Here is a 144,179-nt window from a genome sequence, read left to right on the forward strand (position 1 = left end):
TGACAGGGGATGGGGTGGCTCCAGGAGACAGGGTGAGTCAGCGCTAGGCTGAATAGACCTTTCTGCATTGGGAGTGGTGGAAGGATTACCCCCTGGGACTGAACAGTGCTGTGTCTGCCTTCCACAATGCTGGCTCCACATCCTGGGGTGCGTCTATTGTCCTTGGCCCACACTGACAAAGGAAGAAGTTGTGCACTGGCAGAATGCACCCAGAACTGATTTAGACTAGGTACAGACACACTCTGCCTTCAGAGACAAAGGATTTGTGTGAATAAAAAGGGGGACCCAGACCCTAAGACTTTTGATCATTTCTGGGAATCAAGACACACCTTTACCGCGGAGAAGAACCAGAGAATCTGAAGGAGCTGACTGCCCCTGTGCCATTATGCTATTTTCTGGGGTTGGCCTGCAGTGGATTCTTTATTTGCCAAGTAAAGGGGAAAAGGACCTTTTGTGAACTTTTCATCATCTTGCAGAAAATCTCCACGGGCTTGAATTTGAGCTTGCCTCCTGTCTGAAGTCTCAGGGATACAAAGACTTCACCGGTTCTGCTTGCCTGCATCTGGATCTTGCTGTTCCAGCTGCTACAGAAGGAATTGCAACACCGACGCCTGCGAGCGATGCCGTAATCTGCATCGAAGCCGTGAGCGCTGCTCCGACTTACAACGTAGACCCGATGCCGGCCATTGTGCCACATCAATGACAGCGAGCGACATTATAACCTGCCATAAGCCGTGAGCGCTGCTCCGACTTGCTTCTTAGGCCCAACGCCTGCTGCTGTGCCGCATCGACTCCGAAGCCGACATCATCGCAGAGCCAATCCTCGACGTAGGCGGTCAAGAATCCATCAACATCGTGACATCGTACGGAAGTGGTTTCAGTGCAATCTTGACATCACCTCCTTTCCGGTAAGGAACAGAAGCATCCCCTGCTTTGCCCAAGCATTGAGGACCCGACGCGTCGCCTCCCCCGAAGCAAGGAACAGATGCCGCACAGCGCCAACGGCACCGCATCTCCCCAATGCCGTGAGCTTTTCCAAGGTACTGTTCTTTGTGGGTCTTTTTGGACTCCGGGCCCGACACCGCGCACCTCGCTGTCGGCACCGTACTTTAGGATTTCTTTTACCTCGACGTCGTGATAACTCCACTTGGGGTTATCTGTTGCTAAAGACTACTTTTAAGTGGATAACCTATTTTTAAGTTATATCTACCATCCTGAAGTATTCGTTTTGATTATTGTATTGTGGATTTTTGTCGTTTTGGTCTTGTGCTAAGTCTGTATGAAGAATACTTATTTTTATAAAGCCTGTGTGGTGGCCATCTGTAGTGTTTTCACTGTATTGCTGTATGTGTTCACAAATGCTTTACACACTGCCTTTGAGATAAACCTGCCTGCTCGTGCCAAGCTACCAAGGGGGTGAGCAGGGGTTATTTAGGTGTGTAGCCCCCTTACCCTGCCTAGAAGCAAGGGTCCCTACTTGGTCAAAGGTACCTACCTCCGCCAACTAGAGACCCCCAGTTCTAACACTTATTGAAAGCTCAATTTTGTGGATCTGTTTGTATTTTATATTTTTTACATGAGAATGAAGGTGGGGGGGTGCACAGATGTATATATTTTACTGTAAGGATTTCAATAAATCAAACAGGTAATAAATAGATTTGGTGCATATATTTATATATTTGCGGTATTATTAAGTTCTTTTAAGCAAAACAACAATTTTGTCAGGATATCCAGTCTTTATTGTACTGCATTTAAACTGAATCTTCATATCACCTCGTGTAGGCAACACCTTGCCTGCTCAACAATGCACCACATAATCAAGAAGGCTTGAGGGGGTCATCTCTTCATTCAAGACCAAGTACTCAGTTTTGATATTGCCAAATACCAACCTGCCCCATGTCAGTACAGGCATTAGGGAAAAGTTTGACATTAGAATGGTTGTTTCAATGACATCTCTTGACCGATTTTCTAATATGATTAGGGCTTTTAATGATATGTGTGTCCCCTGTTCAAAGTAAGCTTTCCTTGGACATAGTACATGTACACATAAAACATGTCCTTCAGCCGCCTAGCCATGTGTTCAGGAATTTGGGAGAAGAGCATAGCCTCCAGTCATGTAATGCATCCAAGCCCAAGAATCTACTGCTGAAAGAGATTCGACTTGAGGGTGATCCCAGATTTTTAGCACTTTCAGAGTTCTTTGTCATGCAAAAGCACACAGTGTCCTTTCACCTTATCCTTTGTCCATCAAAGCCGTCTCTTTATGAAGGCAGAGATAAGTACACTTTTGAATTTGCTGTAAATGTCATGGTTATTGTGGTGTATTAGACCAGGCCCACAACAGACCCCCACAAAAGGACGGCATGTACAAACTGCTCCGGTGGTGGTCTCTGACTGGAGCCACGCCCGGTGCCCGGGGCTATTTATTAATCGTAGGCTTGCGTACCCTAGCCATCACCACTCCTGTTACGCACACTGGGTTTTACCAATGTACCACTGTGTGCGGATCACTCTATGGTGTGGCCCATAACCCACCAACACTACTTTCCTCCTTTACCACAAGATACAAAACATATCAAACGGTTGAACAGGAAAAAATCGAATAGTAATAATGCTTCGCCACAGTCCAGATCCTGACATACATTTCACATCATACTCTCACTTTGTATTGTGGTACAAAGCACCTACTCACAAACGTAACACCGCCACCATTCTCTGGTTGGCCGGACACAAAGTCTTTGTACTTCTGAGATGGCTTAATGTAGGGCTGCAGCAGATAACGTCCTTGGTCACCCCTGGATGAGAGTTCTGGTGAAGATCATCTCTGGCCTGGGGTGTCGGAGGCTCTTGGCCTCCTGCTGAGTGCCACCAAGGGTGTTCTCTCTGTGTTTTGAAACGGGCTGTGCGGTGACGCTGAGAACAGTTCCTCTGAGAATGCGCTTGGCTTTTGATCCGGATCGTACTCGCTGTTAGATGTCTGGGGATCTGCTTGTTATGGCATCTCCATGCGGGGCAGCTAACATGGGCATGTTGGTGGCTCTCCCTGGGACTTTCTTGAACTGGGAGATGTTCCATGTAATGCACTTGTGGCCTCTTTTGACCATCACTCTAGTACCTTTGATGTCAATGACAACCCATGAATCCAGTTCGAAGGGTAGTCTGAACTTTCCGCCTGGGTGGCTGCCTTTCACAAGTACCTGGACGTCGAACTTGATGTAGCTCTCCCGAGCCCCTCATTTTTGGGAGGCGTACTCATTGGGGCGGGTTCTTTGGAAGTTCAATTGGTTAGGGGAATTTGGCATTTCCTTCCGAGCAGGGTGATGAGGAATGGTATCCGTCACCGACCAGCCAAAACATAGCTTGCTTGGGGAGATAATAATAATAATAGTAATAATAATAATAATAATATTATATCACGCAAATCATCCCGGGGTATCTCTCAGCTCCAAAGCCGTCAGTTGCAGGTTACAGTTCCATAAGGTGATTAAAGATCAAACAACCATGTTTTCAGGGGTTTCTTAAAAATGATTAGGTTTGAGCAAGAGCAAAGGGGCAAGGGTAGCTGATTCCAGTATTTGGGGGCCAAAAAAGAAAAGGTGCGGCCAGCATAAATGGCTCTATGGATACGTTTAGGGCATCGTAGTAGAAGCTCTCTGGATCTGAGCTGACGTACCGGGATATAGGGCTCCAGTTTATTTCTAAGATAACATGGTCCCATCCCATGTAGTGATTTAAAAACCAAACACATATGTTTGAAGAGCACACTTTTTTATGGGAAGCAAATGAAGGGAGCATAACACAGGTTCAGATGGAGGTCGTGGAGGAAGATTACAGAAGAGGCGGGCAGCTGTGTTCTGTACCACCTGAAATCTGGAGAACAGGCCTTCATTCATTCCAACCATCAGGGAATTCTCATAGTCTAGGAAGTTCTCTATTAACGCCTGGACCAGGGTTTTCCTAGCATTCAGAGGAGCCTTTGAAAAGCCTTCCTAAGCAAGTTTAGCAGACCAAAACAAGTTCCAGAAATGGATTTGACATGTTTGTTCATAGAGAGATTGTCATCCAAAAAGATACCCCTATTTTCTAACCAATTTTCTAGGTCTCCGGTTGGTCCCAGTTCGGTTGGCCACCAGTCTGTTGTAAATTGAAACAACGATGTGATTAAGCATTTACTAAAGACATTAATTCCCCTCTCCATAGATCATGTTTTCTCTGTTATGTTGACCGAAGTTCGGACTCCATTTTGCATTGTCATGCTTCCACGTGTTCCCCACGAGAAGAGTCCAACCTCTGTGTTAGTTGCTCTTGTAATCTGCCTAGTAACAGTCTATAAATAGCTCCTTCGTCCATCTGGCACATGGCCAGACTTGACCACATCTGTTACCAGTTAGCCTTGCTTGACCATGTTTTCGCGGGCTTAAGGAGTGTGTTAGCTCCGCCCACATATTGATTCAGTATCGAAAATGACCATAAATGGTAATGTTCTTCAGCCTCATGTTGTATCCACCCACTTATGATCCCCTCTGTTGTGTATAAAAGGGGACTGTGTACGCAAGTTCTTTGTGCTACTCTATGCAATACTGAAGAGTGTTGTGTGGATTGTAGGACCACCCTTAAGGGTTAATAAATGCTGTCTTTGTACTTTGCAGTTTCCGTGCCAACTTCCTTATAGATTCCGTTACAGGAGAGCGAACCCTTGTGTCCTGCGGGCCTAGCTGGGGCCTGTATTCATCAATTGGCGCCCAACGTAGGGCTCATCGGCGACTCGGATGCTCGAAGGACTGGTCGCGACGAAGGTGAGGAATTTGGCCGGGGACGTGATCACTGCCAGCGGCGTTTTAGCCCTGGCATCCCGAGGTTTTTCTTCCTTCCCTTCCGAGCTGACCGTCTGGGTGGCGCCGGTCCTCGACTGAGACCTCTTCTGTCGGTCTTGCCGTGAAAGCCGTTTGGGCGATTGTGGAGCTTGGCAGTTGGAATCTGGACTCTTGATTGGTAAGAACCGGTGTACGGTACTTGCTCCGAGTTTTTGAAGCCTGATCTGGCTATTTGAGTTTGATTTGTGATGACTAGTCATATTTTGAATTTGTCTTTGTGAATATATATGCGTTGCAACACATATAGGCAGGTAATGTGGAGAGATTTCTCCGGAGCTGTGTAACCTTGAACGGCGCAACAATTAAGTGCCATTTTTCTATAATATTGCATATTTTGCATTATTTCTGAGCATGCCTGCTTTCAGCGCACTCCGTAAGTGGTGCTGCTGTTTTGGGAACCGGTTGAACCTCGAGGAATCTGCTCCAGCTCCCCCAGAGGGGACTCCTAATAGGGATATGTATGTGAAGCATGGTCTTTCTTCCATAATGTACAGCACAGTATGGAGGAAATATACGAAAAAAGATCCTGAGTTGCGATGGCCTTTGTATGGATCGTTTGATATACGTAAGATTGAGTATGTGGAACAGTGTATGTGTAAGCGGCATGCTCGTCAGGATATGTTTGAGTGTGTACGGTTGTGGGTGAAGGAGGTGCGTGAGCGAGAGAAGCGTGAGAAAGCGCTGTTTAATAAAGAACAACGGAAGAATGATCATGTGCGAGCACAGGAAGCGAAGCATCGGGAGGCCAAAGAGCAGACGGACAGGCAAGAGAAGGAGCGTAGGCTACAAGTTTCGGGTCAATATGCTGTTCGGCAGCCACTTTACCCTGTCCTTAATAATCTTGATGATGATTTTTATTTACTAGATCGCTCTCCGCCCCCTTATGTTGGCGCATCTGCTCCGAGGCCACAAGATTCTGTCCCGGGTACGGGTAAGGTAGATACGCGGTCCATGTTATCGGCTGAGCATATGGCTGAGCTTCGGCAAATTTCCTTCCGTGCACTTAAGGGTAAGGTGTCCGTGGATGAATTGTTCCATACTTGGGGGTCGTGGCAGGATAGAGAGAGATTGTATTTTTTGAACCATTTCGCTGAGGAAGTGATTGCTGCTTTTCGGAAATATTCTAGTGTCTTTGAGCCTGACGAAGTGACATCGGATGCCAAAGCATTGCATGATGGTGTTTTTCCTCCCTCTAAGGCTCCTGATACGGCTCGGCGGCTGTTCGCCTTGCGGGACGCGGTGCTGGCCCATAGAGAAAAAGCGCGCCAACGAGCAGGGGAGGAGACGCAGTCGGATTCGTGTACCGCAGAAGGCCACTCATCCACCTCTCAATCAGATAAGAGCGATCTAGTGCATGCTAAGCCAATGCGCGAGGCGGCGCCTTTGTATGTTCCTCCTAAAGGAGCGGGGACCAGCTCGGACATTACCTCCGCCGATGCTAAGGGATATTTTGTGTATAATTGGGTTTATACCCCGTGGCATAGAGCTGATGTGATGGCATTAAAGAATGCGCTGCCTGACCCCCGCAAGAATCCAGCGGCCTTCTATGAAGAAGTCGAGGGGGCCTTGAATTCTTGCGTCATGACTTTAGCAGACATAGATTTGTTCTTTGGGCTTATTCTACCACCAGACATGTGGCGATCTGTGCGGAAGGTAGATGATGTTGCCACTTTTAAGGCTCGATGGTCTGAATTGGAAGATGAGGATAGGGAGCGGAAGCCTGCGCAGAAACCGCCCCAGAGTATTTTAGATCTCCCTGCTGCTATTGTGGCTAAGTTGAAGACAATTATCCCCCCTAAAAAGATTGACTGGAATATGTTAGCTGCATGTAAACAGAAAGCTGACGAGTCAGTTGCGGACTTCTTTACGCGCTTTGAGGAGACGTTTCATGATTTTAGTGGCCAGTCGCTTACTGACGATACGGGTCGCCACCTTTTTGCGGATAAATATGTGGCTAATCTGCTGCCGGCAGTTGCGGCCCGTTTAAAAGCGAGCGAGAGTTCTTGGTCCTCCGCTACACCGACGGCCCTCCTGACTATCGCCCAGTATTATGAGCGTCAGGAGCAAGAAGCAAAGGGCCAGGAGGAAAAGAAATCGAAAGATTTGAAAACAAAGGTGATGTTGGCACAAGTCTATGGCCCGCCTCGACGGGGTAGTAATCGAGGTAGGGGAGGATCTTATGGTCCTCCCTCGGGCCGATCTGATTTAAATAGGAACCAATGTGCGTATTGTAAGCAATCGGGTCATTGGGCTAGGGACTGCCCGGTGTTGCATGTATCGCGTCAGGGGCATACCTCTGGTGGCCCACGAGGTAGAGGGGGTTTCTCGAACTTTCGAGGGAATTCTAACGAACAGGCTCGTTTCGACTCTGCTGGGCAGCACCGAGATAGATCAAATGTTTTCGTTCGCCAGCATCAGTATCAAGCATCAGGAATTGACCGGTCGGGGTACCATGACTCTCAGCATGCATAGGATTGCGTTGGATGGGGGTTAGAATCAGTTGAGGTGCCGGTTGATCAGAAGGGTCCTTATGTATCGGCTGAGGTTTTGGGCTCTACTGATCAGTTCCTAGTGGATACAGGAGCGACACGTAGTGCACTGTCTAAGCAATTGGTTCCGGGGGCTCCCCCATCCGGCTTAATGGTCACATCGGTAGGGTTCGATGGTACACTCTCCCGAAGCCCTCTTTCACAGCCCCTCATGTTTAAGGTTGATTCTTTTTCTGCACCCTGTCCGTTTCTGCTTGCCCCGTACACACCGGACAACATTATGGGTCTTGATATGTTAAAGCATTTTAGGGCTACGATCCGTTGCTCCCCTGCTGGTGTGCGGGTGATATTGAATGACAATTACCCCCGATCAGAACGGATGTGTACGATGTCAGAGGATGCGCTGTTGGCTACCCTCCCTCGTGCTTTGTGGGCAACTTCGGATACTGATGTAGGACAAATGGTGATTCCACCGGTCCACATTAGCGTCCAGGAGGGGGCGGTGTTACCACGCCTCCCACAGTACCGTATTTCCCAGGAGGGCGAGGAGGCTCTCATACAGATAGTGCAGGATTTGATGGCGGTAGGGGTAGTGGAGGAAGTCCCCTACAACATTTGTAACAGTCCGATCCTTCCCATACTGAAAAAGGATACGGATGCCAGAGTTTATCGGTTTATAATCGATTTGAGAGAAGTAAACAAGATCGTGATACCTCAGTACCCAGTGGTTTCCGATATCACGACGTTGCTTACCTTGGTCCCGCCTACGGCGACCATGTTCTCAGTGATTGATTTGAAGAATGCTTTCTTTTCCATTCCCATTCACCCTGATAGCCGATATCTTTTTGGGTTTACATTGAATAATAGATCTTATCGTTTCTGTAGGATTCCCCAGGGCTATACAGAAAGCCCTAGCATTTACAGCCAGGCTTTGAAACGACAATTGGATTCCTTTGTTCTGCTCGAGGGGGTCGCCCTCATTCAATATGTCGATGACATCTTGCTGGCGGCTGACACCCTGGAGTTGTGTGAAAAAAGTACGTTATCCTTACTTTCCTTTTTAGCATCCCACAATCATAAGGTATCTAGGAAGAAATTGCAATTCTGTAGACCAAAGGTGACTTATTTGGGTCACCTTTTGTCTAAGGAGGGACGTGCACTCACACCGGATCGTATCCAAGTAATTCTGGATACACCGAGACCATCCACACAGAAGGATGTGCGTGCATTTTTGGGCCTTGTTTCTTTTTGCAGACAGTGGATATTGGGGTTTTCGCACATAGCTAAGCCATTGTTAACCCTTTTGACAAAGGACACGCCTATCCCAATCCCTTGGTCAGATGAGTGTGATACTGCTTTTCAGCAACTACGACAGGCCCTTTGTTCAGCACCAGTGTTAGGAACCCCTGATTATGCAAAACCCTTTTCGTTGTATGTGCATGAGAAAGATGGATGTGCATTGTCAGTTTTAGTGCAGATGCACGGCGATAAGCAGCGCCCATGTGCATATTTTTCGGCTGTACTTGATCCTGTTGCCCGAGCATTGCCTGGTTGTTTTCGCTCGGTTGCGGCGACAGCTGTGTCAATACGCCAAAGCGAGGGAATTGTGTTATCTCACAAACTGTTGGTATTAGTCCCCCATGCCGTTGATGCCCTGCTTAATCAGACAAAGACGCAGCATTTGACCAGCGCCCGTTTAACAGGATATGAGTTGACACTTTTGGCTCCTCATATTACGTTAAAAAGGTGCGTCACGTTAAACCCGGCAACATTGTTGCCATACCCCGAAACCCAGCCTGAGGCACGGAAAGCGCATGATTGTATTCTCGTGACTGAGGAACAAACAAAGGGTCGTATTGATCTCCAGGATACGCCCTTTCCAGATGTAGATGGAGAACTGTGGGTGGATGGATCCTGCCTGAAACTACCAGATGGTACGGCTTCAGCAGCGTATGTGATTACCACATTGCAAACGATAGTGGAGACAGCACGCATACCACAGAAATCAGCTCAAGCAGCGGAACTGATAGCATTAACACGAGCATGTGAGCTCAGTACAGGACTATGTGTGAATGTTTATACAGATAGCCGCTATGCTTTCGGAGTAGCGCACGATTTCGGCCTACTCTGGAAGGAGAGAGGGTTTTTAACGTCACATGGAGTACAGATAATGCATGGAGAGTTAGTTCACAATCTTTTAACCGCATTGACATACCCAAAGAAAATTGCTATCGTTAAGTGTAGCGCCCATAGGAAAGTAGTTGACAAAGTTGGAGAGGGGAATGCGTTGGCAGATCGGGTAGCACGGGAAACTGCGATGCAGCCCGGTACCACTGCCGTGTATGTAGTGAAGTCACAGGTGGAAAGATGGCATGATGCGAAGGAGGAAGTGCGAGAAATGCAAAAGACCGCTTCTGACAAAGAGCGGGAACAATGGGCTAGTGAGGGAGAACTGGATGACGAGGGTTGCTGGAGAAATAAGCAGATGAATAGATGGAAATTACCTACGGCTTTTATACAGCCTATGGTTCAGATGGCACATGGGCTAGCACATTTTGGAGCTTCCGCAATTGTGAAATTGCTTACCCAAGTCTGGGAGCATCCAGAGATTGCTAGCACAGCAAAGAGGGTGGTGCAGACCTGTATGATCTGCCTGAGGTACAACCCAGGAAAGGGTACTCGAGCTCCAGCAGGAGGATTTGTGACACCCACTGCACCCTTTGAGGTTCTGCAGATGGATTACATCCAGCTTGAGCGCTGTAATAATCTGAAGTATGTTCTAGTAGTGGTCTGCGCTTTCAGCAAATGGGTTGAAGCGTACCCTACGAAAGACAATACTGCGATGACTACTGCGAAGCTGCTGCTGAAGGAGTTTTTCCCCCGATATGGTGTTTGTAGACTTCTGTGGAGTGATAATGGCCCTCACTTTGTAGCGGACGTTATAAAGTATGTCTTGAAGGGTCTAGGCATCACTCAGAAGTTCCACGCCGTGTTTCACCCTCAGTCTGCAGGCCTAGTTGAGAAGTATAATGGTACACTGAAGCTTAAGATCGCTAAAATTCAAGCTTCAACGTCTTTGACTTGGCCAGACGCTCTGCCACTGGCGTTATTGTCAATTAGATCGGTACCACACTCTCGAACTGGCCTTACACCTTACGAAATTGTCTTCGGACGCCCAATGAATATTTGGGGTCCACCAAAACCTAAAGCTGTGTATGATGTACCTTGTGTAATGATGAATGATTATCTGGCACAGTTAACGGATAACTTGGTTTCTATTCATCAACAGGTCCGAGAGGCGCTCCCTGATCGGTCTACCGGTGAAGGACATGGTCTCCGGCCTGGTGACCATGTCATGGTGAAAGTTTTCGACAGGACGAACAGCTTGGAACCGAGATGGGTGGGCCCTGAGCAGGTCCTCCTCGCAACGAGGACGGCTGTGCGAGTCTCCAACCGAAAGAATTGGATCCACTCTCTGCACTGTAGGAAGGTGCCGCCCGGATTGGTGGAACCTGCCGTGCTGACCGATCAACGAGAAATCTTGGCTGCAGAGACAGGCCGTGCTGCGGAGCCAAATGCCACTGAGGAGCTCTTTCCGGACCACGCAACTCCTGGAGGAAGGCGATATCATCTTCGACCAAGGAAGTGAGTTTTCCAGTACCGGGACATACTGTCAGAACGGCCCTTGGGTTAGTGAAACGGAGAGCCGATGAGGCAAGGGGGGGGGATCAGCCCTGCATTAGTGTAGCGACACCCGTCTTGGCCCGCTGGTGAAGAAATCAACCGCTGCCCAAGGGGAAGAGTTCTGACAGACTTTTTAGTTTCAGGAAGATATTGGTTTTATTCTTATCTTTACCTTGACATGGAGAAAAAGAAAATACTTTGTGCAGTAGGGTTCATGTTGACAGTAGCCATTGTTGGGATAACCACATGGTTCGTGGAGGATGTAACTCCCGCTCGGAAGATTCTTGTGTTGACAACTCCGGTGCCTGAGGAGCACTACTTTTATACATTACCGTATCAAGAATTGAAGCATCGACAGTCTTACTTGAATAACACTTTCATCCAGATGCTGCATCATACCCACGTTGCTACGAATGCTACGAACTGTTGGATATGTGGGATGATGCCAGCTCATCAGAAGAAAGGAGGAACGCCATTTATACCACTTCCTTTCTCTCATAATGGTTCTTGTAGAGCATGGTATACCTTGCTTTTTGCTACTCGGAAACCAACAGTGGGACGATTGCTCTTCAGACTTAATAAAGAATGCCATCAAGACAAAAATGGGTATCCACAAGCGAATGGGACAATTTGGGAGTGGGAAGAGTACCGACCAGACAATGAATCCATTCCCTACATCTTTACGAACACAAGAGACACTGTGGGAAAGGACAAGTTTGTAATTCAAGTAGCACAAGCTCAAGCGGACCTGTGTGTCCAGAGTGTGGGTTTTATTCCTGTTGGTGTTAGTGATTGCATTACTGTGTTGAAGTTTGATGGGTTGAACAATAGTACCTTCTTGGCCTCCCATAATACGTATTTTGTGTGTGGAAATAAAGGTTATTACCGTCTGCCGGCTGGGTGGTCTGGGGTATGCTATGTATCATTTCTATTACCTCCAGTATTCTTAGCTCCCGCATCTTATCATAAGGATCTGAAATTATTGAATAATGTGACTGTAAATAGGTATAAACGTACTTTATCAATTGATGATGTAGATCAGACTGATACCAGCCTGCAACAGTATATTGATTTTAACTTGGGACTGTTTTTCTTTGTTGGAGCTGCCCTGAACAGTAGGAAGATCCGAAGATTAACAAGAGTGGTAGAAGCTGTGACAAACCAGACTGCCGCTGCTCTTGGGAATCTTACGGAGGAATTACAGATCACTAGAATTGTTGCATTGCAGAATCGTATGGTATTAGATGTTATGCTAGCTGACAGAGGAGGAGCATGTAAAATTATTGGAAGTAGCTGTTGTGTGTTTATTCCTGATCATACGCCATCAGTTTATAATGCCATCAATAAACTGCATAAAATTGCAGCTGAGATCCATACAGAAAACGGCACTTGGTCCTTTTCTGGATGGTTTTGGGCGTTAATTACTGCCTGGGGATGGAAGGTTCTAACTGGTCTCTGCATTATTGTAGCGGTTCTGTTTTCATGCTGTATTTGCGTTCAGTGTGGTCCTTTACTCTGCTCATTATGTGTATCATTTTGCATCCCCGATAAGAAAGCTATTGCCAATGTCACTTATCAGAAACGTTTAGCTAAGGAAGTAGAAGAGATGATGATAATTGATATACATGATGATTATTCTAACAAGCCGGATGTCTTCAGTAAATGCTGAAAGGGTCGTCTGTTGTAAATTGAAACAACGATGTGATTAAGCATTTACTAAAGACATTAATTCCCCTCTCCATAGATCATGTTTTCTCTGTTATGTTGACCGAAGTTCGGACTCCATTTTGCATTGTCATGCTTCCACGTGTTCCCCACGAGAAGAGTCCAACCTCTGTGTTAGTTGCTCTTGTAATCTGCCTAGTAACAGTCTATAAATAGCTCCTTCGTCCATCTGGCACATGGCCAGACTTGACCACATCTGTTACCAGTTAGCCTTGCTTGACCATGTTTTCGCGGGCTTAAGGAGTGTGTTAGCTCCGCCCACATATTGATTCAGTATCGAAAATGACCATAAATGGTAATGTTCTTCAGCCTCATGTTGTATCCACCCACTTATGAGCCCCTCTGTTGTGTATAAAAGGGGACTGTGTACGCAAGTTCTTTGTGCTACTCTATGCAATACTGAAGAGTGTTGTGTGGATTGTAGGACCACCCTTAAGGGTTAATAAATGCTGTCTTTGTACTTTGCAGTTTCCGTGCCAACTTCCTTATAGATTCCGTTACAGGAGAGCGAACCCTTGTGTCCTGCGGGCCTAGCTGGGGCCTGTATTCATCAAGTCCGTGGACCAGATTGAATGAGCCTTCCCAAGAAGTAAGACCTCCGGCTTACTGGAGTTGAGCTGAAGGAGGTTAGCAACCATCCATGATGCAATTTGTAACATACAGTGTTTGAATTTGACTTTGGTAAGTTCCGGATTTGGATCCATGGTGATGATCAGTTGAGTGCCATCAGCATTTGAGATTGTTTCAAAGCTGCAAGACCTGATAAGCCTGGCAAGGGGAGTGACATATATGTTAAAAAGAGCAGGGCTCAAAATAGATCCCTGTGGAACCCCTTTATCCAGGGCCATGGATTTAGAGTGATAAGAATCCATATGTACACTATGAGTTTGTTCTGATAAAAGGTTTTCCACCCATTTCAGAGCTTTGCCACTGACCCCAATCTCCTCCAATCTTTGACTTAGAATTGGGTGGGAGATGGTATCAAATGCAACTGATAGATCAAGGAGAATAAGCATAGCTGAATTCCCCTGGTCTAACATGAGTCTGATTGTGTTGGTGAACTCCATTAGCGCTTACTATGTGCTATGAGCTCCACAGAAGCCTGACTGGGAGGGTTCCAACAGAGAGTTGGATTCCACAAAAGACACCAATTGGTGGTTTACTAGTGACTCTGAAACTTTGGCAATGAGAGGGAGCAGTGATATAGACCTATAGTTTTGCATATCCAAGAATGGGTCTAAATCATACATTTTCCATTTTGATGGAAGAGTTGCCAACTTAAACGCAAGATTGCATAGATCTGTGATGGGGGCAAGAATGATTAGAGCCACAGTGATAATGAGGTAAGGAGGGCACGATCCAATGGGGACCCAGATTTGATCCTATGTAACCTATCCAAAACTTGATATGGGGTGGCGGGATTGAAATACTCCAGGGTGGAGGCCTGGGAGATAACACAAACTTCAGAAGAGGCTAGTTTTGTCAATACCACATTATTTGAAAGAGATAAATAGATCGTTTGTTCATAAGGAGCTGCCAAGTCATCGCAAAGCATCTGCAATGCTCGGATAGTAGAGCTACATGTGGTCGGAATAGTGAATTATTTAAAAAATTTAAAAAGTTCTTTAGAGGATCTTTTTTACAGAATTGAGTCTGTCCACTATGTGAGTACTTCTTGCAGTATTGCATATTTTTTGATATTTTCCTAATGCAATTTTAAAGATGAGTCTATCCAAATTTAGTCTTACTCCATTTGCGCTCATGCTTCCTACATAGGGATTTTTCCTTTTTATAGATTCAGTATTCCAAGGAGCGGAGGTTTTTGTTTGTGCTCAAATTCAGGGGAGCAATAATCTCTAAAGCCTGCATTATGGAGTCCTCAAAAACCTTTAATGCAAGATCCATATCTTCGTAGTCCCTCAGAAGAAGGGGAGTAAATACAGAGGAAAAAGTGGAAGGAACTACCTTCCTCCAGGATCCGGTAGGCTTAGAGCCATTGGAATAGCCAGCGCAGGGTTTCTGACATGGTATAGAAACATTTAGAGAGAATTGGTCAGTCTACACCAGAACAGTTGGGGGATCAACCACTATGTTGGGGGAGTTGGTACACACAGCGTCCAAAGTATGTCCAGTGATATGGGTGGGACTAATTACCTTTTGATAAAGACCAAGGGATTCTAGATTTGCAAGAAGACAGATAGAATCAGAATCAGACTGATTGTCCACATGATGGTTGAAGCCCCTAAGAACAGAAACTGGTCTGCTGCTAATATATGGGGTGCTAACCGTTCCATAAGCTTAACACTGAAAGTTTTCTTTTTGCCAGGAGGGCAGTAGACCAGGGCCCCCTTCCAGGGTAAATCTGAGGTGTTTTTAAGTTGAAAGATTATCATTTTCAACTAGGTTGGGGAACAGGAGTCCAAGGATTTTATCTTTAATGAGCTACATACAGCAATGGCCACTCCGCCACCCATTTTTAACTGCCTGTCCAATCTAGTCAAATTATAATCATCAGGAATGCTACTGCAATAGATGGGGAGGCAGTTGAGTGAAGCCATGTTTCAGTGATAAAGCATAAGTCAGGTGGTGTGGTAGTATCTAAAAGATCCCAAAGCTAATAAGCATGCTTTGGAATAGAACGCGCATTGAGATATAAGCTGTGTAGCTAAGAGGGGGTACATCTAGAAACACCAGAAGAAATCCTATTTTTACCGTTTGAAGGGTTATGTCCTGTGGTGAAAGGTGATTCTAGCTTGGTCTGAGAGGGGGAAGGAACACAGGAGAAGTTGCATATGTTACAGTGCCATGGACCCTCCTTATCCATAGGAGATAATATCCCTGAACAAGAGGCGCTATCATTTAAATTCCTTATCATGGTGAGCGGCGAACTAGTATAGGATAACTTGCCCATGGCTTACCCATTAGAAAAGATACAGACATTCTGGCGGCGTCCAAGCACAAAAGGGCGCAGATTGGCTTGCCTTTGGCGTACCTTCAGCACACCAGCAACTTGCCCTCTGCGCGGGTCCCCTCTGCGTTCGCGTTGGGGCTTATGTACTAAGTGAAAGCCCGGAAAAGAAGAAATTTGGAGACTAGACCATTAGACAGGTTATGCGGCGGTGCTTGATATTGTGAGAGACCAGATACTCCGCTAGCTCAGACGTGCTGAAGAGAGGTCCATTGTCCGTGCTTCTCCAGCTTCAGGATAACTTCTGAAGCAGATGTTGTCGTCATGATTTCTACTTCAGGATAGAATGAGTTGTCACCCACAATGACCAGCATGTGTTGTCCTCCGGATAGACTGCCAAAATCTGCACTTACTCTCTGCCATGTAGCACTGGGGCCTACTTCAGTGATAACCGGTGCTGTGCGGTCGGGCGGGCTCATGGGAGGCAAACTGGACAGCTTTGCACAACAGCCTCCACTTTCTGGTCCAAACCTGAGAATCAAACCTTGGTCCTCAGCCAGATCTTGGACTTTACGATGCCTTGGTGTGTTTCATGTGCAAGGAGCGCTGCCTTCTGTGTAAGACATTCAGGCAGTACAAGTCATGGGCTGGTTACTGACAGCTCCTGGCAAACGTGATACAATGCCTTGAGGATTGACTGGGCCTCTTCTGTGTGGAAAGATGCTGCGTTTTTCAGCAGGAGCCAATCTTTAGTGGTGACTGCTAGGGGTGGGCGGAATTTGCGAAAGTGACTTTCGCAAGTTATCGCGAAAATGTTAAAAATCTCCGCAAACACGCGGAAATATCGCGAAGATGCGGAAGTTTTTTTCCCGCTTGCGGTATTTTCTGCGTGGTCGCGGCTCGCCAACTTACCCATGCGGTTGCTCGCGGGCACGGCCAACTTGTTTTCACTCTTCTCGCGGTGCATGATCGCGAGAAGAAAGACGTGATCGCGCGACCAATGACATTACTGCGGGTGCGAACTGTCACGAGACAGCGCAAATGGCTACCAACAATCCAACATCTCGTGGAGAACGCGACCGGATCGGGAAAACTTGTCGGCGAACGCGGGGATTCAGGTAAGGCGATCGCGTGCGCGCGAGAATGTATTATTTTACAGCGCGAGCAAGAAACAAATTATCGCTAAGCTGCGGAATGCGGAAATTTTGACATTTTCGCGCTCTCCGCGGAACGCGAAAATGTCAAATTATCGCAATTTCCGCGAGCGGAACGGAAATTTAGCCCAGGCCTAGTGACTGCCTCGATGGCAATCTGCAAGAAGTCATCTCTTTGGATGACGCCTATTACTTCCATCAGGGACATCAGAAGAGGTTTGGAGCGATCCACATTTTCGCATACTCTTCGGTTTCCACAGCTTCCACGGCCTCAGGAAGAGGGGCAGGTCAGGCATGCCTCGAAGGGAAATCAACAGGGTTTCGGGTGCCATGTCAGTATTCAACAGCAATTAAACTCTTGCAGCTGAAGGATTCATTCCTCAATCCTCGAGGGAGGCCTCGACGACGATCCTTGGAAGAGCGGGATCAGTGGCTTATGGTCTATGATGACGAAGAATGCGTGGCCAAATAGGTAGGTGTAAAAATGCCTGCAGCCCCCTAGAATGGCAATCGCTTCACACTCTATTTGAGAATAGAGCTGGTCTGTGGGTGTGAGAGTGCGGCTGGCGTAGACCAGCAGAGCCCATTCTCTGCATTCCTACCATTGAGCCAGTAATGCCGCCTGGCCGGTGGGACTAGAATCCACCACTAGCTGTGATGCTCTCTGGGGGTTGAAGTACACCAGAGTTCTATCTGCACACAAAGCTGCCTTAGTGTGTCAGAATGATTCTTCCTGCTCAGGTCCCCAGACCCATGGGCTGGATGACTTGGTGAGACCCCTGAACAGGCCGGTGATGTCTGACAGGTTTTTCATGAAGTGTCCGCAGCATGTCACCATGCCTATGAAATTGCAGACTCCTGACATTGATGACGGGGCCTCTTCAATGCCCTTTACCTTGTCGGGGTCAGGGCCAAAGCCTTTTTCCAAAAAGCATTACCCAAAGAAATTAATGTATTTCCGTAGGAATTCATACTTTTCTTGGTGTTGTGTGTGCCCACGTTCGTTGAGCTGTGTGAAGATGGCAGAGAGATGAGTCAGATGTTCTTCAACCGTGGGGGTGTGAACGAGGAAGTCGTTGCTCACGTTGAGCACCCTGGGCAGGCCAGGGAGGACGTTCTTCACAATGTTTTGGAAGACTATGGTGGCGCTGGAGATGCCAAGATTGAGCCTTGTGTATCTCCACAGGCCTAAGTGGGCCAAGAAAGTGGTGATGGGATGGGGGTCTGGTGGTAGCTGGAGCTGAGGTCAATTTTGGATAACCATCTGGAGCCTGTCAGCTCTCTAATGATATCATTTATGGTTGGTGTAAGATGGCGTTCTAGCTTGATCGCTAGGTTCGGGACCCTCATGCGACACAAATGTGGACTGCATCTGGCTCCTTGGGCTTCTTTGCCACTACGATGGGGAAAGCAATGATGTGGGGCCTATTAGCCACTTATTGATGCCTGCTTTCTCCAGTAGCTTCAACTCGGCTTCTAATTTGGGTCGAAAGTGGAAAGAAATACTTCTATGTTTGTGGGCCACAAGAGAAACGGACTTGTCAATATGCAGTTGAATGGCGGGACCTGACAGGCAGCTGAAGTCCTGCAACAGATGGTCTAGATCATACGCATGCACGCTAAAGGCAAATTGTATGAGGTTGAGACATTGAGCCATGTGGCAACTAAGCAGAAGTCCTGACCCGTCTTGCGACACGTAGATCTTCGCTCTTCGGTGTGCGGAGTCATGGGACAGGTCTGCCTGAAATATGAAGTGATGCAGCAGCGGTGAGCAGTTGCCAAAAGGGTATACCTGCATGCTAGTATTCCGGAGTGCTGGTGGGTCAGGTAAGCTGTGGCAGACATCCACTGCCATAAGATTAATTGTGGGTCTTGTGTCTATAAGAGCAAAGACAGGGTGGTTCTGTACTTTGATCCTGCACAAAGGGGCAGTCTTGAGTTATCCATCTTCCTCACCACATGGACAAGTTATGCGTCATCTTCGTCCATGTCGACGTCCAACAGGTTATCTGTGTGTGGTTCCACTGTGCGCACCACTTTCCATGGGCCTTTGGGTCGTTGCCCTTGCAAAGAGCGGCAGACTTTGGAGAAGTGATTGTGTTTCCCACACAGACTGCACGTCTTGCTGTTGGGAGGGCAAGTTCAAGTGTGAGGGTATGGGCTACACACCTGCAGGTGCGAGCTTGCAGTCCTTGTTTGGCAGGGCTTGGAAAAAGCCCAGTGGAATCTGGCTTACCTCCGCACGCACCTTTTTTGGATGGCATTAATTGGTTCTTCCTAGATAGGGGTAGAGGAGTGTGGGTCCATGTGGGCCGCCCGAGCAATGGAAAGTTCCCACATTTTAGAATGTGTCTCATGGACATTTAGGGCTCTTGCAAGACATGCTTATGCAGTTTCGAGGAGGTACACCCTTGAATGAACTGGACCTGGATGTCATTGTCTTCATCTAGCAGACTGCAGTTGCTGGCAAGCTTTCTTAACTGCCCATGGAAAACATCAACTGATTCATCCGGTAGCTGTCGAGCTTGGCACAGAAGGAATCTTTCATAGTATGGGTTGGTGTAAGGTTCAAAGTGCGCAGTGACAGCATCCCTCATGGTGGCGTAGTTTTGCGGGGGACCTGCTTCAACCAATGACTTCTATATTTTATGAATGTCGGCTTCTTCTAGGTGGAGAAGCATGGGGTATCTGCGGCTAGCAGGGACCTCTATAGCTTCAAAGTAATTCTCTAGGTGTTCCACCCATGCTTTACATGGAGCGGCTTAGGAGGGGGGAGGCGCAGTGATCGTGAAAGGCTCTAGTGGAGGGATGGATGCCATGTGACTGAGGTGTGATACGCAACAGAGGTGATCAGGGGTCCCAAGAGGTCACAATCCGGGTTGGAGTGTCGGCGCAGTTGCGATGCGTGCTGTGAATAATGGAAACATTGACCTGTGGAACCTGCCAGTGGGCGATATGTGGAGACACTCCTCTAGCCAGGGAGTCCTGACGTGGTGGCCTTATCTCCATCTTAAGTATGCTGTGCCTTGATATCTTCTTTTTTTTGTGTCAATGATGGATAATTTTCACGCTTGAGTGTTATTTTTGTTATATATCTTTTAGTATTCCTCCGTGTACCGAAGATGCCCCTCGGCCTCTTGGGGGTGGAGCTTGGGGACTGGAGTGCTGCTGAGACAGGGAGCAGCAGGGGGGCAGCCGCCGCATTGCCTTGCCGGCGATGTGATCACCTGGTGAGGCAGGATGTGCTGATGTGAGGATAGAGCCTCGACCCTCGGGCACAGCGGACCCAGGCGGCGTAGAGACGGAGCAGGCTGACAGCTCTCAGGCCTGGGAGGTTCCATCAGTGAAGTACCACGGGTGCTGGGAGCCGCTGAAGCAGAAGCGAGAGAATGCAGAAGGCTGGAAGGATAAGGGAGAGCACACATGAGTACTGTGGCCCTCTTGTAGCCAGTGCGGTGCCGTAGACCAGTCCCACAATAGACCCTACAAAAGGACGACATATTCAAAGTGATCCAGTGGTGGTCTCCGACTGGAGCCATGCCATGGCACACCAGGCTTTTTTATTATCCTACGCTGGTGTGCACCAGCCATCACCGCTGCTCTTACGCACACTGGGTTTTACCAATATCCCCCTGTGCACGGATCACTCTATTGTGTGGCCCATGACCCGGCAACACTACAGTTCTTATTGTGTGTGTTAGGTATCTTCATGCTCTCTGCAAGGCAATAATCACATGGGTCTCGTATGTGAGTGGCAGATGATAAATGGTGATTTGCTCTTGGCTGCCTCTACCGGTTCTGGGACAGTGATAGAAAGCCTTTTCAGGATCAGAAACATATTTTATGTGAGTCTCTATGCAAGTCACTGTCAGGTTCAGTGGTGCTGCCCCTGGGAAGACAATCATAGCAGGCCTGTTCGAGGAAGAGAATGCAGAAGCCACAGAGTGTACATGGCACCATATACACATATCCTCTCTCTTTGTTAGATTAGAAGCATTCCGCTTCCGCTTACGGGAGGTGCTTAGCGCTGATTGGCTGACTTGGGCCAATCAGACGCTAGACGGAAGGAGCCAATTGTTGCCCACCGGCTATTTGATGTACGCCACAGCATGGCGCGCCAGTGCGCCAAAGACAAGCACTTCTGCACCAGGCACTAGGCACTCTGCCCGAGTAGATAGGCATAAGCTCTCATACTCGCCTAACAGCCTCTTGTCCCTCAAAGCACAATGCTCTACTTGTGTTAATCACGCCCGGTCCCGACTGGGGGGTCCCCTTAACTGCAAACAATGTGCGTTCAAAATAAGGTTGGGTGCATTAAGCTCAATTCCTCCTCCCCACACATCTGAGTTCAGGTTTCTCAGCCTGAATTGTAGGTCCCTGGCCAAGCATCATGCAAAGGTGTTTGACCTGTTACTAGAGGAATCCACAGATGCGTTGTTCTTAACGGAAACCTGGCTGACACAGGACTCCGCTGCCGAATCATAGTTAGCACTACCCCAGGGCTACGCTATGAAATAATTAAATAGAGTCTGTAACAGAGGAGGGCATTGCAATAATCTTAAAAAGAGTTCCACCACTGCAGCTTCATTAAGGAGGATATCCCAGATTGTGAAAGTGCCCTTTTTAAAATTACCCTAAACCACAATCTTACAATCTCTGGCTTGCTCATTTATCAACCACCAGGGCCATCTAAAGTCTTAAGGGAAAAGCTGGTTAACAAAGTCACCATATTGGCCAGTAAATCTGCACATTTTAATATTCTGGGAGACCTCAACCTACATCTGGAGGATCTTAAGAAGGAGATTGTCAGTTTCTTAGCAGATTTAGAGGCTTGCCAGCCGTTACAATACGTTCTCAGCGTCACATATTTAGCAGGGCACCTGCTAGACCTTGTGCTCTCCAATCTGGCCTCCAGAAAGGTTTTCCCTCCTCTTCCCATGGGTTGGTTGGATCATTTCCTTGTCTCTATTTCCCTGCGATGGCAAGGAAATCCACTACAGATTTGTCTGCAACCTGCTCTAAAGCGACCCTGGCACTAAATTAGACGTTAGCCACTTCTCTGATCTGCTGCTAAGTCATAAACCCCAGCTACCCTCTAACATAGATGCAGCAAATGTCCTTTTTCAGGACTGGCATATACATGCCCTTGACAGCTGTATTCCTGCTAAACTGAGCTATTGAAAAAGAGCGCAGTCTTTGACCCATATAAAATATAAATGCAAGCAACTTGAGCGTGCTTGGAGACGCTCATATGACCTAGAAGCGAAAAACCAGTATCACGCATTCATTAAGGTCTACTACAAGTTGACTCAGAAAGCCAGGGCTGAGTATATTGCCTCTAAAATTAAAGAGAGTAATAATCCCTCAAACATGATCTTCACCCTTCTTAAGGTTATGAAGAGTTTTAATTCGGAAACAATTGCCCATCACCTCGACTAATCAGTGTGACAAGTTGGCCAGATATATTTTTAACAAGGTAGAGAAGATTTACTATAATTTTCCAACTGTAAATGCCAACATAGTTTGTATGGGAGGGCAAAGGCACAACGGAAACAATGTTGGAAAAACATTGTTCTCCTTCCCTCTACTATCTCTCTCTGAGGTTGAGTCTCTCTACACTAAAATTAAATCAGGCAACCCAGCTGATCCTATGAAACCAGATCAACTCCAAAAATGTCAAAAACATATTCTACCACCATGTAGGGAGCTGATTGATTTATCCCTGACCTCGGCTTCCGTACCACTCATGGAAGCATGCTAAAGTAACACTGCTATAAAAAAACGTCTTTGGAGCTATCCAAGCCGGAAAACTATCGCCCTATATCTCAGCTCCCGTTCCTGGCCGAAGCTACTGAATCTCATGTGACAATCTTCCTCACAGAGTTTGTAGAGCTCAATGAGATACTGGACTCCTCACAAAACGGTTTCAGATCACGCCACTGTACCGAATCCACTTTATTGGCAGTGATGGAGCAAATTCGAAGCAGTTTGGATGAAGGAAACTCTGCGGCTCCAATTCTTCTTGACCTAAGTGCCACTTTTGATACAGTATCCCATGAGATCCTATTGTGCCGCCTGCAGGGGATAGGTATCTGGAGTGCTGCCTTGGCCTTGTTCAGATCTTTTCTGGATGACAGAATGTTCCAGGCCACTGTACCTCCCCACTGTTCGCAGGACTATGCCATCAATTACTGTGTGCTGCAGGGGTCAATATTGAGTCCCACACTCTTTAATATCGACCTGCAACCCCTCGCGGTGGGAGCAAAAAGCAAAGGGTTGACATTAGTATCTTACACTGATGACAACCAACTGGTTATCTCCTTTTCCAAGGAATGCAAAAATAACATCTTTAAATTTAAGGAGGACATGCTGGCTATTGCTGATTGGATGACAGCAAACTGCTTGCAGTTAAATGCCAGCAATTCCGAAATGCTACTGTTTGGGAGTGACAGTAATTTGTGGTGGAGCAATGATGGCCAGATGAGTTGAAGCTTGCACCCCTGCCTAAGGAGGCAGTGAATGATTTGGGAATATGGATTGACAGTGGGCTATCCTTAGAAACCCAAACAAAAGTGGTCGCGGGGCTTGTTTGGGTTTTTCGAGGACTAAAGCCCCTTTTAGGTTTCTTTGACTCGCAAACTCGACAGACCATTAGCGAAGCCACAATTTTATCCAGACTGGACTACGGTAATTCCCTTTACCTTGGCGCTGATAAATCTGGGATCCAGTGCCTACAAAGGGTACAAAATGCAGCAACACGCACTCTTTTTGCTCTCCCAAAATCTTGCTCCAACGTGTACCTGGGTAGCGCTGGGACGCCCCCTCTCTGGGACAGCAAAGCACTATATACATCCTTTAACTTAACTTGTTACTGAAAACTCAAGCCTGGAGGAGGACATGCAAAGTATGACTGTAGGCGCTCAGTGAGAATTGTGTGACACTGCCGTCCTGTGCTTTGAATCCCTAAGGCACAAAGTCTTACCCCTACATCTGCATGCTGGTGCTGAGCTGGGGCAGGTAAGAAATATGGGAGACTTTGTTGGTTTTGTTGACGACCAGGCGGAAGAATTATTCCGCATACTGTCTGGAACTGCTTTTCATCTTGTTGCTGGATATATAAATGTATAAGGCGTGAGACCCTGATGGGTGAGTAGTCGCGCTATACAAGCCACTTGATTGATTAATTGATTGGTTAATTGAATATTTGATTTTTCCCCTCATCTTTTGATCTTTTTTGCTGTGTGGAATTCCTACATGGTATGGAAAAACATATTTATTGGACCATTCTTCCCTCCTGTATATTAACAGTTTTACTTTTTCAAGGTGTATTTCATTTGTTCAGTCTTTGACATCAATATTGACTTCTCCCAGCTCCTGGTACTGGAAGGGTAGCCAGGAGAGGAAAGAACCCTCAGTTGTTGCAGGGTTCCTACAGGATCCAAGCAAACTCTCACATGGTAAATATGTGGTAAAGTGAAGACATTCTATGAAAGCGTACAATATATATTCATGAAGATAGAAAACGAAACAGCTTTTGTTTTCAGTTTAAGTGCTATGATTTTATTTAGAATTCAATTACCACAAACTCCAGCTTCCAGTTATATACTGATACGTGATTATTATAAGTAAGGATTCATCATTTCCAATAATTAAAATATCAGAATGTGGCCCTTCTGGCAAAAGCTGATTTGGTGCTTATCCTGGAAAATCAAGGTTGTCATTTGCTTTGCACACAAACGCAATGGTTGTGCTGCATGTCCCGTCATTCCATCTTCCAGGTTCTGTGAAAGATACAAAAGACATAATATATTTCATTCTTTTTCCAGGATGCCATGTAACTAAAGACAAAATTTAAGTTTAAACATCAGACGACATTCGCTCCAGAAATTGACAAATCTTCTTGTTGATGTTTGTATAAGATGTTTGCATTACCTACCCTGTATTTCCTCTCACATTGCTTTTATCATGAGTTTTTAACTTCATTTACGCATAGTCTAAAGTTCTCAATATGTCCCTGTATAAGTGCCCAGTCACTAATTATGCCTCCAGCCCTTGAGCTGACCTGCTGTCATTGATGAAGTGGTAGTCTAGGGGTAGCCTGGCATCGGACAGGCTAGTCACCTGATTCTAGGGCCTATCAAATGGTACCCACTAAACCAATACTTCACAAGCAAATACTGATGCTTCTTTCTATAGTTTGCACCTTCAGTATATTTGATTTCTCAAAAGTAGTCCATGCTGCTAAAACCTTGTACAAAAAGTTTGACCTTGACTTAAAACTTCACATTGTTGCCTCTCCTTTCTCTTTAAATGAACTTCTCAATACTTTCCATCCTCTGCATGCCTCCTCTTTTTTAATACAGCCAAATGTAAGTCATATGCATGTGTGTATTAGTCTCTAGTATTGTATTACCTTAAATTGCTTCCTACCTCATCTAAAAAAAACGAATTTGGTCCTTTTTGAAAGTCATATCCTGCAACCTAGCAATACCTAATCACTGTAGTTCATCTACTAATTCCACCAGCCATCTGCATGAACTCACATACCCCACACTAATGTTCACACCTAATTCCTACCAAAATGAATGCACCAAAAAGACACTGGAGTAAATGCCCATAATGGCTTCATTAAGAGCACAAGACTGATCCCAATGACACCAATAACCGCGAGCGTTGGATTCCAGACCGGCTTCCTCCTGAAGTACAGCACTTCTGTACCTCATCAGGAGTGGTAAGTACTATATAACTACAATTAAAATACAATACATGTGCAAATTGCTCAATAGATTAATACATTTGCAAATTGAGGAGGATTATGCCTAATGGTATTTGTAAGATCAAGTTTAAAAATACCAAGATGCAAATTACCCTTGCTCCCTAAGTGCTTGACATACTTTTGCATTCAAAATTCAGATGTTAGCAAAATATGGCGAACAACGCATATACTAGTATTCATTAGGCCTGGGAGGAACTCGTAGAGTTTTGCTCTGCCGAATTCTCCAGAATTACACAAAAATTCAGCGGGATTCCACAGCTGGACAGAGTGGGGCATTTGGTGCTATGGAATGCTGATGGTACTCTCTACTAACTTTGGAACAATGAAAGACTTAAATTCCTAATAAGGATTTCGAATTACACTATTTTACACAATGTACAAATCAAAATTACAAATGGATACCCACTGATGGCCGAGAGCAAGAAGGACGACCCATGGGCACTGCTGCCTCTAGTACTGCTGCTCTGCACCATGGTGCGGTCAAACATAGAGCAGTTCTGGCCTGAGCTGGTTGTTGTCAGGTGCCACTCTGACATGTGACTGAGCCTCCCCTAGACCTGCGGGACTTTGCCTGATACCTGTCTGGAAGGAAGTCTTCGGCATTCAGAACAGGCTAATCTGTGGACCTTAAAGCCGGATGAGAACCATACTTGTGGGGGACATTCCTGTGCCTAGGAGTGTTGGATATCAGAGCCCAATGTGCTCCTCACAGATAGTCAGTGCCCTCAAGGAGCTGTGCAATGCCCATGGGCAGCTAGCGTGGCATTTCAGGTGGGTATGGACCGACCAACAGCATTGTAGTGAGTTGGCAGTAAAAGAAACTGGCTGGGGCCCCCAGGGGCCTCCCCTCCCTCCAGGGGCACGGGGTGTGGTAGCTGCATGTTCGGTGTGCATGAGCTTCAGATCTAAGCACTGGCTCACGAGAAGCCCTGTAAGTGACACTGGCTGCATTGGTTGCCATGACAACTGTTTGGCAGCAACTGGTCCCCGTCATTTCACTCATGGCCATGTGTGATCTGGGAACCCTCTCTGCAGGAGGGTCGCCAGTCCTTCAGAAAACCCTGGTCTCTGATCATCATCTGGATTTTGTGATGTGCAGACTTCTTGATGCCCCCACCTCTCCCACACTCCCACACCCACCTGTAAAGCATCCTCCCTGGCAGCACCAACAGCTCACATACTGGGTAGGAGGGGATAGGCAGCCAGGGGCACACTTAATGGGTGAAGCTGGCACCTACCTCACCCTAGATAGCGCTTGCCTCATCCTAGCTATTCCTAGCTAGCACCAGCCTTGTCCAAGGTAGCATCCCCCTTAACCTAGCTGGCATTAGCCTTATCCTTGCTAGCACCTGCACAATGAAATGATTGTAATGACACCCAACAACTGCACACAAAGGTGTGTTGTTTTAAAGGCACCAGAACCCCCACTCTTCCATGGATGTGATTACCTTCAAACACTGCAACTACCCATGGGGGAATTCCTTTCCACTTCTCAAGTAAGAAGAGAGTTAGAGGAAATAGAAAGAGAAAGAAAGAGAAAATGTAAAAGAGAGAACGTGGGAGGACAGGAGAGAAAGTGTTCGAGAGACCGGAAAACAAAGAAAGAGAGAGAGGCTGGATTGAGAGAGCAAGTGACAAAGACTCGCAGTGCTGCATAAGTTTGCCGGTGAAGTGGCAGAATGTATTAGTTCATTAGTAGTTAAAAGAGTAACATGGAATTACTAAATTCCCCCACTTCCACCGGTGAAATTAAAAATTTCACCCATCGCTAGTATTGATGTACATTTTGCATGTGTGCTATTTTGAACATGTGGTTACCACAAGCTCAATGTGAGTTATATGTTCCAACACAAATTACAAGCAATTTAATTTTATTTTTCAGTAGGTAATAGCTCTAATATGGGGCAAATACCAGACAGATAACTTCACGGTCTAAATGACCATGTAAGTGTTAAGAAATTGAAGTGTTCTTACAAGTCAACAAATACATGTGATAGTGTAGAAATGAGTCCATGGATGCATGTTTGTAGCAAAAGATGATGGTAACTTGATAATGATACACACCTCAACTATGCAGATAATACACATGTGCGGAATCTGGTGCCTAGAGCCACAGTGGCCAGCACTTGCCAAAGGTAGGGCCACTGCACTCGATCAAATGCTTTTTCTGCATCGATCGAAAGGAGGAGCGCTGGTGTGTGAGAGAGGGACACATTGTCAATGATATGCATCAGTTGTTTGATGTTGTCACTACAGCTTCATTCTGGAATAAACCTGATTTGGTCTGGGTCAATAAAGCCCTGTATATAGGGATTGAGATGTGCGGTCAGTATACTTGTGAAGAGAAGAGCTTGGCATATATGTTAAGCAAGGATATCGGGCGGTAGGAAAGGCATCTTGTCTGATACTCCCAGGCATCGCAATCACTGTGATTAGACCCTCTCGCACCCGTCTCCCTAAATTAGTTGCCTAAGGGTTCCAGCAGTGGCGCTAGTTGGGTGCCAAAGTCTGTGTAAAAAATCTGCTGTGAACCCATCTATGCTGGACACCATACCCATCTGTTGTCGGACAATGGTGGCAAGTACCTCGCCCACCTGTATATCTGCCTTTTCGGAGTGTGCTTCTGCCATAGGGAGATGTACAGTGTACGCGGAGAAGAGATATGAGGATGTCAAATCAAAACAAATATACTTTATTTAGACAATTAAGTCCATTAAAGTGCCAAGTGCCACAAAAAGATTAAAATAAGGATCAATACATAATATGAACATGTGGCCCGTGGGTCCATTGATTCTGCGGTGTAGAGGTCAATATAAAAATGTTCGAATGCTTGTTCTATGTCATGGTCAGTGTGGGCTACAGAGCCTGTTTGAGTATACTTCCCCTGAAGTCTATGGTTGTGTGCCTCTGCTCGGAGCTTACGTGCAAAGAGTTGTCCCGCCTTATTACCTCTGCTGCAAAATCTCTGTTTAGTGTGAGGAGGGCTAACTCAGCTCAGTCCATGTCAAGAGCCCTGAATTGTTTACGGGCCAGGATCAAATGGCGGTGCACTCTATGGTGCTGGTTCGATTATGTGCCTCCTCGATTTCTTGCACCTGGTTTTCCAGGGCAGTCCGCTTGTCCTTCCTAGTCCCGTTCCGCTTAGTCGATATGGCTATGAAGGAACCTTGATCCACTGCCTTTAAGATGTGCCATAGTATTGCGATTGGAGTGTTGGGGGAGTTGTATGCCTGAAAGTGGTGGCAAATCATCTCATTCACTTCTTTGATTTTAGTGCTTGAGGCGTCATGTTTTATAGGCGGTTGTGCCCTATGAGTGTGTAACAGCAGCATAATGGGAGCATGGTCCAGAAGGGCAGAGTCACTGATATCAATGACAACATTTGCTGCCCCAAGGCGGGAGGATAGCAAAGAGTAGTCTATGCAGGGCACGTATAACATAGGTGGGGTACAGAAAAGATAGAGTACTCTCTTGTTGTGGGGTGGTGAACCTAACCAGACATCTATGAGGCCCACCTCTCAAACGGCAACTCCTCCAAGTTCATAACTGTACCTGTCTTTGGGTCGATCTTTCAAGTTCAGCATTAAAGACCAGATTAAAGTCTCTCCATATTTTAATGTCTGAATCTGGGGATGTTGGATCTTGATTAAGGGGCCGGAAGAGAAAACGTTCCTGTTGTTCATTAGGTATGTAAATCATAGCAATCATAAAGGTGTATGTTAAGAGGGTAAGTCGTAACACCCGGCGTCAGCCCGTAACTTCGGCTTGGGTCTGCAGCACCTGTCCATGGAACTTGGAAGAGAGGAGTATAGCCACACCTGCTTTTTTATTGGGGCCTGATGAAAATTATTGTTAGTTAAACGAGCATGATTTTAGCTGTCTCCAGTCTTTCAGTAGAGGTGCATTTCTTGTTGGAGGCATATGTCGCAGCCCATTTCCCTAAGCATCGACAAAGGGCTTGTCGTTTATTGGGGACATGAAGACTCCTGACATCTGAAACTGAGTATTTAAAGCATAGAGGGTGGCATTTAGGTTTGGCTGTGTGGAACTGGCATGGGTAGTGAACATCACTGGCTGGCATGGGGAGGAACTGATAGTGCAGCAGACTGTCAAGTAACTGTGCAGATCACCAAAGGGGATGGGTAGGAAAGGTTGGGGGTAACTAACAGAATAGTACCCATCATAGGGGCCTGTGACATGGTGTAAGGGGGGTTGTGTCTGAGAATATGAGAGGTTCTTATGCCTAAGCTGAGGGAAGGGCTTCCCTTACCCGTCTGTGTGTTTTGTAAAAATGACTGCGGTCCCAAGTGCAAGTCATATTGGGAGGAGAGAAACCGTCTACGCAGTATTGCATCCAATTTGGAGAGACTCATCAGCAAATTCTCCATTCTTAATATCATCACAATTTGCACATCACACATCAATTATTAAAAACATCATTGCAGATTTAAAAACAATTAATTAATACAAAATTCTAATTCTTTAAAAATTCTATCACAAGTCCTCATTTTTAATTTTGTTGTTATTGGTTATATCTTCTTAATCTGCAATGAGTCTCTCCAAATAGGACATGCAATACAGAGTGGAATTATTTAATACACTAAGAGTCCAGGCAAATACTGTCTGTTTATGTAGGTTTTTATGAATGTTCAAATGTATGTCCATATATTTATATTTTGTAAGAGATTTTAAATATTCATTTGATTAAATCATTTTGAATAAGAATAGAAGACAGGTGTTAACTGGTAATATTGACTATTGTGGCACAATATTGTAAGCTTTTCAGTGCATACTTTTAGGATTACTATTGGACATTTACAGGTTTCTAGCACAAAAGGGAATTTGTTTTGCCTAATTGTTTTACCTCCCCTGTGCCTTTTGGCTAAAGATGGTGACTCTCCTGTATTTAAAATTTTTTTTTTTTAAAGAAATGTTTTTCTAAAACAGAACGAAAGTGAAAGAATCCTTAGATTCAGTTAGATATAGTAGAAATGGAACATAAATCAATGGATGTTGATGAGAGACAGAGAGCAGGGGGTTAGCACAAAATAAAAAAGCAGGAGAAATCACAGGAGGGAATGGTGACTGTGACTGAAGGGCAAATGTAAGGAACTGAAGACAATTAGTGTAAGTGAGAAGAGAATAATTAAAGTAGGCTATGTGGATGAGAAGAAATGTGGAAGAGCCAGAGTGCCCAATAGACCATTCCAACATTGAACCAAGTTACATACCAGCATCAGCTTTAGGTACTAAGGGGCTTAATAATGAGCCCTTTGCACCGCCGGTGCGGCACTTTTTGTGATGCACCGGCAGCGTAAAATGTGCGCCACACTGTGACATATTTACAAAGTGATGCTTCTAAGCAGATGCATCCCTTTGTAAACCCCTGTGCTATATTATACCTGCTTCAGGTATAATGTATGCAGGGTAGGCATTCCCTCGCATAAAAGGCTTGTAGAAGTGTTGCAGTGAAATCTATGAGGTTTCACTGTGATGCTTCTAGGATGCTAGAGTATCGAATCTTTGTGCTTGCCTCACAGCAGGTGTAAGACTAACAAATGCCCGTTAGGACACATTGCTGGAGTTGCATCTGTTTTCAGACACACCCCACCAATGTGCCACTTTTGCGCCTACAGATACATCAGGAATACTGACGTATCTGTAAATCGTTGTGATATGTAGTGCTGTACGGTAAATAAGGTGCATCCAAGGTGTTACAAGGAGGGCGCGCTGAAAAGTGTTGCATCGCTATTTTCATGCAGCGATGCAAACATTTTCATAAATGCGGCCCTAAATGGAATAATGTCCATGGAATTGGCTCCTGTGGGCCTGGGTGGGGCAGCGTCTATTTATAAGTGTGAGGGGGCTGCATATTAGAGCAGATGCTATTTGGTGTAAAAATAATGAGAGAATCACAGTTAGATGGCTTTATAACATTCTGAATTGGACAAAATGAGCTGTTTTCTATGTGAATAAAATATGATCATTTGTTGTTATAACATATTGACCCTGATCGTAAATAGCCCATTAAATTGCAACCCTTGCGCAAACACCTTTTTGTACACGGATGGCAATTACGATGCATATCACACCAGGGAACTACCAGATGCAAAAAAGATTGCACCCTTTGTTACACTGCTGCAGCTCAAACCTGTCAGAATATGACAATGGACACAGGGCCAGTATGTACTGGGACATGCAGTTTTTTCTGCAGTGGGCACCATAAGTTGCATGTTACTCTCCGAAAATAGAGACTATGCATTAACTATTGCATCCAATAAATCCTGAACGACTTGTTTCGGATTTTTATCAAATTCAATAATTGTCACATTTGTCAGGGCCGACTTGTAAAATCTGGAATTCAGCTTCGATAATGTGGTGATGTGATTAGGCAACACAGTGTTCAAGACTTCAGCACTCTCTCAACTTTGCTGCGCTCAGAATGGAAACAGCTGCTTCAAAGGACCCTCCTGCAATGGCTCTGTTCAGTCTTGCTCCACTCAGTTTTGCCAGGTGGCCAGTAGGGCTCCACAAAGTGCCAAATGAGTGTCAATGGTAAACATGAAGGTGTACCTATGGATTCATGAGAGCATTGGATACACCAGGAGAGTAGAAGCTGTGTAGTGGAGGCCTCGCTGCATAGTGATAAGGGGACCAAGGTGGCATTGACAATACTATCTGTAGAAGGCTATTTATCTAGTATTATTGCTGACATCCAGCATTGTTTCAATCCACATCTGGTGCTCCAGTTAGGTGCACAGCTGACTGACACCATATGGTTCAGTGTCAGGTGACACTCATCCAATGGCGGCCGGTACATTTTGGAGGGAGGGGGTGGACGACACACACACACACGCACAAACACATTCATTCAAAACACTTTCCCAAATATTCATACATGCACGCACGCACGCACCAAACAATTTAAAAATAAAACACACTTACCTTCAGCCAGCTCTTCGCTGCCTTGGCGATTCAGAATGCTTGAGACTGCTGCCATCCCTCATTGGCTGGCCTAAGGTCAGCCAATGAGGGAAGGCAGCAGTCCCAACATCATCACAGAGTGGGATGGGGTCAGTGAGACACTACTGACCCCACCCCACTCTGTGAGGAAGTTTCACTTATTGACACTCTATCCTGGGCACTTCAGGGCTTAAAACTGAAGTGCCCAGGTGCGAGACAACCAGTGACACTACCCCTCATCACTGAGGGGAGGGCCTCAGCAACCTTTGCAGAGCTGAGAACGTCGCGCCCACCAGAGCTGTGACGTTCTCAGCCCAGCAAAGTTCAGTTCAGGCAGCCAGGAGCCTGCGTTAAATGCGCATGTCTGGCTCCTGCCAGCCTGAACTGAAAGTGAAAAGTATCTTTCAGGCTGACCTTTGTTCAGCCTGGCAGACACTGTTCACGAGGGATGAAAGGCAGAGGGGCGTGGCCCCTCTGCCCATAGGGACCGCACACACCCATTCTTGTGCATTTCTTCGCCTTCTCCACTTCTGTAAAGAAATCTAGACCAGCACTTTCTGGGGGTTGTGAGGGAGTTGTGAGGAGACAGACATTGAGACAACAGTTACAGTGTGCTGCAAAATCCAAAAGGAAGGAAACCTGGCCAGGCAAGGGAGACCTTAGTTAGAACTTTTGGAAATAAACCATGCAACCAGCAATAAAGCGCAAACATCCAGCTTGACAGAACGTACACTACACATCAAGCTGAATCAGCTCCTAAATAGTAGATAGACAGTATACAGAACTATAATCTGGGCAGTTACTGAGTGCTAATCTTTAGGAGTTTTCACTTACTTCCAAAGTTGAATACCACACAGGGCTCCCGCCGACCTGAGTTGTTGGGTTCTCCGCTATACCATGCCTGGAAGTTCCACTGAGAGCCATCCGTCCACATGAAGGTCCGATCCTGCAGACAAAGGAGATTGAATACACACATTTACTGGAATAAGATATGTATTTGTACTTATTTAGGGATGTCCTTCTGTGGTAAATAAAATAAATATTACCTGACTGAATTTCGTACGGAGTCTTAAAATAAAGTAAAATAGCTCAAAATAACAAGAGGCAGAATCCGTGGTATAAGAGGTTCTCTAATGGGCTTTATTCCATTCAAAATGGCCGACTCGAGTGGCGGCCTTCAGGTTCCGTCACCACGAGGGTTCAGGAAGTGAAGTACAATAATTTATTGATAGACATGTATTTTTATAATAAGTACATTACAATGAAACGAATGTAAAAGGCGTAACATTTGATAAGAAAAATGACGTGACAGTGACATAATCGAAACTAGGCGTAATAAGGAATAAAAGAAACATGATTGGTTAGGATTATCAGACATAGGTGGATCTATAAGATAATACTTGGCATAGATGCGCGCGCAGCAGCATGACGTGTAATTGACGTGCAACTAGGGGGTGAAGGGGACTTGACATTTAGCTCTACATGTGGAGACGAGAAGTCTGGGGTCAAGTCATCCTAATCCCAAATCATATCTAACATCCTATGTTTAAAGAACTATGTTATCCACAAGGAAGAACTCTCGGACAGAATCTATTCTATACTGACTGTGTGCGTGTACAAGCGTCTAAGTGTCTATATGAGATGCGAGGGGCAGAAAACTTTCCATGGCAACAGGACTATGAATCACTTGCAGGAGGACGGGAAGGCTGAGTCCTTTGCTTGTGAGCTAAAGGAAATGTTTACCTAAATCACTAGGCAGGAATGCATCGGCTGAGGGGGAAAATAGATAATTCGAAGGTGAAATACAACTTCTTGGCAGACAAGCGAAAACTGGCCGAGGCAGGCACCGTTAGCTGCACAGGGAGTAGGACAAAGTTCATGGATACAGATGCGAGCTCAAGCTGAAGCTGTCAGAGGCTGGGAGCAGGGAAAGGCTTTGAGGACAGAATCGGGCCTACTCGCCTGAATTGTAAAAATGGAGTAACTTAGCCATGTAAAGTCGGTGGCCTTTCATACCTAGGAATCGAATATCCAGCCCATTGATGGCGGATCTGACAGAGAACATGTTGACGGTAGACACACATATGTTTGCGTCTTAGAAACTGGAACTGGAGGGAACATACATGTACTTGTAACATGCATATAGAACCGTTGGGGTCCAAGATAGGGGACATAACTGACCAGGAAAATCCACATTTCCACATTCCCTCCTTGTCCCCTTCTTGCCCTTCAAGAGATATCAATCTTCATCATTCCATCGATTTGCTCATGGAGCATCATTTCTTCTTCTTTCTTCTTCCGGGATCTTGAGCCAAAACCTTGATGTGGAATACACGATGTGGCACACAGACCACAAATCGCTGGTCCACATTGCAGGCATAGACAACAACTGAAGAGCATAAGAAGGCCAATACCTAGGAAAGATAGAACTCTCCATCCCCAGGCTGATATCACATTCCAAAACCACCCGGACCACGTCCAAGTGCCTGGATTTTCGTGTATCTGGCTTACAATCTTATGAAGGCGTGTTATAGCTTTATATACAGATGGCGAATTTTCTGGTATGAATATGCAGCAGCTGGATCCGATGACCCTGCAAGCTCCGCCCCTATCGGCCAGGATGACGTCAAGGACAAGACGATTCTGGAGAACAACAATTCTCATCACTGATTGTTCCTCTGTCAGATTGCCTAGGGCGGCTATAGTCTCGTTTACTACAGCTTCAAGAGTCTTGGTGAGTCTGCGTATCAGCTTACTATTTGATATTGTACCTATATAGGGAAAGATACCTTTATTGAAATCTACATACTTGTCCCATGCCGTCTCAGTATAATCGACAACTGGGAGATCTCTTCGCTCTCTATTGTGTACTAAATGAACATTTCGATAATAATCAGGGGGAGCTAGGAAAACAGGTGGCAGAAGGAATGCTATATAACAGGTACCATCCCAATCTAGAGGCAGACGCATATATGCCGTCTGACCACATATAAAGTAAGAATGGCGAGAAGCTCTAAATGAAGATTTGCCTTGATCACTATATTCTACTGTAGTAACGCATTGGCTATGGCCCATATGTATGGAACCAACTTTTCTCACACATAATTCACCCTTAACTGGAAATACTGACATAGTGGGCAGAATTAGTTCAACTTCGGATTTGACATTCAAAATCATAAGATTAGGCGTAAAATTACCTAATTTATACACTTCATTTTCTAAATCAGTTCCTGTTCTACTGGGGTGACCCTCCTTATTAGGGTGACAGACTTTGAATAAAACTAGATTCAGATTTCCCCATATCCAATGTTGTTGATAAACTGCTGTGTCTGGGTCTATGGAATTTAATAAACTAAACCATGCTCCACAGGAGCCATTGCGTGTAAATGGATGTGGAAAGAAAGGCAGAACTCCTTTGTTATTCTGATAGGGAGGGAGTCGGCCACACACCCAACAATTGGTGGCATTACTAGTCTGATGGGAATGATGTAACATACTAATGAATGTGTTATTGCGCAGCGCAAGTCTATAGGACAACTCATGTGGCGGTAGGTCACTAAAAGAATGTTCATCAGTTATATTGAGAACACGTTTAGAAACAGGATAATACATATGCAACAATATACTTGCAATAACTATTAAAAAACTCAAGGAAAACAAAATTAATAAAGTCACAATACAGTGGTTACGCAGTAATTTACAATAAGCATGTCGTTTCATTATGATTCTGGACTCTACATCATTCAGACCTAAGGGATACATGTCGGGACAGATTCAACCGCTTCACCTTGGAGAGGACTTAAACAATCAAATCGTCCGACAGTTTAGATCTGGACCTGAGTTTTTGTTTATAGAGTTCGGTGCTACTGGCCTCAGCCAAAGGTAGCTTTGAGTCAATGGGGGAAGACACACGGGAAGTACTGTTTGTGTCAGGAGGAAGTCCATGAAATTTTTTTATATGGGTGGAATGCACCCATCCTTTCCGTCCTTCGATCTTCACAGCTGTTCTGGTCGTCAGCAGGACCTGCTTAGGCAACTTCCACCTAGGATCCAATTGGCTTTTCCTATCAAAATTCCGAACCAGGACAAAGTCCCCGGGGACCACGTCATGGGGTTTCACCTCAGTGTTGTCAGGAAAAGCTGCGACCACCTGTGAACGAGAAGATTGTAGTGCAGACATCAAGGAAGCCAGGTAATCTGTCAGCATATTACAGTCAACATCAGTTATTTTACGGGGTATAGGCGTCCCCCACATATTCGGTGGTCTACCAAAGATCACCTCATACGGGGATAGCCCTGTTCGAGAGTGTGCTACCATTCTCATGTAGAATAGCGCAACTGGTAAGGCTACTATCCAGTCCACACCTTTTTCCTGACATATTTTAGACAATCTGATTTTTAAAAGTTGATTATGTCGTTCCACGAGACCTGCTGCCTCGGGGTGTCGGACACAGTGGAATTTCCACTGATATCCCAACAAAAGTGAGACATGTTTCATTAATTCGGATGAGAAAGGCTGGCCGTTGTCTGAATATACAACACGTGGTAAACCGTACCGTGGGAAGAATTCTCGAACTAGCTGCTTGGCAGTAGTCGGGGCAGTGTAATCTGATACGGGATACGCCTCTGTCCAACGGGAGAGAGCGCAGACAACTACGAGGACATATTTGAATCCTCGACAACGTTCCATCTGAATATAATCCATCTGGAGGACTTCAAAAGGATGGTCAGGAGGCTGAAATCCACCCTGCTCTACGGGAACACTCTTTCCTGGATTAAACTGACAACATATCATACAGGTACGAACTTTTTGTTTAGCTGCTGCTCGTAAATGTTTGTTGAACCAAATGTGCTGAATGCTGTCTAGCATAGCCTTCTCTCCTAAATGTGCTGGACTGTGAACTGTAGCTATAATGGCTTGAACCATGGAATCAGGGAGAAACCATACAGATTTCTCCTTCGTCATCCATCCTTGATCTGTCTGGATCCCTCCTAATTCCGTCCACTTCTTTATTTCTTCTGCTGTGGCATGTGTCTGTATGTCAATTACGTCAAGTGTGGGATCCTTAATTGCCATACACTGTGTTGGGGTCTGAACTATTGGCTTTGTCATGTCTAATGTGCGATTCTGAGCAGTCTGTTTAGCTGTTCTGTCAGCTAAATCATTGCCTTGAGAAATGGTATCAGTAACCTTCGTGTGTGCTTTACATTTCATAATTGATATAGCAGTGGGTAGATGTATTGCGTCTAACAAGGCATGAATGAGGGGTCCGTGCTGAATGTGGGCACCATGGGAAGTTAAATAACCTCTCTCTCGCCATAGTACGCCGAAGTCGTGTACAACTCCGAATGCATAACGTGAGTCAGTGTATACATTAACTTTCTTATTTGTGGCTTGAATACAGGCTTGTGTTAGAGCAATAAGTTCTGCTGCTTGGGCTGACAATGAATCTATACAATTTGACTCAATAAGTTCAGTGTCTGTTGTGACTGCATACGCGGCCACTAAATCTCCTGTATTTGTTCTCATGCACGATCCGTCTACATACACGTCAGGTCTGGATCTAACAATGGAACGTCTGTCAAGTCTTGTCTAGGTTTCGTCTTTATTTCAATGATTTCAACACAATCATGAGCTAGTGGGTCTGTTCCAATTACAGGTAATAGTGTAGCAGGATTCAATGTATTACACCGTCGGATCTCTATGTGTGGTTGAAACAATGTCAGTTCATAACCAGTAAGTCTTGCTATGGTCAAGTGTTGTGTTTGTGTTCGGTTCACAAGAACCTCTACTGCATGTGGTACTTGTACTGTCAATGGGTGTCCTAAAACTATGGCATCGCTTTGTCTGATTGCTAAAGCTGTCGCTGCCACTGATTTCAGGCATGCCTGAAATCCCTCTAAAGAAGACATGTTTGCAGTTACAATATTAAAAGAGAATGAAGCAACATGAGCCTATTGGCTGTTTATAAAAGTTAAACTTATCTTAATGTGGCCCCATTGCTCCCCTACAAGGCTCAATCATTGCACCAAATTAAGGGAATATGGTTCTATTTAGCAGTGAATTCAGAACCTGCGTTCTATCCTAGCAAACCCCATGCTGCCCTCAGACAGAGTGGTGAATGTTTAATCTGTTACTTATAAAGGGCTTGCCCACAAAGGACCTCTGCCAATGTCTCTTCATAAGTGAGTATGTTGGAGTGAAATGGAAGATAGAGATGGTATTTGGAGAGAAGGCACTAGAAATAAAATAGAGACATGGGCTGGAAGGACACAAGGTAGAATTTTCTACTGCTAAGTGCAAATAACTGGAATATATCCCAAGCAAAAATAAATGAAAGAAGGAAGGTCAAGACATGACGGTCTGCAAGACTTCCAGCAATATGTTTCTGAGAATCACCTGACCATAATGGTGACCACTTTGGGGAATTTTCATCAAACAGTTGCGTTGCCCTTGCGCCACGTAACAGGGCACAAGAGCGATGCAACTCTTTTTGTTTCTTGTCTTTAAAGCAACTTTTATTTATCATTGCCCAATCTGTTGTATCAAACATCTTCAGTAAGGTCCTGGCTTTTTAGTCAACAGTGGACAGAAAAGTTAAACTACATGTCCCAGTATGGGGTTTTATATTGGATAAGAAATGTCAGAACTGGCTGAAAATATTGCACATTATAGGGCTACTTTTGGAAAGCAGCTCACATGTCTTGGCACGATTTAATGTTGCTCTACAGCCATCAGCTCAGGTCCCACTCCCTGGCCTTGACATGTGTGGACCCGGCTACAGAACGTAAATGAAACCATCTAGGTAATCAAATTCAGCAATTCAGCTATGTTTGTACCTTATGCTACAGTTCATATTTGCATTTTTTAGAAGATATGTTTTCCCACCGCTTGTGCTCACATCACCAATCCTGTAGACTGTTGACATCATGGTTACACATTTGTTTAACAATGATCAAATTACAAGGGCCCTAATACCCTTCCATTAATGGTACTTTCCAGCAGTTTTAAGCTCTTCTTTTCCCATTGCTCAAATGGGTGTAATTTCTGATATTTATATTTGTTTCCCTCGTGTTTATTGCTTAGTTTTGCTTGCGAGAAAGTGTCACTCATAGTCGTTGAATGTCACTCATTATGGCACTGAAATTATGAAAATGTCACACATGAGCAATCCGAAACCTTGGTAGCTATGCAGTGGAACAGAGTAAGTTGGCAGGTCAGTTGCTCACGACGCTTTTTACAGATCAGAAGTTGCTTTCATTACAGAAAAGGCTGGAGACCCCTGGCACCATCCCATTTCAAGATTTTAAATGAGTTGTTCTCTTTCAAGCCACAATATGGCAATGTTTGACAATTCTGATTCACATTCAGACCGCTATCTGTGCTTTTCACCTCTTGCCAAAAATGTTATTTTGGGTTATCTAGCTCACTCCGATAGATCTCGAGGAAAATACAATTTGTAGGTCTCGCCTACGCAGCGCGCATGCACTGCTTAGGAAAGCGACCTCTTGAAATCGATTCAACTTTGCAGGCAAAAACGTGCACGCGTTGCACTGCTTTCAATGCAACACGTGCACGTCGGGCGATTCCCTTGCGGGAGCGAGTGAGCCCATGTGTTATCAATTATCGCGCTCGTTCCCGCAAGGGAAACGCTGCCTGCTCTCGGCCGCACTCCCCTCCACCCCCTACTTGCCGGGCGCGCACGCTTGTTGCTTTTGTCTGGGTTGAAATTCCTACCTCATCAGGCTAGTTGTTAGTTCCAGTGATTGCTGTGTTTGTGCCAGGCTCACTGCAGTATGGGTTTCCTGCCTAATCCAATACCTATTCCCCTCTGCCGATATCCCCCCCGCCACTTAACTTCTGAAACTCCATCCCTTCCAACGGAGGTTACTTCCTTTTGTTTTCTTTTAGAGCTGCTCCCTTTCTATCGAGCTGATACCTTCAAATCTTTTCGTGGTTCTGGGGGTGAGATGACTGCTGTTGAGTTAGACAAATCCCTCTTCTTCCATCCATATGCACTGCCACCACTGTCTGCTGCCCATGGCTAAACTCACGCTGTCCAAGATCGCAGCCTTTATGACATGTCGTCATGTGCTGTAGCGCACTGCTTGTTGTGCCGAAGGGTGACCAGCACACTGGCTTCTGATCTGGGAAAAGAAGCTGCGCGATGCCTACCCAAGTGTGTTACTAACAGCCTGCAGATGTGCTCAGTGATAACCATTTAACATGGTTTTCCTGCTCTCTGCTAACTCGCTGTTCTGATTTCTCACAGATGTGAAGCTCACTCTCATTCGGAAGAAAAAGCCGACTGCAGCTAAAAAAGGGGTATGTGTTTTGGGAACCACTGCAGGCTTACAACTGTTGATTTGTGTTTTTTCAGATCACATACTGTGAAACAGTCCACTGCTAGGCTTTTGCTGCTTCCAGGCTAAGGGTCAGTTACCTAAATGAAAAGTAGAACAGTAGTTTGCCAAGTAATCTAAACCAGAGGAGGTTGAAATGTCCTTCCACAGTTTGTCAGGTCCCTCTGCAGAGTTTTGTCTTGAGTCCAAAAGACAGTGATCAACTTGCAAGGTGCTGCCCATGACATTTTAAAGATGCAGTAAAGTGCTCTCTCTTGCTGTCAGGCCCTGTTATCCTGTTCTTGGATTCTTAATACATTGCACCGTTCTGGAACTTACGCTGCTTGTTTCTTTCAGTCAAACCAAGTTAACACAACAGATTACAAAGATTTATAAAACAAAAGCTCAGAAGTGAATGCATGTCTGCTAGCGTGGAGCAATCTTCTAATTCTAAGGTGCATAGCTACAAGCCATTGTAGGTAAATAATGTCCGGTTAGTGCAGCCCAGTTATAACAAGCCTTGGCAATGCCAGTTGGTCTTGCTTATAACAGAAAGTGCCTCTTTAGTCATTGATAAGTTAAGGCATTGAATAAGACATTATACATGCGCTGTTACTCAGCCTTGCAGTCCAACTTCCATTGATCGTATTTGCAATAAAATGACATATACGCTCAGCAGGCAAACATACTTGATATACATCATAAAATTAAATATAGCAGTATGCAAAAACCTTGCAGTGATATTGCACTTAGCGTATCGTATTTTTAAAGTTCCAACATACAAGCCATGTTTAACATGCTTTGGTATAGCCAATAGGTCTCGCCTTTGGGACCTCATAAGTGTTTAGCCATGTCACAGGATATTGTGCTGCATAACTAACCACTTATAAGGTCCCAAAGGCAAGACCTATTGGCTATGCCAATGCTTGTTAATCTTGTTTTCAATTTAGTGCCGATTTTTGTCATATTTGGCTTTTTTTTTTATTTCAAATGCTTTATTACGTTTTCAACAATATACAAAAATAACCAAAAATAACAAGTTTGGAGAAATGTACAACTTGAATATCTGTGCTAAAGTAAAAAATTATCATTGCATACAATTTTGCAATCTACTAAAATCAATATTCCAAACCATGTAAACCAAAGATAGAAAGATGAAAAAAACCAAGAGAGAAGAAAAAAGAAGAAAGAAGAAAAAAAAGAAGAAGAAAGACAAAAGAAAAAGAAATAGAGAAGAAAGCTAGATAATAAGCAACAAGAGAAACCTATATTGAGGTACTGATAGCATTAGTATACAAATGTTGGAAAGTTCACTGTAAATACAAAAAATAACGACAAACATAGCATCAAATATTATAAATGTAACATTACCGAGAATACAACCGAAGTATGCATGATCACGGAGGTTTGTGTATATTAAAGTCAATGTCCAAGGAGTTCCACAATCATCTAAACGAGGGTTCCACAGAGAGTTCTGTAGTGCAATATTGTTTCCCCCCTAAGGTGAGTAACCCAGCTCATCCATCCTTTATATGAAGTCTTGTGAATGTCTTTCCAAATATTAAGTACCATCTTCACTGCTGAAGTAAAAGGTCCAAAAGGGCTTTGTGCTTCTCAGTACACAAATCAGCCATTAAAAAAACAGTAGCTAGTATAGAAAACTATCTTTTAGCTCACATTTGAATATTTTGGAAAGAAAACCAAAAACCTTTTCCCAAAAGGACGACACAGTCTTACAATGTAAAATAAGATGGGCTAAGTCACCAGTTTTCTCTTTACAATTCCAAACACAATGGATCATCACGAATACCCAGAGAATGTAGTCAAGCTGGGTTCAAAATGCCTTGTACTAAAGCCAGTATTTAGTTTGAGATAATACTGGGGATATTTTCTTGCTTGTTATCGAAATTCACACTTGTGGCCATGAAGAGTCAGGTATTGGGTCAGTAGAGTGTGAATCCCAAAAAGTGACAAGATTATCATTGAGTTTAGAGATATGTGATACTTGGTGGCCTAATTTATTGATCTGTGCTACAAACATTGGTAAGGATGGGGGCACATTATGGAATTTGGCTTTAGTTATTGCCGCTCTTACTTTTAAAAAATTATAAAATTTGATGTTGTCTAACTTATAATTGGTTTGAAGATCTACAAACGTCACTGGATACAAAGAGTGTTCCATCTGATAAGGGAAGAAGATACCCTGTTTGATCCAATCATCATATTTAAACATTTGCCTTTGTATAATACTCTACGATTAAGCCATAGAGACTCCATCTTAGAACCTTACGTCTAAGGGGCATATTATCAAGACAGGCGATAAAATTATCGCCGCTTTAGCGGCAGAAAACTGCCGCTAAAACGGCGATAATGGGCTTGATAATATGCTCTATGGAATTCCAATTGAAGCCCATGTTAGACATCCTTCACATCTAACATGGCCTTCAATTGGAATTCCATAGAGTATATTATCAAGCCCATTATCGCCGCTTTAGCGGCAATTCTCTGCCGCTAAAGCAGCGATAATTGTATCGCCTGTCTTGATAATATGCCCCTAATTTCTTATCTATCATCAGAAGTGCCATTATTGTATTTTTCAAAATAGATTTAAATCTGTTTGGGTAAAGCTGGTTAAAGGTAAGTAATGTCAGAGGATTGAGATTATCAAGAATGGATTTTTCTACATCTAACCACACCGGGTTATAATGAGCAGGAGGTGAAATCCAATAGGATCCTTGCTTTGCAAGAAACGCTAATTGGTACAATTTAAAATCCGTTAGATTTACACCACCCAAGGATTTGTTAAGTATCAATTTTTTTATGCCAATTCGAGCTTTTTTGCCGCGCCATAGAAACTTTGTTAGGAGGATGTCTAGTTTATGGTGAAAGTCCTCCGTCAACAGAAGAGGGAGCATTTTTAAAAGATAATTAACCAAAGGTGGGATCATCATTTTTATAGTTTCTACCCTTCCCCACCATGTTATAAATTTTGGTGACCAAGAATCCAAAAGTTTTGTGATTTTTTCCAAAGTTACCTTCTCGTTGTGATGCAGGGTATCAATGATATTGCAACCAAATTCATTCTCTAAATATTTTATATATCCCGATTGCCAAGCCAATCACGAATTACCTAAAACGTCTCTGGTGCAATGCACATTCAGGGGTTTCACTTCTGATTTGTCTCGATTAAGTTTGTAGCCTGAATGTACGGAATATTCTGCAATTGTAGCCATCAAGGCAGCAATTGAAGGACCCAGATTTTCAGTCATAATTAGGATATCATCCGCATAGGCAGGTAATTTACCTGAATATCTTTTAAAGCCTACCCCTTTTATATCGGAATTCAACTTAATATCTTGAATTAATGGTTCCATTGCCATCAAGAACAGAGATGGAGACAAGGAGCAACCTTGTCTAGTGCCTTGCTGAAGAGTAAAACACTCAGAGAGAGATCCATTAATCGCAGTAAGAGCTGATGGCGCTAACTAAAGGGACATTACTGTTTTTATTTATGAATCTCCCAAATTAAAAGTATCCATACATTGTTTTGAAAAGAGACTCTATCAAAGGCCTTTTCTGCATTTAAAGTAATAGCAATAGCCGGATCTGGTTTAAACACAACATTTTCTAAAACATGACACAACAATCGGCTGTTGTCGTTAGACATGCTACTTTTAAGGAAACCTACTTGAGAGTTTCTTATTAAATATGGCAGAACAATGTTAAGCCTTGTAGCTAAGATTTTTCAATAGATTTTACAATCAACATTTATGAGAGATATTGGTCTATAGTTCACCGGGAGCAGGGGATTTTCCCCTTCTTTAGGTATGGTAACTATATTGGCTTCTGTCATGGAGTCTGTAGTTCGCCCTTCACTTGCTATGTTATTAAAAACTCTCAGCATGGTTGTAGTTGGACTGAGAAGGTTTTATAGAATATGGCAGTAAAACCGTCTGGTCCCAGAGCTTTATTAACTTTCAAGCTTTTTATGGAATTCGTAACTTACTCTGCAATGATTGTTTTCCCTAGCTCTAGTTTGTCTTGTTCAGTCAATTGGGGTAATCTAAGTCTATTCAAGTATTGTGTGCAGTTCTCTGAGTTAAGTTCCTTGCCTTTTTTATATAAATCTTCGTAGAAAGATTTAAAGGTGTTTAGTATGTCTTTCCGTTTTGTGTGCACATGATTGCTGACGTCCTTGATGGACGAGATAACATTCTGATTCTGTGTATGCTTAAAATATGAGGCAAGTAATTTACCCGCCTTATTAGCTTCACAAAGATTAAGGGCTTTGAATTTATTTACCCATACACCTGCCCGTTCGCTTAGAATTTTGTTATATTCATATTTCTTTTGTGTTAATGATGCGAGGATAGAATTAACATTTAATGAATTGGCATTGGAAGACTCCAGGATTTTGATTTTGAGCTCTAATTGAACTAATTCAGCATTAATGTGTTTGTTTATTTTCGTTTTAATTTCAATAAATATTCCCCTAATGGTGGCTTTTTCAAAGCATCACATAGGGTGTTGACGTTAGTGTCCGCAGTGTTATTATGCTTAAGATAATCCATTATTGCCTCTTCAATATTCTTTTTGTCCTCAGGGTCTCGTCTGATAAGACTTCATTATTTTTTATTTTTTTTGTCCTCATTTGACATATCCCTCATTCTCTGCGTACACCGACCACCTAGCGTGCCCACCGGTAGAAGACATGATTAATTCCTCAACCGAGCCTAAGCACGATGACATATTGGTGGATGATGGTAAGCCAGAAGAGGAGACACATCCCGACTGGATTTTAATACCAGCTATAGGATCGTAATGGAGTAAAAACCGGAGATTGAAGACCCAAGATCCTTGGAGTTTATTTAGGCATAATCATTGGACCCGGGGAAAAAAAAAAAAAAAAAAACCCCGGCGCCCTCTCTACGATGAATCAAAATGTCCCAGTATGCTCGATTGCCTTTGTTGCCTGGCCTGGCTAAGTCCATCTTTGATGTCTCGATCAGGGACGTCAACCAGCCAGCATGCTGAGGCGCAGATGGGTCAACCCAGACTTTACAAATCTGTCTTCTAGCCAGAAGTATTGCATAGAATAAAAAGAGTCTTGCCTGGCCCGTATGATAAGACTTCATTATTAAAGCGCCATATTTTTGAAGAAGGTTCATTGTGGCTGGCCGCCAGTTTAACACTAATACACAAATGATCTGAAACCAACTTGGGGGATATATCTGAGTGTTGAATTAAATGTATGAATGACCCTGAAATGAGAATGTAATCAATTCTAGTATATGAATTATGTGGCGAGGAGTAAAAAGTATAATCTCTGGAATCTGTGTGTTGAAGGCGCCACGCATCTTTGAGATTAAATTCAGAACATAAGGTGTGAACTATGGCCTGCGATCTGGTGGGGTGGCATTTGCAATTGGACTGTCCATCAATAATTGGATCTAAAGGAATATTAAAATCTCCTCCAACTATGATAAGATCCTCCTGAGGCACCCCTCTTTAGTTATTGATATACTCTCCCAAAAATCTGGATCATCTGTGTTGGGACCATATATATTCACCACGCGTATGAGGTCTTCTACTTTCTTTAAGTGGATAACTAATAGTCTGCCATCACTGTCGTGAGTTTGTGATTCTAATGAAACTTTTACTTTTTTTGCTATCAATGTGAACACCCCCTTCCTCTTATGATCCGCTGGTGAACAAGCAATTTGAGATATCCAATTATGCTTAATAAAAGTGACATCTTCTTTAGATAATTTTGTTTCTTGCAATAAAATGATGTCCCCTTTGGTTTTAGCTAAATAATCAAATATTTGTCGACGTTTAATTGGGTGGTTAAGCCCTTTAACATTTCAGGAAATTACATTGAGATCTTCTTCAATATTGCATGACTTAGGTTGTGCTAACATAAATGCGATTGAGAACAGGTTGCACTGAACACGCACATTATAAAATAGTTGCTGACTTCCGCATTAAGTACTAAGTCATTTTCAGAAAACCAATTCACAACAAAGAAATAAATTGTCGTGGCAGTACAAAACCTATAAGTATCAACCATAATTGTGTATGAAATCTCACATAGGTACTCTTGAAAAGACAGCGAAGAGAAGAAAAAGGAAAAAGACACAAAATAATAAAAAACAATAGGGGAAACCCAAAAAACAAAACATAGCCCAACTAGTAACATTCCTCATGTTCTGGGGATTCCCCGAATCCAAACCCAAACACCCCTCACCCTCTCCCTCCCCACCCATCCTTGAAAACCTTGAATGTAGGAGGTGCAATGACAGGAGCGTCAAACTGTCGAGCAGATATTGAATAACATCAACATTGTTAAGATTTCCCAATATTTACATATGAAATTAGTCAATTTGAGTAGGACATCAGAACATCCTAAAGAACAATCTGGCTCATAATCAAGGCAACTAACTAGGCAGAAAATAGAATGGCTCCCCTTTTGAATCATCTTATAACGCAATAAGTGTAGCAGCTATAATCAAGCTGTCTGAAAAACACCTCTAAGAGTAAAGATCTAACACAAGATTCTCACCTCAGACGAGCTAAGCAGCTAAAATAATCGATATCGTGTTTATACAATAGTACAATCACTGACTAAACAAAAACAGACATTAACTGTTATCCGGTTAATAAAGCATATGTAAGTATCATGATTTCCTTTTATTGGAGGAAGATTGAGTAGTGTCCATGTCTTGAGGAGGGGACCCTTCAAGAAAGTTCAGCAAATCTTTAGGCTCCGTAAAGTAGTGACAGTGATCTACAATGGAGAATTGAATGTTATTAGCTCTAAGTTTGTCTCTCAGGAAAAGAAACCGCTTTCTGGTATCCACAGTAGTCTTGGAGAAATCCTGTGTGAAAATTATTTTGTGACCATTCCAAAACAGTTGACATCTTTTACAGGCAAAGCTGAGGATAGATTCAGTAGAGGTGTATGCCTCTGTGAAGCACAAGACTGAACTTCTGTCGTTTATATGGAATAATGCACGAGGTAATGGTGCGCACGACAGAAGACGCAGTAGTGGTGTCATTGGATGCCGGTATGTCATTTTGACAGCATCGAGTGGACGTACTCATTTATGGTCCTGTCCAAGCTGGGCTTTGGACCAGGGTTTTGTACCTGAGTCCGGCTTTTATACTCGGACCCCATGGGTAGAGCTCGAGTCAAGGGGGCGATATCTAGACCATTTGCGCTCCACAGGGGCACGCACCAGGGATGACCGCTATCCCCCATGCTATTCGCGATGGCTCTTGCGGCATGGGTACGTAGGGATCCTCTTGTACAAGGAATAGATGTTGGGGGGGCCTGGGAGGAACATATCTGCCTCTATGCGAATGACATCCTGCTCTATGTGCATAGACCGTGCCACACAATTCATAGACTTATCTGTATCTTTAGAGCATTCTGTACTTATTCTGGTTACAAATAAACTGGGATAAATCACTGGTCTTATCTTTGACGGGTCAAAAACTACACCTTGGATAATAAATGGTACTGCATAATGATCAGTCCAACAAAGCTGAAGTTGGGGGTCAACGAGAATGGTGGTGAGGTTGGAGAAGATGGGGTCTAGGAGGTGACCTGCAATGTTGGTGGCAGCAGAGTTAGGAAGAGAAAGATTCAATGAGCTCAAATCAGCTGGGCACATCTGCATTTGCGAGTGCTTACGTAGGGGAGCGAGAAAGTTACCCCGGGAATGAAGGTGAGTTTGTGCGGCGTCAGCAAGCCCTCTTAGTCTGCTGCACGTCTGCATTTGTGTGTGCTTAAGTAGGGGAGCGAGGGATAACTGGAGCGCTGACCGCCTGAGGATGTGATAGGGCGGAAATGAAATTCACAACGTGACCTCTGACCTTCGCTCAATCGGCACTACAGCCATGGTGGACCAGGGCAAGAGGCAGAGGAAAAGCAAAAACAGCATTGGGGAGAACAGGTAAAAAGCGTAACTTAAAATTGTGTGCAGTAAAAACTGTTAAAAACAGCAGAAAGTCCCACCAGCGTCAGCAGCCCTGTCTTAGTCTTAGGAATCTGGGTTACTAGGTCTACAGAGAGGTTTCTAGAACTGAATCTAAATCCGCAGCTGGAGAGATTACGCAGAGATATGACAAACTGGCGGAAGCTACCGATCTCACTTATGGAAAGAGCTGTCTTGTTTAAAATAATGGCCCTCCCACGTTTACTATATGTACTCCAGAATACTCCATATAAGATCACGACCGCAGTATTTCGAACATTTGATGCAGAAATACGCACCCTGTGCGAATGCTGCAAAGGGCAGTATAGGAGGGGGACTGGCAGTGCCTGACGTCAGGTGTTACTATCTGGCTGCTCAGCTTGTGAACGTGAACGATTGGGTATTTGCACCTGACGAGGAACCAGCCTACAGGGTAGACCGTCACACACTGGGACCTGGGGATATCCTGCTGCATTGTATAAGGGTGGACGTAAGGCGCATCTTCCGGCATAATCGATGATGGTCATATAAGTATGGCGGATAGCCACAAAACGGCTGGTGTGGGAATCCAAACTGACGTGCGAATCCCCATTGTGGGATTGTGACCAGTTGGCAGAAGTGGGATGCCTGGAGGGCTTCCGTAGGTGGAGCCTCATTGGAATTGATAAGTTCATGGATGTCTGACGAAATGGGGAAATGTGTACATTTGAGAACCTACATTCGGAATATAAATTGGCAGAGGGAGAGAGACTCCGGTATTTAAAGCTGAGACATGCCCTGAGGTGCCATGTGATGGAGAGAGTGCAGTTGCCTGACTTTTACCCAATGGAGGATAGATTACTGATGTACCCGATGGTGGGCAAGGCCGTAGCACTTATATATCGCAAGATAATGAACAATCGAGCGGATCCTCTAGGCCCTGAGGGGAAGCGTGGGAGAGAGATGTGGGACTATTGGAATATGACGACTGGACAGACAAGTGGGTGGAGGATATGCAGAGCCCCAGGGAAATTGCCATACGTGCCAGATTCAGGTTAGTCCAACTCAGGATTCTACAGAGGTCCTACATGGCCCAAACACTACAGCAGAGACTGGGCCCATGTGAATCTATTCAATGTGTTAGGGACTGTGGGGAGACGGGCACCTTTTTTCACATCCTTTGGACCTGTCCCAAGATTCGGAGATCCTGTAGAGATAAGATGGCACCTGCTGATAGTGACGGGGGAGGCCATCTGGCCCAAACATACAAAAATGTGGCTGGCAGTGGCGTCTGGTGTGACAAAGCGGAATATAGCGAGGGCATGGGGTGCAGCAGAACCGCCAAAGGTGGGGGCTCGGATACAGGACCTAGACTGGTGTAAGCAGGCCGTAAAAGTGGTGGATGAGCGTAGAGGATGCTCTAAAAAATGGGAGAGGGTTTGGATCGTGTGGGAAAAGTATAGAAGCTAATGAATACTGGAGCCGGGAATTTGTGAATCCTGAGGGGGGTACTACGTGGGTCCATAGGCTATGGAAGGAACAAGTTCATTGTTTATAATGTGTACTGTTGTATAAGATACCACGATGTCCTGTTTTGGTCTGTATTGTTAATTAAAAAAAAAAGATGTGTATTTGACAGTTGATTATTTCCCAGTATTTTGTAAAAGTGTTGGGTCCCAAAGTTTCACTCAGAAGCCCACGGCTGGTGCTAATAAAGATAAGAGGTCTGAATACCAAGCTGTGTAGTCTTGATCCCACCTCATGATTTCTCTTTCATCCATCACCGGACATTCCCTTCTCTTTTACAGCACTCTTTCAAATTCTTCTGCATCCCTCCTTTATCTTTGTAACAGTTTTTCTGTCTTTCTCCTCCTCTCCATCCTTGTTTTTCTTGCTCTGGGTCAAAGCTTGATAAGGAAAAATATGTGACTGAGGGCCTCACCTGCAACCACCAGCTAAAATTAAGTACTGTATGTGTCACATTTGCTCACAGCTAATAACATAAACTATGTATAATCAGGTTATTTTTAAAAGCCATTTTTCAGGTTAGCAAATATTTCAGGCCACATTTATAAAAACAATGCTGCAAGCCATTTTGTTGCACCGAGCTACGTCATTTTAAAAGCACAGGTTTGCGTCGTATTAGCAACAAGACGCGCATCATTGTGCTTTCCCCTGCACTATTGCACAATTGGCTGCCATGCGCCAGTGCAGGCACCCTTGCATCATGTTGTAAGGGTGCCTGCATTTCAGGATGATTGTTTTTGTGCAGGAAGGCACACCTTCCTGCACAAAAACAATAATTGATGGCATTTATCTATTTCTATGCGTGGTGCGGAATGCAGCATGCATAGAAAGAGGAAAACATTAGGAGAAAAAGATGTATTTCTCCTTATTAAACCACTCCTACACCTCCCCTGGGGAGTCATAGAATTCTGATGCATTTCCAGCTTTACAAAACTTTGTAAAGCTGGGAATGTTTCAGGTTCCATGGATGTTGCATGGGAATACCAACAGCAACACACATGGAACGCCCCTTTCACACAGAGTAGGGCCCATATTTACAAGGCTATGAAAAGTCATGCAGGGTGACTTTACGTGGCCTTGTAAATATGGGAAATATGGCCAGGCACACTGCGCCGCTGTTGTGTCCGAAAAAGCGCCACACCGGCAGCGCAATGGCCTTGTAAATAAAGCCCTTCAGTTATAACATTGCATAAGTATATGGACCACACACTTTCATGCACTGCCGACTGCACTTACCTTATGGCAATCACTGGCACCAATCCATACAATGGGGTCGCCTTTTGCACTGTCGTATATCAGATCCTGAATAAAACAGTTTTCTTCCAGTGAGTGCACAGAAGCAAGATGGGCAGTAGGTGTAAGGCTTTGGCAATAGATCTGAGGAAACAGATGTTACTCATAGAATGTGGAACAGATACAAAAAGCAATCGCCATAAGAGACACAGACTACAGTCATGACAAGTATTTCAATTAAAGAGGGACACAGACTGTAAACCAGCCAGGTGAAACCTATTGTGATATGTGGGGGCTCAGAGAGTGAGGGATTGCAAACCTGCAGTCTCAAATACTGTGAGCGGTGCAGAATTCAAGTATACAAAGTGACTCTCATTGAGAGTGGTAGACTGATCAGAACAACAAAGTACTAATTGTGGAACCCAGTTTACCAAAATTATAGGAACACCAGACGAGACACAATAGTAGCATCTTTGAGGCAGTTTGGCATTTGAAACTAACCAAAGTATGATGGCCCCCAAATATTTCAGGTCTAGGGCTGCATAAATCCTCAAGATGACACTGTTTCTTACCTCTCATACATCACAAAGCGTAAGACATAGAGAGGAGAAAAATCGAAAGCAAGATCATGCCTGAAAGCTAGGCTACTTAAGAAGTAGTACAACTGACTTCTATTGGCTTGCAGTAACGTGGAGGCGGGTTTAGCTGTGAGCTGGGGGGAGGAAACCTCAACCAGCGAAGATGCACTAGGAAGGATCTGGCAAGTGCACATGGCAAAAGACCTGCATTAGGAGGATGGAGATAGATATATTCCTGAGGAAACTCCAAACTTTCCAGCTCCACAGACCTACTTGTGATGCTTAAATGTGTAATTCTTGTAAGTAAAGGCGGACTTCCAAAATACAGGCCTCTGCTGTGCTTGACTTCTGATTCCTGCCCTCTTTATTGTTTTTAATTGATCACAAAGTTTAACCATGTTCCTCACTGTTCAATTGTGCGCTGAAGTGGTTTCATTTTTAATACTATTGAAGGTGTTTGCTTCTACAATACTGAGAGACAAACCAATCACTGCTTCTCAATCCTTCAGCAAACTCTTATTAATCTTGGGTTCTCTGGCACAGTTCATATCTGACAGAACTCAGGCCGTTGCTGTGCCGCCTTTTGTTTCCAAGAGCAGGAGATTTAGCAATGGTGTGCCATAAGGCTACAAGCTTTTGCCTTCATCGTGTAATCTATTAACGGGGCATTTGGCTTCCTTACTTTGCTAGTTTGGAGTATGTTTCTCTGTGTATGTTGATGACTCGGTTACTTACCAGTAATCTTCATTATTCCTACTCATAGTCGTCCTCGAACCGGTCCTTACCAATGAGCACTTCATGTCTCAACCACAGAATTCACCCATAACAAAAATAAACAAACTTTGCCTCAAGCAATATGGCTACAGAGAAAGTGGATAATCTATTACGTAAAAGGAGAGGCTGAAATGACATAACTTCCTGACATGCCAAGCAATAATACATATCACAACGTTTTTTCCTCTTTTTCCCAGGAAGGAAGGGAGGGAACCGAAGATTCAGGTGAGGAAGACCATGACTAGGGGTGATCAAGATTACTGGTAAGTAGCCGAGTCATTAGCTACCTCATCCGTAGTCCTCATCCCAGTCCATTTCAGTGATTGTATACCAGATCTGCAAAAACAGAAATGACACCATGCCACTAGAAGTAACGCAACACACAAGTGATGTATTAAATCAACAAATACAAAACTTTTAATGAACTGAAGACAAAACAGCTGTCCCAAATTCCAAAGAAAACACCTTCCCATTCTCAATCTGAAGTGAGTAATAAAGTTGTAAAGGTAAGTCCAAACTGTAGCAGCACAAATATCTTTTAAAGAGGTGACCCTGAAAGCTGCCCAAGAGGAGGACATACTTCTAGTGGAGCATCCCTCTATGTTGGGAGAAAGGTCGACTTCGGAATTCTGATAGGCTAGAAAAATTACCATCTGTATCCATCGATTTAAAGTCAAAGTGATAGGGCGGTGTAACTTGTCGTACAAGCCATAAGTAACAAAGTTCACCTTTCTAAAAGAGGAAGTACTTTCAATATAGATAGGAATGGCTCTATAAAGCCCTATCATGTGACAAAGACTCTCTTGCTCTGTAGAGGTACATGGAAAATGGATGGTAGCACCAAATCATGGGACAAATGAAAAGCAGAAGGTCCCTTGGGAAAAAAGTAAGGATCTGAGTATAACATCCTTTTGTAAATAAAGGGACCCCCTCGCAAGTAATTAAGGTCTAGGAGCTGGAGGGGAAAGTAAACAGTAATATGCAAAAAAACTCCTCTCTGACCTATATTCCTTTTATTCAAAATATGCGAACAAGATCTTCACTGGTGTATCCTGGAAAAAATTAAAACCAAACCTGGACAATTGAATGACACGGTGCGCAACCGCAGAGAAACTTATTGGATTTTTTCACTAGACAGCGTTAAGAACGGGTTAAATGAAGAAATCATATGGAACGTAATGAACCGTTAGATCTGTCTTTACACACATCTATCCATCATATTCCTCTTTGTTGTTCTTCTATTACATTCTCGCGCTGATCTACACCAGCCTTTGAGCATCCTGGAATTGTGTTCATTTGATGCATTTTGCATAATCACAGTGATCCATCTTGCAATCCCAGGTCACTATGAGTAATTATTTGCCAAGACATATGAGGACCACAGACCATCTTGTATAGCTATGGCCATCTTGCTTCACATACTACAATATGACGACGCATTTGCCCCTAGGGACTTTGTATAACTAAATGCCCTATTTGATCGACATTCCTTGAAATTAGATCTTCTACCTTACCCTCGCAATCCATTAGTGATGGGGTCACATGTTGGGTCTATACTTAATCTGCATCGTAGCCTCAAAGTTTCATATGGCAATTTTAATTGCTAAATACATAATTTCACCTTTCTTTACTGTGTTTTGTTCCAACGTTATCACCATTGTGCTGGTTTCTCCTTTATTATTACTATTACACCTCTATGACTAGTGTAATACTGAACTACTATATAGTCTCTTTTCTATACGTATTGGATCACGTGCAAGCATCACAACTTAGAAGACTGCCTTTCCCACTTCCGCAGTCCACTTTCTATGCCTATCAGCACGCTCTGAACCCACGCAGTAGGTCGTATACTTTACACGCATGCACGGCGTTCCTTTTTAAAGGCGCGGATTCTAACAACTCAAATACGGACTCTTGGAGACGCGGAGAGAGACGGTTGTTGACCCAGGCAAGACGTTTGTTTTTCCACAACAGCAGGACCGACCAAAGAAAGTGGTGAGTTACACAGTATTAGACTACGGAATAGCGATCTGTCCATGTTTAGCAAACCTTTAACGCTAAATCAACTCTGCAGGTATCTCTATAGTCATCACACCAGGCAGAGCACTTTCCTTGCCTTTCCGGTATACAAAATCTTTAGAACGTTACCTTTTCCGTAGTAGATTTTATCACGCACAATTGATTATAGCATTGGGCATATAAAGCCTCGTATATATGAAGCACCTTTTTTAAAAACTTTTGTTATTTTTTGAGATGCTAGTATATATTACCATCGCAGGTCATGAACCTATCTTGCTAAATAGCAATTAACTATGGATATACCTATATATATGCGTAGCATAGGCGTTCATGTACATACTGTACCCACATGTCAGTAGAGCTTCCAAGTAGACAATTTTGACATCTCTAAAGGGCGTTGATTGAACATATATATAATTTCGTAGTTCACCACCAATAGGACACTCTTTGCCCATATAGCATTTAAGCTAGAATATGCATCACAGCATATATCATTATTGCTTGGATGACTAGGCAGCTCTGCTTCAACCAGATTGCGCCAATCTTTTCTACATAAATATCTGAACGAGGGTTCAGATGCAAATGAATAACAAAGTGTTCTTTGTAGTTACTAGTTAATCATAATGAAGGACCTATATAGGTATACATCCCTTTAGTGTTTTAAAACACGCCTGCCAATCCTTCTACTATATGTTCTTTCCCTAGGAAGTTTTTCCTGCGCACTTCCAAGAAACACTAGTAAATCGCTGCACAGCTATCAAAATCTGAATAAGGAATACTCAGCCGGTCGAAACATCCTAGGACTCAATGCATATTCAGTGAGTATGTGACAACGTGAATAGTTGCACCAATACCATTGTATATTAGAGCTGCACCTAGTGCAACAAATCGTTAAGCGCAACATATAATGCACTTGTCTTAAATAGCTTTTTTCTTCTACTTTATATCTCCAGAATGCCATGATGTATAGTATACTGTCGTCTCTCTTCTCGACACCACGTCAGATTAGTGAAACCTAGTCCAACGCATTCATTAGGTACCACTACCATCATTATATGACACTCTTTTTCCAAAATGGTCACATATCAAACCGACCTTTGAAATAAGTAGGCAGTATATCTACTGATTCCATTGTTCGTCTTTTCTTAGAAATTGCGTCTGCCTTTGGCATAATAGAAGTCACGTGCCATATTGCTCCAGTTGAAATCTGAAGAATGAAATCTCTACCTGTTTTCTAAATAGTAAGGGATAGAATCTCAGAACATCTTGGTATAGATTAAAAACCGTACAACTTTTAACTTTCTTACATGCACTGTAAATAGTATATTCACAGCCATCCTTTCTTAGGCACATGGATGGTGATCATCGGGTACATTGGGAACTGTACTATCTCTTGCTCTATATAAACACTGATCACTTATATTAGGAATTTAAGTGCACATATTGGTGTTGTTTTTCCTTCTACCTTAGGGTATGACAACCTTTTTGGGCTTAATACACCACTCATCATTGGTCTTAGAAAATGAGTATTGCATCAAACATGGGCTGACTATAAAATAATACATATTTGTTTGTCATGATTTTAGGTTTCCCTACTCGGTACAAATCCAACGACACTGTACCTTAGTTGGGCGAGGTCCTGATGAAGGTGGTTCATTCCCTGTCATCCCACCGAAACGCGCGTAGACCACGTGCGCCCTGACCTATCTAGGTTATTTTCATCATAACCTATTATTGGAGATGTCTTGTTATTCTGATACTCCCTATACCCTTAAAGTATAAGTGTGAAGTATGAATGTGAGTGTATTTGAGTTATGAGTGTGGTCCTGAATATTGATTGGTTTATTGCTGAGTAGGGTTCTGATGTCATACAGATTTTGTATAAATTCCAAAAAATTGTTGTATATGTTTACTTGAATAGAAAATGATTCATCACATGCTAGAAAGCAATGAAATTTGATGTATAACAAAAATGACTGTGTGAAATGAATAAAATGAATATATTTTTATTAAAAAAACAAAAAGTCTCTGTAAATGTGATCTAATATGCAAAGCAATTAGGCTCATAATTATTGGTCAGCCCATGCATTAATTATATTTTGAATAAAAGGAATATAGGTCAGAGAGGAGTTTTTTTGCATATTTCTGAGTATAACATCACCTTGTCATGAAAGAACCTTAAAAATGTAAGGTGACAAAACAAATATCCAATTTCTCCTATTCTACTGCCAGATGTAATGGCCACCAGGAAAATGAGCTTAAGAGTTTCGAATTTTAGAGAATCAGTAAAGAACAGTTCTAACAGAGGAGACTGCAAGCTCCTTAGAACGAGAGGCAAATTCCAAGGAGGGACCGCAAAATGGATAATTGATCTCCTTAAATGAAAACTCCTTTGCAAACAAAAAGCCAAAGGGATGAAGTTGGAAACAAAATGACCTCTGATGTACTTAATTGCTATCCAATGGCTACATAACGAGGAGACAGACAACCCCAACAGAAAACCATCCCTGAAAAATTATAGTATCTTACCTCCTACCAAAGAACAGGAAGATACTCCCTAGGACAACATCTTTTGTAAAAGAGTACTTTCTTTTCTGGAGTCCTGGATAGAAAGAGCAATTTCTGAGGAACAGACTAATTCCTCCAATCTGCTCCTCTCAATCTCGACCTCTATGGAGAGACAGATGAGAGATTTCATTGGAAAAAGAGATAATCTGAGAGGAGAATATCCAACTGGAAATAACCAGGTAGGAAAAATCGATAGATGATGCAATAAGGGGAATCAGGGTTGGCAGGTCCCGAAGTGAACCACCAGCCGCAGAAACTTGCTGATCAGAGAAAAAGGCAGAAAGATGAAGAGAAGCCTTGGGGTCACCTGAAGCTCATTGTGTCCACCCCTCATACTTGCTGGTTTGGCAGAAGGAAGCAAAAGCTGGGAAGAAGAGCATCCTGGAGAGATGCAAACAGGTCATGCCATAGGGCACCAAACTGAATTATGATCTCATGAAATATTTCGGGGCAGAGAGATATCAATAATGAGGAGGGGAATAACTAACTCAGCTGATCTGCGCACGCATTCTCACTCCCCAACAGAAATATTTCTGTCAGAGACAAAGGATTGTTTTTTGCCCAAATACCAATCTGTTCTGCCAGAAATGCTAGTGAAGGAACACTGGTACTCCCGAAACGGTTCACATGGGCCCTCTTGAACTGATTGTCTGTTCTGATCTGGACTGCTGTGCCCCTGATCCAAGGGGAAAAACTCAGTAGGGCTTTGAAGACAGCTGAAAACTCTTTCCAGTTAGAAGATGTGATGGACTCCACTGAGGTCCAAAGGCCCTGGGCCAATTAATCCTGCAGTATTGCTTCCCAAATAAGAGCACTTGCATCAGTTGTGATTGTCTGCGGAAGGGGACGATCCAACAGTACTCCTTTCAATAGATTTGATGGATTGAGACACCATTGCAGGTTCAGAGAAATTGGACCAAGGATAGGGACCAAAAAGTCATAGTTCTGAGACATTAGGTTCCAAATCGAACGAAAGTGATAAGCAAGGTCGTATAGGTGTCTGTCTGCAAGCCCAGAGTACTAGACACAGAGCAGCCGCCATGTCACCAATTATCCTCACCCATTCACTCGTTGCAGCACTTTGAAAGACTAGGACATTCCTCAAAGATCTCGCAATCTTCTGTTGCCCTAGGGGAGGAAGAAATACATTTCCCAATTTTAATTCGAAAAGAACCACAATGAACTGCAGCACTTGATAAGGAATCAAGTGTGATTGTTTTTCACATTATTGTTGATTGTTCAAGCATTGGCACACCAACTGGATGGCTTCTTGGCCCTTAACAAAAGAGGAAGCACAAATCAGCAATTTTCCAAACAGGTAATGCAGGAAATTGGGTTATTAATTGTGCAGAATTTGAGGCCTGGTCAAATAATGGTTCAACGATTTTCCCTTATTGGAAACCAAGCACCCCATTGTAGCACTGGACTCTCTCAGGGTAGCAAAGCAGTGCAGTTTAAGGGCTACTCAGGGGAGGTGGTGTGGGATAGTAATCACTATTCGCTGGGCTGCAATAATAGTAATAATACTCAATAAATGATTGTCCAGTCAGTGCTTTTTCTTTACAAAAAGGAAAAGTACATTTATTACACACACTCTACTAAATGCAACACATTAATTTACAAATATATACATAAGGCAGATCAAAAATACCTTGGATTAAATTATGAAATCACATTTGACCTTCAAATGGTCTTGATACACAAAATCACAGTGCCCCCGCCCTATACCAAACAACACATCAATATATAGATATCACTTTAGATAAAACAGGTCTATTGGCATTAATAAGGGTTCACCAATTTACAGGAACAACAAACAGCATGTTAAAAGCACCATCATTTTGTGCATAAATGTAATAAACAATAATAACCATTGGTAAACACAACTGTTAATGTCAATAAAGCATATCAGCCTTCATCAGTAACCACTGTCAGCATTATTATTTCAATGAAACAGTTTAATATAAAAATAAAATGTGTTTCTCCGCTTTTTAAATTCTTTCAGGCCACATAAAATGCAATCATAAAAGCAGCCCCTAATGGGCAACACTTTCAAGACGTAGAAAATGCAACCATAGAACCAGCACCTATAGAGCTTCCCATTTGTCTTCTTTGTACATCTTCAGAACTCAGAAAATGTATCCATACAACCAGCCCCAAGAGCGCTGCTCTTCCAGCAGTAAAAGGGGTCTTGGTCTGGCACGACAGTGGCTTTGATTAAATATTGGCAGGAAGAGTTTAGAGAGGGGCAAAGAAACCTGGGGTGATAGACAGAGCTTGCAAGCAAGGTAATAAAGAGTTGAGAAAATTTTGCAAAGCGAAGTGTTTAAGTTTTTGGAAGATTGCGAAATTAAGTATGAGATGTTGAGGTTTTTCAGAGATGATGGGGTTCATCTATCTATTTTGGTATTGAGTTGTATGTGATACAGATATTGGTTGCTTTGGCAGGGATACTCCATTTACCAGTACGTTTTTAATTGAGCGGGGGGTGAGGTACAGAAGCCTTTTTCTGGTGGTGGTCCCAGGGACCACTGCCTGCCCTTAAAAAATGAAACAAAAATGTGTAATTTTTTCTTAAAATGCAAAGGAAAACGGGATGCATTTAAAAAAAGGATAGCTGCTCTATTTAAAAGCAGTCCCAGAAATGGTGGTCTGCTGAGCACAGCAGGCCACCATCCCTGGGAGGGCCTGTCATTCCCAAAGGGCTCTCAAATTGCGGGAGGCTCATTAATGTTCATGAGCCTCGCAATTTGTGACCCCATTGGGAATCACAAACAGTGTTAAACACACTGTTGTACATGCCAAATAGCTCCTCACAAATTGCGAGTCGCAAATGCGAAGCAATTTGCAAGACGCTATTAAGCAGGTCGTACATCTGGCTCTTGGAGTTTTATTCATCTCCAAGTCCCCATTGGTCCACACTAAAAATAATTCAGTGTCATCTTGAAAAATGCTGCCAGATCCCAGTAATAAATGCCTTAATGCAATGTAAACTTGACTATGACAACTTATAAGTTATGTCAATGGAAACATGTAAAGCACATCTAGCTCCACAATGGTCTTGTTACACTCTTGACTGGTAATGACAAATGACCCTGAAAACTCATTTGAACTTAATATAAAAATCTTAGGTCTTTTTCCTAAAAGATGTGATTCTCAAATCAAGATTACTTCAGAGACGTGGTGCCAGATTTGAGAAGGCTTTATCTCCAAAAGAGGATTTCCTATAAATTGGTTGATTAAGTAACTGAACAGAGGCAGACCAAAGAGTCTATGATGCCTTGTAGCAACTGACTGTACATTTTAGAATAAAAATCTTCACCCTTTAGACATTTACGCATCAGGCACAGTGTCTTGAAGGAAATCCTATTGTTGATTGGGATTCAGTGAAGAACTGCAAGAAGAGGCTTGGTCAATGTGAAATAAATGTGCACATTTAACCAATCTGGCTGCATGCTTCTGGATTGCGTGAAGTATAGTCAGTAAATGTTTCTACATTCAGTGCTATAGGAAGTTACAATAATCTAGTCTAGACCTAATAAAGGCTGCTACTGTTGTTGATGGAAAGAAGAGGCATGACCAGAGAGGGCAGGGTGAGACCACCTCTGATATTTGATTTTTCCATAGTGTGATTGCTATTCCATTTAATTCGAAAGTATTTAACTGTAGTCTCAGGTGAAGAGATGTTACCGAAGGATGCTGCCAAAACGGTGGTGGAATTACCTGAAAAATATCCATTGCGCTGTAACTGGTGCAGCACACTGCTGCTCCCATCATCATTGAAACCCCCTTCCCTGGCTAACACAAGCCTGGTCCTGAAGCCCCTGCATAAATTGACCATGCACTCCAGAATAGCATTTCAGGACTAAACATCTGCTCACAAATTTGTCTGTCATAGCAGTCCTACATTACTATCTGGCAAGTTTCTATTTATTATCCCTCCAACACACTCCGTTCATCCTCACAAAATCTCGTTAGCCTCCCAAGGATTCCAACAGTCACCTAAGAAATAGGGCATTTTCAGTTTCCACAGCCAAGTTGTGGAATTTTGTTTCTTCCATTTTAGGGGCTGAATCAAACCTTCTTTATTTGAAAAATCGTCTCACATGGGCTATGCAAAAATGCAAGCATGCATTATTTCATTCACAATGTACTCTCAATCTGTTCATCCAAAACTCCCATTCTGTTTCACTTTCATTAGTATATGTGATGTGGTATGGAAATTCCTAGAGCACTCACCCCTGTAACTCAAGGCAACGTATTCCCAGAGGGAGCGTAGGAGGGAGGCCTTATTGTCACACTCTGTGGGTGACAAAGATATGTAAAGTTAAAATGTTATGGATAACGTTATCATTGCTCAAAATATACTTGGAGGGAATTGAAGGTAACGTGGTGATAACATTGTGGCAGCAAATAATAATGGGAGATTGGTATGAACAGATTGAGAGTACATTGTGAATGGAATAATGCATGCTTGCATTTTTGCATAGAGCATGTGAAAGTCACAGGAGTCTAATTGGTATTGTATACTTGAAGTACAAGGGATACAACCACTTCAGCAAGATGCTGAAACAATGGGGTTATAGGGTGAAAACGCCCACATCATCACATCTATGGATCTAGAGTGATCGGTGTGAAACTGGTGATCAAATATCAATCACAATGTATATGTTAACAAATGCATATATTATATGTGTTTTCTTTACAAAGGTAATTCCTCATCGAGAACAGTGGCAAGTATTAGGCTTGTTCCAGTTTTTAATATTTTAAGAGTGCCTGAAACGAATAGTTGACACGCACACGTCTTTGGGGGAAGTAACTTCTTTGCATCCCACCCTGAAGAAAAGCCCAGGACCTATTTAGGCCAGACAGGAGGGCTGAAACATGTTGGTGCTAGAGTAAGGGTCATAGGACCATCACATCCTTAAACACACTATTGTATATATTTTAACCTTCCCTCCCACTCCATCATTAAAGAATTTTATCTTTAACAGTACGCCCCATACATAATATCTTTAAGTGCTCCTGGAAACACGGTTGGGCCCACCCCGACTTTTAGCAGTTGGGGTGAGCCCTATATTGCTGCATTTCACTATTAGAGTGAGTGAGGGCTATTTAAAGAAAAGGGTCTCTTTCCCTTCCCACCCGTAGTAATGGCTTGGACATATTTCATTTATTTCTCTTGTGAGCTTTGTTCAGGAGAGGATCACCACTACACACTTAGGAACCCCCCTCCCAATTTTGATCACTGTTTCGTTGATTGTAGGAGAGTAGACCAGGAAAAATAGAGAATGCAAAGATTGCAGAGAGCACTCCAAGATGCTTCAATCCTATCCACTGTAAGACATGTGCCTGCCTGTGGATAGGAGCTTACGAGATATTGATACCACGTTGGTTAAATGGTATACCGGAAATCTGCAATACAATATTCAGACTTTCTTAAGATTGCAAAAGGAAGAAATGATGACGGAATGCTGAACAATGCAAGCATTCACCCCCAGTCACAAAGATCTAGGTTTGATCCATCATTCTTTTGCTCACCACGCCAAACCAGTTTGGACCCAGCCATATGCAAATCAGTCTTGACCCTGTTCCTTATGGGAACAGTCCAGGCCGAACTATCAAGCCAGGTCCTCCCTGGAACAGAAACAAGCATTCTGGGACTGGTTTCTGGGCACCACCCCTCATCAGCCAGGGTAGCTTTAACCCAGAGGCGCAGTGAGCACAGGACCCACATCTGGGCATTCCCTTCCCACTTAGGGTGACAAATGCAAAAGGAACAAGTGATGGACGGAATGCTGAACAATGCAAGCATTCACCCCCAGTCATAAAGATCTGGGTTTAATCCATCGTTCTTTTGCTAATCACGCCACACCAGTTTGGACCCAGACATATGCAAATCAGTGGACCCTATTCCTGGATGCTTGTTTCCGGTCCAGGAGAGACCTGGCTTGGCAGCTCGGGCTGGACTATTCCCAGAAGGAACAGCGTCAAGACTGATTTGCAAATGGCTGGGTCTGAACCAGGCTGGCGAAGTGAGATATAGAAGGATGATGGAATCAACCCAGATATGTGACTGGGGGTGAGTGTCTGATAGGTTTAGCACTCCGTCCATCATCGCCCTGTGTTTTCTATGTTCAGGATACTCAGGGTTTGCCAGGCAGCTGGTGAAATAGATGCTGCGGATGGAGAAATGCAAAGTGGCATTGTGTGGGTTACAGACCTCACGTCTCATGGTGAAGGCCTGGCTACTAGATAATTACATGTCTCATACCATAGCAAGAAAATATGTGGCTTTTCAACCTGAGGTCACTAGGCCATGGGACATATGGGATTTCTTCAGGCATTATCTTCATACAGAGGTAGGTTCTTCCCAGAAGTGGATGGCTAGAGGAGTGCAGATTCATGAAGATATTACAAGACATCCCTGAGACATGGGTTCATATAGATTAGTGCATATTACAGTATGAACCCCTATCACTACACTGCAGAGATGAATATGGCTTTGTCTAGTTCATTGCTATGATATTTGTTAACATAATGCTCAAATATGCTTTAACAAAGTCCAATACTGATGTTAATTGTACAATTAGTTCATGTGGTACATTAGCATGCATTGGTTGTTACTCTTAACTAGAAACAGAATAAAAAGGATAATCATTAAGAGACAAAACTTGTAATAAAGATAAGTGATAAAGATAGTAAAAGTGTAATCAAGGAAGACACTAGAGTAAAGAAAACATCAAGGAGATCATTTAAAAAGAAGAAATAAGAGATGCATGGATAAATGAGGAAAATTAGGAAACAGATAAGGCAAGAGGGAAGTTAGAAAATTTAAAATAAAGAGGCAAACTAAAAAAGGAGATGACCAAGCGAGCATGATGAATGCAAGGAATACAACTGTTGCAGAAAGGCTGGCGTGCATTCTTTTCCCGCCCAGAGAAATTTGTGTCTTACCTCTGCTTCCACCCAAGTCTTAGGAGTGGGAATATACTTGTAGTAGACAGAGGATCTCATCGACCATCCTACTGGGAAGCTGGCTTGTCCTGTTAGATGAATTGATATCATTCAAAGCATGTTTTTCTGTCACAAATTGACTTTCAGTTCATTCTAAAAACTGCACAGTATTTAGTGTAAAAGATGTGGATAAGAATGTTACTTGGATTGAGAGGAGGTACTTTCCTACAATCAACCAACATTTTAGAAAGGAGTTACTATATGTAGTTTACAAGCATCATTCACTGACAGTCGTAGCCTCACTGCACTTGTGGGTTTCTCGGTATGCAGAAGACGTCTGCTCATTGCGGGCTCCATAAAGGAGTGGGTTGTTTCACTTTTTCACCAAGCCCATGTGAGTGTACTCCATAGGTTTGTATTTTATTTACAGTTTGTGGTGTGTGTGTGTGTTTGTGTGTGTTTGTGTGTCATTGTCTCCCTATCTCAGTGAAAAAGTCAAGTGTTTATTTTTCTTAGTACCAGTGTACTCCTTATCCTAGCAACAATGGGACAGACGTACAAAGCCATTTTGCGATTGCAAACCCTGTGTTTCTCTAAGTTGCATTATTTGCTATTAAACTCATTGTGCAAGTTGGAAAAGTATTTTTGACTTTCATAACTGGTTAACTGACAGATGCCGAATCGCAATTAGGAAGCGGCATGAAAGGAGAAGGTTCCCTCCTAATTGTGAATTGGTATGATATGTCAGTAGTTTGATACTGCAATTGCGGTCGTGAACTACTGACCTCAAAGATGGTGTTAATTGATTCACACACTGGAAGGTGTCCACTGGGACAGCTTAGCCTTTGTGACTGGTGTTGCCAGCCTCTGAGGGAATATGCAATGGTCCTGAGCACCACTCTTTACTGCGCCTCAATAATTTACCAAACAGGGAGCCGTTTTTGTTTTTTTATAAAAAGCAGTAGCGGTTCCTTTGAGGAACAGAAGCTGCTTTAGAAAAAGTTTCCCATTTGAGAATGCAAACAATAGGATGACAGTCTGCTCTGCTCTTTGCATGCCACTAGCCTTGCCTTTGCAGCCAATCACACAGGGATACAGAAAGCTATTTCAGTGTTGTTGTAATAGTTGTTATATCAGTAGTGTTAGTTAATGTAGCGCATTAGCCAATAATGGGCACATAATAAATAAGAAGGGGTCTGAAAAGAAATCTGTGGTGTTGGCATTCAGGTGTTTGGGGGTTCCAATACTTTTCTTCAACTCTTAAGTCAGAGGCTCTGCCATGGTGGCAGCCATACTGAAATTAGAACCAACAGCAGCCTGTGAATGACCAATAACCCCAACCCTATCCCACCAGCGGCCTGTTTGGTATAACTTTGGCTGATTCCATTTTTGTGGGAGGCCAATTATGAGACGTGGATTATGGGCCATTGATTATATGTGACTCAGCTAAATTAAGGACAGTTTCAAGACATTAGGTTCTGTAAGAGTCTCTTCCCTGCGTTACAGATCAGTTTTGTGGGTCTGGATGTATTTAATAGCTTGTAGTACGATTAATTGAGCTCCCCTTCTTCAGTATGAACTAGTGCATTAACAGAAAGTGGCCATTATACTTCTAGTCCCATTAAGTGGAATGAGGGTGCCATGATATGGACTAGGAATATCGGGTCTCCCTATACACGTAATAACCTGGGGGATATAATGAGAGAGTGCTTTGGAAACATATAGAAAATATTTTAACATTCAGTAGAGACCATATAAATGTGGAGAAAGTGCACTGTTTTAACCAGTGATTCAAGCATACATTAAATGTTATTAAAAAATAGGACTTAAAATATCTAGCAGGTTTCATGATCAAATCTATGTATCAAGGGGAAATAGTACAAAATGAGTTACGTATACAACAAGTATTGTGGTGAAGCAGTGCACTGGTGAGTAAAATGAGTATTTCTTATATATTATGATTGCAGTGAGCTGATCGTCGGCCAAATTCAATCATATCCCATAAATACTATGGGCCGTATTTATCAAGGTTTTGCAATGCCCTTGCACCTTGCAGGAGGGCGTAAGGGTGATGCAAATCCTAAGTGAGATTTATCTTGCGTGACCGTGCATGGCTTGATAAATCTAGAGTAACACAAGGCAGCGCAATTCGCTGTCTTGCGTTACTCTGCCCTAAGGTGGAGTTTCATGGGTGGGGCATGGGCGTTCCCACTGATGTATGATGGAATATGCATGCCATTACCATGCATGCCTTTACCACATGTCCATTACCACGCATATGCCTTTATCATGCAGACAGACAGACAGACAGACAGAGATAGATAGATAGATAGATAGATAGATAGATAGATAGATAGATAGATAGATAGATAGATAGACAGATAGACAGACAGACAGACAGACAGACAGACAGACAGACAGACAGACAGACAGACAGAGAGACAGAGAGACAGATAGATAGATAGATAGATAGATAGATAGATAGATAGATAGATAGATAGATAGATAGATAGATAGATAGATAGATAGATAGATAGATAGATAGATAGATAGATAGATAGATAGATAGATAGATAGATAGATAGATAGATAGATAGATAGATAGATAGATAGATAGATAGATAGATAGATAGATAGATAGATAGATAGATAGATAGATAGATAGATAGATAGATAGATAGATTCACTGAGAAAACCAAAGGCCACAGAGACGTTAAAGTTAGGCTCAGGTTTCACTCGCGCACAACCAAAGGTTACAGAGACCTCATACAGAGATGTTATAGTTAGGTTCACGTTTCACTCGTACAAAACCTGTGAAATTCAACAGTTATAGTTAGCTCAGATAACTATAATTTGTGCCCCCGCAATGCACTGCTTCTGATCTTACATTTTATGTCACTCATGACATGGTCAGTGACATTACTGATGACATCACTGATAACATCATGCAGTGACTGTTTTTAAAAGGTTTCTGAGTGTTAAATATATATACCAAGGCGTATTGTTGAATCAGAGGGTGTATGAGTGCCTGTATGGATGATTCAGTGGCTGCATGATTGACTGTATAAGTGAGTGATTAGGTGTCTCAGTGACTGTATGGGTGAGTGACTGGTTGTGTGAATGTCTGTATCCATCTGTCAGTTGGTGTCTAAGTGGCTGTATGGGTGTGTGAGTGATAAACGTGTGGCTGTAATATTGAGTGATTGTTTGTCTGAGTACCTGTATGGTTGTCTGAGTGGGTGGGTGAGGGTGTGTGTGACTGCCAGTATGGATGAGTGAGAGGGTGAGTTGGTGGGTGTATGGGTTAGTGAGTGTGTGTGTGAGGGGCTGTATGGGTGAGTGAGTATGTGAATGGTTATGTGGGTGAGTGACTGGATGTGTCACTGGTTTATAGGTGAGTAACTGGATCTGTGAAAGGCAGTACAGGTGAGTGATGAGAGAATATTAGTGACTGTATGGGTGAGTGAGTGAATGTGAGTGTGGCTGGATGGGTGAATGTTTGCTTGTGTCAGTGAATGTATAGGTGAGTGAGTATGTGTTAGTATTTGTATTAGTAAGTGAATTGGTATGTGTGTAACTGTATGGGTGAGTAAGTGGCTGTGTGATTGACTGTAGGGGAGTGAATAGGTGTGTGAGTAGCTCTATGGGTGCCTGACTCAGTGTGGCAGTGGCCGTATTGGTGTATGAGTGGATATGTCAGTGGCTGTATTAGTTAGTGAGTGGGTGTATAAGTGACTGTATAGATGAGTGAGTGGATGTGTGTGTAGATCTATAAATCAGTGAGCTGGTGTCAAAGTACTGGTATGGGTCTGTGAATGGATTTGTGAATGGTTGTGTGGGAGTGGGTGTATGAAAGGGTTTATGGGGTGTGACTGGATGCATTAGTAATTTTCTAGATGATGTAATCAGTGATGTCATCAGTGATATAATCAGCGATGTCATCAGTGATGCCACCAGTGATGTCACTGACCATGTCATGAGTGATGTATTATGTGAGATCATAAGCAGTGCATTGCGGGGGTGCGAGTTATAGTTAACTGAGCTAACTATAACTACTGAATGTACCTTTTTTTTCAATAGAAACCTGAGCCTAGCTATAGCGTCTCTGTAACGTTTGTTTTTTTCAGTGAATCTCTAAGGTTTTTCAAAATGCTAATTCCTAACTATAACGTTCCTGTAACCTTTGTTTTTTTCGTAAATTTATTTGTTGTTTTAAATAGTAGTTGCGTTTGCAGAGTGGTGCAGAAAGGCGGCTGGGCCTCCGACCAGCTCTCAGGAAACCCGCTGTAGTGGACTTACAGAGGATACTAGCAGGGCTTCTTGAGCCACAATGTCCCTTAGGAGTAAAGTGGACTTCTTTCCCTAAACCAGTAGTGGGTCAGCAGGGGCATTTTCAGAGTGGTGGACAAAAAGGGAGTCACCTCCGAAGACCTCCTAGCAATCCCACTGTGTGGGACTTACAGGAGGCAGCAGGAGGGGTAGTTGGCCCCCAAGGACATCTTTGCGAGAAATGGGTGTTTAATGGGTTTTGCGTGTTACAAGGAAATGTAAACCTGGGAATGCATCAAAACTGTACACCTCCCCAGGGCAGATGGTGTGGCGCCGCGACCGGGGAATCTGGGGATCACGGTTCGATCGCCGGAGGCAGATTAGCCCAGCACCATGTGACTCTGGGCAATAGCTTGCTTAATCTTCCCGACGGCCCCCAGCGCCTAGAGACCCTCACGGGTGATTGTTTGCGCTTTACAAATGTGGATTATTATTATTATTAGATGGAACGAAGAGAAATATATTTATTTCCCCTTGTTTTTTTCTTTCCATGTGTGCTGTTTTCTGCAGCACACATACAAAAAGGAAAACACTTCTATTTTGTTTATGAATGTGTCCCTTCTGCACAAAAACAATCCTGCCAACAACGCATACACCCTTGCACCAAGGGGCAAGGGTGCCTGTATTGGAGCAAGGCATCAAATTGTGCGCTAGCCGAAAGGACAGGAATACCCTGTAACTCGTAAATATGGTGCATTCCTGCCCTTTTGATTTGGCATAGGGAAGCGCAGCGAAAAGCTTTGAGGCGCTGCCCTGCACCAAATCATAACACATGAGGCCCGTAGTTGGTGAATACCAAAACAATTGTAAACTTACACAAAAGTGTACGTTTACCTGTGTGACTCAGGGCTGGCATATTGTGTTCATCTGAAGACATGCTAGCAAACATGTGAACAACAAGCAACATCCTGACACATGAAAGTATGAAGCCACAGATTGGAAGATTGAAACTGAGTAATGTCTGTTTGTTTGCTTTCAAGATTAAGTAGCACTAGAAATGCTACAAATGCACATGCCTTGATGAAGCTTAAAGTCCAACTTGCCCCTTTGAGCGAAACATATGCACATCTGTATGAAGCTCACAGTCCTACCAACACTCCAGTTAAACTGGTCAGCTGCTTTTTTCAGTGCAGAGACAGACAGACAACTTCAATATTATCCTATATTAAAAGACTTAGGGGCATATCAGCAAGCAGGCGATATAAAATTATCGCCGCTTTTGCGTCCGTTTTCGGACAAAAAGTGCTGATAATTTCATCGCCTGATCAGCAAGGTCACGCTATCGCGTGAAACCTTGCCTAATCGCCTTTCCCTTAACGCCCATCTTTGCATCTCTAATGAGATGCAAAGTGGGCGTTCCTCCCCAGGATAACGGGAGAAATGTCGCTAAGCGACATTTCTCCTATTATCAAGCCTCACTCAAAGCAGCATAGTGACAAGAAAAATAGCAGTAACCTCTGTTATCGCTACTTTCCTTACGCCTGCTTTGAAACTGACTTAGCCATGATATCCTATGGAAGGTGGATATCATGGCTAAGTATGTGAGGCCCTCTCAGCAAGCTTTCGCCAAAAGTTGTATGATTAACGCTGGATTTTCAGCGATAATCTCACAATTGGCTGCTTGCGCTCTGAATTTTATCGCTTTGGAGATAAGCGTTGCTAATAGCACACTATCTCCCCGATAAAATTCAGAGTTGGCCGGCGATAATTATCCTCACACTAAGAGCCCTGAGCGATAATTATTGCCGGCCCTTGCTGATATGCCCCTTAAGACAAACTTAGGACAGACTTAAGACAGACTTAAGACAGACTTAAAACAGACTTAAGACAAACTTAGGACAGACTTAAGACAGACTTAAGACAGACTGAGGACAGACTTAAGACAAAATCCTAACTTTACTACTACTAAATGCCTTCTGTGAATACCAAAAGTAGTAAGTTTAGGATTTTGTCTTAAGTTAGTTCTGTGAATCGGGCCCAGAGTGCTTACAGTAACTCCTGCAGCTTGTGATCTTCTGCAGCTACCTTGATGGTAATTAAATTTTTATGTAAACAAGTCTCTCTTTTTCTATTCCAACGTTCTATTCATGAAGTCCTTTGGACTCTCTCAATAAACTTTTTATGGTGTCTCTGTACCTTACGTTTGGTCCTCCTCATCCCTTAACACACACGTTTGTATTGTGTGCAATAGGACATTCTATTCAAAGAATACCTTGCACTAAATACAGTTTTTATTACGTCTAAAAAAGTAATGAAAATGCTGCTGTGTTAATAATAAAAAAACCTTACCTGCGCTGTATGAGAACATCGCACAGAGCAGAATTATTTTGCCAACAACTTCCTGCATGTTTGGTTATCTTCTGAAAAGAGGAGCAACAAAGAGTCAAAATACACACTTTACTTTATGTCCGTATCTTATACACAAAATAGTACTCATAGGTGTAGATGCTAAAACACTGGAAATTTTAAATGGCGGGAAATTATTGTAGATGTAAATTGGCTCACACTTCCATACTGCGCAGGTTTTAATGCTGATATTTCTCAATATGGGCGAGTAACAAAACGTGTCCAGGGGGAGGGACGGGAGCATGATATGTTAGCAGGGAGATCAGCTTTTGGGTGGAGTCACAGACTTAGTAGCAGGCAGGAAGGAGAACACCGAGTACATTTTGAGGGGGGGGGGTAAAAGTTGAGGAGGTGTGGGAGGGGTAGGAAGCAAAGTGAAGTAAAATACAAACCAGCCAGAATATAGAAAGATTTACTGGGGCAGGGCCAGCCTTGAGGATGCTAAATATCTTGTGACAGGGGAAATGGGGAATATAATACTTGCATCAAAATGACAGGAAAGTTCAGAAAATACACAATGGATGATGGAAAGGGGCCTTTGATTTGCCTCACAAATAACAGTTTACATTCAAAATGATGGAGCTCTTTGCCCATCCACAGCCTTTCCCTCAGGATACAATGTAAACATAAAATAATAACAGGTGCTTCTGCAATCACCAATACATTGCCTAGGCAGCACACATTACAGGAGACTGCCACCACACTAGTTTAAAAGTAAACATTGCAAATACTTTTCCAAGGTAAAATGTTTAAACCATCTCTAAAGTAGTTGCAAAATATGAAAAGGTTTTCTAAACAAATGATACGTCAGCAAATCAAAAAAATAAAAGCACTCCATACACAGTTTCCCAAATTCTTCAGGTGATTTTTTCTTGTCTGTCATCTCCAGATGAGGTCTGATTTTAAGAGATTACATGGGTTTTGGATGGATTTGAACAAGAGGGTCACCATAAACCTATCTCATGGGCTTCGGGAAAGAGGCCTGCAGCTGTGTATCTAAAATCAGGGGTGACACAAACTGCAAAGTTGACAAATGGCAGGATGTCAGAGCTCAGTGGACATTCTGCCCAACACTAGGTCAGTATATAAGTCAGTATTCCTCTTTGCAGAAGACCAAATATAGAACATTAGTGGGCAGAAAGTATACTAGTTTATTTGAAATTCAATCACCTTGCCTTTGATGGCTACAGCACAGAAATTTTGTGAAATGATCCATGAGAGGGGAGAGTTTTCAGCAAATGGTTAGTAGATTAAGGGCCAGATGTACAACAGATTTTTGCATGCGCAAATGGGTTTTAGACATGTTTGCTCTTGCAAAAAACCTGAGGCCCATATACTAACCCTATTTTGCGAGTCGCCAATTAAATAGCGACTCACAAACTAGGATTAGCGACTCGCTATTAGGAAAGGACGTTCCGAGGGCGTCCCTTCTTAAAGCGATTCTGACCCCTATATAAGAAAGTTTTGAAACCGCAATTGCGGTGGCAAAACACTTGCAGTCTACCACCCTCTTCAAGAGGGTGGTAAACCATTTGCAAACAGGAAGGGGTCCCCTTCCCCTTTGTGAATGGATGCACAAATATTTTTTCATTGCATGCAGTAGTCCCAGGGCCCACTACCTGCCATTAAACAAGCAATTGCAATGCAATTGGTCTCGCCTTTGGGACCTTATATGTATATTTAGCCATGAAGCACTTTAGCCTGGGTGCTGAAACATCTACTGTTCTTTAACATGGAGGGAAAGTAAGCACCAAACTGCGTGACATGCAAGGTTTTGGAACAAATGAAGAGAAATATTGCCTTTCAACTGGAAATGGTATAGTCCAAAGCTCTGTTTTTAATATAAAATCAGGGCCATCGGTGGTAATATCACTGAAAATACAAGATTTGAAAGAAATATTATTGTCTAAGGGTGCTCGGGGAAGACAATTTCTATGGACTGGAATCTAGAGAATGCTAGTCGTTTTCCATCAAGAAAGTTAAATATAGGCAGTTGCCAGAAAAATAAAAAAAGAAAGTCCCTCAGCAGAAAGCAATTCTGGTATTTTACTGACCTCTGCTGGTCGTTTTCAATCAAGACAGTTAAATAGAGGCAGTTGAACAGAAAAAAAGTCCGTAAGTGGAAGCAGACAAGTCCTAGGGCCGATCTCCAGAGCCCACAAAGTACATATACATATAAGTATATAATAAGTATATACTAAAGTATATACACAAGGTCTCGAATGCTCGACCTAAAAATGAAAAAAATGTTTAATTTTTTTTTTTTTAACACATCACGTTTTCCTTTAAGGAAAACGGGCTGCATTTCAACAAAAAAAACTGCTTTATTTAAAAGCAGTCCCAGACATGGAGGTCTGCTGACCCCAGCAGGCCACCATCCCTGGGTGTGCCCGCCATTCCCAATGGGGTCGCAAATAGCGACTGCCTCGTTAATATGCATGAGGCATGCAATTTGCAACAGTGTCTCAGCCACTGTTTTACATTGGCAAATGTGACTTGCAAATTGCGACTCGCAATTTGGCGCAATTTGCGAGTCACAATTGCCAATGATTGTACATCTGGCCCTCTAGGCCTTATTTAAAGCTTGGCAAATGTGTCACTCCCTCACAAAAGTGTTCCTTACTGCAACGGCCATAGGATATAAAGCACCTATAATAAGGTGGTAGGATATCCGTCACGTTTGTGATAGAGTAACCCTTGTGGCACCCTCTAAATTAGGCCCTTAGTCTTATAACCATTCTCTCTCTCTCCACAGCCATTGCAGCTTCTGTGACACAACACTCACAGGTGACCGTCAAGCATTCTAGAGTTTTAGTTCCCCTCTTTTCTACAATGCTCCAGTTACTGTCAATGAACATGCATACTTCCCATTCCTAATCTCTCACCCTCTCAGTGCTATGTTTTCTCTATTGTAGTGAACCCTTTAGCCCCGCCTCACTCAACCTCAGATCTCTGTCCAGATCCTGCCAAGGCCCCTGTCCTCTCACTGAGCCCCATGAGGCTCACTTGGACTCTGCAGCTAGGGGGGTCTTGGTGGCAGTCCAGTATCCTGCTCTTTGACTCCCTGTAGCTTCGGTGGCACTTCTTCCTTGATACACAAAGCGTGGGTCTGTAACAACAAGGCACTTTTCTTAACGAAATTTGCCTTTATGTGTGTTTATGGTTATTCTTCTTTCTACACGCTGGTTAAATATGGAGGTTTAGAGGGTCAAAGGGTAAGTAATGAGGAATGGCACCGGAACATGATGTGTAACAAGTCAGCAATGTGGTGCTTTGTTTATTATAATGCACGAGCACACCGTTACCTAGCTCCCCTCATACCTCTGTGTAATCTTTGGTCTCTTGCGGCCTCTGATTATAAGCTGCATGTTGGTGATTTGCAGCGTCAGATGAGATCCGTGCCGTCGACCTCAAAATGCGCTTTGTGCAAACACATTCACAGCAGATGGAACATCAATTTCAGATCTAGCTTCGTGATTTAGAAAGTGATGTAAGGTAAAAAAAAAAAAGCCCTGCTACCCTGCACCGACCGCCAGAAGCGCATAAATAAACCGTCCCTCTGGTAATGAATGGCAGCTCCATGGAACACAAAAGGAAAGAGAACTGAAGGCTCCTCTTCCCTTCGGGTCTTTGACAGCTGGGTTTGCTTTGGGTGTTGGCTTTCACACTGTCTGCTGGTTGTGACTGCGGGCATTGTAAGGTCACACCCGAATAATTATGCAATAAGGACAAGTGCTGATGGCGCTCCCTTTTGAAAGGCAAATAGTGATGTGACAGCGGGTTTGTAAAAAGCAAATTGGATAAAAGTGTTGTACAAGGAGCACTAATATAGACTATTTAAGTTGAAATGAGTGAAGGTGAATTCAGGCGAGGGAAACGAGTTTAACCAGCAAATCGACTGCAAAATAACAGCCCTGCCACTCCTACACAATTCTTGTGTCAATGCAAACCCGTTGTCTTACCTTGTATTTTGGAGCAAGAAAACTTTTGGAAGAGAAGATCCCGTCTGTTCGGAGCTTCATGGTCGAATGGGTCTTATTAGGGGACATCAGCCACACCTCTCGTTCACCCGCCAATCGCTGAAAAGAATAATACTGAGTAATAAACTTGTCGCAAGAGGGGACACAAAGAGCATACCTTTGGCCCTGTGCCACCAAATATTTCTAGACGTCTCCATGCAAATATTGATGCAAATATCCACATCTTTCCTTTCATTTACTTTGACCTACTGACTGACGCAGAAGATGTTCCATGTTGTAAAAAACACCAGGCTCTTGAATTTGCTTTTCCTCATTTCCCTTTCCTGTAGCGCCATCCTTTTTCCACGTCTCCTGCATGGAGCAACCTCTCACTGATGGTGTCAAATGTGATATCATGGATCAAATCATTGGTAGTGATGTATATCATATCAGTGATTGTGTCATTTTTATGTGCGTTGTTTTCTTAATTACAGGGTATTGTGTGCTATTATGTAAATTTTTCAAACCTCATATTTCTCATTTCCATCCATCTAGGTGTTCGCAGATTAAACCTTAAAAAACCTTAACGCCATTTTAATTGATCTCCAATCATTTGTTGGCTATGTTTTGATCGCAGTGACGTGTTAAATCCATCAAACCTGTAGCGGCACAGCAAGCGTATTTGTCTAATATTTGTTGGACCACAACATTGTTTTCTAGAGATTATGTCATGAACACAACACATATAGCGATAAGGGCTTTGAGACTCCTCCACCAGCCATTGGTTGCTAATGGGTCAATCTGCTTCACGGCTGCTTGTTTGAAGTGTCAGTCAAATTTTGGATCAGCCCGTGGAGCATCCTCTTTACTGGTCTCATTGGTCAGCTAGTTCATTAGAGCTTTAGGTGTATCAATTCACCTATGGACTGCACCAAATGTAATTCATGGGCTGAGGAGCGTCCCTACATTCCAATGAAATCCCACAGTTACAATCGTCTAGGGCTAGGCTGACTGCGGAGGAAGTGAGCAGTGCCACCACACACCGGGGCCAACGCTTGCTCCTCTGAAATCCATCTTTGTGAAAAGCAAAATGAAATGTATTAAGTTACAGCAGTGGAAACCAATTATTATAATCCTTTAGACTTGTAGAAGGGCAGGTGAACAGTGCAAGTGATTCCACACATAAGCAACCCCCACTCTGACAGAGGACCATTCACATTAGTGATTTTACCTGAGCTAGCCTCTATTTTTGTGAGCGGTAAAATGCAGTTCCTGGAGTTCCACAGTTTTTTATTTTTTACCAAAGCAGCCTTTACAGTGATTTCAATTGCTGCCAAGTTTTGCAATATGGCCTACATATTGTCAGGAAAAATGTAATTTTAGTAAAATTAATATTGACAATATTTTGATGTCTATTTAAAATTCATAATTAGTCCTTCTTTTATCTCTATTTATTCTCTGGTCTCATGTCTGCTGCTGGTTTGAGCTTGTCCTTGAGCATGCAGTGCACCCTTTCTACATTAGAGCATGCCCACCAGCTCATGTTTGCTGGCTGGTGGACAAAGTGGTTCAGCTTCACTCCTTGGACACCACAAATGCAGCACCACCTCCAAGTGTAGACAACAAGAGGCTCATGGGAATATGTACAAGTCCCTATCGCCTCGTGAACATCACTTTTTGTGATGTTACCATGGCGATAGATGCCCTGCCTTGCAGCATTAAGCCACTTAACATGGCTTAACGCTGCCTTGTACACAAGGCCCCCTTTCACTCTATGGTTAGCATGAAATCGGTATACAGTGGGTGTTGCGGTGGGCGTTCCACCGCAACACCCATTGTATTTGACGCTGCCCCCTATGTACAAGGGTGGCATACATAGGAGAATGCGCCAGAATTAAGACCAGGAAAATCCTGCTTTTAAGTTGGCAAAATAGGAGAAATGCATTATTTATCCTCATTTTTGCTTTTTCCATGTGTGCTGCCTTGTGCAGAACACATGGAAAAGGCAAAATGTGTTGGTTTGTCCATGTATAGGAAGGTGTCCCTTCCTGTACATAAACAAACCTTTTAAAAAAATGCCATTTTGTAACTTTCATGTGTGCTGCATAAAGCATCACACATGACAGGACTGACACATGAAAGTTACAAAATGGCATTTTAGGATTGTGTATGTGCAGGAAGGGACACCTTTCTATAGATAACCAGTCTTCTCTGGCACACATACCCTTGCACTTAGCGCCATTGCAGGGGGAAAATGTAAGGCTGCACCATATCCTTGTAAATATGGTTCAGCCTTGTGTTTCTGAAGTGCGGAGCATGTCATTAAGCCAAGGAGGCTAACAACTCGTTCTGCCGCTTCATTGTACACATCCCCCTGAGTTTTCCGACATTTCAAACCTACAGATTTGTTTACATGTTTTCAGTCTCATATGTGCTTGGATAAGATCACACAGGGGCATATGTACAAGCCCCTATCGCCATCAAAACATCACTTTTACAGATGTTGTGGTGGTGATAGGGGCTGCGCCTTATGTACAAGGCAGCGTTAAGCCACTTAACGTGGCTTAACCTGCCATGTACATAAGGCCCCCTTTCATGCCATGGTTAGCGTGAAAGAGGTGGGCAGTGGGTGTTGCAGTGGGCGTTGCACCGCAACACCCATTTATTTTGACGGTGCACTCTATGAACAAGAGTGCCGTACATAAGAGGCAGCGCCAAGATTCTGACCAGGTAAATCCTGGTCTTAAGTTGGCGAAACAAGTAGACATGCATTATTTCTCCTAGTTTTTGCATTTTCCATGTGTGCTGCCTTGGGCAACACACATGGAAAAAGCTAAATGCCATAGTTTGTTTATGTACAGGAAGGTGTCCCTTCCTGTACATAAACAAACCTTTAAAAAAAAAAAATGCCATTTTGTCCCTTTTATGTGTGCTGCATGAAGCAGCACACATGGAAGTGACAGAATGGCATTTTAGGATTGTTTATGTGCAGGAAGGTACGCCTTCCTACACATAAACAATTCTACCCTGCATTCAGACACTCTTGCACTCTGGTGCAAGGGTCCCTGCATTGGGGCTAAGTTGTTAAACTTAGTGCCATTGCAGAGGGAAAAGCAAGGCTGCACCACATTCTTGTAAATATGGTGTAGCCTTGCATTTCAGAAGTGGCTGAGCATGTCATTAAGCCACGGAGGCTAACGACACGCTCTACCACTTCCTAGTACATATCCCCCTCAGTCCCTTACTTTGGAAAACACAAGAGTGAGCGAGAAAGCAATGCCAGTGGGGGGAGCGAGAGAGAGACAGATCAAATCAAATCAATCTTTATTTGTATTCAATTCATTAAATTCTTACAAAGAAGATTCAATCATAAAATTCATAAAAACCAGACTATAACGTGAGAGAACCAAAAGGGCAAAAGCTGATACTTAATTGATGTTACCCGGCTGACACCATCACCCACTCGAGCTGTTTGCTCAAAAGTGCCTATGGGGGCCAATGGTAAGTAAAATTGCAAACGTGAAGCTGCTATTAACGTGCATGGGTGCTATCCAGTCATATGACTTCCCTAGCTACCACCCTGGCAGCTATTTTAAAGTGCAAGTTGCCAAAATATTTTAAATGTAAACATACACAAAAATATGTAATCACAGCAGCCCAGGCAGTTTCAAATAAGTTAAAATATGACGCCACTATTAGCAGGTCGCTTTGTCGTAAGGTCCAAGGTGCCACTACCAGGAGATTTGTACATTCGTGTTGGTTTTCCGGGTTTCACAGAAGGCCCCAAGCGACTCGGTAGTTGGGGAATTGAAGCCTAAGCTCACCAGAGGAGGATTTGGGGCTTCCCTGAAGTTCACAATTTAGACCAGTGGCATATGGGGCCAGACCCAGATTGATCAGCTATTTCACTGGGCCACGGTGCACTACTTTACTTGCTTGGACAGTTTTAGTTGAAATTTATTTAAAATTTCATGTATGAACAGTTTGATATAGGGGCATATGTACAAGTCCCTATCGCCACCACAACATCACTTTTACGGACGTTATGGTGACGATAGGGGCTGCGCCTTATGTACAAGGCAGCGTTAAGCCATGGTTAGCGTGAAAAGGGCGTTCATTGGGTGTTGTGGTGGGAGTTCCACAGCAAAACCCATTGTATTTGATGATGCCCCCTATGTACAGTGCCAAAATGAAGACCAGGAAAACCCTGGTCTTAAGTTGGTGAAATGAGGAGAAATGCATTATTTCTCCTCGTTTTCACTTTTTCCATGTGTGCTGCCGACTGATTCAAGAATTCTTTAAGACTACTGCTGCTGCCCTCTTTGTTAATTGCTAACCACAAGATGTTGTTCAGGTTGTCTTAACTTGAAGCAAGTCGTCTATAGATCCCTGCCACCCAATAGACTACCTTTTGAGGCCAAACTCCAGCCAAATTTGGTTAGTGGAAGTGTTCCTTGTGTTTGATTTAATACTTAACTGTAGATTTTCATTGGAGTTTGTCCAGTATGGCCGAGTCACGGTCCAAGAGAGCCCTGCTACCCTATCTCAAAGTTGGCAGAATTTTGCTGCCAGGACCTTTGGCAGTGGATCGAAATGATGAGCCTTTCAACTTCTTGCTCACAGTGGTAAAGGTAGCAATGAGGGCGTTGCTCTTATTTGTAATGGCTCAAAGCTTTTTGTTGGCCGTTCCCCTATCATCCAGCAGAAATCCTAGGTACATGTACTCATTTACTGCATCTAAGATGTGTGCGCCAAGAAGGCAGGTTACATTTTTCCTAATTGCCTTGCTGACCATCAGCACCTTGGTTTTGTTCCGATTGACAACCAGGCTGTTTAGCGCTGCATGCTGGTGGAGCGTATTGATCAGTCTCTGAAAGCCAATTTTCGTCAAGCTGCATAAGACTACATTGCACGCATATAAAAGATGGTTTAAAGCTGCATAAGACTACATTTTACGCATATAAAAGATGGTTCAAAGTAGCATAGGACTTCATTGTACGCTTATAAAAGATGGTTCAAAGCTGCATAAGACTACATTGTACGCATAGAAAACATGGTTTAAAGCTGCATAAGGCTACCTTTGTACGCATATAAAAGATGGTTCAAAGCTGCATGAGACTACATTGTACTCACATAAAAGATGGTTCAAAGCGAAAAAGCCGAACCTGGGGGCATGGCTATTAGTTTCATCAAGAGCAGGGGAGAGGTCAGCTATCAAAAGAAGGAAAAGAAGTAGGGCTAACACTCACCCCTGTTTTTGGCCATGATGGGTTTGCATCTTCTTCACAGTAGGGAGCTATCACTGATTTTAATCCGCACCCATATATGACTGTGTAAGGGCTCGATTAATCTTTTTTCTTTTTTTTGTCCTCATACTGCCAGCACTCTTATTCAGATTCCTCCTATCTCTCCTTACCAACCTGTTTCGGCCCTTGGGGGAGGCATGGGGAGAGCAGAGCTTTCCGGCAAAGATATTACTGTTTCCATTTCCAACTCCTGTTCACTTTAGGGGCACCGGGATGTTACTAAGGAGGCCAGGACCAACAGTAAGCTTGGCTTAATCCTAGGACTCGCTTGCCTTCTCCTTCCAATCTGTCAATGCAGACCAAATTCTAACTTTACTTTTTTGGTCACAGGCCATGTCAGACTCACTGGTACAGATAATATTCTATAAGCATTCTGCAAAAGTAGGCGGAGATTCTGACTTCCATTTCCTACATATCTCTCCTCTTGCTAATATAATAACATAAAACGTAAACTATGTGCTAAGTGCGTTCAAGTGGTAATCATTCGTAAGACCAAAGAATATCAAATTGGTACTTACTTCTATTGGTGTCCCCAGAACTTCTTCCAAAAAGTTACATATCCCCAGCCAGTAGAGTTTGATTTCCGGACATTCCATAAAGATATGCTTGTCATCTGCCGCTGGGTATCTGCATCTTGGACAGTTATACATGTTACCTGTAACTTTCAATAACTTTTGTGGAGACCAGTATACTCTATAGGCGGTGTATAGACGATTTCTTTTAAGTGATGCTGGTTTTACCACCTCTTGTAACATAACATATGAGTCAAACCAAAATTTGTTGATGTCTTCTCTAGTGAATTCTTTTCCCCAAAGATTCAAAATTTCACTCTCCAGATTGTCCTCTGCCTCCACCATAGCCCAATACCAGAAGGAAATTTCTTTTTTCCACTTGCCCGTTCTGGTTACTTGATCCCATTTTAGATTTTCCTCCTCCAGAGGCCAACTCTGTGATGCCCACCAAGAGGATATCTGATAATATTTAAACCTCGTCAGAGTTCCTCTAGTGAGATTATTGAGCACTTCCCAGCTGACTAGGTTAAATTCCTTTTTTAGATCTCCCCATTTATTTAGACCTCCTATTCTTAATGGCTGACTGAGTCGATCCTTCAGACACTCTGGAGTACCTGGGGAGTCCCATATTGAGGCTTGTGCTGAGTAATATGGTATCTTCATTTTCTTCCTGATATATACCCAAGTCTCTAAAGCAGCTCTTAAGATCTTTAGCCTTATTTTATTGTGAAACTTTGGGTCTCCATATTTATAGAGAAAATGAGTCTGACCTTGTTCCACATCTTTTAACATGGCCTCAAACAATAGTCCTAATGATGAGCTATCAGTCTTACTAGCTAACATTCAAAAGTTTTTAAAGTGGAAGGCATAACAATAAGTTAGTGGGTCGGGTAGTGCCAACCCGCCCCCAGAGAGCCCTTTTCTAAGTTTTTTCCAAGCTATCCTTGGACCTTTCATCGCCCAAAGAAAGCTTCTTAATTTACCTTGTACCTTTGCTATGTCTGCCGTTCTAAAAGACAGTAGAATAGAATTATATAGGAAAGTGAATTTTGGTAAAATAATCATTTTCATGAGGTTTCTCTTCCATAGATATTTAAGGGGAGATTTGCCCATCGTGCAAGTACACCTATTACCTCCTTGCTCACTCTCTTCCAATTGACTATAGGGATATCTTCTAATTTCTGAGTGAGCTGTATTCCCAAGTACCTCATTTGATTTTGTACCCCCTGGCTTCTGACCTCCTGATTCCATTCCATGATTTAATTTTTTTCCCCTATTGATTTTATACCCCGAGACCTCGCCAAATCTCTCTGCCTTCTCCATCAGCCTTGGAATTGCTTCTTGGGGGTTTGTCATATATAAAAGCAAATCATCCGCATATAGTGCAATTTTGATTTCTAGCCCAGCAATCCTAAAGGGAGAAATGGAGGTGTCTGCTCTAAGCCAGCTAGCAAATGGCTCAATATATAAGTTGAACAGGAGTGGGGACATAGGGCACCCCTGCCTAGTGCCCCTTGTGATATCAAACCAATTTGTCAGTTCCCCATTTAGCTGGACTTTTGCTTTAGGGCTAAGGTGTAGGTTTTTCACCCTTCTTACTAGATTCTTTGGAAAGCCAAAACTTTTAAGGGTCTCCCACAGGAATGCCCAATTTACCTGATCAAAGGCTTTGGCAGCATCTATTGCCACTACAGTTAATGGGACATTTCTTGCTTCAGCCGAATCCATGGCCCCCATTAGCTGAAAGGTTAGTTCGTTTAACTGCCTCCCTTGTATGAAGCCTCTTTGATCAGGATGGACTGCCCCTTTATTACATTCGAGACCTGTGAAGCTACTATTCCTGAGAAAATCTTATAATCCGAGTTTAGTAAGGATGTGGGTCTGTATGACTAAATCCTGTGGGGGTCTTTGTTCGGTTTTAAGATCAACATGACTGTGGCTTCTGCCCATGAGCCAGGTGGATTTTCCCCATCTATGTATATTTTATTGAACAAGGTTTTCAAAATTGGCACCACTTTATCCAAGATACTTGGATACACCTCTACTGGCAGCCCATCTGGACCTGCAGCTTTTCCTCTTGGCATTTTTTTACATTTTGCTAGTATTTCATCCTCGGTAATGCCTTGTGTCAAGAATGCCTTTTGTTCCTCTGTCAATTGGGGAAGTGCAATCTGTTTTAACCACCTCTGAATATTTCCCTGTCTTGGCTCTATGTCCTCTCTATATAATTCACTCATGAAGCTTCGAGCTTCCTCCTGGATTTCTTGGTCCGCTTGTATAGTTTCTCCTGGCCCTCTTTTTATTAAGTTCTTAATCGTATTCCTTGCCCTATCTGCCTCAGCCTTCCACGCCAAAATGGAACTGCACTTCTCCCCATATTCAAAATGTTGGAGCTTGCATACCTTACACCTTTCTACAAGCTTCTTCTCCATCTTTGCCTGCAAACTCTCCAACTCTTTCGCTAACATTATAGATATACTTAGGCCCTCCATTGATGCAGTGTGTAATTCTCTTTCTTGTTCCTTAATTTCATTTATTTTCATTGCCTCCTCTTGCTTCAGAGCTTTCCTTCTTCCCGCTGTTATAGCCTTCATTATCCCTCTTAAGTACGCCTTGAAAGCCTCCCACACTATCTGATCCTTATCTGTTCCGAGTTATATTTAAAATACTCATCCGTCTTTACCCCTAGATCGCTAATCACTTTTTTATTTAACAGCATCGTCCTATCTACTGTTCACCTTCTCTGTACCTCTTTTTGCTGCAATTTCAAATTCATAACAACTGCTGAGTGGTCCGATAGTATGGCGGGAATATGGTTTATCGTCTCCACCTATGTTAAGAGCTCTTGGTCTATAAGAAAATAGTCAATTCGAGAGTGGTGCCTGTATTTCTTGCTGTAGAACGTAAAATCTCTAGTTACCCCTTTCTTACTTTGCCAGAAATCTACCAAATTAAACTCTCTCCTCATATTTTTTAAGCTGGAAAAAGTTTTAGGGGGACTATTATATTTAACTTTCGAAGTACGGTCTATATCCTTATTTAAAACCAGGTTGAAATCACTACCCATTATAATAGGAGCTGTCATATCTAGCATACTAACTTCAAGTTTAAAAAGTGCACCCGGGTTATCCTCGTTTGGTCCATAGTATACAGCACAGATCAGGGACCTATCCTGTATTGTTATGGTAGCCACCAACCATCGCCCTGACTGGTCTATCTCATGTTTGACTATTCTTATACCTGAATTGCATCTTATGAGTAACGCTACTCCCCTTGTACTTCCTCTTTGCTCAGAGCAGAGCACCTCTTGAACCCATCTTACTTTACCAAAACTCTGTTTACATTCTTGTGCTTCAAGGTGGGTTTCTTGTAAAAACATTATGTGTGCTTCAGTACCCCTTAGGAACTCTATCACCCGAGACAACTTACTCTTCCCCCTCAGACCATTCACGTTCCAAGTTAATAGTTTAAATTTATTAGGTTCATTCATTTTTAACACAGTTTTCTCTATAACCTCCTATCTTCTTCCAACCTGAGTCTAAGGCATCTATGAAGACTTATTTTTTTTCCCACTTACTCCCCAAACCCTGTGCTCCCCAAACCCCCCCAGGAAACCCTCCTACTTCTCCTTTGGCGGTTCAAAACCGCCATTCGTAATCCTCCCATTGCAACATGAGGCATCAATACAACAGAAAAATTGAAAAAGGGAAGAAAGAAAAACCCATTATGTCATTCTTTCCCCCCTCTATTCTATATATACCCTATAATTTCTACCAACATTAGTCTATCTTTCTAGTCTTTCTCGTCTTTCAGGGCAGGCTAATATCTACATCTGTGCCAGAAATATGTCAACTTCGTCTGGACTACTGAAATTTATGCATCTTGTTTTGCCACATTATTTTAAGCATAGCTGGGAATTTCATTTGGACCTGGGCACCTCGCCTTCTCAATTCCCCCATTCTGGCCCCAAGATCCCACTGCCTCTGGGCCATTCTTATACCGAGATCTGATCTGATTTGGTAGCTAAAGGACTCATGTGTTAACAATGTTTCTTTCAAAGCTCTCCCCAATACTAGGTCCTTAACTGCGTACATAAGAAAATTAATAAATATTTTCCTATGAGCCTTTCTTGCGGGATTCAGCTTAAAAGGATCTCTGTGAACTCTCTGAATCTCTCTCTCAAGCTCTATGTCTGTCTGTCCTTCAAGATTCCTTCTTAAAACATTCTGCAAATAAAGGTCTTGATGTCCCCGCCTTCTGCCCCCTCTGGGACTTTATGAACTCTTAAGTTATTCTGCCTCGCCTGCATCTCTAACCTCTTCATATCGTCTTGCAGGATTTTATTTTGCACCTTTCGTTTTTCTAGATCCTTGGTATTCCCCGACACTCTCTCAGACAGGATCCTGACCTCACTCTCCAGGGCCCCGGTACGCAAGGCAATGTCATCCATCTTCTCTTCGAGGACTTCACATTTATCATGTATACCTTTCTGATTGACCTCAGAGATCTCAAATTTCGAAAATATATCTTCTCTTAGGCTCTGGAACATAATTTCAAGCTGGCTCTTACCTCCCCAGCTCCTTGTATAAGATCTATTTTTTCCTCTTCCAAGGTACTGCCACTACCTTGTGGAGTGCTAACCCCCGAGACTGATGCCAATGAAGCCATTGAACTAACAGAAGAGGAAATAATTGTGGTGTGAGGAGGCTGAGGAGGATTTGCGTGTCCAGATGCTTCCTAACTCCCTGATTTGTCACAACTTTGAATCTCCCCACCTTCCCTGCTTTCTTCCCTGCTTCCTTCATCTGCTAGTAATGCATACTGATTTTCCAGCTGAACAGAGTCAGAGTTTGTCTGAGCAGGGTTTATCTGGACATTTCTTCCCCCCCCCCCCCTGTTTCGGGGCTGCAACCTGCTCCATTATTTTAAAGTAAGACATTAGGGATGAGCAGTTTTTATCGGTGCTCGCGATGCCTTGTCTCCACTCCGCTTTTGTCTCCCCCCCGGTTTTTATCGCTTTTAATGGTTTCTTCTTCAGTGTGACCTGTACCACCTCTCTAACCGTCTTTCTCACCTCCCATAATTATTTTATGTCCTCTGTTTTTATCTTTGGGGAGGGACCTCAATTGATATCTGTTCCTTATCTGAAGAGTGGGGGCTCCTTTATTAATAGGTATGGTTTGAACTTCCTCTGCTCTTTCTACAGATGCAGCCCTTACACTTTCTCGCTCTTCCACCCTCTCCCTCACCTTATCCGGCTTCAAAGTCATGCATGAGGAATCGCTTTCGAATTGACCAAGCCTGTATTTCTTTGATTTTTAGTTCCCCCCAGCTCCTGCGTTTTACCCCCTCTGTCTTGAGAGTCCAGGCTGACCTCCTCACCGCTGCGTCTTCCTCGGCTCCTCACAGCTTTCTCCTCTGACCTCTTCATCCAGCGCACTGTTCTGCCGCTACCACTTTCGGCTCGGAAGCCGATCAATGCTGCAACTGACCTTGCCTTCCTCCAGAGGTCTCCCAGCCGTCTCCAGGTCCTGTGTTGCTCTGCTACGTCCCGACCCATGTATCCGATAGAAGGCATTATTGGAATTATGTCTCAACAGTACATTAATTTAAATCTTTAAATCTTTAAATCTCTCCTTCTCCGCTGATTTCATGTTACCAGTGGGTTAATTCTTCCTTTAGAACTCAGCTTGATTTCAGTTAATGCCTCACGCCGCGCTGGGAGCTCCCGCGACCGACGTCAGCCTGCCGCCATGTTTCCCATGCTCCTCCCCCCTTTCTTAGGGCTCGATGAATCTGAGCACATGGGAGGGGATGTTTCAAGCCATGAGCTTCCTCCAGAGATTCACATGATTTACACAATCAAACGGTAGCAAAATAGGATGGTAACAGTTCCTATGGGCAAAGAGATGCGAATAAACAGCCAGGTAGGCTGAAGGGAAGAGTGAGATTTCTCCAAAAGAGTTCGAGTGTGCCGACAGAGAGTAAGGTACTCCTGTGTGGATCTAGAGGTGCCCTCACACACCCTTTCAGGTGTATAGCATCATCATCGGGCTGGTGCTCCTCGTGGGGGTGGCACTGCAGTCCCTCACGGGCCCGTTTGACGGGGCTCTTTGATGGAGATCTTTTAGGAGTTTGCCGCACTTGTGCATGGGGGTGTGTGGGACAAAGTGATGGTGGTGAGTGAAATATAAAAAGAACCCAAGGACACTAACAATTTATTGAGGATGTCCCTGGAGTCTGGTTAAGATATATCACGGGGGATGGAGAAGCAAGGTCAGTTGCCTATGTGAGAGGGGAAATTAAACAAATACATTCCCTCTTCTCTCACCCGTGTAGTGAAGAAGGTGGATATAGGGGGTCGACATGTTTCGCGCTTTAATGAGTCCCTAATGGATCTAAGAGCGCTTCATCAGGACCTTAAGAAAGAATGTGCAACATGGGAATCGGGAAAAGACGCCCTATAATCCCAATAGTCCTATATTTTAGGAAATCTTGTAGAAAAAGTAGGAGAGGAACACGTCGTTTATGCGTGTCCCTAGATGTGGCCTATGAAGGAGACATAAACACAAAAGGGGAGGGGGAGAAAAAGAACACAATGAAAGATCATTATTATAGTCTCAAGTGGTCTGGATAGTTAATCTGTGCAAGACAACAGAAATGTGTCTATGAGTGCCCCGTTGGGGAGATTAGCTGGGTACCTGCACACGTGTGAATTGGATATGGTGATACGGGTTAGTTAGGGGATCTCTGGCATGCGCCGTACATTCATCCGTGGTCTTGGTCAAATGCCTGTACCTGGGGATGGAAGCAGCCCCTCGAAGAGAAATCACCCCGGGGGGAACCGTGGTGCCGAGTTTGTGCATGGGCCACCTTACGGTACAAGATCAAAAATATTTAACTGTGGGGGGAAGTGTTAAAATAGTGCGGAATGGCATACTTGTACAGCGTCTTATTTAATAACTGTACCTGGTGAAGGGAAACGCCTATCGAAGAAAGATCACACCGGGGGGACCGTGGTACCGGGTAAGTGCATCAGCTGCCTTACGGTAAAACATCACTCTATATAGCTGTTAGAGGAAGTGCTAACATAACATAGTGCAGGATGACGTTCTATTACAACATATAGTAGATAAACCGTGACTACAACTACTGGCATCTGTCGTACATAGTGGTGCACATGAACATTATGATTGTCAAGAACTTCACATTGCCTACCCTCCTTAGCTAAAGGATGGACCTCGTCAGCGTAGCCGTGCGGAAGTGGAGGCGGCTGAGGAAAAAGGAGACAAGGCAATGGAGTACAAACCGGTAAACTAGGCTAAAGTTTAAAACGGGCAGGAAAAAGTACCATTTGGGAAGTTATGCTGCAGATCGGAGCATATCAATTCTCCCTACTTCCACGGACAGAGTAAATCCACAGTCGCACGCACATACACTCATCATACGCTAGGGCCCATTACACTAACATTCATTCTATTACTCTATCCACACTGAATATATGAGAGAAACCTAAACCAATCTGCATCTAAAGTGAGGTCAATGTGACCTTAAAGAAATTGTCCTGAGTCATGATTTTAAACATAGGAAATACATTTGAAACTCAATAAATGACAAAGAAATAGCCACCCGACACTGGAATTCAAACAAATGTCATCTTTTATCTAAATTAGTTCAGAAGAAAGTCAATCAATAGCAAAATCATTATTCTCATAGTTACCTATTCTAACTAAATGGGTCAGGACAGGTCTCTCAGTAAAGTCTCCCGAGTCGCCGTCCTCTCAATCATCATCGATCCTCACGAGCGTAGGTTCAGGAAGAAGTGGCCTTAGACCCTCTCTAGTCTAACATTATTTATAATAAAACTTACAAAATAAAAGTAACAAACAAACTCTAAACGTCCGCTGAGCCGCTGAGCAGAGCGAGCAGGAAAGGATGTTGTCTGGCAACATTTACAAAACCTCCGCTCAGAAAAATCACAAAAATAAAAACACGGAAGAAGGAAACTCAAGCTAGGAAAACGATACATTCATGAATGCTCTTCCTTGGAACCATAGTGAAGCCACCGCAAGTTATCAAAGTTCATTGTGGCTTTATTCTTCTCCAAGGGCAATTGGCAGCAAGCCCGGAGCTGCTGTCCTCACGGAAACTTTTAATTCAGACAGAGGCTGTGGTCAGGTGACTTCCAACCATGTTCAGCAAGGCCTCTCGTCACATTTCAATCACTCGAGTGCAGGCTGCAAATAGCGGCCATCTTGGTTTAGGCCAAAACGGACCATCTTAATTAAAAGAAACACAAAACAACGTTACCACATCGTAATGATTATACAGTGTTAATCCCCACTAATACCCTTATGTGTATGTAATTACCTAGCCGTCTGCAACACAAAGAAGCATTAGAGCATGTTATTTAAAAGCGCAAACACGAAACAAATAGCACTTTTGCGACACTCATTTAATTAATTTGCTCACCAACTTAGTTCACGTATTAATAAAACAACATATATGCATTCCCGCGTGTAATTTCTCTCATTAGTAATGTTGATTAGTCAAGACTTCTAACAAAGTTAGTAATTAATGATTATAAATCAGTGATTTTAATCATGACATATAACATAAACTGGAGTTTAAATCTCAATAAATTTTCAATAGAAATCTCTGCTCCAGCAGTTATGGGTAAAGATAACCAACAGAATGGGGGGCACTTACTTCACGCTCTTCCTCTGTGCTCCGGAACACCTACCCGGTTGCCGCGGCTGCTGGACGGCGAACATAACGGCTGTGTCCGTTAAATACAGACATAAGGCCATGGGGATAGGTGCAGGTGAGCGGGTGGGCGTTAGGACGTTGTTGTGACGTCAAGACGGGAACCGCGTAGGGTGTAGCATGGCTGCCATCTTGGAACGGGACAAAAACGGCATTACTAACACTACTTGTATATCATTATAAGTGATCGGCATGCCGTGGAAAGGTAAATGTAACGGGATTGCTAACGAAATACGAAACCATGTCCCAAAAATTATCTTTAATAAAAATAAAAATATAATAGTGGTGCGGGGGGAAAGCGGGGGGGAAAAAATGTATTGTAGTAGTGACAGTGTCGTCACTGACTCTCTATAAAAGCAGAAGGGAGTGGGGAAGGTACGAACCGTCCTCGTAAAAGGTCACATGGATAATAGTGACACGTAATATCGGTAAGATGTTGTCGTAGTAAGATGGTGGAAAAAGTCAGGGACAGATTGGCCCGTGTGGGAGGGGAGCCTCTGTGCGGTTTGTTTTTCAGAGTTAACTGACCCTAAGCGATATGGGAAAAGAGATAGTTTTTATATATATGTATATATACCTACGGGTAAAGGGACGTGTGGTGGTCTTCTAACTTGAAAACCAGGTTGTAACAGGGATGCAGGTAGAAGGGCCTCTACTAACATTTTTTTTTTTTTTTTTTGAAAAGTTTTATTGAAATTAGACAAAACAAATAAGACAAAGGTAGCGGCTGTGTGAACAACAGAAATCAAATAAGGAGCCACATTGTGACACTTCCGGCTCTTAGATAAACAATACCATATCATCAATGCAACCGACAACAAGACCCCATCTATCAATCCATCATCAACATATGTCCGACCAGAACCAGGGGAATCTCTGACCAGTGGTCTGTCCCTAGGGTACCAAAGCCACCCCCCTCCCCTTCTCATAGCTCGGTCATGGAAAGAACGCCATGTAGTACACAGCACCTGACCCCAGGAGTTAAATATCCCAGCGTCTGCACCCGCACATGACCACTACATCTGCGTAACCTTGGTATGGCATGGCCTACCCCACCCCAGTGGGAGCCATTCCGGGATTTGAGGATGGCGGGGTCGAGCCAGGTAAGCCTGCAATGTATGTTTTATAAGGGGCCCCAGATGTCCCTAGGACGCGCTATCGTGGGGAGGAGACTAGAGTAGATCTTGCTGTTCGTGCTACAGAAAGCCATGGCTGTAAGCCATGTCTTGGATGTCGGAGCTGTTTTCCTCCCCCAGTGCCTTGCAATCTCCCTCTTGGCCAGCAGCAGCCCCAGAGAGGCCAGCCTACGGACATTCTTAGGGAAATTGACGGTATAACCCAACAGTGCGACCTCAGGAGTGGGAACCAGTGTAAGTCCGAGCATCTCTTCTAGGATCTTGTGAACCTGTGTCCAGAATATCTGCAGTCTCGGACATGTCCAGGACATGTGTGCAAAATCGGCATGTGGTGTAGCGCATTTCCAGCATGTGTGCGGCCTCGCGGGATCAATGGAATGGAGTCTATCAGGGGTCATATACCAACGGCGCAGGAATTTATAATGTATAAGTTTGTGACGACTGTGGGCCTCTACTAACATTAGTAATGTAAGTGATAGAGTATTGACTCAGTGGTAGGGTTGTTAGTTAGTCATCAAGTCTCATATGAGACTATCATAGCGCCATGGAAGTGAGTGTGGTATCGGGAACCATGGAGCTATGTTGTATCATGTGTGCAATGAATGTTACGGGAGTAATCACTGGGTAGTTATCTGGTCAAATCAACCCAGGGTATCTCATCGTTGAGACCGCCATTGTCACTCTTAAGTCTGAAGACCCACTGTTGTTCACACTCAAACAGTGTCGTTGCGGACCATTGGGGATTGGATTCTATAATGGTCCACCGCAAACTGTCTGGGGGGTGATTTTGCTCCAGGAAATGGGTCTGTAATCTCGTTGCGGAGCGTTTGCAACGGATAGTGCTTTTATGTTCTCCGATGCGTATCTTTATTGGTAGAGCTGTCATTCCTATGTAGTGGGAACCACAGGGGCACGTGATCAAGTATACGCAGTTCTTAGTGTTACAGTTGGTGTGGCGTCTCTGCTGCCATGGTTTCAGAAGTCCAAGGTCAAGTTCTTTAGTTGCGGTAGTCTGGGGACAGACTGTGCATGTGCCGCATGGGTAGTGGCCCATCACGGGGGGTAGCATCCAGAGGGTTGGTTGTGGGTGGCTTTGTTTTTTGGACGTGTATGTACCAAAATGTCCCTCAGATTCAGTCCTTTTGAATGCAAATAAGGGTATCGGTCCTGGTGACACATTGCCTGTTTCCAATATCCTCCAATGCTTCTTGATTATTTTTTGAATTTTGTTGGAGTTGGGAGTGAATGACGTGACGCAGGTTAGTGTGTCAGTTTCCTGCTTCTCTTTGACTTCAAGTAAAGCTCCTCTGTGGTTGTTACTCGCTCTCTTCTGAGCCTGTCTTATGATGTTGGGTGGGTAATTTCTTCTGATTAAACGAATCGACAATGTCTCTGCTTCTTTCTCGAATTCTTTTTTGGTGTTACAATTTCTCCGAAGGCGAAGGAACTGGCCCACAGGTAAGTTATCCCTGAGTGCTTTAGGGTGGTGGCTTTGGAATAGGAGCAAGCTGTTCCTATCTGTAGGTTTTTTGTAGTTGGTTGTTTTGAGTGTGCCCTCTTCTAGTGATATCAGAAGGTCAAGAATGGGAATGGAAACTGATGATAATGAACCAACAAATCTGAGAAAGGGATTGATGGTATTGATCCAAGTGAAGAATGAGCGACAGGTCTCCTCATCCCCTTTCCAAAAGATGATGATATCATCTATATAGCGGCGCCATAGTAGAATGTTGCCGGTAAATGGGTTGGTATCCGTGAGGATATGATCTTCTTCAAACCTGGCCATGTAAAGACATGCCAGGCTCGGCGCAAATGTACTGCCCATACTGGTGCCCTGTACTTGGTGATAGATCTTGTTTTTGAAGGCAAAAAAGTTTTCTTTTAACGCAAGAGAGGCGCAATCACAGATAAAGCTGGTAGGTGTCGGAAACGGCCAGGGGTTCAGATGGCGTAATGCACGTTCCAAGACCAGGAGGGAGTCATCTTGCGGAATGTTTGTATAGAGCGCCTCCACATCTAGGGTGACGAGCAGTGTGATGGATTCAGGTTCCTCAAAATGTTCTATTAAGTTGAGTACTTCCGTGGTGTCCCTCAGATAAGTTGGAGTCTTGGTGACCAAGGGTCGTAAGAAAACATCACAAAATTTGCTCAGCGGTTCAAGTAAAGAATCGATGCCAGATACTATCGGTCGTCCAGGAGGGGGGTCAATGCCCTTGTGAATTTTTGGCAGACAGTAGAAATATGGCATCCGAGGGTGGTCATTGATGAGGAACATGGCTTCGTCCTTAGTTACCCAACCTTGTGCTTCGGCTTCAAAGGTTAAACAGCGTATGGCTGTGGAGAGTCTTGACGTAGGGTCCTCATCGGTAGGTTTGTAGTATCTTTCATTGGATAACTGTCGTAAGCATTCCTGGTCATATACTCCTCTGTCCTGTATGACAATAGCTCCGCCTTTATCGGCCAGTTTTATGATGATGGAGTCGTCTTCTGCCAGATTTTTTTAACATAGATCTATCCTCTTTTGAGAGATTGTCAAAAGGGCGGTTGGTTGTAATTTTATCCACATCTTTGAGGATGGCCTGCTCGAATGTCAGGATCTCGTTAGGAGTCATAGCTGCAGTAGGGGTAAATCGAGACTTATTCTTGAGGCCACTACCTTCCGGTGAATTATTAGGTTTATCATGAAAGAACGCTCTCAAGCGTATCTTCCGGAAGAATTACACAATCAAACACCAATTCATAAACAACAAAGCAATAATAGTTAGTACTATTCAGCTTTGCCATTTGATCCAAGGTTGTTGACAGGGCTAAGATGTTTTTAATGGTGCCACAGCCCCTCTGAAAGCAGGATTGAGTTATTGGAATTCATTGATTAGCGTCAGCCCAGACGGTTTCGTCATGAAGAATACAGGATGCACAATAGTTTGCTTCATTGTCTAGGAGCTTTATGAGGTAATCATTTACTAAACATGGTTTATCCACTCCCTTGTGCAGTGGGGAATAATGGACGTCAGCTTCCTTGCCCAATACAGCAGGTATTGCATATAAATGGCCTTGGGTATTCCTTTTGGCCTGAGGAAGCCGTACTTCCTGGCTTTGTAATAACGTGTTTAATCTCTTGTTGTGGCAGTTTCACACCTTCTGGGTTGAGGGAAAAGAGTAGGTCCGAGGCTAAAGACCTAAAGACAGTTGGCTGTTTGAGCAGTAGCCTAAACTATGACATAACCCCAGGTTGGCAGCTTGATCTGTTGGGGAGACATTTGTGAATTGTTAGACCCGGCCTCGTAGCATGGCTCTTCCTGTCCTCGCACTACCTAACCTGGTACCAGGGACCCCAAGCACACGGCCCAGCCGTTCCTTCCCACCAGAACACACACACGCGACCCGGGCCTCCCCGTCCATGGCCTCTCTCCTTTCGGCCACCCCGGGCATGCGTGCCCACTTCGTGCACCAAGATGGCCGCCCGGCCCCAGCACAACCCGGGCCTAGAGGCGCCACTCTGGCTGGAGGACATCACGCTTCCAGGGGATGAGAGAGGGAGGAGCAGTTTCTATCGCACCTCTGAACTCCCCTGGGACGATGGGTTTCGATCGGCCCTCCGGCCTCCCTGAGGGCTGGCTCCACGCCTGCTGGGTGTCTGGGACTCCTCCCGACCCGGCCCTGAAAGGATCAAAAGACAATGGCAGGAAACCTCGACAAGCGACCCCCAGGTGACAAGACCCCTGCCTGCACAGACACCGGACATCAAAGAGGGGTCGACCTATAACAAGGGGTGCTCTGGGACTGTCCGGCAGATTCGCCTTGGAACATCTGAGCCCTGCTGAGTGACTCGCGGCTCCCCGAAGATCGTAAGACCTCCGAACTGGTACCTGAGCCTGCTGAGTGACTCGCGGCTCCCTGAAGATCGTAAGACCTCCGAACTTGTGCTTGAGCCCTGCTGAGTGACTCGCGGCTCCCTGAAGATCGTAAGACCTCCGAACTTGTGCTTGAGCCCTGCAGAGTGACTCGCGGCTCCCTGAAGATCGTAAGACCTCCGAACTTGTGCTTGAGCCTGCTGAGTGACTCGCGGCTCCCCCAGACTCTCTTTGGTCCCGCCGGACCCCACGACGACAAGCGTATCCCCCAGCTCGAGGATTGTGAGCTGTGCGCCGGGTACGCTCCTGCATTTGATCCATATCCCCCCAAAGACTGTCCCGCTACCTCCTACCCCCGCCAAGACTCTGTGAGCCCACGCTCTGCTTGTAAATATCTGCCTTGCTGATCATAAAGATCCTACCACTTCGATTTGATAAAGCTTAAATCCTAAGAACCCTCGGTGTGGTGTCTCTTTGTCGTATGGTGCCGAGTGTACGATCCTAGATACGAGATTCCTCCCCTGCGGAATCTCCCGCCAGTGCCCGGCTACGATACCTTGAGGGTGGGTCTCAGGACAGTCAGGGCCCCCTCCGGGCTCCTCTGAGGTCGCCTTCTAACATTGGTGGCAAGCGACGGGATTCGGGCCCATAACCTAGAGATCGTACCGTGAACGACTGACACACTACCAGAAGGAAGCGCCATGAGCCCCGCAGAAACCAACACCAACAGGGTGTTCCAGGTGGAACAACTAGAAGAATACACGCACAAAGAACTGAAGCAATTCTGCAAAGAACTTAAAATCGCTACCACCGGTCTCAACACCAAAGAAGATTTGCAGAAAGCATTGAAAGCTTGGGTGGATGCCGGGGCCTCCCACCCAGAAGGCATGGGGGAGCGACACGACGAAGCAGAACCCACCCAAGGCGAAAGCAGCAGCAATCAGGTGCGAGGCTTCGTGCCAGACGGGGGCCTTTCCCCGGAAGAGCTCGCAGACAGAGAGAGAAGTCGCAATCACGAACTCGAGTTAGCCAAACTCAAAATCGAAGGCGAATTGAAATTAGCGGAAAAAAAGCTAGCAGTAGAACAAATGCGCGTACAAGGCGAATTGGAAGAGAAGAAGCTCCAACGGGAGCACGAAGGAAGGAAGCTCCAACTAGAGCACGAACGCAGCTTGAAAAAGATCGAGCTCAAAGCCAGAAACGAGGAAGGGAGGCCCCCGGGGAACCGAGAGGCGGCCTCCCCGGCGGAACAGAAGGTCCACATCCCCAAGGACGTGGTCAAAGAATATTATAAAAATGATGACATTCAACAATGGTTCAGGGCCTACGAGGTCGCCATTGAGCTCTCATCGGGTCCCGCAGAAGGACTGGGGGGCAGGGCTGTGGGGACGGTTTCTGAGCGAAGGAAGGGACACCCTGCTCGACCTACCCCTCTCCCTGCAGACCTCCTACAGCCACATGAAAGAGGCTTTCCTCACTAGGTACGGCCTCACCCCAGAGATGTACCGTCAGCGATTCTGGGACTGCAGGAAGATCCCGGGCACCACCTGGGTGGAGTAAGTAAATTTTTTCAGTCGGGCCTTCGATGGGTGGATCAAGGGCAGCAAGGTCACCACCCTCGAGGAACTCACCGACCTCATGTTGTGGGAACACCTGGCGGCGAACTGCTTTGTGGAACTACGCCAGCATCTGCTCGACAGCAAACTCACCGATCCCCGGAAGCTGGCTGTGGAAGCAGACCGCTGGACCAACACCCGGGTCCCCCGGAGCATTGTAGGAGAATACCCCCGAGCCAGTCAGGGACCACCCCGCCAGAGAGGGGGAGGGAACCAGGGAGGGCAGAGAGAGTCCCAGTCAAGTCCCCCGAAGGCCCAACCTCCACCTTTCCCGGCGCCCCCCCCACCAGTCTCCGGACCCCCCGGGAGACGGGGGCACCGGGTAACCATCACTTGTTTCCGTTGTCAGAGGCCCGGGCACTACGCCAATGACCCGGAGTGCCCCATGGCCCCCCAGGTCCCCCCTGCTAGACAGATAACCAACGTAGCCCTGGGGGAGGAGGTTGAGGACACCGGGGAGTGGGAACCCGCAGCTATGGCCCTAGTATCCCTGGGAGATAGAGAGATGGTCCCTGGTAGCCTCCTGCCCTCCAACACGAAGAAGTACGGGCAGCTCGTCAAGATCAATGGCCACCAAATAAAAGCCCTGCGAGACACCGGGGCCAGCATCACCGGTGTCCTCAGGCACTTAGTCCCCGAGGAGCAGATTCTACCCAACGTCTTTTGCCCCGTAATTTCCGCAGATAATAGAGAGAGTATGTGTCAGGTAGCCCTAGTGCCGTTTGAGTGGGGAGGGGTGATAGGTAAACTGAGGGTTGCAGTAAGAACCTCCCAGCCGGTCGACTGCCTCTTAGGGAACGACCTGGAGAGCTCTCCCTGGAAGTACGTCGAGCGCAAGGCCCACCTAGGGATGATGGGACTCCCCGAGTGGGTGTGCGCCACCACCCGATCTATGTCCGCCCGACTCACCCCCCTGGGGGAAGTCGAGGACCCCCCGACCGAGGGAGTCAGAGCAGTCCTCGCCGAGGGTCCTCCCATCCCCCCATCGGGAGGGTCAGTCGCCAGCGACGAACCCTCACCGTCCGACACCACCCCGGTCCCCGAGTTAGGCGATCTGGCCGAATTGGCCCCGTGGCACCACGAGGGCGGGCCCACCCGGGAGGAGTTCTGCCGGGAGCAAGCCACCTGTCCTTCCCTGGTCGGACTGCGGCACCAGGCCGAGGGCCAAGCCGCAGGCGACCAAACCGGAATGCACCGAGTTTATTGGGAGAATAACCTCTTGTACAGTGAGCAGAAGTCGGTGGAGCTAGGATCCGGCCGGGTGCTGGTGGTACCCCTACGCTTCCGAGACTTTCTCCTGGGCTTGGCCCATGACGTCCCCCTCGCCGGCCACCTGGGTCAAGACAAAACCTACAGCCGTCTCGTGACTCACTTTTACTGGCCTAGGATGAGAGTAGCTGTAGAAGCCCACTGCAAGTCCTGTCCCACGTGCCAGGCTAGTGGGAAGAGTGGGGGGAAGCGCAAGGCTCCCCTCCAACCCTTCCCGGTCGTCAGTACCCCATTCGAAAGAGTCGGAATCGACATCGTGGGGCCCCTGGATCCCCCCACCTCCCAAGGTCACCGTTTCATTCTGGTCCTAGTGGATCACGCCACCCGATACCCTGAGGCGATCCCCCTACGCACCGTCACGGCTCCCGTGGTGGGCCGAGCCCTGATGGGGATCTTTTCCCGGGTGGGTTTTCCCCGCGAGGTCGTGAGCGATCGCGGCACTAATTTTATCTCGAAATACATGACGTCCCTGTGGCAACAATGTGGGGTGTCCTATAAGTTCACCACCCTGTACCATCCCCAAGGGAACGGCCTAGTAGAAAGGTTTAACCGGACTCTGAAAGGGATGATCAACGGCCTAGAAGAACCCCTCCGGCGTAAGTGGGACGTCCTGCTCCCCTGCCTCCTGTTCGCTTACCGGGAAGTCCCGCAGAAGTCCTTGGGGTTCAGCCCGTTTGAATTACTATATGGACACCCTGTCCGAGGTCCCCTCAGCTTGGTTAAGGAAGGGTGGGAGGCAGCACCCCAGACCTCCCCACGAGATGTGTTCCAATACGTTCTGGCCCTCCGGAACCAGACCAGGAAGTTCCGAGAGCTGGCCGAGGCCAAGCTGGAGGCAAGCCAAGAAGAGATGAAGCGCTGGTACGACCAGAATGCCACTCTGGTCGAGTTCCAGCCGGGCCAGCAGGTATGGGTCATGGCCCCCGTGAAGCCTGGCGCCCTCCAGGACAAGTGGACCGGGCCCTTCAAAGTGATTGAGCGGAAGAGTCCAGTCACGTACTTGGTGGACGTCCAGTCGCCCCGGAATCCCCTGCGGGTCCTACACATGAACCGCCTCAATCCTCACTTCGTACGGACAGAACTGAGCCTCCTGCTGGCCACCGATGACAGGGCCGAAGATGAGTCCGATCCCCTCCCGGACCTCCTGTGTGTCAAGGAGAAGGATGGCTCCGTGGAAGGATTTAACCTCTCCCCATCCCTCACTGACCAGCAACAAGCGGACTGTCGCAGCTCCTAGGACAATTCTCCGACCTCTTCTCCCTGATCCCCCGAGTCACCGACTGGTGTGTCCATGACGTGGACACCGGGGACAGCCCGCCAGTAAGACACCGAGCCTACCGAGTCCCTGACCACGTCCGGTCCTGCATTCAAGCTGAAGTCTCGAAGATGTTGACCCTGGGGGTGATCGAGCCATCCGATAGTCCCTGGGCCAGCCCCGTGGTCCTAGTTCCGAAGGCAGCGGCCCCCGGTGTCGCCCCCGAGCTCCGATTCTGCGTGGACTACCGGGGGCTCAATGACGTCACCCGGGCCGATGCCCACCCCATCCCCCGAGCCGACGAGCTCATTGACCGACTCGGGGCGGCCCGGTTCCTCAGCACATTCGACCTCACCTGCGGATACTGGCAGATTGCGCTCACAGAGGAAGCCAAGGAGCGGTCCGCCTTCTCCACCCCAGATGGGCATTATCGCTTCCGCGTAATGCCCTTCGGAATGAAAAATTCCCCGGCCACCTTCCAGCGACTGGTGAATAGGGTCCTGGCTGGGATGGAACAGTTCAGTGCGGCCTATCTAGACGACATCGCCGTTTTCAGTTCCGGATGGAGTGAGCACATCCAGCACCTCCGGAGAGTGCTAACCGCCCTGCGCCAGGCAGGCCTCACAGTAAAAGCCAGCAAGTGCCAGATTGGGCAAGGATCAGTAGTCTACCTGGGGCACCAGGTCGGGCGCGGTCAGGTCGCCCCGCTACAGCCAAAGATCAACGCCATCCTAGCCTGGGAACCACCCACCACCCAAACGGAGGTCCGAGCCTTCCTGGGCCTCACTGGCTACTACCAAAGATTCATCCGGGGGTATGGCAGCCCGGTTGGCCCCCTCACCGAACTCACATCAAAAAAACAGCCCAAGAGGGTGCAGTGGACGACTGCCTGCCAGGAAGCGTTTGATGCCCTAAAGAAGGCCATGTGCACGGCCCCCGTCCTCCAGGCTCCCGACTACTCCAAGGAGTTTGTAGTCCAGACCGATGCCTCCGAGCATGGCATTGGAGTCGTCCTGTCCCAGGTGAATGACCAAGGCCTAGACCAGCCCATCGCCTTCCTCAGCCGGCGGCTGTTGCCCAGAGAACAGAGGTGGAGCACCATTGAGCGCGAAGCATTTGCCGTAGTCTGGGCCCTCAAGAAGCTGCGCCCTTACCTGTTTGGCACCCATTTCAAAGTACAAACCGACCATCGGCCCTTGCGATGGCTCATGCAGATGCGAGGAGAAAACCCCAAGCTACTGCGGTGGTCAATCTCCCTCCAGGGGATGGATTTCACCGTAGAACATCGCCCTGGTACGGACCACGCCAACGCTGACGGCCTCTCCCGGTTCTTCCGCCGTAGCGAAGAGAACCCCCCAAGATGATGGGTAGTTCTCTTCGTCTTTCAGCTGGGGGGGACGCGTGTTAGACCCGGCCTCGTAGCATGGCTCTTCCTGTCCTCGCACTACCTAACCTGGTACCAGGGACCCCAAGCACACGGCCCAGCCGATCCTTCCCACCAGAACACACACACGCGACCCGGGCCTCCCCGTCCATGGCCTCTCTCCTTTCGGCCACCTCGGGCACGCGTGCCCACTTCGTGCACCAAGATGGCCGCCCGGCCCCAGCACAACCCGGGCCTAGAGGCGCCACTCCGGCTGGAGGACATCACGCTTCCAGGGGATGAGAGAGGGAGGAGCAGTTTCTATCGCACCTCTGAACTCCCCTGGGACGATGGGTTTCGATCGGCCCTCCGGCCTCCCTGAGGGCTGGCTCCACGCCTGCTGGGTGTCTGGGACTCCTCCCGACCCGGCCCTGAAAGGATCAAAAGACAATGGCAGGAAACTTCGACAAGCGACCCCCAGGTGACAAGACCCCTGCCTGCACAGACTCCGGACATCAAAGAGGGGTCGACCTATAACAAGGGGTGCTCTTGGACTGTCCGGCAGATTCGCCTTGGAACATCTGAGCCCTGCTGAGTGACTCGCGGCTCCCCGAAGATCGTAAGACCTCCAAACTGGTACCTGAGCCTGCTGAGTGACTCGCGGCTCCCTGAAGATCGTAAGACCTCCGAACTTGTGCTTGAGCCCTGCTGAGTGACTCACGGCTCCCTGAAGATCGTAAGACCTCCGAACTTGTGCTTGAGCCCTGCTGAGTGACTCGCGGCGCCCTGAAGATCGTAAGACCTCCGAACTTGTGCTTGAGCCTGCTGAGTGACTCGCGGCTCCCCCAGACTCTCTTTGGTCCCGCCGGACCCCACGACGACAAGCGTATCCCCCAGCTCGAAGATTGTGAGCTGTGCGCCGGGTACGCTCCTGCATTTGATCCATATCCCCCCAAAGACTGTCCCGCTACCTCCTACCCCCGCCAAGACTCTGTGAGCCCACGCTCTGCTTGTAAATATCTGCCTTGCTGATCATAAAGATCCTACCACTTCGATTTGATAAAGCTTGAATCCTAAGAACCCTCGGTGTGGTGTCTCTTTGTCGTATGGTGCCGAGTGTACGATCCTAGATACGAGATTCCTCCCCTGCGGAATCTCCCGCCAGTGCCCGGCTACGATACCTTGAGGGTGGGTCTCAGGACAGTCAGGGCCCCCTCCGGGCTCCTCTGAGGTCGCCTTCTAACATGAATGGTATATTTACTGTTTGGTTTACTGTGAGAAAGGACTAGATAGAGGGTGGTGCTAGGCCATCTGCAGTGGCAGGACAGGATAAGCCTCTGTGTGTGTTGCTGGAGCCAGTTCCATTCCAGCCAAGAAGTGTTTCTCAAGAAATATAATCCAACAATCTTCCCTGATTGGAATGATCCAAGGGGCCTGCTGCTGCCCGTTGAAATCATTCACAGTTTGCCAAAAAGATCTTGAGTTGAATTGTTTGCTATTATAGAGCAGCTTGGCCCAGAAGGCATCCAGATCTTCCTTTTGTTGGAACAAATAGTATTTTCGGATTCCTTTTTTGACGCCCTCAGTGCATCTAAGTTATAATTTTTTGTTAAGAAGCCTTTCTTGCGAGCTAGCCACAGAGCCTGCTTTAGCTTTTTCATCCGGTCCTAGGATGCTTGTTTCCGGTCCAGGTAGGACCTGGCTTGGCAGTTCGGGCTGGACTGTTCTCATGAGGCACAGGGTCAAGATTGATTTGTATATGGTCAGGTCTAAACTGGGGTGGCATGGTGAGCAAAAGAATGATGGATTTAACCCAGATCTCTTGACTGGGGGTGAATGTTTTGATTTGTTTTGCATTCCGTCCATCAATTGTGTGTCTTTTGCTTTCTCGCCCTAAGTGCGCCAGGTATGCCCAGGCATGGGTCCTGGGCTCACTGTGCCACTGGAATCAAGCTATCCTTGCTAAAGAGGGGTGAAACCCCGAAACTGGTCCTAGGATGCTTGTTTCCGGTCCAGGTAGGACCTGGCTTGGCAGTTCGGGCTGGACTTTTCCCATGAGGCACAGGGTCAAGATTGATTTGCATATGGCCAGGTCTAAACTGGGGTGGCATGGTGAGCAAAAGAATGATGGATTTAACCCAGATCTCTTGACTGGGGGTGAATGTTTTCATTTGTTCTGCATTCCGTCCATCAATTGTGTGTCATTTGCTTTCTTGCCCTAAGTGCGCCAGGTATGCCCAGAAGTGGGTCCAGGGCTCACTGTGCCACTGGAATCAAGCTATCCTGGCTGAAGAGGGGTGGATCCCCGAAACCGGTCCTAGGATGCTTGTTTCCGGTTCAGGTAGGACCTGGCTTGGCAGTTCGGGCTGGACTGTTCCCATGAGGCACAGGGCCAAGATTGATTTGCATATGGCCAGGTCTTAACTGGGGTGGCATGGTGAGCAAAAGAATGATGGATTTAACCCAGATCTCTTGACTGGGGGTGAATGTTTTGATTTGTTCTGCATTCCGTCCATCAATTGTGTGTCTTTAGCTTTTTCTTGGTCAGACGACAGGCTACTGATTTCTTTTTGAAGTTTGGGATGAATTCTGGGTGTGCTGAAACATTTTGACGAGATGAGGCACTATTAATAATCAAAGCAAAATATTATTCTGAGCATTTTAGTTTTTTTTAGTTCACAGTAAACTGATCCACTGTCAATGACCTCCCTATTGAGGTCCAACATCAGAGTTTGTGGAAGATGGTCTCTATCACAGTGCTCCGCAGTGTGGAAGGAGCGAACAGCAGCGAATATGGGAGGTGATAAGAAACTATAGTCAATGATGGACGCCAAGCGCGGGCTGATTTATATAATAGATTTGCTGGGCAGTCGTCTGGTGTCCTGCCACCAAGTACTCTCATCCCTAAATAATATTACTAATATTACGTACAAAAACTTATATTAGCCTAGACTATAAAATACACACTATCGTCCCTGCACTTCTCAACTACAAAGAGCTCAGAGGTGTAATATTCAACCAATATTTGAAACAACAGACCAATAAAAAAGTCAATTTTTCGCTGATTGGTCTATGCAATTGTAATTTTTGCATTTGTCAAGTCCTGCAAATGTGGTTATAAATAGCACAAGTGCAATCTGCGTAAACTCGAATAGAGGGTGTCAAATTAGGCCCTGATTACAACTGGGGTGGAAGGCAGCAGGTTATTATTGTACCGAGTAAATATCAACACAATGGTGTCATATTTTCATCACAACAGTAAGTATCTCCTATTTTAAGTTTAAACGTGGAAATGGGACCCAACATACATAATATTAGAGCTTACTTTGGGCCTAAGCTATATAAAAAGTGTACCTATGTTTAGTAACGTTAAATTTATCATTAGCTGCTGCTAAATTGTAAGTCTGCTTCTTAAGAGTGCTCATGCAAATTGGCCTTTTGAAAGAAAGTTTCCTTATGAAGTGAAACAGTGAACACATGGGACTTCTCCTGAAGTACTATTTTATGCAATTCACTTAGGTGCAGGTGTACACCTGTGCCTTTCCTAGCCCTCATGTGTGGAGTTCGCCACTGATAGTGATTAGAACTATGCACATATAGTTCTTCATTTCAGGTGCAACTGTAGGAGTGGCAAATGGAGGGGCTGGAAAATGAATGTCTGTTAAAAAGGGACAGGAGGAAAGATAAATTAAGAAGGAACACATGGAAAGACACACCAGTACAAAAACACACCTACAAAATTGTAAATCAGTTGCAATTCACAAGTGCTACACCCAGATCTACTCCAGCAGTACTAGAGCTCAAACAGGCTCAATTTACTACAGATAAGACTCAGAGGAACTCTTACACTTCAGATGGCCACCTAGAGGTACAGCATGGGAATCACCCTCAAACAAACACAGAGAATGCCACTAATAGCACAAAGGTCAACACACATAAGAACAAATGAAAGGAAAAAATGTAAGATAACTTTCCACATTACAAACAGCTATAAAAAGGCAGATTCATAATATTAATAATCTTTTTTTAAATATTTAGTTCAATATCTATACGATTGTTGACACTAGTACAATGCATATTATAAAAATGTATAAATCCTGATACGCATACTTAAAGAAATACACATACACATCATGACACATTAGATGCACAAAAACTATACACACACAATAACACACAACACAAACAACCCACATTAAAATATTATGCCATTTTAATCAGCATCATATGCAAATAACAGAAAACCACAATAATCACAGTAGAAACTTTTCCTATCTGCATAAAAAAAACATCCCACACTGGTTAGGTTTGTAGATTTGCACTGCACGCACATAAACATGTGATAAAATTGCACTTTTGAGGTGATCTTGGAGGGGGACCCTCCAGCATTATACTGAGCTTTATGGGGCCAGATAGCCTGCTGGTGAAGTTTTCACACCTACCATCAGCAATGATATTGCCGGATATTTCTAGGTTTTTCAGTCAAACTTACAACCGCTTGGTCCAGGAGTGTCACAAGCATTGTGAGCCCATCCAACATTGGGACCACAACAAAGTCTAGGACGTGCTTGGAAGGTCAACCTAGTCCCACACCAGATTTTGCCATCTGAACCCACTGTAGAAAAGGGTGCTATAGGCTACCTACCCAGATCGCCATGATCAGACTGAATAACACCAGAAGCAGGACAGTGGTAGGTAACATGTATATTTATTAAAATTCTATAACTATCGATGTTTGTCATATCCATGTTGTCAAGATGTCAAGTAGTTAACAAATGACAAATGATGTGTATTACTTAAATGTACCCCATTTTTAGAGTTGCATTCCTAAAAATTCCATTCATGTTGAAACACAAGAGATTGTTTTTTGGAGTTGTATGTCTTGACTGGGGCATTGCCACCATGTCGTCATATGTTACAATGCTCATGACAGTGCTTTGCCAAACTGTTGTGAGAAATCAGATCAGAAGAATGCCTAATGACTTGAGAAGTTAGGTTACAAAATGGTCATATGTATTAAAAACATGGCCTATATTTTTCTGATAGTGTGGAAATCATACATAAATCTTGCAGTTGTCTCATGCAAAACATGCAAGCCTCAATTTAGCAACTTTGTATGTAAGGCAAATTGTTTGGCATAACACTGTTGTTAGACGTGTCAACCTTAGGGTAGTCTTTCCCCCCAACTTTTTGCAAGCTTACCTCCAATTTTTGCTGGATTTTTGCTTTTGTGTGCCTTGGGACTCTCTGCACTTTACCACTGCTAACTTGTGCTAAAGTGCTTGTGCTCACTCCTTAAACATGGCTTGATTGGCATATGTGATTTATGTATAAGTTGCTTGTAGACTGGTATACCATATCACAGGGTCTGCAAATTAAATGCTACCAGTGGGCCTGCAGCACTGATTGTGCCACCCACTTAAATACCACCTTAATACATGTCCAGGCCTGCCTCTGCAGCCAATCGAGTGTCACACTGCCATGTTGACTTGCCATTTAAACCCCCGTGCCAAGCCATAAACTCCCCTTTTATTACATAAACGTCACCCCTAAAATAGGCCCTAGGTAGCCTAAAGGGCAGGGTGCTGTGTAAGTTGAAGGTCGGGCACTGACTTTTAAGTTTTACATATCTTTGTGGTGAAAAACTCCCTCATTCATTTTCCACTACTGTGAGGCCTACCCCTCCAATAGTATAACATTGGGGATTCCTTTTTACATTTAATAAGCTGTAATTCCTAATTGAGAGGAGGTAGCTATCTCATGTTTGGTAGCTATGAAAATGATAAATCCTTTTCAATGGTAAAGTTGGATTTTTCATTACATTGTTGAAAATGCCACTATTAGAAACTTGCATTTTCCTGCCTCTAGCCCTTTTGTGCCTGCAGCCTGGCATGGGTCACATGACTGGGTGTAACTGACAGTTAGACTTTGTGAATTCCTCCCAGACAGCCACACAATAAATGGATTAGTTTTCATGAATGGGCTATTTGCCGGCAGGATAGGGGGTCAGAGCTGAGCACAGCCACTTACACCTGAATACCTTGTGCTCTGCCTCCACACAGAGGAAGGGCTTAATGACACTGTATTCTTACTGCAGCCAGCTTGGAGTCAGGAAAATCCATGCAGTTCAAAGAACCTTTCCAGTAAGCTTCTCCCACCTTCCAGAAGAAGGGCACCAGGCTATAGAAGAAGGATCATCAGACCCACTATTCGGTGCACTACTGGACCTATGGATGGACTCTCAGAGAACTGCCTGGTGCTGTGATCTGCTGTGCATTCTGCCAGACTGCTGATGTACCTGGAAGGACTGCTTTGCTGCCTGGAGCCTGCCTTGAACCCTCAGAGGCCAGCCCGCTGTTGAGACCTGCATCTACACTTGCACCTAGGACTTCCAGAAGTGCCTCCATGGGCTATTTTTCTGGCCTCCTGTTCAAAGCCACTTGGATATAACATGCTCACCATCTTGAACCAGCCCCTGGACGAAGTCTGAGTGAGTCCTGTGCCTCCACAAGGTGTCCCACGAGTCCTGGACCCTTGGTTGTGATGCTAAAAGTACCCAGAGGGCCAATTTCTTAAAGTGAGGACAAATCCGCCCAAGGTGCATTTCCGGTCAGACTGACTTTGCCGCTTCTCCCTCTACATTCTTCTCCACAGCAGCAAAGCTGTTTCAGTGTTCCTTTGCCAAAGTGGCAGCCAACCCCATGGCACTGTCTTCAGCTATAGCCCTCTGCTTCGTCCCGTCAGAGTTTTTCAACTTCCAGTTCAGCGATTGAGTCTGAATGCAGAAATCTTCACTGTGGCTTTGGCACAAGGCAATCCGATGACTTAGCTCCCTCTACAATACCTCCTGCAGCCTTGCCCTGCTGAACTTTACTGTCTCAGACATTTTTCGTCAGAAATTTTTCCAAGTCTGAAGATAAACGCTGACCAGGCCCAATCCACTTCTTGTATCCAAATCTTGCTCCATCACAGTCTGCCTTAACTTTCGACTTTGACCCGGTCTTGCATGACTTGATGCCTGTGCTCAGCACATAGATCTTTTAGGCTGTAGATTTCACTTAAAACTTTAAAACTCTGATTCTAATGCTTGTATTTTTAGTTGTTTTAGAGTAAAACATTTTTTATTTACTATGCTTTTATCCAGGGTTAAGCACATGTAATTTGAGTGACATTTTGTGGTACACCCTGCAAGTAATTGTGCTGTTGCTTGACCAGAGCTCACACCCAGCCAACCACCAATCCAATTTCTCACAACTGTCATCTGTTGTGTCACACAGACCTCTGATTAAGATCTACAGTCCAGTGTGCCATTGTAAGAGTATTTTAGTATGACATGGCTTGAGTAAGTGAAACCATTGCTGTCACCAACATGACTTGTGAAAATTGTGAAGTGTGGTACATGGATATGGAGGGAGGGGAATATTTGATACATTCTGCTCCTTTGTTGGCCAAAGTCAGCCACTAGACAATAGTGTATATGAGAAATCCAGCTTTGTAGGGGCAAAGGGTCACCCTAAACATTTTGACTTCCTCACCCATTTTTCTGACCTTCTTTTTGTTGGCCTTTGTCACAACCTCGTCCTGCTCTCTCTCCGTCGCAACCCCCTCTTGATTGTTCTATGTTGTGGTTTAGCAGCAGGGATCATGTTGCTTTACCCTTTTGGCACGCTATGATATCATAACTGAAGCTTTCCTCACATCCTCATGACCTATGTTAGGGCTCATGTTGCTTTACCCCATTGGCACTCTATGCACGCTATGATATCATGACTGATGATTCCCCAGCATCCCTCATTACAGATGTTCCCTCAGCACGGCATGACTGATGCACCCCCAGCATCCCTCATAACTGATCCTCCACCAGCTCCCTCATGACTTATGTGCCCCAGCATCCCTCAGAACTAATGTTCCCCTAGCACCCTCATGGCTGATGCTTCCTCTGCACTCAAGAGACCAATGCTTTGCTAGCACTCGTAATTCCATTGCACTTGTATCCTTGCAAATGTACGCCATATTCAGTGAACTGGGGTCTTGGTGTTGTTTTCTACTATACACATTTGAGTGAAAATAATACATTTGTTTCCTGTTCTTTCGTTCCGATCAACAAGTTACACCTGCCCATTCTGTAAGATCAAAGCGAGTGTAGTAATGTGTGTTTTACCTAAGGTTCAAGAACCTTCCAGATGGCCACGTGTCACACGTGATCGAACTACATCCATTGAGCCTTTGAGAGGGTATGTAAACCCCACCCAAATGTGGTCTTGGCCTCGGTACCTGCAGAGCAAGTTTCACCCTTCCCACTCACCTGAAGTATCCTGTCAAAACCGAGAAGCGCTTCAGTCTCCTTCAACTCCATTCAAACCAGTGGTTTCTATGGCATCAGCTCTCTCAACGTCTTACTCCTCACTCCCTCCTGCACAGCCCCTCCAGACCCCCGCAACTCCCTGAGTCAAGGCTTCGAGATATTCTTTGAACTTCAGACAAGTTAAAGAACTAGGCTAAGTACAGGATCAAGTGTCCCCATCTTCAAAGAATATAGACATTTCCTCCATGTCCTTTCTGTGAATTACTTCAGCGCTTCTTGTGTGTTTATCCCCCAAATCCTGCCTACAACCTTGATGCTAGAACTGACACTGCACAATGATTCAAGACTTTAGTTATATGTTAGTTCTGTGTTAACTTCAGAGTCTTCGAAATATGCATCAACATTATACCCCATCCTGTATCACGATGATATTCCTAGGACTGCAAGTAACTCTAAACTTTCCTCTGAAGTGTATCCTTAGGAGTGCAAGTAACTCCACCCTGTGCTCCGAGTGTATCCCTGGGAGTGTTAATCACTCCAATCTGTATTTAATGTTTATTCTTAGGAGTGCTGCACTCCAATCCGTTGATTATTCTGATCTCATTCCAAGCTGTTGATGAAACTTGTATGTGCATGTCACAGAAGTTAATGCATATTCATTGTATGTAGAGACTGCTTAGTGTACTGATGGTAACTGGCTTCTCTTATGTCTAGTTTATTGCATCATTGCAAAATCAGATGTTCTGGTCCAGTGCGTATGTACCTCGCAGACACACAAGGCCACAGGAACTGTAAATCCTGTTACACAGTGTCGCACATCAGTTGAACAGATCCAGTACCCCAAGGCTCTCTTTTCTTATATTATCACAACCCGCCTTCCCACCAGGGGAGAGTGTGGACTCTCAAGTTTCGGTTCCTGGATCTGCATAGTCCTCTGGAGGGATAAGAGATCCAGCTTCTTCTCCAGTGTTGTCTCCGCGGTTGGGACCAGGTGAGTGCATGATAGAAGAGCAAGCCTTGCATGCTTCCACCTCCTGGACGACATGAATGACCCAATACACATTCTGGGCCTGGCCTGGCCTGGACCTGCTCAAGGACACCCTACCATTTTTGGGTAAATAAGGGCTTTAGTGTAACAAGAAAATCAGTTGCTTAAGGACGAACTGGTCAGATGTCACACTTTCCCCACACTGGGGTCATTTGAGGTGGGGACTGGGGCGGTTCCCAAGAGCACATATCCCGTTGGACAACCCCCACACTTTAGCAATGTAGGAAATTTAACAAGCACCTCCGTTACCGAACACACTAATCATGTTCATGTCACATTTACCACTCCAGACCTAGTGCCCCTGGCACTGGCCGAAAGATTTTTGGGTGATAGTAGCAATTTTGAAGCATTTTGGAATCTGTGCGTGTTGCAGTTTCTATGCAAACCAGGAGCCTTTCCCTCTGAAACTGCTAGAATAGCCTTAATTATATTCTAACTTGGGGGTACGGAGGCTAATTTTGCTATTCCACTCCTTGAAATAATGACACAGTTTTACATGATTTTGGAAGATATAAAGAGGCGATGTGTCATCTCTTTGCTATGCACAGTTTTGCCAGGTCAGTGATGAGTTGCTAAAACCCCGTCAGGTCAGTAAGGGCCTCCTTACCTACATTACTAAGCTAGGTATGGAAACCCAGTGGGCAGAGGGAAATAGGACATCCCTATTTTGTAGAGGCTTATTGGATAAATCGATGAATTCCCTGGTGTACATTGTAGAATTACCCTCAGATTGTGCAGAGTTCATTAACTTAGTTGTCAGGCTTGGGAATAGTTTAATGACACTTACCTGGGAGTGGCCCAGACTTTCAGTTGGCTGGTCTGAGCATAAAGAGTCAGAGTCTAGGAATCAGGATAACGCAAAACCCCTGTAGTTAGGGGACTTGTGCGGTACTTTGACAGCTGAGGAAAAATAAGAAGGAAGAAATTAAACCTGTGTTTGTATTGGCACTTTTGGGTATAAGTACTAGGTCTCTGACCCCATCAATTCAGACAATTCTGGATCTTGAACTGAACCACTGTCAGGAGGATTTCTGTGCTGCTTAAAGGACTCATCTTTGGACTACAGATTTGGAAGGCCTGCTTTTCTCTTATGTTGCCCTGCTGCCTGCTGCTCTCTTACTCTGCTAAAGGAGAGCTGGACTCTGCTTTACCTCCAAGTAACCCCCAAGGGCTTGTTGGATTGCCTCCTGTTGCTTGAGACTCAGGGAAATCAAAGTCTCTACCCCTGCTCTTGTGCCTGGCTCAATGGAAGTGGCCCAGACACTTGCAACATGGATTTCAACGCATCTCCTGTCTGCGTGTAGCAGAACTGGCACATCAACACACTTACGTTTGTAACATCAGCACATTGCATCAGAATCAGCGCTTTGCCTCCAGAGATCGATGCATCTGACACCATATAGCCACAGCTACAGCTTGGTGAGATCGACGCATCCCCTTGACTACATGGCAGAAACTGGCGAATCATACAACACTTCTCGACTCCGACAACTGTCTTTGGAACTGATGCATCACCTTCACTGCATGGAGAGGAAAAACACATCTCATTGTTTGTAGCCAGGAAAGGTAGTTGTTCACTGGGGCCTGCGGGGTACTGTAGCCTGCTGGCCCTCCATTGCGGTCAGCCGGAACTTTGGCTTAGCCCCTGTCCAGCGACCTAAAGAAACCTTTTAGCGCTACTTACTTATAAGCACTTTATTTAATTTATTCTTTTAAAATTTAATATCTCAACTTCTATACATTGGATATTTGTCACTTTGGTCTTATTTTGTTTTTAATATAATAACCTGTTTTCATAAGCCTGTGTGGAGTATCTTTGTGGTGTACTCATTGTGTCACTGTGTGTGTGTTGCACAAATACTTTACATATTGCCTCTTTAGATAAGCCTGACTGCTCTGTGCCAAGCTACCAGAGGGTGAGCATAGGCTATCTTTTAGTGTGTACTTAGCTTAGCTTGACTAGGATTGTGGTTTCTACTTGGACAGGGTGCATACCTTTGCCAACTAGAAACACAATTTCTAACATTGGTGATCAGCAGTGAGGATAAGACTTGTGTTTCTGCAGTGCCATCTATTAACTCGTTGTTCACTACAACTCTATACTTAGACCATTTTGATTTTTTCAATTTTTCCTGATTGGCCTTTTGATTTTTCTTGCTAAATTGTGTCTCAATCTGGAGAAGCTACATCTGCAAACAGAGGTTTTGGAGTTTTATCTGGCCAGGTTAGAGTCTTACACTGTGGCTCAGATGAAATATATTTACAAAGATTTTCAGGTCTCCATGAGAGGCTTCACTCGGAAGGTGGAGCTGCAGAAAGCCTTAGGGTCTTGAGTAAAGTCCTAGGTTGCAGGGGATGAAAGTCTAGAGGAGGAGCAGGAAATTCCTGAGGAGGAGGATGAGCTGATTCTGGAGTCTGCTGTGCCTCTGGACCTGCCTGTAGAAGGGACCAACACTTGCCTGGAGCAGTAGTGGGTCCCGGAGCAGAAAGCAGTATTTCCTCCTAGAATCTGTCCCAAGTTGAGCTGGCAGACATGAGGCAGGAGAGAATGTTAAAACTGGAGCTTGCCAAGCTAACACTAGAGAAGGAACAAGCTCTGGAGGAGAAGAGGATAGCTCTGGAGGAGAGGGAACGTACCCATGAGCTCAACCTCATAGAGCTAGATATTAGGGCCCTGCAAGTATGGTCCAGCAACAGTAATGGTGGCAGCACACCTACAATGTCTTCACATGAGTGAATGATACCCAAGGATTTGATGCCTCGCTATGTAGTGGGGGATGAGCTTGACAAATGGTTTGCGGCCTATGAAGTGGCTCTAAGAGTGCGCACGGTCCGAGAGGAAATTGGGAGTGGTAGTCTATAGAGGTACATGCCTATGGTGGGGAGGGACGCTCTTCTTACACTAGAGGTGGGGGACCAGGCATGCTACACTGCTATGAAGGACATCTTGACCACTAAGTTTGGGCCAACAACTGACAAAACACCTACAGAGGTTCAGGGTCAGTCACAAGCTATCCACGTAGAGCTGGGTTGATTGCTTAGACTATACTGGTAAGGCACTGAATGGCTGCGTGAGGCACAGCAAAGTAAATGATTATTCAGGGCTGAACAACTTAATTTTAAAGGAGCATATGCTTTATATTTGTTTTATAGAGCTGTGCCAACACCGAATGGGACAGTAAGCTTACTGATCCCATGAAGCTTGCTAATTAGGTACACATCTGGGTCAGCACCAGAGAAAGGTACCTGGGGTGACCCCAAGAAGGGTGGGTCAGGTTCCTCTCAACAGAGTGAGGGGGAGGCCCAGAGAGACACAGACAGGTCCTAGGGTAAGGGGGAAGGAAAAGGTTCACATAACCCCTCGGGGAAGATAGAGGGAGGCTCTGGTGGGCGGTGGCCCGGGCGCCCCATTCCCAACACCGCTGCTGTGATTGTTCTCAATTAGGACACAATCAGGGGGCCTCTGTATGTCCAAAGCAACCACCCACTGGTGGGAACCCTGCAGTTGTGGCCAATGTAGACCTACAGGAAAGTAGCCCCCAGGGGCAGGCCATAGAACGTGCTGTGATCTCCCTCAGCTGGGAGATAGGCTCAGAGGGTGATTTGATGATCCCTGAGGGCGGGAGTCATCCCTTCCACCACATGAGAGAGAATGAGGTCTCAATCACTGCTCTGAGGGACACTGGGGTTAGCAGGACCATGGTTGGGCCACAGCTAGTTTACCAAGAGCAGTGTACCAGCAAGGTGTGTAGAGTGACTCCAGCCCACGGGCAGGACTTTTTCCACCCTATGGTCCTGGTGTTGCTAGAGTGGGGTGGAGAGGTGACACAGAGAAGGTCATAGTTAGTTCCCAAACGCCCATTGACTGATTTCTGGGCAAAAAGTTGCCCAAAGCTTCGGAAAGACTAGGAAGGTCGGCCGCCACAGGTGCCCTGACAGTTCAGTTTTCTGGGGGAACCACTCCCAAAAGGAGAGTACAGATCCTCAGATGGAGGGGCAGGGGAGGAAGGACTTACCCCTGACTCCTGTCTAGCCCAAGTGTACAGACCCCGGGTTGGAGAACCAGTTGAAGGATACCACTCCTGAAGTGGTGTGAGGTGGAGTGGAGAAAGGATGTAAGACACCTGGGTCTACAGCACCCTACTCTGAGAAACCACAAAGGACAAAGACCCTTTGAGGGCCTGGGGCCTGACTCTTGACACTGACAGCTGTCAGTGGCCTCTGTTGGTTGCAACATCCTTGTGGACAGAGTTTTCAATGGGTAGGAGACAGAAGTCAGACCCAAGTTGTAGAATAGGTCTCTTCACTTTATTGGGCATGGTGGTACTGTCTACCAAATGGGATGCATCTGTAACCAAATTGAGGTTAGGCGTTGCACCAATACGATAACCAGGTAAGGAGAAGGATTCTCAATGGGTTAGCCCAGTGGCCACAGAGACTATAGACGGGGGGTCAACTGGGTTCAGGGAGGCGTATAACTGGCAAGTATCCCTGCAGTAGATGGCTATTGTCCATGTTCTATCACTTCAAGCAGTCCATCAAAGTACTGATTAGGCTACCCTGGCATTGGGCTATGGGTGTTGTGTTGGAAAATGGTCCTCTTTGAAGGGTCACCCCAAACATTTTGCCTTCCTCCCCCTATTTTTCAGACCTCATTTTTGTTGACCTTAGGACTCTGAGCACTTTACCACTGCTACTCAGTGCTAAAGTGCATGTGCTTCTTCCCTACATGTGTGTAATTTGTGTATACCTGAGTGGCCTATTTAATTTACTTGTAAGTCTCTTTTAAGGAGCATACCCTATACCCAGAGGCCTATAAGTTAAATACACTGATTGTTCCACCCACAGTAGTAGCCTTCCAAACCTGACTTAGGGCTGCCACTGCAGTGCCTGTATGTGCAGTTGACTGCCACTTCGACGAGGCATTTAGAACTACTTGCCAAGCCCTAAACTCCCCTTTTGTATTACTTGTTACTCCTAAGGTAGGACCTAGGAAGCCCTAAGGGCAGGGTGCTATGTAAATAAAAGGTACGACATGTAATTTTATGTTTAGCATGTTCTGGTAGTGACAGACATTTTTTTTCCCTTACTGTGAGGCCTACCCTTCTCATAGGTTAGCATTGTGAATTACTTAGTTCACTTTTAAGATGTAATTCCTGATCAGAGAGGAGCAGTTTTTTTCATGTTTCATATGTTTGGAACAGTAATGACAAATCCTCCTCACTGGTAAAGTTGGATTTGCCATTACTTTCTTTGAAATGCCACATTTAGAAAGTAGACTTTTCCTGTGCTTATAACTCTGTGTACTTTGCAGCCTGTCTTCAATACACGTCTGGGCTGGATGACAGCTACACTTTGTGCATTCCCTCTAGACAGCCACAATACAGTAAGGGTAATTGGCCTAAGTACCCATCTGCATATATCTTCATTCTGATCACCTTGCCTCGGCAGGATGGAAGGGAGGGGCTAACACTTCACTTGAATGGACTGTGTCCTGTCCCCACACAAATGAATGATTTATCCCCCATGGCAGACAGGACAGGTCTGAAATGGGAACCTGTGCAATTCAAAGAGCTGCTTTGAAGTAACCCCCCACATCAAAGGGATATCTGGGTACAAGTACTGGGTCTCTGTCCCCACAAATAAGTCAGTTCTAGATCTTGAACTGAACCTCTGTCAAAAGGACGGCTGTGCTGCTTATAGGACTCGTCTTTGGACTGCAGATTTGGAAGGCCTGCTTTTTCATGTGTTGCCCTGCTGCCTGCTGCTCTCTGACTCTGCTGAAGGTGGAGCTGGACTCTGCTTTCCCTCCAAGATATCTCCAAGGCTTGTTTTCTTGCCTCCTGTTGCTTGGGACTCAGGGAAATCAAAGTCTCTACCCCTGCTCATGTGCCTGGCTCAAAGGAAGTTGTCCAGACACATGCAACATGGATTTCGATGGACCTCCTGTTCGCGTGTAGCAGAACCAGCGCATTGACCCTTTTACGGGAGTAAAATTGACTCATGCATCGGAAACCAGATCTTTGCCTCCAGATATTGATGCATGAAACAGTGAATCACCACCGCTGCAGCATGATGAGATTAACACATCCCCTCGACTGAGTGGCAGAAACCAGTGCGTAGTTTGATGCCCCACAACTCTGGCACCCTTCATCAGAACTGACACATTGCCTTCACTGCTTGAAGAAGATCGACTCATCTCGTTGTTTGCGGCCAGGAGAGGTAGTTGTTCACCAGGGCATGCGTGAGTCCATCGCACTCAGCCCTAACTTTGACTTTGCCCTGGTCCAGCATGAACTAAAGTAACCTTTTAGCCCTATTTACTTATAAGTGCTTCATTGTATTTATTCTTTTAAAATTCAATATCTAAAACTCCATAGATTGGATTTTTTTTCTTTTTTGTCTTGCTTTGTTCAAAGTAAAATAACCTGTATTTATAAACCTGTGTTGAGTCTTTTTGTGGTGTATTCATGGTGTTGTTGTGTGTGTTTGTTGCACAAATACTTTACACATTGCCTCTTTAGATAAGCCTAACTGCTCTGTGCCAAGCTACCAGAGGGTGAGCACCAGCTATCTTTTAGTGTATAGATAGCTAACCCTGACTTGGATTGTGGCTCCTGCTTGCACAGTGTGCATATCTCTGCTGACCAGAAACCCAATTTCTAACATCCTCCCACAGAGATTTCGTGCCCAACACATCAGAAGATGAGGGTGCACTTTGTTCTTTACACCCAGTGTTCTCATGCATTTCCCCTTCGCAGTCTCATTGCCAGGATTTGCAAAACTTGAGCGTCAGAGTTTGATAACAATCCTCCCCATTCCCCACAAGGTAGTTCTGCCCATATATGAGTAAGCAATGGATAGCAGGAAGGCCAGTCTCTGGGGTGAAAGGGGAATGGGAATGAGGGGTAAAAGCGACAGTCGGAGCACCACAGTCTTGCAGTAGCAGCTCCTGGAGGGAGAGCCTCGGGCGGTGGGGTGGGGGAGGGGCAGGGTGGGGGGAAGTAAACCCCAGCATATGGCCGAATGGAGGTAAGTACATAAATAAATAAATAAATAAAATGAATTACATTGCGCACGCTGCACTGCCATTTGGCGTTGCATCGTGCGCAATGTAATTAGTTTTATTTATTTTTTTATGTACTTACCTCCGTTCGGCCACATGGTGGAGTTTACTACTCCCACCCTGCCCCTCCCCCGCCCCGGCCCACCCCACCGCCCCACAGCACACGCTCCCGGAGCCGCTACTGCAGTCTAGTATGGTCTACATCTCTCAAACTTGAGGGAGCGCAGTGTTCTCACAGATGTGAAAAACAAATATACATTCACTATAGTTCCCAGTCAGAAACAATGAATAACAAAGACGGTTTTCATTACTATGCTCACTGTCTTTAGAATGGTGGGCCGTTGCAAACCTAAGCCAATGTGGAAGAAGCTAGTAGTGGAAATGATGAACTCCAGGTTGAAAGCAATCCTAGGAAATGGTAAGAGAAAGAAATTAACAAAGCACAGCACACCAAACCAAACCATCTTCCACAAATATGTCAATGTTAAGGCAAGGCAAATGTCAGGAAACAGAGGTAACATTTAAGGAGCAGAGCAGAACAATAAACGTGAAGGGCTAGTAATATGGTGAACAACCCAATAGAACACAAGCTGTTGCCAAACACCTTCCCAAGGGAAATGAATGGCTTCACAGCTGCTTTAAAAAAAGAAGTCAAAGGATTACTCTTGAAGAGCCAAATGTGACAAAATACCAATTGTCTCCCATAGTAACTCTAACGCTTTTCAAATTCTGGCTAACCGCACTACTAAGCATGTTGTGCATTTGTAACCTTTTATTGGTTGTATCGTTTTCTTTTGTACCAGCTTAATGTCTAAGATTAGATGTACAAAGTTCTGATACCAAAGCGGGTCTTGTTTGCGCTATATAAAACTTCTCGAAATAAAAAAATAAAAATAAAGCACTGCCGCCTCTTATAACCTGGTAGTCCCACCTATTGACACTCCAGGCTAGAATTTCTGGTGCCCCATCGAGTACAGGTTGGTTTGTCACTGTCTCACAGGAATTCTGGAGCAAAAGCTATTGTGCTTTCTTTCTACAGCATGTCTCCGTATCCACACACCCTGCTTATTCCTGAAATTGCCCCCTCTACAACCGGCCCATTTTGGTGCTGGCTTGTAAGGTAATGTTTGATGAAATAAAGCTAATAATCTAGTAGCATAAGAAATATGGTGAGTTCCCAAAGATGCTCTATTGGTCAATAATATTTCCAGGCTACCAGATATTTCAATTCCCCTTTCCTGGAATCAATTAGAGCTTCAACTATAAACTCTATGGACTCATGTTTGATGACTGGAGGAGAGAAAGTCATAGTTTTGCATATGGAGGGTATAATCCTAGATATGCTGAAGATCGAACATATCTGTCACCCTTTTGGAAGGCCTGATTGCTTGAACATGAAATTCCTTGAAAAAACAAAAGACAAAAGGCATTTGGCAAAACAGGAACAGTATGTTTAATTAAACATTGCGGCTGGGAGATCAGTTACAGGCATAGTGCCTGAGGAATGTCTCAATTTCAATTGATCTGAGACATTCTTATGTACAGTTCATTGTACACCATACACAGTTCTGTTGAGCCTTGTATGGTAAGTAATGTAAGCTGCTGCCCTCGGAGTCATACATTAATTGTTCACTGGATAATCTAGGTAGGCCTAAACATTGCGTGGACACAATGAAGCCAATGGGTAACATGATGTCTGGCATGGGGGGCACATAGTCACTGCATGTACTGTGTGTATTGTGTCCTTATTGGCTACATGTTCCTAACTTTATGTGACATCTGACTTTATGGTGTTTTGTGCGTGCGCATACCCCTTGTGTGCCTTATTGGGGCGGTCTTTTTTTAAATTGTGTCGGACCAATTTAGCAGTGTCTTTCTGGGCCTGCTCCTGTTTTTTAAATCCTTTTCTTGTTTCTTTTTGTGGTAATGTAATATATGGTCTTGTATCTTCCCCCAGGGTGTCTAACCCAACCATGCTGTCCAGTCTCCTTTGTATCTCGGTAGGCAGCCCCTATTTGAGTATATAGTAAAATAATGCAACTTTTTTGGGCCTGTCTCAATCCATGGCTGTCCTGTCTCCTGTCCCCATCGACTCTCATTCTATCCAAAATATCAGTTTTAATCTCCCCTGGCTTCATAGTCTCTGCCATTAACCCCCCTACATCAAGGCAGTCAGTGAGCATTTCCTTCAGGGTTGTACAAATCTGGTAAATGTATCATTTGAATTCTGCCCATCATGCTCGGTGTCTGTCAGCATAATTACTGGTATGCGAACCTGGGCAACCACTGAGTTAGACTTCACTCCAATAAGACCACTAAGAAGACTTTTTATATCGTTATCGCTAGGTTTATTCCTGCAGTGTTTTTCTCAAAATATGAGATCTATTTCCTCGCTCCATCCATCAATGGTGGTAACTTTGTCCTTAAATCCACTTTGTCCATCTGAGCCTATGACACATGGATAGACCCTGATGTGCCCTTCTGAAGTAACAGGTACAGTCTTACTTCTAGTAGCTCTACTGATGTCTCCCTAACATGGTGTTCCCATCTTTTTAGGCATTCCTGCATGTAGGGGAAGTTCCACTCGGGTTCCCCTCCCCCATATAGGATGAAATCGTCCGCTATAGCCATGTCCTTTGTTTCGAAGGATCCCTCCTCCAGCCAAAGCCTTTTGTAATGGTCTTTTCCCTTGATTCAGGAGGCTAGCAGGAGGCCGAATGGCCTCACAAATATCTTGCCTTCCTCTCTGACTGTATCTCCCTTGGGGTCAGTCTATGTTTCCTGTGCGTTTGGGTGGGGCAGAGTAGATCCTCGTTGCTGTTCCCCTTGTGTGCATGCAAAGTTGCCTTCTTACGTTTCCTGCATCTTGTTTGGGTCAGCACCAGGCTGCCTGGAACTCCCTTTTTCCCAGTCAGGCCCTCTCCTATATTCAATGATTGGTTAGGCTTGGATCCCTGCCAGAAGGCTCTCATCTAATTCTACCCCAGTCGGTGCCCTGTGCCTACCCCCACTTTCCTAATGTGGGGGGTACGGTGCTCTGCTTTTTTGCTGGGTTGCCTGGGTGCAAGTTCTTTCTGTCTCTCTCGTTAGCTCGCACCTTTCTTCCTAATCTCGTCTAGGCTGCCTCCTTCACTCTAAGCTATGTTCTATTCTTTTTGGCTGGGCTTTACCTTAATATACGCTCTCTGTCGTTTCCTCAGCTACCTGAGCAAATCCTGTAGCCTCACCCTAATAGTCAGTTCACTGGGGGCTTGGGCTCCCATCCTCTCCCCCACTAACTGTATCACTGTCTAGAACCACTACAAATCTCCCTGTCACTCGTATATATTCGCCTGAACCAATGGGAGTGTGTGTTCTCCATGCTGCTGGGGTTCTGTGTGTCAGATACAATGGACAGGGGGTCAAAGATCTGGGAATCCTTTCCACCAGACTTGGGTTGCTCTGGATTTATCTGGGCATGCTGGCCTGTTGGTTTGTCATGCTTTTGTCTAAGCATTCGTTGTTTGGTAGGGACCCCGCCAGCAACTACTACTGGTGGATTGGAATATCGTAATGCGGGGGAACTGGAGTGAGTACTTCCATGCCTGCATATGGAAGGGGAGGTACTGCCGCTTTGCTTACTAGCTGTGATATAGGATTATCATTCTGGGCTTCCGTGAAGAAGCCCATTGTTCTAATAATGCCTCTCTCCTGTCTTTCTTTTGACTTGTGGATTTGGTTTGTATGTGTGCTCTCATATGTTCATTGTGTTATTGTTACAAGTTCCTTCTTTTGGCCAGGGAAATGTGTGTGCCTTCATGTGTGGGTGCCATTTTTTGCATAATTTATTACATTTTGTAGCCTGTGTGGGGAACCCAGTGTGCATGTACTTTAATGGTAAATCCATAGTAAGTTTTATAGTGTTAGTAGACAAAGTACACCCTAGCAGCATTTTGGGGAAACTTTGATTTTGATCTAATTATAGGGAAAATGCAAGTGGTGTACTTCTCATATTAATGATACTATGAGCTCAGCACTATCTACTGATGCATCAAAAATTAAATATGAACATCTCAGCAACACAATTAACAATGCATGTGAAAGGTTGCATAATAGAAAAAAAGTGAAATTGTCAATAAAAACCAGTATCTGAATGATATTGACATTAAGGGGGTCATTAGTATGCCGCCATACCCCCGGGAATCGGGACCACCCGCAATGCTAGCGGTGGTCACGCACCCTCTATTAGGATGCGTCTGCCACACTGGCGGGCGCATCACGCATTTGAAACATTGCGGCGGGCGATGCTGGAAGCACCACCTGCCGCAATGCCACAAAGGCAGGTTGTGCCTTTCAATGCACAACGTGACAGGCAACGCGCGGTGTCTGCCACGTTGTACATTGAAATGCAGGGGGGTACCATAGGTGCCCCCATGTGTACCCCCCACCCCCCAGAGTCCCTGGGGCCCGCAACGGGCCCCCGCAAGTAAACTCATCATGCCTTTCCGTGGCAGCAATGCGGCCAAGGAAAGGCATGTTTCCGCCCCCAGTGTAATATGGCTGGTGGTGTCTAACAGACACCGCCACCATATTGAACTCTTTTCCGCCCGGTTGACTTGTCGACAGGGCGGAAAAGCGGCAGATGGTCTTTCTGTCCGCCGCGGACCCCCCAGCCATCATAATATGGCGGGGGTCTTTGCAGCATGGACGGCGGGTGGATCGGCCCGGCAGGGGCGATCCGCCCGCCATCCTAATGGGGCCCTGAGCATCAAATACAGTTTGTGTGAAATAGCAAAAACCTCATGTGATACATTGAATCACCAACAAAAAACACAATACTACAAAATACAGTTTTTGAAAAAGGAAATAAATCGAGAACCACAAGCCCCTTTTGGCCATACACAATTTACACATAGTTTCCCAGGTTCAAATCTTTTTCCCTAAATATCCTAATCACACTCTGTATCACACCCAGGGACCAGGCGTACAATCTCTATCCCGCCCAGCGGTCCAATCGACCAAAACCTCTCACTTCTTTCAGATATCAACCGTGTTAAGAAACCAATGGCACTGACAAACCCTTATGGAATAAAGAATACTATTGAGGTGCTAACTCTGCCCAATCAGGATAGCTTTATCGCAAAATAACATGCTGGGAGCCATAAAGGGTTGTACAAGAAATATTCACTTTTCCTAGCATTCTGACTATTGAAAAAGGTGGCTTCTATGGGATCTTCTCAGAGGCCGCCATATGACTACTCAGTTAGGACATATACAATGGGTAATGTGCAAGATTTCTGTTAGTGGCAGGGTGCTCTGATTATCTTTTTACACTTCTCACTAGTTGCTATACATCAAAAGCTTTACTATAGTTCTGATGTAGTCTCTTACCCTCTGTGACAGCTGCTTCAGGAGGGACCTCCACCCTGCGTTTTCAGCAGAACTTCCAATCAATTGCGGTGTCTGCTCACCTTCCTTGATGTGCAGTGTAAATCCATCTGTGTGGGGTCACCTACCTTGGCTGAGGTCGGGTTTGAGGTACCAATCATCTCTGCTTGTGGCTCACTAAAATGATGCTTGAACATGAAATACCTTGCAAAAAACAAGAGTCAAGAGGAGTTTGGCAAAACAGGAACAGTTTGTTCAACTAAACAGTGAGGCCGGTAAAACAGTCACAGGCATGGGGTCTGAGGACTGTCTTAATTTGCAATTGATCTGAAATAGGATTTTATACAATTCATTAAATGACATAAACACTTCTGGTGATCCTGTTTTGGGAAGGAATGTGAACTTCTGTCTTTGGAGTCGTAAATCAATGTATCTGAATTCAATTGGGCCTCGACCTTCTGTGGACACACTGCAGCCAGTGTGTAACGTGTCCAGATATATGGCATGGGGAGTGCGTGATCACTGCATGTACTATGTGTGCTGTGTCCTGACTGGCTATATGTTCCTAACTTTATGTGGCAACTAACTGTATGGTGTTTTGGGAGCATGCATACCCCTCCGGCCATGTGTGCATTATTGGGGCCAATCTCCCTGGACCATTGTGATGTTGCTGTGCCTATCTGTTTGATCTAGGATTTCCTGTTTGTCTGCTGGCTATGTGCCACTCCACCTGTGACCTGTAAATCAGTGACCTCAGACCTGGGTCTCAGAGCCAGTCTAGCTACGTATTTCTGATTAGGTGTTCATAAAGGGCGTATTTGTTAATAAATATGCAATTTCGTTTTTATACATAAATGTACCGTTATTCATATTGATATAAACTTATATACTCAATATTAACCTCTTCTGTGCCCATGACGAGATGGTCTCATCATGGAGCACAGTCGCGCTGTGCCCATGACGAGACTATCTCGTCATGACACCCACCCACTAGGGAATCGCCAGGCACAGGAGGGGGAAAAGGCCTGGCACCCAAAGGGTTAACAGTCTAAACTGATTGCATTCTATCCCACCAAACATACCACGGGAAAAGAACCTACAAAACTAGGTTAAAAATCAGGATGACGACTAGACAACATCAGCAAAAGAGTGATCATCCAAACCAAATACCCTTTCTTGTAAGTCCAATTTTTTTACCAATTACTATCAACAAACTGTTTGTAATCAGGTTTTCCTTGCTGTAAAATGAGTAGTTTGCTAACATGAACAGAGGAGATCCGAGATAATAGGGCTGTAACGGATGGGGTTGAAGTGGATGGTGCAACATCAGGAAATAGTTAAGGGTGAAAGCCAAAGGAACAGAATAAGGGAGAGTTTCCTAAAGACGAATGCAGAGATTACTGTACGAAATTCTTCTAATAATAACCACAAGACAGATTGTTCTTTTTGGTTCATGGTGTAACATTGTACAAACTGTTCTAGAAATTGATTAATTTATGAAGAAACTGTTCCGGAAACTGATTATTTCACTTAATCGGACTGTCACTCTGGAGTTGATAACTGTTGGATTTTTAAATTGTTGGTACCCCACCTTCAAATCAGTGTGTTCCAAAGCTTCAAGATGTACTGGCAACCCTTGTCAGTGATTATTTCAGAAGACAAATCAAGAAACCATACTACTTCCTTCAAGAAAAATATATTTAACCTAGGGACAGTATGGAGTTTATGCAACACAATTAAGTGAGCAGACATAGTGTAGCAATCTACCACTAGTAGGCACTACAGCATTTTTCTTCGAAGGAGGCAGGTCAGTAATGAACTCCACGCAGATATTTTTTCAGTCTATTTCTTGGATATTTGAGAGAAGTAGGGTGTCTGAATGCATTTGATAGGAATTTTTCATCTAGGCACAAATTAGCCTTTTATTCAAATCCCTAATAGTAGGTCACCAAAAATATCTGACCACCAGATCATAAGTCTTTCTTCATCTGTGATGTCCTGCTAAAGGAATCTCATGAGACCAAAAAATTAGTTCAGTTCAGAGAAAGAAATAAACAGTATGTTTTATGAAAACACAGCCTCTCCATCATGGTGCGATCATGATATTCTTCCTTGAATCCTTGAATCCATTGCTGTTGATCCCAAGAGAACAAACAAGACAAGTAATCCTCTAAATGAGACACATTGAAATGTTGCACAGTCAAAGTAAGTAGTGTTTTCATTTGATGTGTTTTAAGTTCCAGTTGTTGAGACAAAGCTTCAACTAGTCATACCTTTTCTCTAGTCTATAAGTGATTAGATACTTGAATCTTGGGAAGAACAACATCCATCTTGCAGGCTGATAGTACATTTCATGACCTTTAAAAATCCTAGATATTTATGGTCAGTCTATACTGTCACTAAATGCAAGACCCCGTCCAGATGATAACACCAGTGAGCAAAGTCTTCTTTGATTGGTGGTAGTTCTTTGTCATATATGGTGTAATTCTGCTCGGTGGTGGTTAGAGTTCACCGGAAAAAGGATGCAGTGTGCACAAATTAATTTTGAATGTTTTCTTTGAGACTATGGGCCAGAAGTACGAGCGGTAAGAATAGCAACATGCAAATTGCGTTAAAACGTGACTTGCAATTTGGGAGTCGCTAAATGATACCTACGAACAAAGGAGAACCCATGATTGTATGTAGTAAATGACTTGCATCGCTATTTTGAATCGCAGCTATTTGCGAGTCGGGTAACGCTCACAAATATCGTACTCCTCAGAAAAGCCCTTTTTGCATACGCCTATAGCGAGCGTGGCAAAAACAAGCCAATATTGCTCACACAAATTGCGATTGAGGAAAAAACATGTAAAACACTTCCGCAGAAAAGCCCTTTTTGCACACGCAAATAGTGAGCACAGCAAAAACAAGCCCATATTGTGGACGCAAATTGTGTCAAGAACTACACTCTCTTACCAGTTCGGAAGCGTGGTGATGAGTTTGGCAGAGGCGCAATGAGCCAACTTCCCTGATTCCTAAATATTAACTTGTGATTTTTATATAACACTAGTTAGAAAATAGAAACTGGGGAGGAGGGCCGGATATTGGACGTTGTGGGGTGACTTATTGCTGTTGACCTGCGAGGCAACAAGAAACATTACTAAGTGATGAGTTTCTGGGTATTAGTGACTCTAAACTACTTCCTATAGAAATCTGTCTTTTAAGTGAATTCTAACAAAAGCCTCCTTGCGATCAGAAGTTGGAGAACCTAACGTCCCAGTATGTCTTTATGGATTGGTTGGCAGAGCAGGGGTAGCTGATAGGTGTCATGCTTCTTGGTTGTGAAATCGTTCGAAACTCTTGAGAAAGAGGATAAAACACCAGTATGATTTTAATGACACATATGCATTTCCTTACTAATTAACCTTTTTAGATCCACTTCAAAATTACTCACATGTGCTTTCTTTCTGTACCCTTGTATAGCATACTCCTACTCCTACTAAAGACAAAATGGGGGAAAAAAACAAAGGAAAAAACACAGAACACCTTTGTTTCTTTGAACACCGTGAAATGGAATTCTTTTGCACTGGGCGTTATGAATTTTCTTCTCAAAGAAACTGAAAAACGTTCTTTCTTAATGAACTCTGATCACCTGTAACAAAGTACTTTGAACGAGCTAATTACCTCTATAAAGATCTTTTCCGTCTTTAGCTTTGGGTCGCAGAATTGTACACAAGGGGGTCGATTCCGATCCTGGAGAAACCGGGTACGAACCGTCGGTCGGAGCGTTTTCCCTGTCCGACTCGTACCCGGTAAAAACACCATACAAACATGCAAGTACGATTTGTACGGAAACACCATTTCCGTACGATTCGTACAAAACACCGACCGACACAAAAACACATACAAATGGGATCCGGGACGGCGCGTAGGCGACATGCAGACAGAGTTAGGCACCTTTTTACGTACCAGCAAGTACGATTCGTACCGACAGCACTCCGGACGGCTATATTTTTACGGCACACAAAAAGTGCCAGTAAAGCTAAGTACGCCGCGAAGCGTGAGGAAAAGGGGGCCCGGTACGCACCGGACACCCCCCAGCCCCCCGTATGTCCGCGATGTCCCCCCAGCCCCCCCGTATGTACGGTATAGACCCCCAGCCCCCCGTATGTCCGCGACGTCCCCCCAGCCCCCCGTATGTCCGTGAAGTCCCCCCAGCCCCCCGTATGTCCGCGACGTCCACAGCCCCCCCGTATGTACGGTGCAGACCCCCACCCCCCGTATGTACATTGCGGACCCCCACCCCCCGTATGTACGGTGCAGACCCCCACTCCACCCCCCGTATGTACGGTGTGGACCCCCACCCCCGTATGTACGGTGCGGACCCCCACCCCACCGCACTGTACATACGGGGGTGGGGTGGGGGTCTGCACTGTACATACGGGGGTGGGGTGGGGGTCCGCACCGTACATACGGGGTGTGGGGTGGGGGTCCGCACCGTACATACGGGGGAGGGCTGGGGGGACGTCGCAGACATACTGGGGGGCTGGGGGGACGTCGCGGACATGGGGGGGGTTCGGCGCATATGCGGGCACATGTTTGGACGTCTCCATGGTTGCTCTGGAGGTTCGCTCCGTACGGTGTTTTTACCATACGGTTGTGGATTCGGACGGACGGGACGGATCATACCTGCGCGTTCGGACGTCGGTTTACCGTGTCATACGTAAAAACGTCCGGGGATGTTTCGGACACTTTTTCCGACCTGAGGACGTGTCGGGGTATATTCCCAATGCGATTCGTATGGTGTTTTTTACATACGAATCGTACTTGCCAGTTTGTATGGGACTTGTACGATTCGTACGTAAAAAAATCCGGATACGATTCGTACGGGGAATATTTTTCCAGGATCGGAATCGACCCCAAAATGTTCCAAAAATTAACAAAATCTAAGTTTCTTTCTTACGTTGGGCGCCAAAAAATAATCTTGTACTTAGCTTTCTTTTTTCATCCTGCAGGTTCAGAAGTTATCGAGGAGATCGTCGGATGATGTTCTACGCACTGCTCTTCAGATAACTTGCAGAGAAGTAGCACAAACGTCATGTTCTCCAAACGAATGGAAGGCCAAGCGCATTCTAGAACTCGAGTGTGGTCTTTTATACCTGGACCACACCCAAGCGTTTACACTCTTGTTCACGTTCTCAACGTGCCGACGTGTGCGCACAGCTTTCTACCGACCCCGGTAGCGATCAGAAGCTCCGCCGGGACCCAGAGCCTCGCAGTAATCTCCCTGAGTTTTACTGGCAAACCGTATCTGAAACATTCAATGTTCCACAGCTTTCTCTGACCCACAGAAATTGGCATCTTTACAAATAAACACAAAGTGTTCTTCAAGCATACCTAGAATTAGGAATACTAAACATGATTCTTCATAAAACGTTCATGGCAAAAACACCTCCAACATGAGTGCTGTTGCACGGGAAAGGGGTGGGATTTTTATGACATAACAGAAACTTTTGTTCTATAACTATACCTGTACATAGATGATTAGCAGATCTCATCTTAGCTCTAATTTGCCCTAATCGTGACAAATTGTGATTGCGAAAAAAACAAGGAAAACACTTCCTGGTTGAGCTGAAGGACTCCTAAACAGAAAGTGGTGTCCAAGGATAGTCCTGAGCACAATCTCTAGCAGATGGTATGGTCAGATGCAGCAGCACAGTTCAACTATCACTGTTTGCTGTTTGGCTATCACTGAAACCATGAGCAGCAAGGCCAGTGACAAGGGTGGCAAGGAGTGGCTGAGGAAGCTCAAGTTCTCGGAGTAGGAGCTCGACATAATCATCCAAGACTGCTGCAATCATCATGAGGAGCTATTTGGGAGGGTCTCACTCAGTGTTCCTGAGAAAAATCTGGCGTTGAATGCAGCAGCCACTATCACAAAAGCAAAAACTAGGGAGTGAGCTTTTTATAGCTCCCCTCACAAGTACACTTCAACTCACAACAAGAGGAGCACTAAAATACATAACAGAGAAGATTCTACTCTGAGCAGTTACGTCCGACTGAGGACATGGATTAGCGTGTTTCTGAAACACCGACCCTTGACGAATGTTTGACTACAGGGCGGTGTCCCCACGATGGTCCTGGGTTAGGAGATCACATTACGAAACTCGGATATTAATGGCGAATGTGTTATGGAGAAACAAGTATGGTTGACTTAACCACTTAGTAACAATTGATCACATAGTGATATGGACCAACTCTTGCTAGGGAAATATACCCTGAAGAAGGCCAGACCCAGAAGGGCAATTAAATTTGGCCAAAAAATGTTGGTACATGAAGTGGGGGATAAGGAGTGGTAATTTCTCCTAAATACCCCAACTTTTTTAATTTAGGCGGAACCTCCTTAGGTTGTTTTAGCACACTTTTTTCTGCACCAGTGATCCCTCATGAGGGAAACTTTTCCTTCTCTTTTCTTTCACCTCACAAAAAAATCACACTTCGTCCAGTGTGTTGGTCTGCACCGGGCGTTGTAAGCGGCCCTATGATGAAGCATGCCATTAATTAGTGAGCGAGGGCAGCATTAAAAAATCTATTGATTTTTCCTTCTATCCCTCTCTCCCAACCATCTTTGTTGCAGTTTTCTTTAGACAGAGATACAGATGTAACTGCTCGGTGTAGGGTTTTCTATGTCATGTATTTTAGTCCTTCTCTTTGTGTGAGTTGAACTGGAATGCAGCAGCGTATCAATGCCCTGGATGTGGTACACAGGTCCCTGGATGGCATAGGAAGCGCTGGTACAACCTGGTCTCCAGGGCCAAGGAGAGGGTGACAGCACGTCTGCAAGAGGCACAAGACACTGAAGGAGGGCAATCCACTGCATCAGAACCATCAGCAGCTGAGTCCATGGTGTAGAATACCCTGGAGAGGGCGGCTGTTGCAGGATTTGGGACCCTTGACACATTACAGCCAGCACCAAACTCTGGTAAGTGTGAAATGTGTTAGAAATGTTCAAATCACCACTAAAGCCTGTTTGGCGCATGCATACTAATCAACCACAACCAAAAATCCAGTGCCACAAAACAATCAACCCAAGTGGTGCATCATGGGAGATGTGACATATAAAATGTAGTGAAGGAATAACAAGCTTATAAACATTGAAGCACCACTGAGATAGTGACTCACATATTTTATTTTCTCCTTCCATTTTTTGCCATAAAGACACACCACTGGGAGGAGAGCACGGTGCCGAGGGCACAGAGGGAAGCCCGGATCAGGCCAAGATGGATGAAGGGCAGGATGGGGGAGTAACAAGTTGCCCAGAAGTCCCAGCCACAGCTGCAGCAACCACATCCCAGGCTACAGCCAGTGTGACACCAGCCTCACGTCAGTCATCTCCATCCAGACACTCTCCTGCCACCAGGGTGCGCCAAGTGCAACAGACCCAGCAGTGCATATGGCGTCTGCAAATTCAGTCCTCTGCTGTAGCACCCAGTCAGGTTTTGTTTGGAGGCCTGGAACAGGCGATGTTGAGAATACAGTGCCTGCAACAGAGGCTAAAGAATCTGAAGCTGACACAGAGCTTCCCACAACATCACTGACAAAATGACAGAAAACCAGTGCCGGTTGGAAGCCCAATTTGATGCCCTAACAGGTACCATTGCCGATCTAGCCAAAGAATTGGTGGAAGAAAGGATGCAGCACAGGTGCATGGAGTGCCAGAGGGGACACAAATTGGACACTTTGAGCAGGGCCATCGGGAGGCTTGCCCATGCAACGAGCCAACACACCATGCACACCCTGGTACTCCAGGTGGAAATGGTCCACTTTAGTGGGGATGTTGTGCGGGGCATTCAACATGTCACTGTAGCAGTGGAAACACTGCAAACCAAAACGTTTGTCGGTGGTTATGCTACGGATGGAGCAAATAGTGAGGTGTCAAACCGCAGAAGTGTCTCAGCTACGAAAACACATGTCATGTGTCGGAGCACCAGTCGCCAGTCTGGGATTGGAAGTGGCACCTCTGGCCAGGCTGGACGGAGGGGCAGAAAGTGATTTGCATAGGGTCACTGCACAATTTTTGGGCCACATAGCAGTACTGAATTGTGGTGATGTAACCACAAGGGGGTTACGTTTTAATTCAGGCCTACATTTGGAGTTTGACAAGTTGTCCTGATTTTGTTTGTGCAAGCTTGCACAATAAAGCATCAATTGAAAGTCACAATTTGTCCTGTCTTATGTAATTAATTTGGACGTACCTTTGAAAATTATTATTAGCTATCTGGCCCCGGCGCCTTTTTCCCTCTGCTGCAGAGGTACCATCCCTTTGCTGTTGGGCAGGTGGTCTTGGGTCCTCATCCTCAGAATCTCAGTCAGACTCATCCATGGACAATTCACCCCTGCAGGCCATGTTGTGAAGCATGGCACGGATGTATGACGTTACAACGCATACTATTACAACGCATGCCTTTACAACGCATTTTTAACAACGCAAATACCGTTACAACGCATGTTTTTACAACGAATACTGTTACAACGCGATATAGTGTGATTAGTTGTAAAGTGCTATTACAACGACTTCAAATATAACGCATACCTTTACAACGCATATATATTATTTATTTTTGTAAAAGAAAACCTGGCACGGGATGCAGAGAAACTAGGGGTTTTAGGGTGGGGAAGTGTTTTAAAATGTAGAGAAAAACAGAACATTTATTTAATGAAATGCAAAGCATTTATTAAAATTAGTACTCGAGTGTGAAAATTAATACTCGAGTATTAAAAAATACTCAATTATTTTTCTTTTTTGACAAGTTTACACAGGCAACAAATTATTAAATATAATAAACTTACAATATATTACTAATTCACTAAATAAATATTCGTAAGATCAAACATTTGACATACACATAGTCGCCATTTTAAACATTGTAGTTCCAAAAGTTGTCCTACAACACTTTCCATGAAAGTAATACCACAACACTCCTTTCAAAATGGTTGCCAAAAGGGAACTAAAAAGTGAAAAGAACACATCTTAACACGCTTTTTAAAATTATAAGTTTCCACAGTAATTAAACGATTTTTTAAAAATATAACCAACTATGTATTTCTTAAAATTAACAGTGACACTACCTAAAACTTATAAATAGGAGCAACACACCATTTTAAAATCAGTTGATTATCAACTCCCAGAGTGACCAGACGCCAAAAGCTGACCCTCTGACCTCTTCACCGAGATAAGACCCGAATCCATTTAAGAAGCATTATTTGTCGAAATACAAGTAAGTTTCTAAAACGAATACCAGAAATGTTTACTTGAAACTTTTTAAAACGCTGCACCTAATAAGTTTGAGGTTGCATTTGTAATTAAAAAAATAGCACCAAGCTATTACTATAGTTATGGAAACATATATCATTAAAAAAAAACACTGGTGCCAATTACGATCCGGTAAAAAATTTCCCCGTACGACTCGTATCCGGTCTTTTTACCGTACGAATCGTACAAGTGCCGTACAAACTGCCAATTACGATTCGCATGGGAAAAAGACCATACGAATCGCATTGGGAATAATTCCCCACACGTCCTCGGGTCGGAAAATGTGTTTGACACGTCCTTGGACGAATCACCGTACAAATGTGAAAAGTGAAGTCCGACCGCGGAATCACGATCCATCCCGTGCGTCAGAAGTTACAACCGTATGGAAAAAACACCGTCCGCACCGAACACCCATAGCAACCAAGGAGACATGTGCCCGCATACGCGCCAAACACCCCCCCCAGCCCCCGTACGTTCGAGTCGTACCCCTGTGTATGTACACCCCGTGTATGTACACCCCCCCTGTATGTACACCCCTGTACGTGTCGTACCCCCACCTGTGTATGTACACCCGTGTACGTGACATACCCCCCGTGTATGTACACCCGTGTACATTCGAGTCGTACCCCCACCCGTGTATGTACACCCCTGTACGTGTTGTACCCCCACCCGTGTATGTACACCCGTGTACGTGACGTACCCCCCGTGTATGTACACCCGTGTACGTTCGAGTCGTACCCCCACCCGTGTATGTACACCCATGTACGTGTCGTACCCCCCGTGTATGTACACCCGTGTACGTGTCCTACCCCCGTGTATGTACACCCGTGTACGTGTCATACCCCCCCTGTATGTACACCCCTGTACATGTCGTACCCCCCCTGTATGTACACCCGTGTACGTGTCGTACCCCCGTGTATGTACACCCGTGTACGTTCGAGTCGTACCCCCACCCGTGTATGTACACCCGTGTATGTGTCGTACACCCCGTGTATGTACACCCCTGTACGTGTCCTACCCCCCGTGTATGTACACCCCTGTATGTGTCGTACCCCCGTGTATGTACACCCCTGTATGTGTCGTACCCCCCCTGTATGTACACCCCTGTACGTGTTGTACCCGCCGTGTATGTACACCCGTGTACGTGTCGTATCCCCCCCTGTATGTACACCCCTGTATGTGTCCTACCCCCCGTGTATGTACACCCCTGTACGTGTCGTACCCCCGTGTATGTACACCCCTGTACGTGTCGTACCCCCCCTGTATGTACACACCACTGTACGTGTCATACCCCCCGTGTATGTACACCCCTGTACGTGTCGTACCCCCCCATGTATGTACACCCCTGTACGTGTCATACCCCGTGTATGTACACCCCTGTACGTGTCGTACCCTCCGTGTATGTACACCCATGTACGTGTCGTACCCCCCCCTGTATGTACACCCCTGTACGTGTCGTACCCCCGTGTATGTACACCCGTGTACGTTAGAGTCGTACCCCCACCCGTGTATGTACACCCCTGTATGTGTCGTACCCTCCCGTGTATGTACACCCGTGTACGTGTCGTACCCTCCGTGTATGTACACCAGTGTACGTGTCATACCCCCGTGTATGTACACCTCTGTACGTGTCGTACCCCCCGTGTATGTACACCCTTGTACGTTAGAGTCGTACCCCCACCACAACATTCTAAGTACGGAGCGCACCCCAGGCCCCAACATCACAACCGCATGTACGAGTCGTACCAAGCCACACACAAGGACAGCACTGTACAACAAAATGGCCCATGTACACACCGTACACACGCTAAAAACGCACGTACACAACCAGGACAAACCAAAACAACACAAGAATACACCATTCGAATGTCACAAAGCCACTAAACATGTCCAACAACCACTAAAACAACACATTCACTGATCTGCAACTGCCAAAAACAAACAGAGGCCCAAAACACCACCACTCCTTATAACACATCCACCCAAACTTCAAACACAGCCACACCCACCAATGGACCAATAAAAAGGTCCCACACACACAAACCATGAGCCTTTGCAACCGACTCACTGCTGCCAGACCCCACAGACAACCTACAGCACCATACTAGAAGCTTTACCACACCTTACACTTGCACACCTTCACACACTCACCTTCACAAACACACCCTCATCACATTCACACACACACCTGCACAACCACACCCACACACCCACAACCATCCACACACACCCCCCCACCATCCACACCCACACCCCTCACCATGCCCACTAACAAGAATCCAAAGTTCAGTAACCGAGAGTTGGAGGTCCTTGTCGATGAAATCCTCAGAGTCGAGCCACACCTCTTTGGAACATTGGTCAGACAGACCAGCATTTCAGCAAAAACAGCCATGTAGCAGACCATCGTCGATGCTGTGAATGCTGTTGCGGACACCAGAAGGAACAAGCAGGAATGCCAAGCCAGGTGGTACGATCTGCGGAGGAGGGTCCGAGCCAAGATGACGGATGAACACAACCAGGCCAACGTCACTGGAGGAGGGCCGTCCCGCAGACCCGTACACTACCATCCCTGGGAGGAGAGGGTGATGGCCATACTGCCGGTGGAGGCAGTCGAAGGATTAGGAGGACTCCGAGACCCGGGTGAGTACACAAACAACGCACCTCACATGGGGGGAACGTCATCCACAACCAAACTCACAAACAGGCACGCAACCACCCCAAGCTATCGCATGACTCAACCACACTCCATGAACATGCACATGCCACTGGCGCCACCATGCCCCATGCACCCAGCTGGACAATATCAAGTCACAGGCCACAGAAGACACCAACACATGACACAGTAACCCGGATGGCGGGAGGGTGGGCCCCAAAAATCACATAGTGCAACTCAGAAGCAGACAACAATGCCCTCTGCCCATATGGCCTAGGTCACAGCCAGACAAACAGTGTGTCCCCACACAGGAAAGACTTGCCAGCAAATGGCGGACGCCTTGCATTAACACATGGGGGTGAAGGCACTGTTTTGCACATGACAGCAGCTAATGAACAGCCAACACTGTGAAAGAGTGGCAGCACACAGCAGCAGCGCAGACACAGACACTACACCCAATGGGTGCCTGGAGATCAGAAACAAACTCACATCAACAAGCCAAGGGCCATTCAAAGGTCTGCTAACAGTGTGTGTCCAGGAAGCTGGGCTGAGGTGACAGAGGGTGACACACAGAGGGAGGGAGAGGGGGACAGAGAGGGAGGGAGACACAGGAAGACGGACAGAGGGAGGAGGCTGACACACAGAGGGAGGGAGAGGGGGACAGAGAGGGAGGGAGAGGGGGACAGAGAGGGAGGGAGACACAGGGAGACGGACAGAGGGAGGAGGCCGACGCACAGAGGGAGGGAGAGGGGGACAGAGAGGGAGGGAGACACAGGGAGACGGACAGAGGGAGGAGGCCGACACACAGAGGGAGGGAGAGGGGGACAGAGAGGGAGGGAGACACAGGGAGACGGACAGAGGGAGGAGGCCGACACACAGAGGGAGGGAGAGGGGGACAGAGAGGGAGGGAGACACAGGAAGACGGACAGAGGGAGGAGGCCGACGCACAGAGGGAGGGAGAGGGGGACAGAGAGGGAGGGAGACACAGGGAGATGGACAGAGGGAGGAGGCCGACACACCGAGGGAGGGAGAGGGGGACAGAGAGGGAGGGAGACACAGGAAGACGGACAGAGGGAGGAGGCCGACACACAGAGAGAGGGAGAGGGGGACAGAGAGGCAGGGAGACACAGGGAGATGGACAGAGGGAGGAGGCCGACACACAGAGGGAGGGAGAGGGGGACAGAGAGGGAGGGAGACACAGGAAGACGGACAGAGGGAGGAGGCCGACACACAGAGGGAGGGAGAGGGGGACAGAGAGGGAGGGAGACACAGGGAGACGGACAGAGGGAGGAGGCCGACACACAGAGGGAGGGAGAGAGGGACAGAGAGGGAGGGAGACACAGGGAGACGGACAGAGGGAGGAGGCCGACACACAGAGGGAGGGAGAGGGGGACAGAGAGGGAGGGAGACACAGGGAGATGGACAGAGGGAGGAGGCCGACACACAGAGGGAGGGAGAGGGGGACAGAGAGGGAGGGAGACACAGGAAGACGGACAGAGGGAGGAGGCCGACGCACAGAGGGAGGGAGAGGGGGACAGAGAGGGAGGGAGACACAGGGAGACGGACAGAGGGAGGAGGCCGACACACAGAGGGAGGGAAAGGGGGACAGAGAGGGAGGGAGACACAGGGAGACCGACAGAGGGAGGAGGCCGACACACAGAGGGAGGGAGAGGGGGACAGAGAGGGAGGGAGACACAGGGAGACGGACAGAGGGAGGAGGCCGACACACAGAGGGAGGGAGAGGGGGACAGAGAGGGAGGGAGACACAGGAAGACGGACAGAGGGAGGAGGCTGACACACAGAGGGAGGGAGAGGGGGACAGAGAGGGAGGGAGACACAGGGAGACGGACAGAGGGAGGAGGCCGACACACAGAGGGAGGGAGAGGGGGACAGAGAGGGAGGGAGACACAGGGAGAGCAAATCAGCCTTGTGGTGTGTGGGAATGTCTGCTCGTCAGCAGGTGGTCTGCGTGCATGTAGACAAGGGTGGCCAGTGCCAGAAGCCCCCCTCTCCTCCATGGCAAAACACAGGGCCATGTCACAACCTGTGCACGAGCACAACGACAGCTACCTGCATCATATAAGTGTGTGGAACAACTTCATGTGCCCACGTACAGTGCTACACTGAAGGCGCCAATGCACGGCTCGCCACACCTGCCCACTCCACTGCTGACTGCAGTCACACTTGACGCAGCAAGTAAGACTGTGCCACACATAGTTAAAGTCGCCAAAGCTGTGCCCAAGGGACATACCCATGCACAAGTGCACTGTGAGTGGAATGCAAGACAGATCCAAATTCCCAGAGGAAATGTTCCAACTTTGAAACTAATGAAACATGGATGTTCCATGGAACAAAATTAACTTTGTCTCTCTCACACACAGGTCAACGTCGTGGTTCACCCCCAACACTGGGGGGGAAGACTCACAGGACCCGGCTCTGCGGGAGGCCGATCCCACCGGCAGCGACGACTCTCACCACTCTGTGGACGACCTCGACCAACCTGGCCCCTCTGGTGTCCAACGACCTGCAGCACCTGCGTCAGGTACAATGGGGCCAACCACTACCCCCACTCCTGCCACATCTCAGGAGACACCCAGGATCCCTGCCCCACCACCACAAAGCAGCCAGTCTGTCCAGGAGGGACAAGGTTCTCCGGGCACCCAGGAGGAGGCAGGCAACACCGCAAATGCCATCCCTCAGGTGTCCCGGAGACCCGATGTGCCCACAACGGCAGGCCAGGCGCAAGTGGGCAGGGGTGGTGGGAGTGGAGGACGGCGGAGGCGCCAGCCTGACCAGTTGGCTGGGGAACCGGTATATTCCCATGTCCGAAACATCCTGGACACATACCGGCAGGACACCAAGGGCATGGCCCAGGTTGTGTCCACCCTCAACGATATGAAGGGGACCCTCGATGAGATCAAGACCCAGCAGGCCCAGCAACATGCGGAGCAACATACCTGTCTACTGCAACACCAACGGAGGATGGAGGACAGACAGGCTGAGCTCGTGACGGTGTTCACGGGAATTCACAGTACACTCCGTCGGATGGCTGACAACATGGGCAACCCTCCCTGTGCCAGAAGGCGTAGAACAGCACCACCCACAGGAGGAGGAGGAGGAAACATCCGATGGAGCATCCCAAACATCGTCACGGCCTGCTTCTGAGGGTCCCCGCAGGAGGGCGGGTCGTCCACGGAAAAGACCGTGAGGGTCGGCGCTACAGCACCATCTCCCAGGACACCTGGCCTGGCACCTGGCCCACTGGAGCAACAGCAGCACAGCATCAAAAGACATTCTCTGCCACATGGCCTTGCTGGTCACTGTCTGACCAATGTTGACAAAGACTGTGGCATGGACTCTGAGGATTTCCAATGGCAAGGACACCAACTCCCCTAGTGAACTTTGGATTCCAAACACCCGGAAAGCCCCTCATGTCATACCCCCCCCCACCGACTAAAATAAAAAGTCACACCATGAAGAGAAGATGCCTGCTGGTTGCGTTATTACCTTAAATGTGTCTAAACATGCCTGAGTTCTCTTTTGACTTCAACCATCCACACCCTGGGGCCTGAGTCTGGCACAGGACACACGGGTCACAGTGTATTAGGCAAGACAGACATGGAGCACCATACACACCCGTGATGGGCCCAACCAGCTGAGGGGGTGGCCGCACAACCGTGCCGACAGACATATTGAGTACAGCAACAGTCATGCACAGAGGTCAGGGATCATGTTGAGTGTCCTGGGGGGCACCCAGGTATGTGTAGACAGGTGGCAGAACCATGTCCTGCAAGCTTGAGTCCGGTGGATGCACAGAATGGGGGCCTGGCCAACGTTGGATGCATGGGGATGGCACATGTCACAATACCCACACAGTCATGGACATCATGCACAATACACAGTCTAATCCCACACACACAGCTTGCATCTTGCTACTCGACACATAGACACATAGCCACTATCACGGAAAACCATGCCAGACATGCCGGATGCACCGTGGCAACACACCAGCATTAACTGAGAAGAGGCACCTTGGAGGCATAGGGACACCTTTATTAGTCATGTATTCGGGATTGCAGAGGCAACTCGAAGTACACATGAACAGTTCATGTGGAGTAACATGTGGGTCCAACACTGGAACCCCCCTACTGCAGCACAAATGCGTGATAGCCATGGAACTGGCACACAAGTGTCGACTAACAGCTAAACACCCCCAGCTGCTCACGGAGAGCCTGCCATACACCATTGATCCGCTGATGTGGAAGTCCCACAGCATGTCAAGCCAATGCAAACCGTATGTGTCCGAGGGCAGTGTTACACACATTGATGCCATCATCACAATCCACTATCCCATTACAGATGACTGTCAACAAGTCTGACCATCTATTCAGGTGTACCCAGCTGCATGTAATGTGTCCCATGGTGATGCAACATGTCTGCAGAGGAACCAAACATCGACAGGGGCATTGTGCATACATCGTGAACAACTGCCACACCCAATACACCCCTGATGCATCCCTTACCCAAAGGAGACTTCCAAACGTGTCCGTGCCTGTAACGCTGAGTCAGCACACGATGACGTGTCCATGAGGAATAGCAGTGCCACAACAATGCAACCAGCAGACGGCATGCGCAAGTACCTGGGGAAGAGAGACACACAAGAAGTCAGCCACAAAAAGCACAGCCACTTGCATGTGCATGTACTCGACACATGTATGGATGACAACATGCTAGGTCGCAATTATGACTGGGGAAATAGACTCATCACTGGCACCATCACTCCAGTGACACATCCACACACACCTCTGACTCACGTGCCATACATGCAGATGGAGACACACATCGCAACACATGCCACACGGGGACCAATGCGTGCACACTCAGACACTGGTACTCACCACTAAGCAAAGAAGTCGCGTATGAGCCGAGTCCGGATGTCCTCTTGCGGCTCCACATCCTCCACATCACTAGCCCCATTGCCAAGCCCTTCGTCCTCCACGGGTGGATGGTCCTGGTCATCTTGATCCAGGATGAGTGGCACAGCTTTCTCAACTGCCATGTTGTGCAGCATGCAGCAGACCATGAAGATTTTGCAGACCTTCGCCGGGACATATGGGAGGGTGCCGCCGGTCTTGTGTAGGCACCTGAATTGGCTCTTCAGGAGGCCAAACGTCCTCTCTATCACTCGCCTTGTCCGGCCATGGGCGGTGTTGTAGCGGAGCTGGGCCGGCGTGATGGGGTTGCGGAGAGGTGTGATCAGCCATGGCATGTTGGGATAGCCAGCGTCCCCTACATGGAAAGCACATGGACATAAGCAGGACAGGAGAAGCGGTCGTGCTGGAAGTCTACGCAAAATACAGGACAGACAGACTGTACCCACCAACAACACATGCTCGTTCGTTGCGCAGCTGCGTCATGATTTCAGGCACCCTGCTACGCCTCATGATGTAGGCATCGTTTGCTGGTCCTGGAAAACGAGCACAGACATGTGAAATCATCATGTTGGACAGACACACCACAAGGGCATTGATGGAGTGGTAGTGCTTGCGATTCCGGTATGCTACCTCCTGTGCCTGTGGTGGTACCAAAGCCACATGTGTCCCATCTATGGACCCAATGACATGGGGCATCCCTCCCAGGGCATAGAATCCACGCTTGACCCCAGTCAACATTTCAGGGGTAGGAAAATGGATGAAGTCATCCAGGTGAATCAACATGGCCTCTAAGAAATCATGCAGCACACGGCAGAACATGCTCTGGGACATGCCACCAACATGAGCTATGGTATTTTGAAAGGTACCCGTGGCTAGAAATGTAGGGCTGCCATTACCTTCAGCTTGGGTGTCAGTGCCGTAGGATACCTGTGCAGCGGTTGCAGGTGTGGTGCCAGTCTCGCCGTCAAATCCAGAATCAACCGTTGGGGGAAGCGGTAGCACCGGAGACAGTCATTCTCCCGCATGGCAGCCAAGTCCGGAATTGGTCGGGGAAGAGGCCGCGCTCTGCAGTAATTTGGAAGTGACAAGGAAGAGTGAGTGCACCACAACAACAATTAATTTGTACTGAGCACATGTTAATCTGTCTATACACATATGCTACATACGGAGTCAGGTATGTGCTACATGCCCTGGACACGTATGGCTGCCAGGTGACACTCCTACCAAGACCCAGCTACACACGGAGATTGTGAACCTCCACATGCCATGGCATGGGATTAGCTGTGTCCCAGTGCAAGTGAACAGCCAGACGCAAGACAGGAGTGACATACATCCACACATCAGCAGTAGTAGGATGTCGATTGCAGAGACTGGTAGCGGAACACTAGAGCCACAGGTCACATGACATTACACTAGGACAGCCCACACACCTTGCCATGAAGGTGTACATGTCATGACTCACCACACATTCATAGAGAGGATGCAGACATGTCCTTGTTACGCTACTCCGTGTCCCATGCATACATACGCACCTCACATCCGATACCACATGTGGCATGGTGTGCGGAACAGTGTGCAATGTCAATCTACACACAGACACATGTTGGTTGCTGCAACAGCTGCAGCTTTTGAGGGTGCTCCAACATCAACCTAATGGGAACCCCCCACACATACATGACATAGTCACATCGTGCACCGTGGGTAGTGACATGTCAGGTGTGGTAACCCCTGTACCGGGCATCAGGGGACACTTCCGTGTGCTGGTGTCCGTGCCATGCCAGTGACGCTCATCACAAGTGTGCAGTACGACATGCACACATGTCAAAGGAGTCAAGGGCATGCCTGGCACACATTGCACCGTCATACATTACATGTGTACACATCTCATCATACATCTGGTGCCTTCTCGACTCAGGAGTCATGTGCCACATCACAGCCTGTCACACCTGTGCCCCACACATGTAGTACTGCCCAGACAATGCCTTGATGTCCATCCATGGACAAGTATGTCAGCCCTATTCCTTCCTGTGTGCTGCCTGTCACCACTGTGATGTGTGAAAACCACAGTACTGCTGCTAAGAGGGCCTGTGTATGTTCCCATATCACTATGGGAGTGCTGCCGTATGTGTACCCATAGTGATGGTGAGCGTACAGGCATGTGTACGGTCAGTAAGTACGCATACGCAAGAACACCCATAGTGGTACGGCCCGTACACGCGTGCGTATGTTCACTATCACCATGGGTGTCCTTGCGTATGCGTACTCGTAGTGGTATGGCCCGTACACGCGTGCGTATGTTCACTATCACTATGGGTGTCCTCGCGTATGCGTACTCGTAGTGGTACGGCCCGTACACGCGTGCGTACGTTCTCTATCACTATGGGTGTCCTCGCGTATGCGTACTCGCAGTGGTACGGCCCGTACACACGCCTGTACGTTCACTATCACTATGGGTGTCCTCGCGTATGCGTACTCATAGTGGTACGGCCCTATACGCGTGCGTACGTTCACTATCACTATGGGTGTCCTCGCGTATGCGTACTCGCAGTGGTACGGCCCGTACACACGCCTGTATGCTCACTATCACTACGAGTACACATACGCGAGGACACCCATAGTGATAGTGAGCATACAGGCGTGTGTACGGGCCGTACCACTACGAGTACGCATACGCGAGGACACCCATAGTGATAGTGAACGTACGCACGCGTGTACGGGCCGTACCACTACGAGTACGCATATGCGAGGACACCCATAGTGATAGTGAGTGTACAGGCGTGTGTACGGGCCGTACCACTACGAGTACGCATATGCGAGGACACCCATAGTCATAGTGAATGTACGCACGCGTGTACGGGCCGTACCACTACGAGTACGCATACGCAAGAACACCCATAGTGATAGTGAACGTACAGGCGTGTGTACGGGCCGTACCACTACGAGTACGCATACGCGAGGACACCCATAGTGATAGTGAACGTACAGGCGTGTGTACGGGCCGTACCACTACGAGTACGCATACGCGAGGACACCCATGGTGATAGTGAACGTACGCACGCGTGTACGGGCCGTACCACTATGGGTGTTCTTGAGTATGCGTACTCATAGTGGTACGGTCCGTACACACGCCTGTACAGGCCGTTGCTATGCATTTGGGGTGCCCTAGGGGCCGGGAACGCACCGTACCTGTGTGTGAAGCTCAATTTTACATAGGGGACACATGAGGGACAAGTATTAAGGCCTACATGCATGCTGGTTGTCATGAAGACCAAGTGTTAAGTTTGAATTTGTTCTGGAAGGTGCTTAGCAGAAGTCAGTTGGAATGAATCTACTTTGTTGCAATGTGTTTGTGGGGTTGACATCATGCTGAAGAAAAAAACACAATAGGGAACCCACTGACTGTGCTAGGTTTGAAGGGATTGGAGGAAACATAGGATGCAAATGTGAGTGACCAATCACTCTGTACTCCTGTGCATGAAACAGGCCAGCAAGGCAGATATAAGGCAGCCAGGTCCCATGAGGGATCACTTGCCTGCACATATTTCGATTCTACCACACTGCTGCTGCTCCTGATTCCCTGGAACCATGTCAAGGTCTGTGGAGAGGTAACAGCCATTCACCCTGGAGGAGAACCTGACATTGCTGGATGTGATCCTCCCACAGTACCCCCTGCTGTATGGGGGACCAGGGTATCAGGTGAGTGCCTTCTGCCATTGTGTCCAGGTGTGACACACATGCTATGTACTGTAGGGGGGTCCCGGGGGGGGGGAATGCCTGATGTCTCCCAGCAGTGCCCAGACACAGGAGGGGTGGGTGCAGAGTCCTCCCAACAGTGCCTAGAGGCAGGAGGGGTGGGTGCAGAGTCCTCCCAGCAGTGCCCAGAGTCAGGAGGGGTGGGTGCCTATCACTCCCAGCAGTGCCCAGAGTTAGGAGGGGTGGGTGCAGAGTCCTCCCAGCAGTGCCCAGAGTCAGGAGGGGTGGGTGCCTATCACTCCCAGCAGTGCCCAGAGTAAGGAGGGGTGGGTGCAGAGTCCTCCCAGCAGTGCCCAGACACAGGAGGGGTGGGTGTAGAGTCCCCCCAGCAGTGCCCAGTCACAAGAGGGGTGTGTGCAGAGTCCTCCCAGCAGTGCCCAGAGGCAGGAGGGGTGGGTGTAGAGTCCCCCCAGCAGTGCCCAGTCACAAGAGGGGTGTGTGCAGAGTCCTCCCAGCAGTGCCCAGACACAGGAGGGGTGTGTGCAGAGTCCTCCCAGCAGTGCCCAGTCACAAGAGGGGTGTGTGCAGAGTCCTCCCAGCAGTGCCCAGACACAGGAGGGGTGTGTGCAGAGTCCTCCCAGCAGTGCCCAGACACAGGAGGGGTGGGTTTGATGCACAGTGTGAGCCTTGATAATTGATTGTGTTTTTGCCCTCATTCCACCTGTGTACTTTCACTGGCACGTACTGCTTTTGCCCTTCCCCAGAGGAGTATGTCCCTATGGCAAAGGTGCAATGCGTTGGCTGCATGACATGCCTTGTTGTAACCAGCTAATTTGTTCTCATATGTGTCTCTCTGACATGTTGCAGGTGTATTGATGTAGTGTTACTTGTTCATCCTCACAGGTAGGCGCCTCTGCCAAGGAGCAGATCTGGCTGACCGCCGTAAGTGCCGTGAGGAGTGCGGATGGTCGCAAGCGGCACCTGTCCTAGGTGAGGAAACGCTGGCAGGATATCCGGTGCTGGACGCGGAGGATCGCACGCGTCCTGCTGGGTGATTCACCTGAGAGCCATAAGAACCACGGGCACCGCCGTCTCTCCCACATCCACAAGCGTGTGCTGGCGGTGGTATTTCCAGACTTGGACAGGCGCTTACAGGAGATGCAGCAGCAGGAAGGGGGTAGGTACATGTGTGTTTGTTGTGTTTCACCAGCATTTGTAAGTGCACTGTTCCATGGATACACTGCCAGGGTTTAATGGTGCTGTGCAGATCCTGTTACCCACAGTATTGCAGTGCTCTCCTGCCTCCCTTCCCCTCCTTGCAATGTGTTCCCTGGTCTGTGTGAAGTCACTCCGTCACAAGGTTATGTAGCCTGGCACCTTCTCCACGTGTACAATGCCTGCAGCATCATGTGTGGGGGTGGTGTGTAACAGGTTTTGGGACCTTGCCTGTGCCCTGTCCAGTTCTGGTCTTGTGGGTTCCATGTCAGTTGGCACTAATGCTGAGTCCAGACATGGGAGTTAGTCTCTCAAGTGTGAGGCCTTACAGCACGCATGTCCTATGTGGTGGCCTGTGACATGAT

The 144,179-nt window shown here is 45.6% G+C and overlaps 1 protein-coding gene across 2 annotated transcripts; it reads right to left on the reverse strand.

Moving 5' to 3' along the window:
- Positions 1-24,366: 24,366 nt before the first annotated feature.
- Positions 24,367-75,220, reverse strand: LOC146831259 (lectin-like). 2 transcript variants are annotated; one of them, XM_085604125.1, is made up of 6 exons: positions 75,168-75,220; positions 71,149-71,219; positions 64,531-64,619; positions 51,638-51,778; positions 33,408-33,519; positions 24,367-24,615 (listed from the first exon to the last, which is right to left on the reverse strand). In XM_085604125.1, exons 2-6 carry the CDS (start codon positions 71,204-71,206, stop codon positions 24,530-24,532), a joined length of 486 nt encoding a protein of 161 aa, XP_085460251.1. In that variant the 5' UTR covers positions 71,207-71,219; positions 75,168-75,220; the 3' UTR covers positions 24,367-24,529. The 2 variants fall into 2 exon arrangements, with proteins under 2 accessions (XP_085460251.1, XP_085460249.1); XM_085604123.1 differs by lacking the exons at positions 24,367-24,615; positions 33,408-33,519 and adding an exon at positions 36,245-36,723.
- Between the last annotated feature and the right edge of the window lie 68,959 nt (positions 75,221-144,179).

The sequence above is a fragment of the Triturus cristatus genome, chromosome 5_1 (genome assembly GCF_964204655.1).
Source record: "Triturus cristatus chromosome 5_1, aTriCri1.1, whole genome shotgun sequence".
In the NCBI taxonomy this organism is placed as follows: domain Eukaryota; kingdom Metazoa; phylum Chordata; class Amphibia; order Caudata; family Salamandridae; genus Triturus; species Triturus cristatus.

What these genes read in the sequence shown, in the direction of transcription:
- LOC146831259 (XM_085604123.1), bottom strand. Translation starts at nt 71,206, where the DNA reads ATGCAGGAAGTTGTTGGCAAAATAATTCTGCTCTGTGCGATGTTCTCA. An exon ending in AGACTTGGGTGGAAGCAGAG is followed by an intron (nt 51,779 to 64,530) that starts GTAAGACACAAA and finishes CTGTTTCCTCAG; the next exon opens with ATCTATTGCCAAAGCCTTAC. An exon ending in GTGCCAGTGATTGCCATAAG is followed by an intron (nt 36,724 to 51,637) that starts GTAAGTGCAGTC and finishes TCTCGTTCACAG; the next exon opens with GTGGTCGCAGCTTTTCCTGA.